Here is a 144179-nt window from a genome sequence, read left to right as displayed (position 1 = left end):
GTTCTTTAGTGAACGTAGGGTGGCCTGCGGAGGATGGTGAGGCAACCTTTTAGTTATTAGGGGAGAGTCGGGAGGTCTGGGATGGTTGGAGGAATGGGACAGCTTGTTTATCTCTCCAGCAGTCAGTTCGAACTCGTTCGCTAGCATGCCGGTAGCTTGGCTGTAATAGTGGATGTTCTCCGCCGATGGATCCTTCCCTGACTAGAAATCGCCGATTTCGCGAGTTAAAAGCAAGTTTTCGCAGAGTCAGATTGCACATATCTCAGATTTAAACCGCCCTGCCTACGCTAGTACAATTTTGTGTCTGGGGACCCATATCAGTGTCGTGCTTCATGCAGTGAAAAGTTTAGCCTTAACAAAAGACTTTTTGCCAATGAACGTTTTTGTCGTTCTGCGATGTATTTTGGGTGGAATGGGGCATTAGAGTTGAGGGGGTAACGGGACGCTGTCCCATTCCTCCCTACAATAAGTCTGGTGCTGTGTCAGGCGAATCAGCTTTATTGTTGGGCTGCCATAGCACCAAAAGATCCATTTTCGTTTTATAATTTAACTTCACAAATACTTGCTTTCGTAAAAAAGAGGTTAAATAGCAGACAGGCTGGTTACGCTGAACAAGCGGCGCTTCATAAAAGCCAATGTCACAGTCATGAACAGCCCGGAATGAGCACGTGTACGCTACAGTAGGAGTGCAGTAGAGTGTATGGAACGAACTTAAGTGCACTTTGTGGGGACCAATGTTATCATTTGAAGTTAAGCATTCATTTCAATTTCCAGGAAAATACCAAGGGTATACAAGAAAAAGCATCCCGATAGAGTTCAGTCATCTAACAGTTTGAGGCTGGAGGCTGTGAGACTGGTGTGCGATGAGCAGAAAAGCATAAGAGATGTAGCACAAGCTCTTAAAATATCAAAATGATCGCTTGGCCGAGCAGTGAAGAAGTACAAGGAATACAGTCACAGAGGCAGCATTTGTTCAAGTCCAATTTGGTTTGCGGTATGTTCTTCACAGGAGAAGATGAATTACTCTTGAAAGAATATTTGATGAAGGCCAGCAAGATGCATTATGGCCTCACGAGAGTACAGGTTAGTTCACTGGCATACCAATTTGCAACAGCGTTAAACCGGAAGTGCCCGGCGTCATGGGAACTCAACAAGGCGGCAGGAAGAGACTGGCTTTGGGCTTCATGGACCGCCATCATGAGCTTTCGCTTCGATCGCCGGAAGCGACCAGTCTTAGTCGGGCAACAAGCTTCAACAAAAACAGCATCGATGCTTTCCTTTCCAACCTGAAAGGTGTCTACGACAGACAGAAGCTCACGCCAGACCGCATCTACAATTGCGATGGAACAGGCTTCACAACTGCACATAATCCACCAAAGATTGTAGCAGCACGCGGTCAGAAGTAAATTGGTCAAGTGACTTCAGCAGACCGCCGTGAATTGGTGACCGTTCTGTGCAGTGTCAATGCTATAGACAACGCTCTGCCAACAGTGTTTATTTTACCACGGGTGAGATTCAAGGATTTTTTTCTGAAAGGCGCCCCAGCCGAAAGTCTTGGTTTGGCCAACAGGTCGGGACGGATTTCCAGCGAACTATTTTTGCTGGCATTAGAGCACATTGTGAGGGATAGAAAGGGCTCGAAGGAAGAACCCATTCTTTTAATTCTTGACAATCGTGAGAGCCACGTCAGTATACGCCTCATCAACAAGACCAAAGAGAGCGGCGTCATCCTGCAGACCTTTCCCCGACACTGTAGCCACCGCCTGTAGCCACTTGATGTGTCCGTGTACGGACCATTTAAATCTCGGTACAGCGCTGCTTGCAATGATTGGCTCATCAATAACCCCGGGAAGGCCACCTCCATCCACAACGTTGCAGAACTAGTTGGATCCGCCTACGTGTTAACGGTGACACAAAATAACATAGTTTCAGGCTTTCAGAAAACGGGGATTTGGCCTTTCAATAGCGAGCCCTTCACTTCGGAAGACTACATGATGTCATCAGTCACTGACAGACCCGTAAAGTCCCCAAGCAGAGAGGTGCCAGTGCAGGCAGCCGCTATCATTCGTGCAACGGACCGCTCAAGCGGTCTGGAAAATGATTCGAGCCCTCAAACACCGACGGAGCTCCAAACGTCTCTGAAGATGTCTTCACGCCCACTGTCGACAAAGCAGCCTCGACTCCGACTGCAGGACCAAGCCGAATTCTTCCAAGTGACCTCAGACCATACCCCAAGGCTGCACCGCGTAAGGCAGGCAAAAGAGGAAGGAAGAAAGGTAGGGCTAAAGCCCTCACAGGTACACCATAGAAGCTTGCGATTAAACAAGAAGCCGCAGCGAGGTTTGCACGAAAAAGTCTGAAAAAAGAGCTCTTAACACAGCTACGACTGTCGTCACTTCTCGTCCAAAGAAGAAAAGGCTGCTACACAAGGATTCCAGTTCTTCAAGTAAATAGGAGACTTTTGCTGTAGCATTCGATGATTCAGACAGTGACATGTCAAGTTTCGATGAGAAGTGTGACATTTCAGAGGCCGATTCCCCCTTTGAGGCTTTTCAAGTGTCGAAAGGTTACTTTGTTCTTGTCAGGTCTGGTAAAAAAAATTATCACGTCTATTACACGGGTATATTCCAGAGCAGTCACAACATTTATTTATTTATTTATTTATTTATTTATTTATTTATTTATTTATTTATTTATTTATTTATTTATTTATTTATTTATTTATTTATTTATTTATTTATTTATTTATTTATTTATTTATTTATTTAATACATACTGCCAGCCACCTCCTGGTGGCCAAGGCAGGAGTGATACAAACTTGCATACTTGCAGCCGCGCAACACAGTACAGTTCACGGTACAGAAATAAAATCACCACATAACAGGCTTGCGTGGGACATGTATACTCGGGTTACAGGATTCCTGCGCCAGACAGAAGAAAGCTCTAAGTTTTACTTACCTCCACAGAAAGATATAGGGACTGTGCCAATGACGGACATTGTTATGAAGCTGCCAGCGCCGAGACCTACGGGGGGAACAAAGCGCCTGAACATTGCTTCAGGTTTGATGTTGAACTGTCGGGTTATAATGTCCCCTGAAAATGTTTGGAGCAATAATTTACTGACGTCCCATACCTCCCAAGTCACGTCCCACTCCACCCAACCGAACGGGGGGAATGAGGCAGTTTACAGCGATTACAAATATTTTCTCAGCAGCGACACCAGTGGTTATAGAAACCAGTGCCTCGGAGAATTTGTACAGTTGGTTTCAAATCTATCAACCATGTTTTTGTGTTCAAAATAAAAAAATTCCCCCGCATTTCCCCGAAGGGGAGTATGAGGAAGTGCGAAGCACGGGGTGATGCTATGAGGGGGAGTTTGTTGAAGTTTGGTGGCATTTTGCCCGTTAGTTACATTAACACCCCCTCGTGATCACGTTCGGCTTAACACGCCTCGTTTGTCCCTCTGCGGAAATCTTGGTGAATTAACGTGTATGTTCGAGAGGAGGAGCGCACCGCACCGCGAAGCGCCGACCGGAGTGAAGGGAGAGGAGGCGCAGTCACGTGAGAGAATGCAGAACTAGCGCGCTCCAGTTGCTAGGCACCAGTTGCGGCTCTTGGTGCTGGTGCTAGGCACTAGGTGCTGGTGCTAGGCACTAGAGCGCGCAACTGGTGCTAGGCACTAGGCACCAGTTGCGCGCTCTTGTTAACGGGTACGGGTCGGTGTTGTGCGAAAAAGAGGGACAGATCTTTTATTACGGCGGAAAGACGAAGGCTGATGTGGACTGATTAATCAGGGGAGGGAACAGGAGGAGGAATAAAAGTCTTAGTTAGTATTGGAGACTAGTTCTTATTCCAAGACCCCTTGAGGCCGTCCGGTTTCTTGGGCTCTTTTCACTAGCCATAGCTTGAGGTCAGGGTCCGAGCTGGACACTGAGAGAGAGAGAGAGAGAGAGAGAGAGAGAGAGAGAGAGAGAGAGAGAGAGAGAGAGAGAGAGAGAGAGAGAGGTGGAACGTTTATTGAGCTGTGAAGGTAGTAGTGGATCCTTAGTTCAGGAAGCCATGTGTTGACCGCGCCGTCGTATAGCGTGGGTTACAAAGAGTGCTTGGTCCTCCAGGCGACCGCTAGTCAACAGTATCTCCAGCGGCTCAGTGCTTTCTCCCAGTGCTCAAGGAAAGGGAAGACAGGAGAGCTAGTGGGGTTGTCACAGCACCACATAATGTGGTAGAGGGAAGAATCAGTATGCTTTGTAGGGCTGATGGGTCCGAGGTAAAGACCGGACCCAACAAAATCACCCGTTTCAGGCCACTCTTAAAGAAAGGAATCCTATTTTATGAAGAAAATATTTGTCTATTGAGGTTTGATCTATTCCATTCGGTCACTTTGGTCACGGTGACGGAGGGGGGTGGGAGAGGCGTTCCAAGTTCTGAATGATATTGAGGGAAATAAGGACAGTGCAGTGAGAGTTGTTTAAGGTCAGCTGGAAGGATAGTTGGAAAGAATGCACCATTTGTTAATGATGTGGGAAGTGAGTGACAAGTTCGTTGTTGAAGATTTCACCGGTGCAGGGTAAAGGGGGAAGTAAAGCTGTAGACTGGGCTAGTTGGTAATTCATAGTGATCAACTGTAGCGCAACAGAAACACACGGGACAGAAAGAATACACATGGTCGAGCGCTCGTCCGTGTGTATTCTTTCTGTCCCGTGTGTTTCTGCTGTGCTACATTTGATCACTAAAGGGGGAAGGTCTTGGAGTATTTTTCATTGGTTGGCATCTTTGAAATTCTTCTTGCCCTTTTATGTCGGAGGAGTTGTATGAAAGGTACGAGGAGACATCGTGGGGGCAGCCAGTGCAGGAGAAAAGGAAAACTCTTGAGCGGCTGTGTGAGCGGCGTCTGCCACGAGGCAGACAGGGCCGTGTCCAGGAACCCAGTCTATTCAGACAGTCATTCCATGCTTTGAAACAATCCGATTTGTGCAAGTATTCGATGGACGAGAGGGTTAAAGGAAAAGTTGGAAACGATTGATTGATTGATTGTGGGGTGTAACGCGCCGACGCAACGCAGGCGATGAGGCGCGCCGTAGTGGAGGGCTCCGGATTAATTTTGACCACCTGGGGATCTTTAACGTGCGCCGAAATCTCGTACACACGGGCGTTTTTGCTTTTCGCCTCCATCAGAAAAGCGGCCGCCGCGGCCGGGAATCGAACCCGCGACCTAGTGCTCAGCAGCGCAACGCCTTAGCCACTGAGCCACCGCGGCGGGGAAAGTTGGAAACGGATTGCTCAGTTGCTATGACTTGTCAACTACATTATGGCAAGCTGCGGCTCGTGCAACGATTAGTTAGAATATGTTGGAGACGCTACGCGCAAAGACTAGAACGCCGTGCTTTTTCGTGCAGTGGGAAGGTTTTCATCGGTGCTGGTTTATAAAAAAATATACCTAAAGTTGCGATTACGAGGAATTTGCTTTCAGATGTGCTCGCCCAACTGTGATCAATGAGCATGATTACGGACTGTTTTTTCCCTAAAACGTGCTACTTTAAAGTCTGTGAAAAAATTTCTCTACCAGAGTTATCAGGAAGCAGCGGCTGATGTGGCCGGCCAACACCATTCATGCCCGAAATTGTCTCAAGACACTATTTTGGGACCACGACAATGGGTCTTTCAGAGGTCAAAACTGTAGGACTAACTGGTCTCTGCCGTGCACCAATAACGAAAAAAAGGGGACTCTGGTAAATCTGCCTAAGGAAAGCTTCATGACTACGGGAAATTTGTTTTTACCAGTAGGGGAGAGTCAGGTGGATTGGGACACTTTTTACAAAAGTATTTTTAGTTTTAAGTGCGAATGCACTTTATAAGCGACCCCGAACCTTCCGCCGTCCGCATAGCAACAGCTGCGGGTGCGCGCGCTTTTCGTCTTCCTTAGCAACGGGGGGAGATGGGCGCGCGCTGCCTGGCCGCTGACATGGCACATACCCACGTGGGAGATTGGCCAGGAATAAGTGCGAATGCACTTCTTAAGCGAGCCTGAATCGTCGCGCTCGCATAGCGCCTCCTCTCCCCCCTCGCCTACTCTCCTAACCCGACCCGTACCCGTTAACAAGAGCGCGCAACTGGTGCCAACCGCCCTATTCGCACCAGGGGATAGACACGACCTGTTTGGGACATAATACTTTGTGTTATATGATCTCGGCAGCTTTTATAAGCAGAATTTTTTTCTAAACGCTGGGCCGTAACTGTACATGTAATGCAATAAGCGGGGATGTTCCATAATCATGGGGTTTACATATGAAAATCCGGCGCTGCCGCTACAAGAGTCTGCGAAATGGCTATGGGACGAGTAGAGACCAATGGGTAGCGTGTGGTTCGAACTTCCGAGAGCTGCTCAGCAGCTACATAAGTGAAGTTTTGCAGTGGTAGTTCTTAGTGGCGCACTTCCTGAAATCGAGGCGGATGCCGCGCCGCAAATTAACTCCTCTCTGCGGGGAAACGCTAACACCGCCCGGAGAGAGAAAAAGCCGAGTATTGTCTTCTCTTCTAACAACAAACGTCACAGCAGCAGGCAGTTCCCGCACTTTTCCTCGTACCTGTTGTTGTTTTAAAGCGAAGCTTTCTTTGTCTCACTGATAGCGGTTGTGCGGACCACAAACGCAGTGCAGGAATGCCCACTTTCTCTGACGATGATGATGATCGTGAAAGCTCAAAAACACAAAGCGCTCCCCGTGGTCGAAATCGAACCTTGGTCTGGCGGCATGAAGCCGACGTCTATCCGGTTGCGCCATTCCGGCATGGTCTAAGCTGTTTGGATTTGGAGAGGGCTGCATGAACGTCCAAAATTAGACAAAAAATTATGCACCTCTTCGTCTCACGACGACGGTAATTGAACGCGAAGCTTTCTTTGTGCGGAATGAAATGGCGAAGCATAAAAGTCAAAGCCGCGGCTATAAAAAGTCTAAACTGCGTGCTAGTCAAAGTCAAAGCTCAACGAGTCAAAGTCCAAATCGTCTGCAAGTCATAATACAAAGTCAGACGACAACCAAGGAATTCGTCACGAGAAAGCTTCGAGTTCAACCATCGTCGTCGTTAGGCGGAGGGGTGCATAATTTTTTGACGGGAGCCAAAAAAGCTCACACTATTACTAGCACGGGAGACTAGCACGAAAAAAAACTTTAGAAAAATAAAAGGGAGACCTTTTATTTAGTCGGTGCTGCCCATATCCACCAGGAAACGGTTAAAAATGGATAGGAGCCGCTCTCCACATGCTCTAGGGATGCCACGTCCTCATTTCGGCACATACGCCTGCCTGCTTGCTCAATTGACTGCTGCCTCGCTCAGTCGGGCATTTAATGTGGCGAAATGGTCACGCCAAAATTAGCAGCAGACTTGCGTTGTTGCCTAAGTTTTTACGCTAAAGGTGACCGTCGTCGGTGCCAACACGAATGCTACCAAAATGGCCACCGCTGTAAAGGGAAAATAAATAAAAACACGTTTGGGTCATGTGTGATTTCAACCCAGGTCTCCAGAGTAAAAGGCAAGTGCGTTACCATTGCGCTAACTCAGCACCCTGCCAGAAGGGGAGCAAGACTAGCTGATGCGGGCCGCGCCACAGGTGAACGCGACTTCATGTGAGTAGAACAGGAGCACACGAAGCACAGCTCCGACTGTGGGGAAGATGCCACGTGAATTCCGGCTAGTCTACCTGCACAAGAAGTTTGAATCAAACCACGAAGAAACAATTGTACTGCTGAGCACGAGGGCGCGGGTTCGCTTCCCGGCCAGGGCGGTCGGTTTTCTGGTGGAGGCGAAAAAGCAAAAAATTAGTGCCCTTCCACTCTGTGAAGAAGGATGACCTGCAAAGCTGGACGCAGTCCACGGAGAGCACGGAACAAAACACGTTTGTTGTAATTTGCGATGGAGCATACTTCCTAGCCAATTAGCTGAATGAACCTCTGAAGGATCCAAGCTTTGTTCTTGCAGACAAACATGGAGCTGCATGTGTCCCTCCCGCGTCGTAAGCATCTTACTGTTTGTGTAACGCACACACCCAATCCGCTCTACCACTAAGGACTCTGGTCCCATCGGGCCGTTTAACGTCCGCGTTTAAACCTCGCACCAACACAACGAGCGTGCCATCCGTCATTACGGGCATGAAAGCTGCGCACGCATAAACCGGCAATGGGTCATGTGCGCGTGCTTAAAGTGACAGGCGCGGTCGAAAGTACCCCTGAAAGCCATGTGAAGAAGTGATATTGGCTCACGCCGGCCTTCCAAGCGGGCAAGTTGCTGTTCATCCAGGAGGGATTCGCCGCTACTCGACGAGCTGAACTTGAGGCGGCAACGGCGGCGCCAGCAGCTTTCCGTTGTTTTTGCGCCCGTCCGCGCATGCGTTCGGATCAACCCTTCCATCCTTGTTCTTCTTCCTCCAAACGAACGACATGCATCCGTTCCATAACGATTTCAAACCTGTACGCCCTTGAGCTCTATTCTCGCGTACAAACATGTGGCTTTCTGCTTCCCTTCCCCCTCGTAATCATCTTGCTGTCTGTGTAACCTGTCTGTGTAACACATCAACCCACACCCGAACCACTCGATTAAACAGGATAGCCGACTAAGCGCATTGAACCATGCAATTTCGAAATCTAAATGTCCCACCAGCACAACCGGCATTTCATCGGTAGCGGCATGAAGCCTAATAGAACTTGTTGTTGGGCTAGTTGGTTCATGTTTACAAGTGGAAATTTGAGCGCAAAAAGTTCCACTTGTAAGCATGAAGCCTAGCTGCGCGTGCGCGCCCCCCTTTTTTCCACCCGCAAACCGTGCAAGCATAAACCGGTAACCAGTGATGACGCATACAGTGTGTTGCGACGATAACTGGAACACTTTAAAATTTTTTCCTGAGCGATCCGCCGCTCTGTTCGCGCTCAAACTTCACACAAAGGTCGCATTTTGTGGTCTATTTTGTTTGACACCGGGAACAACAACGGTAGTTACCTGTTTATTCCGAAAATAAATAAAAACGATTTTCGCCTATGGGAAAATGGCGGCGATTTGGACGTGCGAGCCCGAAAACCGGGTTTTCTGATCGTCTGTTAGCTCATTTCTAGGTGCATTTTCTGATCGTCTGCTGCACCATTTGGCTCCGTACGTGAATCCCAAACATGCGTTTCACTCTGCGGGTGGTTCCGTCGTTCCAACATTAACTTGCGCTGGCTCGCATGTCCAAATCAGCGGCCATTTTCCCATAGGCGAAAATCGTTTTTATTTATTTTCAGAATAAATAGGTAAGTACCGTTGTTGTTCCCGGTGTCAAACAAAATAGACCACAAAATGCGACCTTTGTGTGAAGTTTGAGCGCGTACAGAGCGGCGGATCGCTCAGGAAAAATTTTTAAAGTGTTCCAGTTATCGTCGCAACACCCTGTACTTAGGCGTGAAAGACACCAGTGAAAATGTCGATCGGAAGGCCTTCCAAGCTGAAAAGGAAACATGGGCTCACGCCGTCGTTCCAACTGGGCGAGTTTCTCTTCAAGCGGGAGGGATTCGCAGCTACTTGGCGAAGTGGAATTTCAGCGCAAAAGGCGATGGCGGGTTTCAGTCGTTTTGGGGGGCAGCCCTTGGGCAGCCGTTGCCTGGGCGTCGCGGGAGCGGCGTCTGTTTATGTCCGCGCAACCGAGTGAACGAACGCAGCAGCGACTAAAGAAAGAAAACGGAGACGAGCGTCTAGCGAAGGGTGAGGTGCAAAACGACACGTGCAGCTACGGCATCATCTCTCTCACTGCATTTCCCTCACACATTTCATGCGTCGCCACCAAGGAGCGCCCTCCCCCTGACAAGGTCCCCAGACGCTGTTCCATTCTCCGCTAATCCAAACCACGTGACATTTGCGCGGGAGGTTCAAACACGATTTGCAACGACGTGCTCGCTGCTCCCTTGAGCGGGGATATACCCGCCGCGGTGGCTAAGTTGCTAAGGCGTTGCGCTGCTGAGCACGAGGTCACGGGTTTGATTCCCGGCCGCGGCGGCCGCTTTCTGATGGAGGCGAAAAGCAAAAACACCCGTGTATACGAGATTTCGGCGCACGTTAAAGATCCCCAGGTGGTCCAAATTAATCCGGAGCCATCCACTACGGCGCGCCTCATCGCCTGGTTTGCGTCGGCGCGTTAAACCCCTACAATCAATCCCTTGAGCGGGGATAATCCGTCCCACGTGACATTTGCGCGGGAGGTTCAAACGCGATTTTCAACATGGTGGCCGGCGGCGGCGGCGCGGCGCGCTGCGAGGTAGCAGCAGGGTAGCCCACACCGGCGGGCGTTCGCTGATGGCGCGAACGCTTCCTGAGACGCAGCAGAAATGCGCCGTGAGCGAGAACACTGCAGCTCGCGCGACGCACAAATTTCATATTAGGGAGTATAGTAATCGTCAGTGCATTGTTTTACGCCCATTCATGCTTCTCTTTATTCTTCGCAATCATCTGATAACCGCACTACCGCCGTTAGCTGCCGACTGCGCAACTTGCCAAAGGGGCTTCTGTGGAGGCGAGGGGAAAAATAGTTGTGAAAGAGCTAGGTGTCAGCGGTGAAGAGGAGGAGCCCCGGGAGCGGCGCCGAGTAAATCGGTTACACGGGAATGAAAACTGGGCGGGTTAGACATACTGGTTTGCAGTAAAACGCAAGTGTGTACGAGATTTCGCCGCACGTTAAAGATCCCCAGGTGGTCAAAATTAATCCGGAGCCCTCCACTACAGCACGCCTCATCGCCTGCGTCACGTCGGCGCGTTAAAACATACAATCAATTGATCACGAAGGAACAAAGGCAAAAAAGAGATGCAAACGACGCAGCAAAGTCTGATAATGGTTAGGCTTTCGCCTTCAAAGCACGTAAGCAGGCTTTAGTACCGGGGATTCCCGAGAATTCTTTAAAAAAAAACAGCATAGAGCGGCCGGCGAAAGTGTCTTATCACAGGCCGTTTAATATCCGGGGACATGCATTCTGCACTTCGCCACATACTTCTGAACGGGCCATGACTGTTTCAGTGTATATGCATAAGCAAAGTCAACCACAACTCGCGCACGACAACTGCAGATTTCTAGTTCCGCGGCTGCGTTATGATAACGCAAATATGATACCCACGGAAATTCGGGGAAGTTGAGTCTTCATTTTGTAAGTTGCTAGATAGTACAATCAAGACGGTCGGGCTATCTCAGCTGCGACGCGACGACATGACAAGAACCAGTTCCGGGCGACCAACTTCCGCTCTTGCAACAACTAGTCCGACCTCTGGCGACTACGCAAGCCTTCGCTGCCCACTGCGTTACGGCCCTACCCATGGTTCCCCAGCGTCGGCACACGACGGGGTACGAGATTTTTCTCTGAGTTGCATCCTAGCACGCTCTATGCGGACATAAACGCCGCACTTGCCCCGTGCATTTCAGTCTGCGGAGGCGACCATGGAATTTATATCGCTTCGCCAGTTTTTACGGGGTCATCGGACGCTCAACGAGAAGTCGCTCGACGCGAAGTCGCTCTACATGAACAACTGCATCGCAGCTGGTGCGCAGGAAATGTTCGAGTGCATATCGCCGTGCGTGAACCTGACTGAGCTGCGTGTTCTCAAGTGCATCGTGAACCCCACCGATATGGACGAAATCCTCACGAGGCGGTTGCCGTTCCTGGAAATCCTTGAATGGTCGCTATTTGAGGAGCGCTTCTACGACGTCAACTTCCTCGGCGCTCTCGGAATTATACGCCAGAGCGACACAAAGGTGCAGAACCTTTTTTTTATGTACGTGGAAGTAGTCGGGCGGGGCCCCCAAAGTCGTTACCATGTTCTTAACGCAATCCTGGACAAGTGTGCAACACTTAAACATTTGTACGTTCACGCTGCATGCAACGACGGCGTGGATTCCGTGGACGCCTGTGGCCCTACGGCGAGGGCATACTGCGCAAAGATGGAATCATTCACATACACAAATGAAGGCGTTTCCAAGTACAGCAGACTATACCAGAAGCAGCGCTGCAGGCCCAGCCCGGCTGTAAAGAAAGATGGGCGTTCGCCAGTGTCATCGCCTCACTTCGAATCCAGCGCTGCTATCTGTGGAAGCCTGATGTACTACAATGTTCCACAAGTGAAATCCAACTGCGTTGCCTTGCCTGTTCGGAAGGGAATGCCAGCGCGACGCTGGCGGACCATTGTCGCAGCCCTGAGAAATAATTGGAACAAAACATCCGGGCATCGTTTTAATGACAAGGATCGTGAAGCTTGGAGCAGTGTACGTTGCCTCGCCGTGGGATCTTATCTGCCGGATAAGAACGCGCCTGCTGCAGATGGCTGCTTTCCGACATCTTTCTTATCTTCTGCAGACGTAAAATTCCTGGACATGTTCTTCTATATCTGCGGGTCCATCGTTGAGCTCAATCTAAACGCCGCCCACTTCAGCGATGAAATCGACTGGTGCTACATAGTGTCGGGTACGTTACAGCAGCTAAAGGCTCTTGCGGTTCCCCGTTGCGCCGTGAACCGTGCCGAGTCGTTTAACCACCTGGCATTGTGGTGCCGCTCGCTCAAAGAAGTAGACGTGCGCGTCAAGCACGGTTGTACTACGGCGGAATGTGGCGGGTGCGCTGCACCAATGGTTATTTATAGTGATTTAAGCGAGGTAATGCGGGGGATCAACCTGCGTCGCTTTACGCTTTGGAACGTGGACTGCCCCGTACCAGACAGGTTCTTGCGTAACCTAGAAGTTTCGGAGTTGAGGGTATCGCTTCCTCGACCACTCTCTGTTAGAGGTGCGGGTGGCATGCTGGCGGAAAACGAGAACCTCACATTTCTTGTGTACGAAGATAAGTACCTCAACCTCGGCTCAGCCTTGTTCCAGAGAGAGTTGGCAAGGCTGAAGAATGTCCGCTACTTGTGCCTCATCACGCATCGTAGGACGCGGGAAACAGTCGTCGACGCCTTCTTGGGTCGTCTGCAGCGCTGCTTAGCACAGCTGACAACTGTCCACCTGCACTACTCCGACAGCGAGCGCACGACACGTCGCGTCACATGGATACGACTACCGAGCCACTGCCAGCCTGCTCGCGACACCGGTGTCGTGCTGCGAGACAGGCCCTGCGTACTCTGCTCGACGTCGACTTTCATCGGACTGACCAAGCCCCGCAACCAATCTACATGCGAACTTTGAGAGGCCGTGTGTTATTTTCAGGCCACAAGAGAACGTCAAGCGGCCGGCTGTTTAAATGTCAGACAACAATCGATTTCTGTGCACTCTGACAAAAGCCGAATGACATCAAAGCCTTATACTTTTTTTCTATTTTTTACTTTTGACACGGCACGCTCCTTTACTGCTTCGCCCACAGGATCAATTGTACCGAGGTTTTAGTGTTCCTTTAAAATGCTTATCAAAAAGTATTCACTGTTCTCTCTGACGAGTGTTTTCCCGCGTGTCTGTTGTAATCATGCGATGTCTTGTTATCACTCCTGTCCGATCAAGCACAGGCAATAAACATAGTTTTTACAGTGACCTCAAACGATTTTAGGCCACCTACTTCATTGAGCCCCTTTCCGAACGTCCGTGTGGCTGTTTGCGTTGTAAAACTTGCATCAACAGCACGCCCTTTGGGGCAATATCGATTAACATTGGTTTGGCGGTCGTAGGTATGTAGTGGGTGACGTTGCCCATGCTTCACCACAGGTGGTGGTCACCACACTTCGTTTTCAACCCGGTGTAACGAAAAAGTGCTACCACATGAGTTACTGCGCGTGCGCACACGGCAAACAGAAACTTGGATGACTGGTTGATCTCGGTGCGATAGATGCGGTGGGGTCTGCGCGTGCGTCGCGATTCTTGTAATACATTTCTGTTAATTCAGCTGAATTCAACTCACCCCCTCGCCACTGTGTCGTCTCCTACCCCACTCCTTGGCCCCTCGCCACTCTATCCTGCCGTCCACTTTCACCGACGCTTCACAAACATAACTCTGCGTAAGAGGCTAGACAGGAACAGACATACCACAAAATAGGTGAAGTAGGCCGCGTACGCTAATATTATTAGAAGGTAGGAGCTGCCTCGTAGTCTCTGCCACATAAGCGGATTAACCAGTCGCCATCGAGGCAAACTCCATGCGTCTTGGCCCATGTGGGATAACCTTCTAATGATGGCATGGTTATAGTGATGCACATCCTTTGTTGAATGCTTTTGTAAAACGTACAGTGCGCGTCAGGCTTGTCTAGGGCAAGCGAGCGCGCGGCTTCGGAGCTTGTTGGCGACATCTGATAGCTGCTGGGTTACAGATATATCTTGCCATTGCACGTGCGTGGATCTCGGGCAAGCTCTGGCCAGTCGTCGTTCATCTCGGGCCTCTCAATTTGCAGACGCCACCACCCGCCGCGGGCGCTTCTTTTGTGCGTGACTGCCGTAAGCGGTGACACCGGAGATAAGCGCGTTATTTGGAGCGGTGAATTATCACCCCAGCGTAATCGCACAACAGGTTGAGCCAAAAGCTCTGCAGTGAAGTCTTGCTGCCTGCGTTACGTCTGGTACGCGTGAATTTCAGAAGATTGGCGCTCGTCGTTTTACACGATTACGTAACTGCCTGCGGTGACATTACACCGCGTCAAACGACGCGTCTATCTTGCCTGTCACCGCTCACGGCTGGCACTGGGGAAGACCAGCGCCCCTCGTGGGTGGTGGCGTCTGCAAATTAGAGTGGCCCATGCGAAACGACCACCGACCCGACCCTGTCCGAGATCCGTGCACGCGCAATGGCAAATCTGTAAACCAGGAGCCATCAGCAGATGTCGCCAGCACGCTCCGGAGCCGAGCGCTCGCTTGCCCTAGACAAGCCTGACGCGCACTGTACGAGCTTTGGTTCCTTATGCGCGCAAGAAAGACAGATGAAAACGTATGCCAAACAATAAGATAGATTTACCGGGTCATTCGCACCAATGAACGCTGAGGTAAGTGAACTTTCAGCGCTTGGAAACAACGCCTTCCGTCTGAGTCTATAGCTTCTGCGCGTTGCCATGTGCATGATGAATCGCGGAACATCCGAAAAACTGGTTCCCGCAAATGGAAACGCTGATTTCTCATACGAACATGATCAACTAATGTCTGCAGTCGGTAACGGCACGACACGATGGTGGTGACATGCCAGTAATCAATCATTACGCCGCCGATCTACACTTTTCATTCCAAGTCTGTGGACCTAAGTGCACCATTCTATCGTGCAAGCAGTGAAAGGTTCAACGTGCACAAGCACTATGCTATGAAAGTTTCTGTTGTAACCTTAAGGGTGGATAAAGGGCAAAATTGAATAAAAATCAGATTTTTTCGTTATTGTGCCAAAATATACTAACACTCTTCGAGAACGTCCCCACGAAGTGGCATCCTCAGTTGCACACCAGAAGTCATTTAAAAAGGGCGCTAAATGCGCCCCCATGTGGCCCCGGTTAGTCAGTGCAAGTTCCGTGTGACGCACACTGGTATTTAGATTGCTACTTTTTCTTTAAAAACACGTGATAACGTTTATTTTTATAATTGCTTACAATACTAGACGTGTGTCGAATCGAAAAAGGTACCAGTTCGGTTCCGGTTCCGGTTCGACTAAACCACGTACCGAACCGGTTCCGAAGCTTGAACCGGTTCGCGAACCGGTTCAATGAGTTGGGTTATCAGCTACGCGAGAAAAAAGAATTTGTTAGTTTATAACGAAAATAAAAACTAAATACAAACAAAACCTCAACATACTGCTGTTTCCCAATAAAAGTAGTGCAATTTCACAGCAAACTTTAAACAGTTGGGCGAGATATTCGGAAAACAGAAGTAGGGCCGATTCACGAGCTACATTTATTAGGACCTTATGCTGTCCTAGTGGCTACATAAAGCCACCGCCAAGAATATCTATGACGACGTAATTTCCTTGACGATGTATTTTAGATGTGTCTACCCTTTCCTCTTTTGTTGAAATCGAACACCCCGATCTGAAATCACCTGTTGCGCTCACCACCAAAGCTAGACCTAGGCCAGCCTAACAGCGCTTTTAAATACCAGCGTTTAATACCAGCGTGTAATATCAGCGGCGTAGCATACGAAACAAAATCCTACCGCAGCCACGTAAATGCTGTCAATGAAGTTGTTTATTTTTTCCCCTAGAATGATTTGCTAGCTGTCCCCTTCTCGAGGGTGTAAGCCACAATTTTGCCGAAAGCAAGCTTTAGTTTACGCGCAGTCATGCATAGTTGCTCTGATCTCTGGAATACCTTTTGTGATAGCTACCACGGAAGTGTGCGTCACAATGAATGTGTCACCGTCCCTCCTGACCTCCAGCAATCTTTCCGCCCGCTAAATCGCGGAATCTTGTAACTATTATGCCATTACAAACTGAAAGAGTAATTTGACGCGAGAAACGCAAGACGGAGCTTTTTTGGGGAGGCACTTTTCAATTCAGCACACCCCCTGCTGAACGAGCAGTAGTAGGGAGTTGAGCAGTTCGCAAAATTGCACCTCGAAAACAAATCTAAGATGAAAACTGCGGAACAAGAACAAAATACGAGCGTGGGAGAATGGGACAGTGTGGGACCGGCCTGTCCTTCATGCTTATGTTTCCTGCTTTAGTGCTGTTTTTCCTTCCATGACGAAATACGTAGTACCCGCAAGGTCGAAGGATGCAGCTTCCTGAAAAATGAAAATAAGTGGGCACCATACGCTAGCAATATACCCTGTTATCAATATTTGTATGTTAAAAAAAACACTAACTTGTCCGCTCTACATTCCTGGCAAACTTCCGATTATACCAGGAACCACGGCACCCGTGTCCTTAGCATCGATGACACGTTTGGTTGTGAAAGGTCAGCCAAAAGAAGGGGTGTGTATACGGAAATGCCAACCTTTTGATGTTTTGCTCACTCTATTTTGCTTATTTCGCGCGTATAACCATTGTGAAACAACGTGAGGTTGTTCTTTTTTGTTTTCGTGGAAACGCATTTTTTAAATTTTTGTCTTGTTTGATGCTCCGATGCTACACCTCTGCTCTGAGGCGCAGCTTATGTTGGAGAGCGGCCGTAATTTAATAATATAACCAGAGGGAAATTTCACTTGCCTCGAAATCTCAGCACGTGGAAGTTCTCGGTTTTCGTCTACATAAAAAAAAAAAGCGGTTGCAGGGGACGGCGATCGAACCCGCATACTTGATTGATTTGATCGATTGTAGGGTTTAACGCACCGACGCAACGCAGGCGATGAGGCACTCTGCAGTGGATGATTGATTGTAGGGGTTTAACTCTTTCGCTACCGCGCCTATCAAAATCGATCAATTTGATCGATACTTTTGGGAGCACCTTTTCATAGCGTTCCAGGCGTTTCTCGAACAAGTAAAGCCGTTCAGAGTTAGATCAGAAAATGGCCTTTCAAAATCAGTTTTGTTTTCATTTTTGCAACGGAAACGTGATTTTTGACACGCTTTTGAATCACCTGGGTGTGGAAAAGGGGCGTGGTCATCGCGCGTCACGGCTACCAACGAACAATGCGTGCAACTCGTAATTACTCTGCACCAGCGCTTGTTCTTTGCTATCAGGGCGTGAATGGGGAACTAGCAAACGATTTTCAATCGTCAGGTTCGCGCTCTGACAGTAATAATCCCAGAAATCGGCTGAAAATGTCAAGCAGTGCCTGGTCGCAAAGCTACTTTATGATTTTAGGCAGTTTTATTGCCTTTGCGCAAGTTGTTCTAAGTACTGTGGTAGTTCTACTTACCCCAGGACCATTCGTAAACAGTTTACAACAGTTTCGGTTTCGTTTCTGCACCGCGAGATTCATATTTAGCGCTACTACGCAGTTACCCAACTTCAAGGCTACCTGCCATGGCGCCTGAAGCGTCCGCGACTGATCCTCGAACAAAGCACGGCGCTCCTGATTTCCCCCCACCCTAACCCGATTTCTGCGATAAGAACTTTGATGCAAGTCAAAAGGTCACACCCAGTCGCCAGATATCTGTTCCGCCGAGTACAGCGCTTCAAACCGGCCTTATACTGCCAGCTGTTCGCCTTCCAGTTTCGTTTCCATGCGAGGGTATATCCGGGTGTCTAATGTTGAGCTTAGTTGAACTGTCTATTCGGATGGAGTCTCTGATAAGTTTTTGTACTGTTTCATTTGAAAAATGTTAGGTGGCGCTGCAAAAGAGGAGGCTCGTTGTGCTGATCTTTTTCAGCGCGCACCTGCTACTCGGCCAAAGATCGCAGGGCACGATTCTAGCTCATCGTACCTCATTTTTGCGAGCAAAGCTACAATTGCGAGTAAGAAGATGATAATAAAGCTCAGCTTTATGTTTTGAGAGATAATTGACCGTGAACGACAACAAGCATCAACCACGGCGTTCCGTTTTCAACGTGATGCATGTTTTTTTCCGCATCGCGTGCTTGTCCCAAATATTGTGCTTGCTGTAAATGCAAAGTCAGCCATTGACAAGATGTTTTTATGTTATGTGTTGGCAAATTGGTGCCTCTGATAACGTCAAACCGCCAGATTTATTCTAGGGAACCACCCGAAATTGCACATTTTGAATAAGGGGTTGGGCTTCACCGCATGACACGAGCACCGTGCGTGCTAACATTTTTTTTTTTATATCTGAAAAACTGTTCCGCGCAAGTCGACATTTTTTTAGGGTGTGTTTTTGAAATGTTTCCCTACAAAATGTATTTTTTTCTACTACCGGTGGTTTGATATACACAACTCCTTTTTTATCATTTTTTTCGACAACTTGACAAAAATTTTGATTTTGATATTTTTTTTTACAACTATGATATATGAAAACCTTTAAAAAACTGGTGTTATTGGAAAGGCCGTTAAATAATCTGCATTTTGTGCTCCTGCAATTAGTGCCTAACCAATTTTTTAGCAGGAAAAAAAAATGTTTTCTTGGACCCCTAAAAATTGGTCGCAGGCGATGAGGCGCGCCGTAGTGGAGGGCTCCGGATTAATTTTGACCACCTGGGGATCTTTAACGTGCGCCGAAATCTCGTACACACGGGCGTTTTTGCTTTTCGCCTCCATCAGAAAAGCGGCCGCCGCGGCCGGGAATCGAACCCGCGACCTTGTGCTCAGCAGCGCAACGCCTTAGCCACTGAGCCACCGCGGCGGGTCACTCTGCAGTGGAGGGCTCCGGGTTAATTTTGACCACCTGGAGATCTCTCACGTGCGCCGAAATCTCGTACATACGGGCGTTTTCGCTTCGCCTCCATCAGAAAAGCGGCCTCCGCGGCCGGTAATCGAACCCGAGTCCTAGTCACTGAGCCACCGCGGCGGGTAACCCGCATCCTTGTGGCCAGCAGCAAAAGGCTTATCCACTGAGCAACTGCTGCGGGTCATACTATTGAAGTATTACACTTTCCAAGTGTGCGACCATTTAAACAAATTATGAAATGAAAAACATTAATTTGCATACTTTGGGTGTGGGCCTTCACCGTTGCGGAGTGTAGCACTAGTCTTGCAGTCTAATTGCTCCTATTAAGTAGAATCGAGTGGAGGGCAAAGTCGTTTCATACCGCTGCTTCCGAGAATGACAGTTTGTTTGGTCAGCCTTGCACTCTGGTAGCGCTACCAGCAGCAACATGCTATTGCTACGTTGGTGCGCATTCCTTTTCGTTGTTGTGACTGCAAAGAGAGCGCTGATAGTGTTTTGATTGGTCTGGAGGGAAAGGGTACGAAGTTACATGAAGGGTACATGAAAGAAAAAAACTTGAATGGCGCTGACTGCGCAATCAGCAACGGATATGGTAGAGCTGTTTCGTCGTGAACCCGTTATTTTTATTTTTTCGGTTCAGTTCCGGTTAGGGATCAGCGGGCTCAAAAGATAGCGGCTCGGGTTCGGGTTCAGTTCCTGCGAAAATACCCGTTCGGCTCCAGTTTTCGGTTCAAGTTCGGTTCCGGTTCGGCACCCTGAAATATATATCACAGTGACTTGAATTTTTCTGTACTTCACTGTATGCCGCAATGGTGCTGGGTTAGTTGAAATATCATTGCACATGAATTGCGAAACGATTGATTACGTAATGCAGGTCGGCTATCATTCTGTTTGCGCGCATGTAATTGGCTTCTTTTACGACATAATAGAAATCTTGTAAGCCTGAACTGCACTGTGCTAGTAGCAGTGCCTCGCTTTTCTCTGAATCCGCTCAAGAAGCAACATTTTGAAAAAAAAAAAATGAAATGAGAACACTGAAATTGAGATTTCTCAAAACACCATTTCCGTTGAGAAATGGAACATTTTCTCTTAACTATTTGAGTTTCCGAAACCATTTTTTGTGAGTTCTTTATCAATGCTATATGTATACACATTCTGAACCCGAATAAGCATGTGCTATGTATATATTTTTTAAAAAATCAACGGTTATGGTCGCCATTATAATTTTGGCTCAGAAGAAAGCCGGCCTGAGGCATTTAATACACAGAGAAAATGTTTCAGCCCTGTGCCTGTGAAAACATTCCTGAAAATGTTACTTAAGCCGAGAGAAAAAGCTAAAAGACTCTGGATATTTATTTTAAGGGAAAGCTGATGGGCCAGCTCGTTGCCCGGGACGCCTGCATGCGTGACCAGGAACACAGTCCAACACGAGCAAGTACCAGTATGTTTGGCCAGATTGGTGCGGAGTGTACACATGATATTAATGATAAGCATCTGCTCCTGGAACAAGCTGAGAGCATCCTGACTGTCGCTCAGGATCACGTGGTTACCAGGAGTGCTTCCTCGAGGGACACAAAGGCGGGTGGGCAGGAGGAACAACTACTGACCCCGCGTGTGTCTTGGGAGCAGAAGGACTAGGCATCTATGTACGTCACTGTTGCTAATCGCCATAGCGGTGGCGAAGAGTGCATCTCGAGCTCGACGACGTCTTAAATGTGGGGTTGCGGATAGGGCAGCCTCCTGCGCTGCCCAGGGGGCGCTGCCCGGCGAGAGGCGAAACCGACTTCCGGGTACTTCCGGGCAGTACGAAGCTGCGGGGGTCCCATGGGGTCCCGTATACGTACTGACACAAGCAAAATGAGCTGGGTACTCCCGATTGTTTTGAGACATCGTGTTCTGCCCATCCCCGGCGCGTCCGATCTCCTCTGGCGATCAAGATGTCACACGGGAAGAAAGCTTTGCAGGGGCCGAATTTTTACGGGGCGTCGCTTTGAAACGACGGGGTAGCGCCATGCAAATGCATGTGTTCCGGGGTTGGGGCCGTCGCTTTGGGGAAGCTGTGCACTCAGCGTGAGCCGCAGAAAAACACTGAAAGCACTGTGGCGCGCGAAGCGACAAGTGAAATGATGGGGGCCAGTGGGTGTCGCTTCGCGCCCTTGCTTTCAGTGCTTTTCTGCGGCTCACGCCGAGTGCACAGCTCCCCCAAAGCGACGGCCCCAACCCCGGAACACATGCATTTGCATGGCGCTACCCCGTCGTTTTAGAGAATTCGGCCCCAGCGTTAAGTTTAAAACGCCGAGGAAAGTGCTAGGACGGTTACGGCGCTCTGCCACGCGTAGGTTCACCGATCGTCGTGGTCGTATGAAGTGGAATTTGAAGTCAGACAAGCTTCTTGTTTAAACTAATACACTTGGTGAAAACGCTTCAACAACCGATAAAAAAACCAAAAAAGAAAAACAAGAGTAACGCAATCGGCGACGACGGCGTGCGTAAAAATCGGCGGGTCCGGCGGATTGCGAAGGCTCGACTGCTGCGGTGCGCCGCGTTTTTGCGCCCCTTCGGACTTGTACGTGCACTTTCATTAAACCCTGCTGCTTTGCGCCGCCGTTACCAACACGTGGTGCAGCGCTGTCTCGTGCCTCAGTGACAAAATACAGCGATCGTCAGAAGCGTGAAATCTGTTTTGTGGTTCCGAAAGTAGGGTCGGCGGGCCGTAGAGCAAAGCCGTCGGTCGAACTGAGCGGCCGTTCTATTTCCTTATTTGCGCTCACTTTAATTAATTACGCTTTTTATTCATCTATACCCAGTTCGCACTTAATAGACTATAACTGAGGTCGGCAACGTTTTGGTGCCTAGAACACTATAGTTTTGAGGTGGGTTACAATGGCGGAGGGCTGGAAGGCAAATCGGGTGGAACATGGGGGGGGGGGGGGGGGAGCTAAGGAGAAAGAATTTAGCGAATTGCCGATAATATTTGTCAATAACTGAGAATCTGGCTGAGTGTGAAGATGGGGGAGAATGCAACTGGAAGCGATCAGTTCTCTGTTCTTGGCTCCCGTCTAACACAATGGATCTTCTCCAGGCCAAGAAAAGAGAGCAGGCCAAGTGTGAGTTGCTTTCATTTTTTTAGAAGTGATAATCAATGGACATCACTTTGAAGGGGGCGTACGCCGTGACATGTCTTTCCCAACAGAGCACCCGATGATTCCGACCTCGAAGAACCCACGCCAGTCCCCTCGGAATACTCGGCCACATTGGCATATATACTACAGGGGTATCAGGAAAAGGTACCCTCCGCTACACGAATCCCTGGCCAGGGCAGAAGCCACCGCCTGGAGACAGCTGTAGACAGGCACTTTCCCTAACCTACACCTGCTGAGTAAAATTTATCCAACTCGGTATGCAGACGCATGCCCATTGTGCCATCATGACAAACCCACCCTCTACTACCCCATGGGAATTAATGCCAAAGCACAACGGCTGTCCCAAAAATCAGAAACCTAATGCGGAGCAATGGGAGGCACTGCTGGCCAGCGCCTGCTGTGAAGACCATGGAGATCGGTCTGATTCAGCGGGCATGCAAAGCAGCAGAGGCCGTTGGAGCCCTGGACCAAGGGTGCCACCCCCGCTGACCCCGTTGGGAACTGTCGCACGTGGCACGAGCCCTCGGTGGAGTGCCGCCCAACCGACCCGCCGCGGTGGCTCAGTGGCTAAGGCGTTGCGCTGCTGAGCCCGAGGTCGCGGGTTCGATTCCCGGCCGCGGCGGCCGCTTTTCTGATGGAGGCGAAAAGCAAAAACGCTCGTGTGTACGAGATTTCGGCGCACGTTAAAGATCCCCAGGTGGTCAAAATAAATCCGGAGCCCTCCACTACGGCGCGCCTCATCGCCTGCGTTGCGTCGGCGCGTTAAACCCCACAATCAATCAATCAGTGCCGCCCAACCACTAAGAAATATAAATAAACGTTTTTCCTCCTCCTCCCCGTTGCAAGCAAGTGTTGCCACGACTGCCGCGATGCGCGGGAGTTTTTCTTTTTGACCAATCTTGGCCAACCTACTGGATATGCTTGGCTTGACGAACGTGTGCAGGGGACGCTGGGCGGTCGCCGCGAAGCACGCACACACGAGCGCTCGGCACTTTCTCGGGTTTTTAAACTGCCGGGCGGTCGCTGCATGTTGGCCAATCTCCCTAAGTGGGTATGTAGCTTGACAAACGTGCGCAGGGGACGCTGGGAGCTAGGTCGTCTCGAGGCACGCACACACGAGCGCTCGGCATTTTCTTGGTTTTGTTAACTGCCGGGCGGTCGCCGCGAGGCCCGCGCTCACGTGCACGCGCTCGACAATTTCTTGGCATTTTTAATTGCGGACACGAAAAATTCGATTTACTAAACAGCCTCGCTGTTAAAATGCCTTTCGTGGCTGGAATGCATCAGGCTTCAGTACCTGCAGATCCATGGAGCCGAGTGAGGTACTGAAGCCTAGTTCTTTCAAATTAAACAAGGGGCACACTGTCTTCATGCCCCTTTAGTACTTGTTGCTGTAGCGAAATTCTTAAGGGTGAGGGCATCAGAGGTATGCTCCGCCAGATCCTGCATGCTTCCCAGCACCAGGCCTTCTTTGTCCTTTTACTGCTGCCCTCACAGCTTCTCACATCCTATATATTTCTGATACCTGTGTGGATACGTTTTTGGTGACATAGGGAGATGCATCTGACTCCGTTACGATACTGACCGATTCCCAAGAGGCTTGCCGCAACTTCCTGCGAGGCACTCTCTCCCCAGCAACCCTCAATATTCTCAAAACCAAAACTCACCTACCTGACCTCTGCATTATCTGGGCACCAAGTCATTCAGGAGTAGTCGGCAATGAAGCGGCGCATACCGCGGCTCGAGAAGCAGTACACGGGCCATTGCGGACAGCCACAACCCTATGCCAACCACCCCCACTAACTATACGCCCCAACCCCTGCTAACATACAACGACACCCTCTCTCACTACCGACTATCCCGCCAACAGTTTCCTCCCCCACATAATGCAATTGCTGACCAAAGAGGAAGGAGTTATACTTCGCCCGCTCCAAACTAACACCTTTCCCCACAACACGCTCTGGCACAAAATATTTCCCACCCAATTCTCCCCTCAGTGCATCTTCTGCCCCACATCAGGAACACTATATCACATAGTGTGGGAATGCCCGAACATCCCAGACCTCCCTCCCAATCCCAACCCTACCCCTTCACAGTGGGCGGCGGCGCTGACCAGCTCCGACCCCTGCTCCCAGCTTCGGCTGGTGAATAGGGCCCGGAAGGCCGGCTACAGCCAGGGAGTCCTGGACTGAGGACACCCCTCACTGGTCCGGAGTGACTGCACTCAACGGATGGGACAAATAAAGTTTTTTCCTCCTCCTGTGTGGATACGTGTGGCTTCACCTGGTCAAAGGAGCACGTGACAGAACGAATACTTATGTAGTATACTGCTCTATTTAAGGACGTTGCGGCCTTCTACCTTCCTCAGCGCAGGATTCAATTTGACAACGAACAAGTTCAAATTGGGTTCTACGTCAAACCTGCTAGGAACACACCATGGTAGAGGGCTATGCGCTGTTTATAGCTATTTAGCAAGCTTTTCATTCTCACTAAAATCTCACACAAATGCTCATTTTCCACTGCCATCCCAAAAATGGCTGTTGACGATGTCACCATCTTGCATTTGAAACTAAGATATATATGCCTTCTAAATAAATTTCTGTAGCCAGACGTGTGATGAAGTTTCCTTAAGTTAGAACAGGGTTGCATTTGTTAAAATTGATGTACAGTCGCCAGCAAAAGTTTGCGGGATGTGCGGCGTGTGGCCGAGCGGCGCAAAACTGCATTGCTGCGCCATCTGCAGCCAGCGAGCGCCGGGTCGAGGCTCAAGGAACTGGCGGGCTAGGCGCGCTTTGCGCATGCCTGTCCTTTATTTGTTACCGGGCATCTGTGTTCACTCGCTTGCCCGTGACATGCTCTCGATATTCGCGGCAGCCGCGGTGGCGCCGCGTGACCATCGCTGTCGTTCTGCTATCACTGGTGCTACAAAATACGCAGCCCGCGTCCGCCATTTGCGCGGCGCGCAGCATTCAATAAATCTTATCTTCCAAGTGATGTAATGGTCTACGACTAAATTTATTTTACAGGAGCTAATAAAGGCTACCTGTTGGAAACTGCGTACCTCGATGTGGTGTTTAGAAAAAAGTCGCGTCGCCAAATTTAATCTTGCGGCAAAGCAAAGTTTCTGGGGAAAGATCTAGCTCTCAATGTATTGTAGGTCTCATGTAAACATCATACTGGAATTGACCGCGAGGACGACCGTTACCATTACGCCGAATCACATTTACTTGCCATAATTAGTTTTTAGGGAAGCCGTAAACGATGCGGCATTCAATACATGACAGACTAAGGAGGACGTACTGTTACAGAAAACGGCTGTAACTCTTGTTTTTTTGGAACTACCCCAAAGAAACGTTTGTGATAATTAGCCCCTGAGACGACTACAACGGCAATTTTGGGTCAGCTGACAGTTTATCGGTGCTTAGGTTAAAAAATAAATAAAAGTAGTTCCTATTGAACCACCACTGCCTCTTGAAAGATAAGGCCGGGTTCAGACTGTCCGCAACTGTCGTAACTAACTTTAAAGAATGACGTCATTTCATGTCTCAATCCACCGAACAGCGTGACATGCCGTCTTTTTACGTCCATATATCATGATATGGCTTTTGCGTCGATAGTCTGAACATAGCCTAAGATTTATTCAACGTTGCGCGCCGCGCAAACGGCGGCAATACGCAAACGACGGGCTGCGTATTTTGCAGCACCAGTGATAGCACAACGACGGCGATGGTCACGCGGCGCCACCGCGGCTGCCGCAAATATCGAAAGCATGTCACGGGCAAGCGAGCGATCAAAGATGCCCGGTAACAAATAAAGGACAGGCATGCGCAAAGCGCGCCTAACACGCCAGTTCCTTCAGCCTCGACCCGGCGCTTGCTGGCTGCAGATGGCGCAGCAATGCAGTTTTGCGCCGCTCCGCCACGCGCTGCACATCCCGCAAACTTTTGCTGGCGACTGTACCAACAGTTATAATTTCAGTCAAACTGTGAAAGACAAGCAAAATGTAATTCACCCACAGGGACACTGCATTGCAAGTTTCCTATCAAGTTTAATACCAAGTTGCAGGCCACTTTGGTGAGGCAGCCCACCAGAAAATTGCACTGGCGTGATCATTATATGCATGCGACTACTCTGGCTTATTTCAACGCTTTTCAGCGGGATAAAATGCTGGCCCACCCGTTCGTCGACACTCCCACGATGTTAAAAAAGTGACCAGCTGTACATGGTCAAACATACGGTATATATACACAATTTTTTTTTCGCTGCATTTACTAAAGACGTGGGATCGTGAAAAAGACAGCAGCAAAAAAGCAACGACACAAGGTGCCTGCAAAAACAAACAAACAAAACAGAACAAAAAAGAAAGAACGACGACCCTGCAACATTGTGCCATGCACTTGAAACTAGCCATCACAACCACATAGCCGCCCTTGGAACTACAGCGCAACCACAAAGAGGTGCCAGATCGATCTGCAGACGCTACAGCAGAGCTCAAGCAGGTGCCAGTAGTGGCATTCATGGCAATGTAAACAAATCACTCTCTTGTTTGTCAAAATTTTCTGAAATTCAAATTTGTGGCGGCTAAGTTGAGGGTGAGGCTTTTTCAAGAGTACAGTCAAGTGCCACTACAACGAATGCCTCTACTACAAAAGAGCCTGTACAACAAAGCATGCCATGTGGCCTGGCCAGATTCCTACGTTTCCTACGTATTGTGAATGCCACTACAGCAAAGACCACTACCGCGAATGTGCCTGTTTAACAAAGATACTCAAGTTCCTAATCACTGAATTGCTGTTTGATAACGAATATGCCTAGCCGCACACGTGGTGACGCGCAGCTGATAGGTGTTCTAACGACCGTGAGTCATCCAGTGCAGCCACAGAGCTGCAGGAACCAATAAACACATACAGTGTGCGTTGCGACGCAGCATCGGTTGTGACGGCCGACGATTACGTCTCGGTGGACGTCCAGACAACTGACAACACCGTGGCATCCATCATATGGAAATGGGACGCCACAAATGACCAGGCGAGCAGCGATGAACATGCAGAGCAGCCACGCGTTACGACCAGCCACAAAACAGCAGCGGCCTTTGACGCGCTGCGGATATATATCTCGTCTGTATCTGACCTCGTGCCCCAGCATGCCGTGAACCTTGACATCGTCAGGTCGGTGATGGTGGCGCATTTAGTACGTCATACTACTCTGCAGATGAACATTGTGGACTTTTTTGCCTACTGCAATTTAAACGATTCTTTGTCTCAGTAGGCTTATCTGCTTTTAAGTGCGCAATGCCCATAATGAAGTGCCGTGCATAACGAATACTTATCGCGGTCCTGCACTTTTTGTTAGACAGGCGTTTGACTGGACTATATACAGTATGCACTATACCTTGCTTTGTAAGAAATGGGAGGCACTTTGTAACTGCGTGCTTGAAGAAACGTGCACAAATCTAGCAATGCCACCCATAACTACATAGCATGTTCACATAGGTCGTGTGCCCTAGCTACTGCACGTAGAGGGTAATCCACTGGCAGTGAAAACACAACAGTGAATGGCCTGGGTGCTGCATGATGTTGACCAGCGACTAGCTCTCACAAACTGACATGTAGGCACAGCAACAGTCGAGGCTGTCCCAGGTGAATCACGTTTTACACTGCAGGTGCCACTCACTGTGCCCTAGCACTAGTGTCAAAGCTCTCTCACAAACTGACATGTAGGCACAGCAACAGCTTGAGGCTGTCCCAGGTGCATCATGTTTTACACTGCAGGTGTCGCTCATCTAGCACTAGTGTCAAGGCTCTGGTAATGCGGCTCTAGAGATAGCAAGCCAAGCTCTTCAGTGTACGCGTGAATATGTGAACCCACATGTATGACGTCCCATACATTTCATTGCCATTGCCAAAGAACTTGGGTTTTAGGGCCACCCAGAGAGGCACCGTCGTGCACTTAGAAGTGAGCAACAATACGAAACACATCAGAGGGGCTGATGCCACATTTATTTGAAGTAACAAGAACATAGTATACACTGTACATTTGGTCCTCGCGGTATTGTACACAATTTTACACGCATGTCCATCCACACGAGCCCCACCGGGCCTCACCAGCGGGGCAAGTATCCACCCCAGCTAGAGGCAGCGGCTGCCTCTTGCTGTGCTTCACCCGTGACCACAGCCTCCAGGTCTTTCTTTTCCTCGGGGCTCAGCTTCAGCATCGTCGTCAGCACCGGTACCAGCCGCTCTTTTTCACTGCCACCACGCAATGTCACAAACTGCAAATTAAAATCAGAGTTAAAACGCGGAAATAGACACCTGGGCATGGAGAAGCACACAGTAGTGGAGAGCTATTGATTAATTTAGTTGACCAGAAAATAATTAATGCACGGGCCAAGATCTCCTAGACATAGGCACTTTTGATCATCACTTCAATCAAGAAATGGTCCCTTAAGCCAGGAACCGAGCCTCTCTCCACGCTCTCAGCAGCAAAATGCCTTAGCTTCTCAGCCACAGTGGTGGGTGATGCTGCATGGGCCGATTCAGTTGTGCACTTGAATCCATGCAATGAGAAGCAAGGAAGTGATCGTAGGGTTCACTGCTTGCAAGCAAGGCTTATAAGTCACAATTGGGAACTAATTAATGTAAGAGGTTTTATATCCTATGTGTACATTAATTTTGTCAGGACAAAAACACTGCTGGTAATACCCATCAAACAAGTCAATACACACCAAAATTGAGAAGACCAAGATGGCATCGAACTGAACCGCAAACCTATATGACACCACAGTGACAGTTCATGATGCGACCACATAAGGCAGCCTGTGTCTTCACTTTTTGCAGACTTGAGCAATAAACTAAGGCTCTAGACTTCCGCAACGCAGCCACAAGAAAGTGCTTGGCAAATTCACTCCCCTGCCCTGTTAAGAATTCCACCCAAGCTTACAAGCGTGCACCAAGCCCCTTCTGTCACACCCAATAACGATGCTCCTGTGTCCACTGTTGTCTTCACTGTTTCTAAAAGTGCCCACCAAGCTAGGGTGGCTAGCACTACAGTCAAACATGTATATATCGAACTTCGAGGTGATCACGAAAAATTTCGATATATCGATAGTTCGAAATATTAAATATGCTCATCTGAAGCTTATCTGAAAGCTCCACACATCTCAGAGCTTTTCAAAGTCGCAACAAACGGTAGCTTACCGATTTATTCCTCAAAGCATGGAGAATTCGAACCAAAGTGCAATGACCACCGCACTTTATTTAAGATGAAAAAATTCTGTGTGATTCACCTGTTTTCTTCTTCTGAGTCACAAAGTTCACCCGACTGTCTTCAAGCTTACTAATGCTGTTCAAATGAGAAAATCCAGTGTTGCACACTGTGCCACAAAAGTGGCGAATCTGAACACTGACACAAGCTTGGCTGCAAGAGGCGCTTGGGAACGTTGTCAGGGCTGCTATAGGGTTCACTTCTTCGGCATCAGTGATGTCCGCAACGGCCTGCACATCGTCGTCAGCACTTACAAACTCATGTGCCATTGTGTCATTCGGAATGGCGCATGGGAATGCTGACAGCTCTCGTAATTCACTGTCAAAGCACTCAGCACCATCACCGCCGTCTTCGGTTTCAGAACACCTCTCGTCTGCAGCCGTGCAACAAGGATGCTTTACACACTACACGCACCGGAATGGCCGGGCCGTGGCCGCGCTGCCTTCGCCTTTACGCCACGTTTGACGTGCAGTATCGAATAGTGTCCGCATTCGTTGCTAAATACAAATTCTTCCTTGTTTCCGTGACCATGGCTCCGAAATGCGTGCCTTGGACAAACAAGCACGCACCACGCCACATAGGTCCAACTGTGCGAGCCACCACTGATAACCACTCAAGCACGCAGAAAAAATGCCAGAATCCGAGCGCTTTTGGTCGGATTCTTTTCCTCCTTTACTGCCTTTCGCTGCCGTGTGGCTGCCCTCCATGCTAGTGTGCAAGCGGGTGTTGAAGGCCATCGAAGCGACACGGCGATTCTTCCTCTTCACCGAGCGCGGCAGCGCCGGCAAGAAGTCATCATTGCCATCGCATCCACCCCATCAGGAGAAGCGCGCTTGCAGGGGCACTTGCGCCGCAGCGTTCAATATATCAAATGTGCCCGTGATCAAGAGTTCGACACATGCGTACAACAGCACTATACTTTTGCATGGGATTTCCAAGGAGATGTTCAGACTGTTCGATATAGGCAATAATTCGATATATCCGTGTTCGACTATATACACATAATCGACAAATCAACACATTGTGTTTGGTTAATGGGGGCTCAAATTGGTCATAAAAAGGATGAACAATTACCAGTTACAAGCATAACAGATGGCTCGCAGGCCGTAAACACTGCTTACTATGTCACTCATGCACAGCCTACTACATCTGGAGCAATCAGGAGCAAAAGTGAAGACATTCTGCCCCAACACCGGACCATTAGTGCACACAGGACAGCAATGGGAGGAAACAAGCATGGGCTCACGGCATTTTCTAGAGTTCCCACCCATCCTGTTGCTGGGGTTAAATAGAAAACAACAAAGCCACGAAAAGGCATTTGCAATGCAGCAACAAAAGCATGTTACCTTCATGATAACGTTCTTGAGGTATTCTAAGTTCTGGGCGTGCTTTTCTCTCTCCTGATTCCGTTCCAAGCGACGAATTTCTTCCTTAAGGACACGGATTTGCTCCGTCATACGTAGATTGCTCGACTCAGATTCATTCAGTAGCTGTATCAAAAGAAGGGAAAGAGGAGGGGGTACATGACACTTTTTTTTGTTTCAACAATAATATTCAGTACAAAAACATCCACCCTCAGAGCAAATAACACAGCTCCAGAAGGTCAACAACCAATACAATATGCAATACCATGCCACATACGAACAGCCTGGCTGAACAGCTACTCAGTTCTTTTTCTGACGCGAGTATTGCATCTGATACGCTCCACATAAACAGTTGAGCCCACTTTAAATAAACAACGGCCAAAGTTATAATGAATGCTCAGCTATAATAAACAAGTGCAACATGATTGCCACTGTATGTATCAAGGCAATAAATTACATTTTGTTCCAGATAGAGCGAAAGTGCAGTGAAAGTGCAATTGCCACTTCCAACACAGCTTTTCGCGTTCGCAAAGTGTCAGATGTATTGAAAAAAAAACAACGTTGACAGAAAATGTAAACAAAAGCTGGCGCAATGTGGGGAATCAGCCGTGTGACACAGCGCATGCTTTCCTCTCCCTTATAGCTTATCTGTGGGGAAAAAAAAAAGATTCTACTTCTCGCCAGAAATGTACCAAATAGCACAGATTAACTCTTTCGTTACCATGCCTATTCAAATTGATCACCGGTGATCAATGATTTGTATGGCCTATTTCAACATCTTGTAGTCGTTCCTCGTACACCTAATGCGGCCAGAGGTTAGTCTAGGCACTGCACTTTTAGAATCAGTTTAAATTTTCCCGCTCCGGCGACATTGACATTTTTGAAGGCGTTTTTGGCGACCTGAGGTGTGTGTGGTTTTCAGGAAGGGGGCGTGGCTTCTGCACCTGACAAAAAAGCATGCCGTTCGTGGTTAGGCTGCATTGCCTTACAATTTTTTTATATCAAAAAGCTCCTGGCAAGTCAAGTACCAAATAATGTTGTCAGATTTGTAATCCGACAGCGTTGAGAGGTGATAATTATACTTGAAAGTGACACCAGCTATTCATTACTGATCTTTGGTTCAGAGAAAGGGTAGCTTTATTCTGCAAAAGCTTATTTCTGACGGTTTCCCGCATGTCTAGAAGTGTGCCTGGCATTTTCGGCCAGTTTCCAACAGTTCTGGTTTCGTTTTTGTGTTGCGAAATTCATATTTGGTGCTACTACGCAGTTCCCCAACTACAAGCTAATTTGCCATGGCGCCTTCGTTGCCTGCTACTGTTCCTCGAAACAAGCATGCTGCTCGTGCTTCCACTTTACCCACGCCTTACTTCTGCGATAACAGCTTCCACTGAAAGTTGAAAGATGGCACCGAGTCGGCGGATATCAGTTCAGATGAGGAGAATGCTTCCAATCGGCCTTGAACATTGCCAGCTGCTCACTGACCAGTTTCGTTTACTCACAAGGGTATTTCCATAGGTGTAGTGTTGCTTCTTAGTAGAACTGTCTATTCCTGCAAAGTCTCCAACAGGTATAAGCTTGGGCGTGTTGGTATAGCATTCTCGGAACAGCGCAAAGGGACGAGGACGAGGCGTAGACGGGACAACGAATTTTCTTTTAGGTAAGACACGGTTTTGCTCAGGGGCAACTCAGGGGCAACTCAGGGGCAACAGGTTTGTAATTGTTTCTTTTCAAAATTGTTAGGTGGCGCTGCAACGTAGTAGGCTCGTAGTGCTGAACTCACTTCATGGCACGACGGCGGCTTGGTGAAAACTTGCTGGGCACGATTCTAGCGCATCGTACCTTATTCCTTCGAGAAGGGCTACCACAGCGAGTCAGAACATGATAATGAACCGCAAACTAAAGTTCTGACTGATAAGTGATGATCAAAACATCAACAAACATCCACCACAGAGTTTGGTTTTCAACTCCAAGCGTATTTTTTCGCATTGCTTGCTTGCCTTCAATATTGTGCTGGTCATAATCATTGACAAGGTGTTTTTACATCCTGTGGAGGCCAATTGGGGCTTTTAATGATGTCAAACCACCAAATTTCTTCCAGAGAACCATCCAAAATAGCAAAATTTGAAATAGAGGTTCGGCTTCACCGCAAGGCACGGGCACCACGCGTGCTAACATTTTCTTTTATATCTTACAAATTGTATTGCGCAACTCAATTTTTTTTTGTAGGACGGGTTTTTGAAACGTTTACCTACAAAAAGTATATTCTAAATTTTTTCTACTACTGGTGGTTTATTATACACAACATCCTATTTCTGATTTTCTTGGATGTCTGGACAAAAATTTCAAATTTGATCATTTTTTCGCAATCATTATTTATGAAAACATTATTAAAACTGGTGTCGATGGAAAGCGGATGGAATCACCTGCATTTTGTCACTGCTATGTGTGCCTAACCAATATGGTTTGTTAAACCCCTCGAAATTGTTCAATTTCCCGCGGTAACGAAAGAGTTAAAGCCATTCTACAACACTGCTCTACATCCCTGTGTCCGTCAACGTCCTTTCTTCATCAGTGTGACCCATCCACCCTTACCCAAGCCATCGCCCTGATAACATGCAGAGCAAAGATGCTGCCAGCGGCGTGTCCTGTTTTTTCTTGTCGTCCGTTTTGGGTCATGTTCGAGCTGCTCTTCCCCAGATGAAGATACCATTTCACTTGCCCATTTGTGTTACACGTTGAAGACACACGATAGCCACAACAATACTTCACTTTGGTGCCCAAATGGATACAGTGAGCCACCACGACACAAGTTCCCTACCAGAACGCTGTGTCGGTAAGCACCCGCCTTTTGCCCCCTCCGTGAATGACGTAGCATGCAAAAAGTAACGAAGGTTTTCATCATGTTGCACCACACTCTGATCACGTTCAAAAAGGGGACCAGTCTTCAGACAAGTCCCCTTGTTGAATTACGCCCAGCAACATTTCCTTTTTCAACAATTTCTCATCGTTGTTCATTAAGGGTTACACGGACAAGCACTTTCAGTGTGCTACAAAATGCAAACCTCTATTTGCTAAAGAAGATCAACCAAGCCACAAAAATTCACTCAAGCCTAACGTTGCATCATGTCACGTTTATGGTTATTACAAAGGGAAATTGAAAGAGTGCAAGGATTTTCAAGGGCCTGTAAATTTCAAGACTTTCCAAATCCCTCAAAACAAGCTTTTCTAATTCAAAGGTTTTCAAGGGCCCACATTAACCCTGAGTAAAGGTTCCTAAAATAGACACAGTTACACCAAGTAGATGCAGATTTGCCTGGGACTCGCAGCAACTATCAGTGAGAAAAGCACTTACCTCAGCCAAGTGGTCCACTTTTTTTTGAGAGTCAGTAATTTTGGTGTGGAGAGCATCCAGGTCTTCTGCAACAACTATATTAAAAGAAAGAAATAAAATGAAATTACACTGCTCCCTAAATACCGTACTGTTGCAATTCTAAGCACCCTTTCCTACTTAAAAAAAAAAAAGAAAAAAGGAAAAAAGTTTGTATGCGAGTCTAAGCACCCCCCCCTTTTCTTAGCAACCATTGCAAGGTAGATTTTAGACGTGCTGAGGCCAAGCCATTCATGAAGTTTTTAATTACAAACCACTACAATGGAACAGAAGATGACCTACTGTGGGATACTTGAAGCTGCGGCCCAAGCGGCAGAATGGCCAATGGTCATGAGGTTGACTGAGTATCATAGATAAGTAGTACGTTCCCTGTCTGTATCTATTTTCTTTTTGACTGTTTCCCAAATAAAAATTCTTCCTTGCGCCCATCTCGTCGAGGTACAACCGCGAAAAAAAGTGGCAGTGAAGGGGATAATTAATGTTTTTCGAATCTAAGCACCCCCCTCACTTTGGGCACTGCAGGCGCAGAAAAAAGGGGGTGCTTAGAATCGAGTAAATACGGTAGTTTCAGTGGCGTCTATTATAATTACAGGGTGTTTTCATGAGAGATGGGACAGGCACGTCCGGCCGGCATCTTTAAAGGGGTCCTGAAATACCTTCCGCCGATGCGTGGATGTACATGTAACCAAATAAAGCAATGTATTAGCAATCTCCTCCTGCAAGAATTTTGTTAAAGCGATGAGTATTAGCTGAGAAATCGTAAATCAAAAACCGCGCATTATCGCCGAGTCGCGTTTCCTCCTCGTTTCAACGTACTCTCCGCTGTTGACGGCGTGCAAGGCTTCCCTCCCATGATGCTGCGCTCCTCGGCGGTGACGTACTTCCGCTGCGCTGCTCACACTGCATGCCGTCTGCTACGGGAAAGCTTTGTTGACACCATGAATCCCGCACTACGCTAAAGGCTGGAAAAGCGAACGAAAAATCTGGCCGCATGTGTGCGGCGGCCTGGCCTTGCCCTTTCGCGGTGTATTGCTGCAGAACTTTGCTATCGGCGGCACGTGACTTTTTATCGGCGGCGAACTCGCAGCCGCACGGGGGGATCGTGCGCTCGCTCCCTTGGATGCACAGTGCACTGTCTATCCAAAAAGCGCCGTATCAGATGTGGCCCCGCTGGTGCCGGGTCTTATTTTGTGGCGGCGGTAATTCCTGACGGCGGCATGTGAAAAAGACATTTGAACCCGTGCACAAAAGAACCCGTGCACAAAACGCCAGTTCAGCTTGGGGCGACGCGTGGTGGAGAGCGGCAACGTTGGCAAAACATGCTCTGCCGCGGCTCTGAGCTTTTTAGCGCTGGAGCGAGCGCCATTTCTTTGACAATATCAAACATCGGTTGCCCTGGCAACAAGGCACAAACCGCTCTAGAAGGCAGTTACGGTTGCGTGATCCCGGTTCAGCTCGGGGCACCACCTCGCGGCATATGGGCACTGCAGGCATACTACTCACTCTCATTTGGAAGTGCGAGATGCGTTTGGCATTACAGGAGGCGATGGTGTGTGTGTTGTGGACGCCTTTGTTTCGCGATGAAATGCGACGTTGTGCGGTTGTGCTTCTGCGGGTGGATAGTGCTTCCCATGGTTTGGATTATCTTTCTCGAGCGGCGTACGACTCAACCTCGCATGGGGTATGTGCAGTGTGCGTGGCTAAAAGCCTTCTCGGCTTGCGCGCCAGAGTTAAGTGACTTGCTGTTCGTCCCCGCAAACCGCGCGCGAGGTGAGTGCCGAATTTACGACGGGCAGGAGGAGGCAACCTATCGTCTGTCAATCGCGGTTCAGACTTGCAACGCATGTTGTGACGTTGTGTTCATTCGAAACACATATCTGGATTGTTTTGAAGTGGAATAAAATGTATCCGTCAAACCCGGGCATTCGGCTCAGGGCGTTCTCTGCGATTGCACGAAAGAAGTGCCACGGGGCTTCAACGCTTTCTTTACGGAACGTACTCAGGTAAGAGAATATCCATGTTGTGTTATGGCCGTGTTGCATTCAATACGAACGGTTAAGCGTTTGTTTACACTTGTTTCGTTTGTCGTAAAATGCCCAAGCACTCCGACACTCCGCTGGCAGATCAGCCGGCGAGCCGACGCTGAGCAGACGACTCATCTCTTTGCCGGAAGTGCGTGAAAAAGCCGCCCAATAGCAGGATGTCTAGCTCATGACGAACATCTGGGAATCGATGATGTAGACATGTGAAGATGGCGGCGTCCAAAAACACGAAGGAAAGGGTGAGAAAAAAGCGACAAACTTTGCAACGAAAGTGTGAGCTTTCCGTTGCGCGTAAAAGAGTAATACTTGGCACAGATGATGTTGACGACCCAATCTAACGATTGCGCTAGTCAATTTAGTGTACTCAAAACGCCTTTCAGGACCCCTTTAATTTTGGCGAAAATTTTATACATAGCCCTTTGTGTACAGGAAAAACCATATCTGAAAGTTTTCCGAAAAACAGTTCTGCCTACCTAAAAAAATTTCCAAAGCTGACTCGGGTGGCAGGCATGCATGTTGGAATTCGAAACTTATACAGCTATAAAACATGAGCCATTGCAGCTATTTCCAAAGACTTTTTTCTGCAAAATTCTGCATACTACCAATGAGTTTGCATACTTACTTTAATTTTCAAGTAGAATTCTTTTTAACAAAAAATTACAAACTTGACACGCCTTAAAAAATTGCCAAAATGTCGGGCCTTGTTTCTCTCCATCTAGACAGGCTAGGGAGTTCAATTTTTTAAGACTTATTCCCCCATTGTTTTACATTCTTCGTGCAAATTTTACTTGATGTAGAAAAGGTGGTTCATTATGAAAAATGCACTGCATTGCAGGTCAGTTGCGCACTATGGTCTACTTCGAAAACCAATTAAAAAAAAAGGCCATCTTCAATTTTTTTCACTTTCCCAAATTGAAGCCAAAGTTGTTTTTTATTACAGGCTTAAAAAAACATGTTGCACTATTGTTGTGGTTTTGTAGCTATAGAGCACTAAATATGACCTTGTAGCAGTGTTGCGGGGTGGTCTCTAGCAAACTTCTGACTGCAACGTAAGATGAGAAATGGCTGGTACACCTAAAAATCATGAAAGTGAAATGCAGGTGACCATGAGTTCTTGAAATTAACTGTGAATAAAGTACACAGCATTTTAACACAAAGTAGAAATGGTTTCCAAGTGTATTGCTCAAGCTAGCGCACTCGCATTTTCTGCATGCATCTTTTGATGTACTTCTCACTGTTTTTGTGTGTGCCCCATGTTGGCACACTCAGATTAACAGAACTGTTAACACTGCGTCCTGGAAAAAGACTTCTGCATTTTGGATATGCGCCAACACAGTCCAGCTTTAGAAGATCGACAGTTATGGAAGTGGTTCTTGAACATCTTGTGACTTGACATGGACACAAGAAAAAAATAGACAGACGCAAGTGCTCTCATCTATCTGGTTTCTTCTTGTGTCTGTGTCGAGTCTGCGCTATTTCATGATGCTCAAGTCCAGCTTGAAGTGTCGGGAAGAACTGTTCAGGTGGAAAGCGACAAGTACTGAAGGGCAGCATCTGTTCCACCTGCCCTGTTTCAGCCATATATAATCCTTGTGCTTCACAGAAAAATGAAAAGCAGCCATTAAAACAAGATATAACCTTGATTATAGGTGAAGATAACAGGAGGGACATTTAAAAAGCTTTTCCAGCTGCAAACTGTTTCTGTGTGATCATTGCGTTCGGCTATTCAGGCAAGTCAATGACTCCTCAGTGGGTTTTAGGGTCCAAGAAAAGTATAGTGAAAAGTACATGTTTCTCGCCAGTTATCTAAAATTCAGTCATCTATGAAAAACTGAGGCCTGTAAAAAAAAATTGATATTCTACACTTGATTCGATATTCGGCTTTTTTTCCGGATTTGATTCGACATTCGATTCAAAAGTTACTATTCGGTATTCGCACACCCATTGCCGTAAGCCAATGGGAATCGACCGCTCGCTGAGAGTTTCTACCTGTTTGTCCTTGCTCTTTTGATGCACTATATGAAAAAGCACGCGCAAAGGGCTCCTTCCTGTTCATTTTTTTCTATTCCATGCTATTAAACAAAACGCGCAGAATATACCGTATAATGCAGAATATAGGTCGAGGCGGAATATAGGTCGACCCCCTTACCTTGTAGCCGAAAAATGCAAAAAAAATAATTAGGTACCAACCATTGTTTTATTGAGACTATAACTTGTTTCGTCTCGGGTTACCCACTTAAAACTGTCTGAAGTATCGTCGGACGACTGCTTCTGGCTCACTGTCACCCACACAGCAGGTCGTCCTCGGTGCACTCCAGGGAATTGCTTATGCAGCACTTATTAAACACTCGCAAGACCGTGTCATCGTGAAGCGAGCGCAAAGCATGGGACACTCGTGTGCAGACCGGAGCGACAGCCAGTCTGTGCAGGCGGTCAGCAAACATCTTGGGGTATCCATTCGTAGAGACATCGCACGACGCTAGCGGACAAAATTTGCCCCTTTGTACAGCAGCACAGGTGCACAGAGCAGCGCCCATGAAACGAGGCCTTCCGAGCGTTGCATACCGAGAGCTGCCCCTTCAGCTAACACCACTAGCAACACTTCTTTTGGCGATACCGAACTGGCGCAAGGCGGACGCGTCATTGGCCTTGGAAAACCACTAACTTTTCTTTTAAACGCTGCTGTAAACTGGCATCAAGTCACTAACTTTTCTTTTAAACGCTGCTGTAAACTGGCATCAAGTGCCTAAACTCATTCTGAGCAAGAAGAAAATAGCACGCACACATTCGCCGACAGCGAGAGGAGCAACAAAACAAAGATGGCGTCGCGTCCGATTGATGGTGGTGGCGATGGTGCCTTTGGGGTTTGGATGGGCTCGATAGGCTGCCCGGTCCCCAGATGACAACTGCCAGTGACTGCAATATAGGTCGAGGGGTGACTTTTCGGCAAATCTTTCTGTAAAAAATCTCGACCTATATTCCGCATTATACAGTAGTTTTGGTTTTATTCTTTCGGATCTACGCGCACTATCAAACTCTTGGAACACCACGGAACACGCTAGCAAAGGGTTGCTAGCAGCTGTGGACAGTCTTCTGCGGATGACATCCAGGGGGGGTGTGCGTTCTGTGGACGACGGCCGGGAGCGGGCTTTCACTATCCCAGCCAAGCAACAATTTCGCGTTAAAAGACCCTTAATTGAGCACATCGCCGAGCCGACAGAAGGTGCGCACTTCCCCCAGTGTGAATCGGCAAAGACTGACCACAACCTGCCGACAGAAAGACAAAATAACAACGATGGCAGGCTGAGCAAACGCATATACAGAGGAGAAATGAGGATTAAAAGCAGTGCCAGCTGGTGCATTGAAGTCGGAAAGAACTAAAAAAAAAGCAAACAAGCAATAACAAATTTGGCACGTGGAATCGGCGCGCATGGGCAGGTCGCTATCTATAAAGCCGGTCGTGCTTCTCACATGTGTTGTGTCTCACCAAATCCAATTATTTTTTTAACCGTCTAAATCTCAGCGGTCCTATAAGGCCACATTTGGAACTGTGTGGTTTCGCACGACCAGTAGACTAAGCCACCAAAAACCCATTTGAGAGCCATCATATCCAGGGACTGTGTACTTCATTGATGGTTAATTTCAAAAACGCATGGTCACCTCCATTTCACTTCATAATTTTTTTAGCTGTACCGGCCACTGCTCGCCTTACGTTGCAGTCACAAGTTTGCTACAGACCACCCCGCAACACTGCTACAAGGTCATATTTAGTGCTCTTAGCTGCAAAACTACAACAATAGTGCAACATGTTTTTCAAGCTTGTGATAGAGAACAATTTTGGCTTCAATTTGTGAAGGTTTGAAGAAAATCGAAGATGGACATTTTTTTTATCGGTTTTCAAAGTAGACCATAATGCGCAACTGACCTGCAATGCAGTGCATTTTTCATAATAAACCACCTTTTCTACATCAACTAAAATTGACATGGAGAATGTAAAATGATGGAGGAATAAGACTTCAAAAACTGAACTCTCTAGGCTTTTCTAGACGCAGAGAAACAGGGCGCGACATTTTCTCAATTTCTGAAAAAGTGTCAAGTTTCTAATTTTTATTAAAAAGAACTGTACTTGAAAATTTAAAGTAAGTATGCAAAATCATTTGACAGTATGTTTCCGCAGAGAGAACCCTGCTGAAATAACTGCAATAGTTTGTGTTTTTACAGTCGCAAAAGTTTCGAATTTCGCGCGGCTTGTCCAATGCACCTGCCACCCGAGCCAGCTTTGGGAATTTTTTTTTTTTAGGCAGGCAAAATTTATTTTCAGAAAACTAACTTGAGATGTTTTTCTCTGAGCAGAAAGGGCTATATGTAAAGTTTTCATCAAAATTAAAGATGTCGACCGGACACGCCTGTCCCATCTCTCGTGAAAACACCATTTGGCCAAGGTGCATTTAAAATATAGAACATGAACAAATGAAGCGCTTCTAAGAACAGTGCCGCTTAGAAGCCCTTCATTAGGGTTGTCTCTTAATCCATTGTGTTAGTGTTACGGAAAAGTCCCCAATGCAAACTATTACTCAAGCCTAACTAAACCCGTCCTAATGCCAATAAAGCAAGTAATGCTGCAATAAGTGCTTTTTTTTAAATAACATTTTCGGAAACCACCCCTTTTCCTTTTCTCAACTGCACCTGTTCTCTGAAAAGAGCCTCAGAATACCCAAGAGAAAGTACAACAACATGACCTTTGTGATGAGGCACGTAATGTAATCCAGTTTTCTTGGTGAACTGCTTGCTGAATCACTAGGCCACACAATCCTCAACGTCATGTGTTCAATGGTCAGGTGTTGGAATAATGAACATGAAGTTGTGCTGTATTATGGTATTTATCAGTTTTTCTAAATTTCAGTACCATGCTTTTGTGCACGAGTAATAATGGCGTTAAAACAACTTGTTGCTGGGCATATTGGTTACGGTCTATTAACCATAACAACGTCGTATTTTTAGCAACAACAGTTTTTACTAGCTGCTAAGCCATAATAAAGTTTGTTAAGCCTCATCACGTCTGCCACGTCGCAGATGATGTGTAGTTCATGTCTGTGCATGGTACAGGTCATACAGTAGAACCTCGTTACAACAGATCTGCTTACAACAGATATTTGAATACAACATACTGATTTGCAATGCTTGGTTGGTCTTTCTATCTGTGCCATTGTATAAACTTCCTTTACTGCAGATTCTGTTACAACATACATTCGAATATAACAGACCAGTTTGAAAGGTAAACAAGTCCACCTTTGCATCTCTACAGCAGACTTTTCAAGTGCAGGCAACCATTCATTTGTTACGCATGTTTTCAGTTTTTGTGTTGCTACCTCACAGTTGTGATCAAACGAAAACAATTTGAAACAGATGTCCTGGCAGTCAAGTGATAGGATTTAGAATTTAAGCATTATAGTGCAACAGATAAGACGCTTATATATGAAAGTTACCATCATTAAAACAAAAAAATGTATGCCGTCATACATTATAGATAGCTAAATCTCCAAGCTTAGCAATAAGACCTTTACTTGAATTTCATTTATATTCATGTGAAGACAATGGCAATGCAACTGTAGGTTGAAGACGTGAAATAGATTAATAATAGTATGAGTGAATCAAAAGTTTGAGGGGGTTCCACACAACAGGAGCCCAGCAAATGCAAGAAGAGTCATGCATGCGATTTTGTGATGTGCTTCACAGTCGCAAGAGGATGAAACTGCTGAAAACCCCAATTCATCCTGAAGGTTTGTTGGCCTAAAATACCAACCTGTTTAAATTTTAACTGAATCTCATGAAACGACCAGCTTAGTTTTTTTTATTTGTTTTTAACAGTTGAAAAGTCCAAACTGTTGTTATAACAGACTTTATCCATGATTCCGTAAAAGTCTGCAGTAACAGTATTTGGATTGTTCATACTTCTTTTATAGCAGACTGAAACCGTGATCACTATCATGGTCTGTTGTAACGAGGTTGTACTGTACTTCCTCTTTCCCAAAAAACACAGCTGTGTGGTTTGCGTGGCCTGTGTCAGTAGTGTCCACTAATTTCCTGTGACCTGTTTTGTGTTAAAAAGTGCAGAGCAACAAACTCCAATCTTTTCAACACAAAATAAATTGCACGCATCGTTAGTAAATCAACAGAGAATGCACACAAACAGAAAAAAAAGTGTAGACATGGTGACAGTGTTTTATGAAAAGAGGCCACTCCATATTCACCAGATTTAGAAAAATTCCCAAAGTGGAGCAATTTTCTGCGGAGGAAAGTTTGACATCTACCTCACTGCAGCTGTACGGCTACAAAGGAAAGCTGTACAGCTTTCTCAGAAACTTTGCAGTTGAAGAAAAATTCGTCCTGGTCCAGGATGCCTTACCTAAGTCTTCATCCTCATGCAAAAGTTGCTCCAGTGGCTTAAAGCCTCCTGATGGAACCAAACTCCATGGTGAGAGCTGGGAAAAAAAAGAAGAAGAAAAAAACACCATCAGCATTTTGTTTTATTACGTTCTTTAGTGCTACTCATGCATGATGTTCAACCTCAGTCCAAAGATTAGTTCCGTCATGGCGCCACTTCTTGCAGCCAATATGAAAAACAACAAAAATAGCAACCATCTTGAAATTTCCGCCATCCCTGGTGTACCAATTTACACGGCAGCAGGTTTTAATGGGAGTAACGACAATAAAGGCCCTCATCATGGCCAAAAGACTTTAGAGGAGCTCCAGAGGATGAAATGGTGCTTTGTGTCTTTACAAATACATAAGTAATGCTAGCATTTATCGCTACTCTTGCATTTTAACTTCCTTTTCTTTACGCAAGAGCATATTGCAGAAACTGAGTCATGAGCTGCTGGCATCCAGAAGAAGGCTTAGAAGGTGCAGACGTATGGAAAGGCTGCCCAGCACAGTGAGCAGTGAAGCTGCCAATGGGGTTCGTCTCTCGCTACCACAGCCACTTGTTGCTCACTTTTGCCACCGATGATTGATTGATTGATTGTAGGGTTTAACGCGCCGACGCAACCCAGGCGATGAGGTGCGCCATAGTGGAGGGCTCCGGATGAACTTTGACCACCTGGGGATCTTTAACGTGCGCTGAAATCTCGTACACACGGCCGTTTTTGCTTTTCGCCCATATCAGAAAAGCGGTTGCTGCGGCCAGGAATCGAACCCGCGACCTCGTGCTCAGCAGTTTGCGTATTGGCCTTTGCACAATTACAACAAAGGCAGAGTGACTGGTAGCACGTTGAGGGCGCTTTGTTCTATAATAATAACACCGCTGCTTTCAAATCAAGAATTGAATACCACTGATGGTCGTATACATAGACACTGGCACTGATATGCAATAGTAGCTTTAATGGCCACTGTCAAAAATCCTTTGACCGTGTCTGTTACACCGAGGCAAAACATTTGACCAAAATCAAAACTGACACAAAGCTTACCCCCCTCTGGTAGCAAGACAGCCTGTATGATGTTCACTGGCTGTTTGGTGGTGGGACATTGCTCAATATAACAAAGAAGAAAAAGATGTTGCAAGATCGTCACTGTTCTGAATAGTATCCCACCACCACGCTTTTCTACACATTTTTCTTCTTCCCTGTTTGCTTCTTCCCCATTTTCTTCTTCCCTTTTTTCTTCCACCCTCATGAACTAATACACTGAAACTCCAATTATATGCTCCCAGTTATGCAATGACACACTTTTTAAGACAGATCACCGCAGTACCAGCAAACCTCCTATGAAAAACAATGCATTAAGGGGGGACGTGGCTTTCAAAATCAACTTTTTTATTTCTTTGTGGATTTTGATGAAAATTGGCACAGCAACTGGAAATGCTTCCGTGATAACACCATAAAAATTTCAAACTAATATTTTGAAAACTTTTTTATGTATTAAATTTTCTTTCTGTTCCGCTTGTACCGAGCTTGAGCGGCTTATAAAACACGATAGAAAACTTGTTCGAAGTGCTTTGCATTCCCAAATGAATGGACGAGGTCGTGACAGTTTTAGAATTTTTTTTTTACAACACAATGTTTTTTGGTTTTCATTTCTTTAGAGGTTAATGTGCAATAGGCATGTTGACTGTGAACGATTATTCGAATAAAAAAATCACAAAAAACAAATCTGGAAAACCAAGAGTGTCACGACCTGAACTGTTTATCAAGGAATGTAATGCAAGAAACGAAATCAAAATAGACCCAGCGGTCACAAAAAAATCCCTGGTACAAGCGACGGAGGTGGCAAAAAAAACTGTTTTGAGAAAACGGCTTCCGAAGTTGCAACATAGGTTTCACTTATCAAAAGTCGTCATGGTTGTAGCCTTTCATGTCCTTTTGAACATGGGGCTTCTGGAATGCCTTGCCTTGAAATTGGAGTGCCTTTTACAGCCTTTTTCTCTCCAGAAAACATCATTTTCAGCTCCTCCGTGAAGAGTACATACCCCACTTTGCAGACCAAACGAAGGGGGAGATGGGTTTCAATGGGCTTTCAATGCAAAGTAGGTTAGCTGGTTGGCTGTATCGCACTGAACAGCCTCCTTTTGCAGTGCTGTCACCATGGCAACAAGTTGAGCATTTTTTTTAATTAAATTTGAACATTTTTGGCTTTTTTTTTATGTTTTATCATCTTGCCTGGCACAGCAACTTAGTACTCATACGTGCAGAGGTGTTCATTGCCAAAAGTTTGCATACCACAAGGATGAAAATGAGCTACTTTGAAGCTTGGTAGAGTATTCTGCATAACTCCCAACTTCAATGCAAGAGCATATTTTTTTAATACTTTTGACATTCAAGGCATCCAATATTTCTAGCAGCAAAGCCAGTATGCCCTAAGCAATGGTATCAATAATTTCCCTAAAAAATCACCGTTAAATGCTGCGACAGTAACGTACATTTTTAATGCAGAGAACATATTTTTATTCCTATATTACTAACTCAAACCTGTTTGCATGAAAATTACAAGTGCACGGGAAACGTTGCGCAATACGGGCGATATGGCTCGCGCGCATCGCAGCGCACGCTTACCGCGACATATCGAACTTTAATTATACCTGATATGGCTGGTCAGGTCGCTTTTAAGATTAAATCTAACGTCGCAGGCATTAATTACAACTACTGGCGTTCAATCGTAACCGGTTGCCCAGTCATGTGCTGCTCCAATGCGCGTCGGCTATGCCGTGCGCGCCAGCGCGTTTGACGCGTCGACCGTTTCTTTTTCAAGGCTAGCGAGTCCACAGTCAAAACACAGCAATAACTAAGCGTGTAAACATCGCAAACCCGACTAAAAGTTCACTTCACGAACCGCTATCGCAAGCGCGCACACCGCGTCACCCTCCGGGGTCTGGCGACGGTAGAGTCACGCGCACCACGAAGCGTTCGATGACCTCCTCCTTTCGAGCCACACAACTTCCCGTAATCTGGCTCGCGATCTCAGGCATTCCCATCGCGATAACGTGCGTGTTGAATACCACAGATTGAACAGAAACTCGGCCGAGCGAAGCGGCGAAAATGAACTCAAAGCGCTCGCTACGCAGCTCAGGCGGCCGCCATCTTGCGTTGCGCCCGTGACATCCAATCAGGAGGGTCGTTGTTCTGGGAGGACCAATAGCGCTTCAGCATCTATTTCTAGCTTCGTTTGTGCGTCGTTTCTTTTCTGCCGTTTGTGCGTTTGTGAATGAACGAAGATAAAAGAGACGAGCGGAACCGGAAAGACGATCGCTCGGCCGATCTAACCATATCAAAATGGCCGCGCCCGGTGGCACCGTTGCGGAGATAGAGCGCTCCGAAAATTGCCGTTTTTTCGCCCTTTTGCGCTGATAGTTTGTCACCGCGCCTGACAAAAGTATTTTTTTATGCCACTTTGCGACGCTTTTCAGCGTAAAAACTTTGCAGACGCATAGAATAGAAAACATAGAAGCCGAATATGCGGGTTTCAAAAAAACGATGTTTTGGTCATTTTTCCGAAGTTGAAAGCCGCGTCCCCCCTTAAATGAAATGCTCACACAATGCCCATAAGCCAAGGGGAGGGGGGTACCTCCCATGGTTCAAGTACTTGCGGCTGAAGATTTCTGGATAATATGCAGAGGGGCAAGCTTTAGAAGAGGCGCAACTTCTGCTAGATGACATTTAGACCTAAGCTACGAGGCACGCCACAGTGGTGCCCTCTACTACGTCATACCTCATAGCCCAGGTGTAAGTTTGGCATAATAAACCTCCGAATCAATATAGTTAAACCTTTGATATATTTGACAGGCTTTTAGAATACGCTATACCCTTCGCTGTGTGCTTTCACTGAAGTGTCAGGGATAACAGGGACATTGGACAGTATTGAAAGTAAGCAGGCTTACCTTTGCTATGACCGGGGGCACGGGAGACACGGATTCCGAGCCCTGTCCAAAGAAGAACGTTTACATTTAGGCCAAGAGTGGTTGCAAGCATCGTCCCACTAGATGGAGCCTTTCCAACCAGCCAAGTAGACAGCAAAGGAGATGGCTGAATGCGAAAACATTTTAAGCCCGCTGTTATGCTGACTACTTTGCTGCCTGCCTTGAAAAATAACGGCATGGCAGCTCTACCTGTGCACGTCATGCTATTCATTAAACCAAGGCGCTATTGTCACTGCTAATATATTCGTTGTTTTGCAAGTGCTGTCATTCTTTGCATCCTTGTAACAGCATCTTATTTATGGCTTAGTTATTTAGGGTAAATTAGGCCTTTTTCTTAACTGCAGATTGCACATGTCTGCTAGTATCAGCGGGTGCTTCTCGTTCTGGTAGGGCAATTTTAATTTTTAGGTTTCATTGCTTTGCCGTTGGGGGTGTGTTGATTTGGTGGTACTCCAGGCTCGAAAAACTGCACATAAAATGCCCAAGAAGGGGAGCGAACTGGCCTCAAATAAATGCTGTAAGTGCCCCGAGAGATCAAACATAACAAAACCAGGAGAAAAAAAAAAAAAAAAAACTGCGTTTTTGCAGCCGCCCCATTCCATAGGGGCGATTTCCCGTACAAGCCGGGTGAACTTCCCAAGCGTTGTAGTCCCACACAAGGGCCGACTTTCCCATACCAACTACCCCACTTGTCATAGCTAGTGCAATAGAACGCCTGCCTTCCTGCCTGCAGCATAATGCCTGTTTGGCCCATGAGCTATCACTGGTGGGTGCGCAGTTTGAGGTGCTTGGCAGCCGCAAGCAACTGTGAGCAGTGGCGGCCAGCGAGGGAGCAAAGACACAGCCACCCACCTCTCCATCCTGCCGCTCGAGAGTGGTGATGTCGATGGTTTCGTCATGCGGAGGCGACCCCTGTCGTGTGGGAAGCCTCTGCTGCAGCTCGGCTATCTCCCGCTTCAGCTGCTCCACTGTGTCCACGTGCAGTTCCAGAGCCTTGCTGTGCTGCTGCTCCTGGATGGCCAATTTCTTCTGGAAGGCAGGCGTCGGCACACTGTCACAATCACCTCTTGGCATGGCCACAACTCTGGCCTGAGGGGGGAGGAGCCACAGAGCCATCTATAGGCGGTTTACAGCGCGGCGGCCTGGGCGCAGCCATGCTGGCCGGCATGATGTCATTCGGCATGGCTGGCCTTTTAGAACAAAATTTCTCGCCGTGGCCTTCACGGGTGCCCGTGTACACTGGCGAGTGCCAGCGCGGCTCGGTCAATTTTTCTGGAGCGTTGCTATGAATGGGGGCTTGTTATCCAACTAGGTACGGTGTGCTAACGTTCAGAGATTACCTAGTCACAAAAAATCCCACAAAAAGGTTGTTTCAGCACTGTTTTGATTGGCATTCGTCACCTAGTTTCCTGTTCACGCGTTTCCTCCAAATAAAGCTGTCCCATGGCTTTACTTGTTTTCTATTTCTATGTACTCTCTTAGAGTAACAAAATAAAACCCTAACAGTTGTAACATCACAGAATAAAACGCAATCTGCATGTATTAAGAACGTTCTAAAACTTGTTTTGAAAGCTTTCCTTTCTGGCCTATGCTAAAATGGTTGGCTGTGGATGCACTATGAAGGAATGGAAAACGAAATAATCCTGCATGGGTGTGAAAGTTGCACATTACTCCTTTGCCGCTTCTTCATGTTTCAGCGTGTGATGAAAAAGCTGCAGCGCTCAGCGTTATCATTGCCAGCTGACTTACATCTGACGGGGTCTGCCTTGTATACCGGCCTGTTCTGCAGTATCAGCTGTTGCCTGTTTGGTATGTGCTAACTTGCGGCCATGGAAACACACATGTTGAAACTGCCATACGGCGCATACGGTGGATGGAAAAATCGCATATACGTGGCGATTAACATTAGGCGCACTCACGAGCAAATCGCGAAATAATATACTTAGCCTTCACTAGGTCAAGAGAGAGACTTTGCCTGTTTTCAGCCTCGTTCTGCTCAAAAATCTGCTGCTGCCAATACTCGTCAATCCGCGTAGACGAATCTGATTCAACATGTTCGAGCTGGAGGAGCGTGTATTCATCCATCAAAGTAAAGGCACTGCACGGTTTGATCACTTGCGGCAGCCTGGTAGCTAGTACCCTAAAATGAGAGCAAGAGGACTCCTCTTCCCTCAACTGTGGGCTTAAGAAGCGCAGGGTCGACATTGTCGAATAGCAGCCACGACAGAATGTACTGAATGCGTTTTATGTAAAAGCATCCAGTGCCCAACGTAAATGTCTGTTTCTCTCCGGGTTCCCAAGACGAAATCGCATGCTACATGTCCTCTCCGACTTCTACACTCGCTTTCCAATTTGCAGGGGACTAGGTTTGCAACAACGGCAACTCTCTGGCTTTCTTTGAGCGGCAAGACTTTGTCTTCATGAAGCGCCCACCCAGCTTGTGAAAGAGGGTCACCTATGATGATCATTGAGCAGGTGGACTAACGGCTAACTTATTTGAAACGAAGACAAAAAAAATCAGCGAAAACGTCAACCACATTCTTCATAAAGAGTAGCTTTGCAAAGAAAATTTTATCAGAAAATGCTTTCCTGATGCGCTCCTGTAGCATTACTCCTGAACAACATGTTGATTCAGACAAGATCACTTTCTTCGAAGCTCAAAACTGTTCAATAAACCGGCTTACAGCCGGTCCCAAATTAAGCCACTGTGAAGTTTCGTTCCTAACCCCTTTCCCACTCGCTACCCTTGCAATGCCTTCTCCATCTCGAGCCCACGGAGCTAGTCACGTGAACTCCTGCCAAGCTTTATTGCAAAGCAGATAGTAAAGCGTGAACTGCATGGCGTGTTTTTACACGCGATTTGTGCACGCCGGAGTTGCGTGCGCGATATTGCGTGCCTGCATTGACGATATCACGCCCGCGGCACCTTCTACCTCGGTCAGAAACTGACGCAAGAGACAGTGGGAGGAGCCTGCCGACTTGCCCCAATGGGGAGGCATGTGCCTCATTGCGGAAGTTTCGAAGCGCTCGAGACAGCCAGCTGGCTCTGACAGAGATGTTTAGGCTTACTACCCCGGCAGATATTATGGGTGCTTTCACTAGCGGCCTGGATGATGTTTTATAGTACTGTTTTCACCCAGATTATTAACTCCTTTACCAATAAGCAACTTCGTGTGTGCCTTGAGCAGCATTTTATAGAGCGGTTAGAAGCAGTCGCTCGAGATCCCCGCACCACTCCGCGACCGAAGCTGCCGCCATGTTGCCGCCACCGGCCACACCGTGCGCAGTGTGCGAGTGTTCCGCGGCAGTGTCAGCGCGCCTGTGGCGTGCACGGCACGTTTTCGCGAGCATAAAACACTCCAAGATTCCCTCCTCTTCAATGCTCGTGGCGTAAAGAGCACGTCACATCGAGGAAGCCCTGCGAAACGAAGCTTCGGCGCAATAGTGGCGCAGATTGCTTGAAATCAGAGTCCTTGTAGCAGGATGTAGCAGGATTTACCTCTCGGCGCAGTTAGGCGTAATTGGCACAGCTATCACATCACTGTGATAATTATTCGATACTTAAGTGGAGTGGTTGAACCCTGCGGTGTACCCATGCTGCCGAGCTTGCGTTCAGGTAGCTTGAGGTCTCCGGCGTGCAGTTCCACCGTGCGGTTGGTCAAGAAGTCTTCGATGTAATTGTAGCTCGTTACCCCCATGTTGAGTCTTGATACTTCGGCTAATATGGCTCGGGGTAGCGAGGGCAGTGGCGGCGACCGGCGTCCGGCACACGATCTACGCCGACGACATTACCCTGTGGGTGGCCGGCGGCACCGACGCCAGCATCGAGCAACAGCTGCAAGCGGCGGTTACCACCATCGAGCAGCACCTTGAAGGCACCGGCCTAGTGTGCTCGCCCGCCAAATCCGAGCTGTTCGTCTTCACACCTCTACGAGCGGGACGGAAACGCGCTCCGCCTCGAGAGTGCGATCACATCAAGATTGTGACTGCATCGGGGCAGCGCATTCCCGAAGTTTCCAAAATCAGGGTCCTGGGTCTGCTGTTAAACAAGAGCGGCCGCAACGACGAGACCATCAACAAGCTTACCACCAAGGCAATGGAAGCCATCCGGCTCATACACCGAGTCTCGACGCGACGGGCTGGCATGCGTGAAGACAGCCTCGTGCGCCTCGTCCAGTCCTTTGTAATCAGCCACATCGCATACGTTGCGGCCTACCTCAACTGGCACGTCACCGACAGGACCAAGATCAACACGCTGATCCGACGGGCTTACAAGACGGCTCTGGGCTTAACGGAGACCACGAGTACGGCTCGGCTCCTGCAGCTCGGCGTCCATAACACCCTAGAGGAAATAGCCGAGGCGCAGCTCACCGCGCAAATGGAGCGCCTCTCTGCCACCAAGACGGGCCGCAGTATCCTGGCGTCCCTAGGTTACAACCCGCGAGCTCCCAGCCGGCAACCGTGCGAGATCAGCGAGGAGGCGCGGGCCCACATCCACGTGGACCCCATCCCGAAGAACGTGCACCCCGAGTACAACCAAGAACGACGGCAGGCGCGGGCCAAGGCCCTCACCAAGCAACACGCCCAAGACCCACACGCCCGGTACGTAGACGCTTCGGAATACGAACGAGAAGGCTTTGCGGCAGTGGTCGTTGCGGCGGCTACCGGGACCAAGACAACGGCAGCGAGCGTGCGGTGCACAGACGCCACAGACGCCGAGGAGGTTGCCATCGCTCTGGCGATCTCCGAGGCCGAGTGTCGCACCGTGCTCAGCGACTCGAGGAACGCCGTGCGCAACTTTGCCAAGGGGCGAGTGTGCGCGCCGGCGGCCGCCATCATCGGCAAGCTCAAGCTCCAAGACCGCGGCAGCACCATCCGTATCAAGTGGTTCCCGGCTCACGCGGGCGAGTGTACATCCTCACCGAACCACAACGAGACGGCCCATTCGGCGGCGCGAGCGCTTACCCTCCGCTCCCCCGAGAGTGACCGTTCCGTGTGGTGGTTTGAAACCAAGGACCGAATGACCAGTTATAGCGAAGTTACCAAGTGTTATCGCCTAGCTCGACGGACAATGCCGCCTCCCCACCCGGCACTCAGTCGGGAGGAGGCCGTTATCTTAAGGCAGATACAGACCGGGTCACTCCCCGCCCCGGCAGTGCTACACGTGCTTCACCCAGAACTCTATCCGAGTGGTATGTGCAGTGTTTGTGCAGTGGGTTTGGCGGATCAATGGCACATCATGTGGGACTGCGCCAGGTTCCCGACTGAAGCTACCTCCAGGACATACCCACCCGAACTTCAAAGTGCAGTGCAGTCTACAGACAAGGACACTCAACTATGGGCCGTCCAGCAGGCCCGGGGTGCGCTCGAAAAGCACAAGCCTCACGACCCGCCGCAAACGGGCCGAACTGGGGTATTGCAGAGTAGGGCATAACCCCGGGTCGACGCTTGGCCAACGTCACGACGAGTTAAACCGTCGGTTGCCGGCATCAATAAAGTTATTCCTACCTACCTACCTACCAAGTGGAGTGGTTGGCAAATTGCTCGATAATTAAATTTCGCGCCAACTTTTTTCACAAGGTCAATGATTTTCACTGTAGAGGAGTTCGACTGCAGTAGGAATGTTGCTTCAGATGAACAGTCAAATATTACATGATATCTTAATGTTTTACAAGCTACCACTTTCTATAATAGCATCCCTCAACTTAGCGAAAGTTTCAACTATGGCTTAAAATTGCCTGCTAGACAGAAAACAAATACTGTGCGTTAAAAATCACCCCCCCTGTTTGATAGCTGCGTTTCAGCTCATACCTGGTATTTGGCCGACAGTTCCTCGTACTGCTTCTGCAGCTGCCTGTCCAGCTCGACACTCATATCTGCAGAATTCTGCTTGATCACATCTTCCAGCCTGCAGAGACATCAGACATGCCATCGTAAGGAGGGCTCATGCTGCCAACCTGGAAGTCATTGAGCCAAAACAACAAAACAAAACTTTTTTTTGTTGGTTTAAGTTTTATTCAAAGGAAAATTTAGTATAGCTCAGGTTCAATCTCAAACTGAATAAAGTATTTAAAAATGAATATCTTTGTCACAGAGCTGCACTCGGACTAGCATGCCTAGAAGGGGTATTGAAAGCTTGGCTAGGGGAAGGCGGAATTATGGATAAATGGAGAATCGAGATGAAGGGAGTAACGCTTAGGGGCAGGAAACAAGCCTCTTGGATCAGGGAACAAACTCGGGTGACTTGGGCTGGGCGTGCAATGCGGTGAAATGACAACTGGGGTGGGTAACAGAGTGGCTATCGAGAGGCGGGACTAGAAGTAGAGAAGAAAAGCCATTAACTCGATGCAGGAACGAATTAAGAAAATTCGGGGAAAAGAATGGACACCAGTCGCACAGGACAGGAGCAGTTGGAGATCTATGGAAGAGGCCTTCACCCTGCAGTGGACTTAGGCTGATAATCCCAATGATTATAATGTTGCCTCGTGCTCACATCCCACGCCTACATTGTTCGAGGTCACCTCGCACTACAGAGCAGCACCAAGTTTCAATGCGGTGCAGTCAATGTTTTGTACACCCCCAGCACAGCCTACTCACCACTTATGCTTTCTACTAAATCACATCACTTCGGACTCTGCAAATCACACAATTAATTAAAAACGAAGTCAATATTGGCCAGACGGTCTACATATTACAGCCTGCAGCATCATATAGTAATGACATGCTGCTGTTACAACACTGACCCTTACACTCTGGAATACAGAAATCGACTAACAAACCTACATGCACGACTTCCAGACGTTTTTAATAACGAAATCTGCAAGGCATCTAACAATCGGGCACAGAATAGTCCCATGCATGCGGGAAACTACACTGCTGGGATGAAATCAACAACGCTGTAAAGCAAACCAACAGACCAGAACCCGTGACCATTTGCAAGATGTGATGTCAGCAGACCCACACTGCTTCACCTTGCTCCCTTCTTTTGTAACCATTTGTTGAGTACAAAAGGCAAAATTTTAAAGGTCGATGTGAGCATCAGGTGATGCCGAAGACACACTACTTTAAAGTTGATGCTTGAAACAAGACCAAGAACAAACTTTTTTGGTTTCACTATGATATGAAAAATTCCATTCTGACCACTTTTTTTTTTCTCTTTCAGTACTCAATTTTTCTGTCCTAAATTCTGCAGTCTTTTGGGGGGGAGTCAAGAAATCTTGTAATTTTCCAGCATAATTCAAAGAGCCAACCATAGTATGTGTAGGCATTATACTTAGTTTAGTCTTTCTTGTCAAACACGAAACTCAAAATTCACATCAGCAAATACCTAACCCTCTCTGGCCAACCAAAATGACAATGCATAAAACATATCTTCTGAACACCAAACTAATTGTACAGTGTAGACCGCTTATAATGTATGTCACGGGAGTTGTGCAATAGGTAAGTGTGGCACCGCTTAAAGTGCGATACCGCACTATAAACAAAACATGCGCAAATTCAACCACATCACAACCTACTTTTTATTCATTCTTTGTTTATCATCACTCACATGAAGGCCTCTTAAAAACAGAGACACGGTCTTTATTTCATCTTTCTTTTTTCTTCACATCAACCGCTGCTGCAGGGTCCTACAAACCCCAAGTGCAGTCTTACGAACCAAACTGCAAGCGCAGCTTGCAGTTTGGTTCGTAAGTCGACCCTTTGTCGACCCTTTGTCGACCCTTTGTCGACAAAAGTCGACCCTTTGAGGGTCGACTTTTTTCGCCAAATGCCTGCCCCCAGGGTCGATTTTTTTATTGCCGAATTAAATTCTTCGGATGAATCTATTTCGATAAAAAATTGTAATTTTTTTAGGGTGACCATAAAGTGACAAAAAAATCGTTGATGCTGTTACATATATGTGGCTTATTCATGAGTAGCACAAGAAAAATTCTAAACACCCGCCGCGGTGGCTCAGTGGCTAAGGCGTTGCGCTGCTGAGCACGAGGTCGCGGGTTCAATTCCCGGCCGCGGCGGTCACTTCTCTGATGGAGGCGAAAAGCAAAAATGCCTATGTGTACGAGATTTCGGCGCACGTTAAAGATCCCCAGGTGGTCAAAATTAATCCGGAGCCCTCCACTACGGCGCGCCTCATCGCCTGCGTTGCGTCGGCGCGTTAAACCCTACAATCAATAAAACATTCTAAATAAAAACGAGAGAGTAACAAGCCGGTACCTTTTGAGTTAATCAAAATCAGATAGACATCAGTTTCGCGGGTGCAAAAAGAGGGAAGCGCCCGGAGGACGATACCAAAACCAGCCGCTGCACGCGCGCACGGCCGGATGCGGGAGCAATGGACGGCACACCACTCATAAAATACAACAAAAAGGAGAACAGAGCCTCGTCAGTTTCGCAGGCGACCTTGGTCTGTGGCAGGCGCAAGAAGCGAGAGGCGCCCGGGCGCCAGGTGGGCGATACCCAGGCCCCCCCCGTTAGCTAGCGGATGCGCAAACGAGAGCCGGCGCGCCGCTGAAGTAAATCATAAAAAAAATAAAAAGAGCTATTGGTGCAAGAAAAAAATTTGACGTATTTCTGAAGTGTGGCAGCACATGCCAAGCAAGAGAAGTTGGCGAAAAAGGCCGCTTTTTAAAGATACAAGCAATGCCGTACATGTTACGTCACTGACCGTTTTGAAAGTGTTTGCCGATGCCGTACATGTACGGCCGTGACCCTCAAACGGTTAAGGGGGGATGGAAGGCAGAATCGACTGAAAATTAATTTTTTTTTATTTTAACGCTACAACATGCATGTGTTATTCGAGAATGTCTCCACAAAGTGGCATCCTCAGATTTGCATTAGAAGTTCTTTAAAAATGGCGCCAAACACGCCCCCCTCAAGGCCTCACCTACTCCCTTCGAGTTCCATGCGATGAGCAGTGGTTTTTGCCTTGTTATTCCTGTTTTAAATATCTCAAACAGCATTTACTTGTATAATAAGTTAGAAATGTAGTGTTTAGTTACTTTACATGTTTTCGGTACTTCAGTATATGCCGTGATGCCGCTGCGTTAGTTGCAATAGCATTGCGCATGCATTTCGGAACGTTTGTTTACATGACCACGGTTTTACTGTTTACGCGCGCGCAAAAGTTGTATCCTTAGTAATAGATCGCAACGGTTTTTACCCCACAAGTGCACTGGACTATTGGCAATGCCTCGGTTTTCTTCAAATCCGCACAAGAAACGAAAATTCTGCGGGAATCAGCACGTCAGGCTGCGGTGGTGTCGTGTTGAGACCGTGCCGGTGAGTGCAAGTGCTGCGAAGCTTGGAGGTGCTGTGTGTGATGGCTCCTTTGATGTTGCAGGTGCGGAATCATCTGGATACCATATGATAGACATCACCCTTCTCGATGAGTTTGTTATGCATGTTGCAACCTGCAAGAACTGTGGGAATGGAACCCTTTGCCTCGAGGAGAGTTTTGAAAAACGCAGTGGTCTGGCGTCCGTTATCGCTGCAACTTGTGATTCCTGTGGTGATAGCAGCAGTTTCTGCACCTTTAACAAGTTAGGAAGTGCACACGAAGTAAATCTATGATTTGCTTATACCCTCCGCTCCATAGGAAAAGGTCGACAGAGTGGAGCAGTACTATGTGCGCTTATGAACATGCCACCACCTTCTGCACGCATGGAAAGCTACAACAAAAAAATTCTTGAGGCTACAAGAAAAACCGCCGAAGAAAGCACCCAAGCCGCTGCTGCAGAAGTGAGGAAAGATGCGGCTGATGAAGGAATTGTGGTAACTGTAGACGTCACATGGATGAAGAGAGGATATTCATCATTGTTTGGCGTCGTGACAGCCATTTCCGCCGACACAGGGAAGGCACTTGACTGTGAAACTGAGAGCAAGTTCTGCATCTTGTGTGCGAGGAGACAACACAATGAAGAAAACAAAAAAAAAGCACCTTTGCGAAATAACACACACTGGCTCGAGTGGCGCAATGGAGGCGAGTGGTGCAGTGAAAGTTTTCAAGCGCTCTATGGATACCCATGCACTCAAGTATACAACCTACATAGGCGACGGTGACAGCAAAGCTTTTCTTGCAGTGAAGGAATTGAAACCCTACGACTGTGATGTGGAAAAGCATGAGTGTATTGCCCACGTACAGAAGAGGATGAGAACAAGGCTACGCAACGTAAAAAAGTCACTGAAGGGTGACACGTTAGAAGATGGCAAACATCGCCTGACTGAGAGAGACATAGATTCTCTTCAGTTTTATTATGGCAAAGCCATACGGGACAATACAAGTAGTCTCGATGCTATGAGAAAAGCTGTCTGGGCGATATACTTTCACAAACTGTCGACTGACGAAAATCCACAGCATGGGCTTTGTCCAGCAGGGGAGTCTTCATGGTGTGGATACAACCGCCGTATTGCACTGGGCACCCCAGAGGCATACCAGCACAAGAACTCACTCCCAGAGACTGCGATGAAGTGCATCAAACCTGTCTTTCAAGCACTTGCTGCCCCTGAGCTCCTCAGAAAATGTCTCCATGGAAGAACACAGAACACAAACGAATCTTTGAACAGCTTGATTTGGTCTAGGTGTACAAAAACAACCTTTGTTGGTGCATCAACAGTGAAAGCTGCTGTGTACGATGCAATATGTTACTATAATGATGGAAACAATGCCAGACGAAAAGTCCTTGAGGCCCTAGGTGTCACACCAGGGGTATTTGGCGACGCTGAACTAAGCAGGATGGACAGGCAGAGAGTAGCAAAAGCAGACTTTCAAGCCTCTGCTGAAAGCACGAAAAGATGGAAGGTCAAGGCGAGCATAAGAAAAGGTTTTACCAGGCAAGGTGAAAACAAGAACGGTGAAGATTACGCCCCTGGAGCGTTTTAAACCAACTGAACAATCTTTGAAAGCCAATTTTGCTGTGAAAAGGAACATTTTCTCTTTACCCGTTCAAGTTACAGAAACCATATTTTTGCATGTGGTTTCCCAATAATATGCACACCTTCTGAACCAGAATAAATATGTTGGTACAAGAATTTATTTTTTTATCACACTTTTTTCTGTTTAAAATGTATAATATTTGAGTTTGTGTTGAGAAAAAAAATTTTTAAAACCAACGGTCAAAGCGACTACTATTCTTTTGGTTCAGCACAAAGCCTTGTGTATACAACACCCACAGGAAAAGTTTCGGGCCTGTACCTATAAATTTTTTTATGAAAATGTTCCTTAAGTGAAAAAAAAAATAATAATAATAAAAATGCATAACAATATTTTCAAAATTATACAGTATTTTTGCTTGAAATTTTGCACACCATTAGTAGATATCTATTGTACCCACCCTTCAAAATTTCACGTTGATTGCTCGAAAAGCAAACAAGTTAGGTGCCGATGTATTTGGACACCATGTCCACTACCATCCCCCCAACCTCATTTGCGTTGAGGGAGCACGGCTGCGTTCCTTAGCGTCATAAATGGATGCCGTGGGACAATGTGATACAAACACAAGTAGGATTTCCACGCACCACCCCCGCCCTCGGACCCCTGCAGGACCAGCAAAACCTGATTCAGCAGGCCACACGAGCAGTGAAAGCATGCGGCTACCTGGACTGAGGCGACCACCCATCTGCCCTAAATTTTAGAAAACAAACGTTTATTCCTCCTCTTCCCCGCCCACCCTTGCGCTCGCGATGCCGAAGACTGTTGTTAATCAGCACAATGTACAGAAAGTGGAAACCTTTGGCTATGCTGCTCGCTATCTCCAGATTTTTGAAAAGGGAAAGGGCAGTAGCTTATTTGCACAACGTTCTAATAGAAACAACTCACTGCACGAGGGCGGAGGGGCTCGCTATCTTTGGGAGTGCATCAAGCAAGGGCAATTGTGGTTATCATGCGAGTGCAAACAAAACATGCGAGCCAAAAAGTGCCTATTTTTTTTTCTTTTGTGTGCAGGGAGCGTGCACTGCGTCAGATGGCCGATTCCGTCTTTTGTTTTTCTTTCTCGCGACCCTAAAACAATGCCCCAGCTCCGCAGGTCGATCCGCAGACCTGCCAAAAAAACTGCACAATAAGCAGTATTGTGCTTCGGGCAAGGTTCTCTTATGCATTGAGTTCTGTGGGAGGCAAACCAGTGGATACACAAAAACCCGTGTTATATCTGGTCCCGCACTATAAGTGGTGATGGTGTAAATGCTCTCAGCTTTATCTAGCAAAAACGAATGTAAGCAGTTGCTTTGTTTTTTGGCACAAAAAAGGGAAAAAAAATGGCAGCATCTCCACTCTGTGGATGATGGCGAGGGTGCAGAGTACGGGGACTCGAAATGACATCCAAGTTGCGCCCCGAGTGACATCCAATTTGCGCCCCGACCGTCATTCAATTTGAGCTGTGAGTTGCACCTTGATTATTCCCTAAATGAAACTGCAACTCACGGCTCAAAGCGAATTTCGCTTGATTTTCGCTTGATGGTGGTGTGCGCACGGATGGACATGGACGGACCTTGGGAGGTCCTAAGGCACTCTGCACCGTTACAGGTACAGGACTGTCGGTAACTAACTCACGGCCATAGCCCAATGGGTAAGATGACCGACACTAACTCTGTCTGGTTTACCAGACACAGGCTCGAATCCTGCCGGTGCCTGTGTGATTTTTTGCGATTGTGAATGCTATGTGCATGGACACGGACGGACATTGTGCGGTCCTAGGGTACTCCGCACCTAAAATTTTCAACCAGAATGTTCACTGCAAGTCAGAACAGGCTTATGTGATGACAAGCGACAGACAATAAAAATTTTAGCCTCACCAAGTGATAGCAGCTATACCCACACACTTGATTTCCTGGCAATAAACTTAGCAGACCTCAACCGGCCCACTTACATTAGGGCTCAATCGAAACGTGGGGTGACCACACCGAGCCACTCAGCAAACGATGACAGCAGCTACATTCGCAACAAAGAGATCAAGGAAGAGATCAGCAGGGGTTAAGCATTGATTGCGTTTTTCACTGCACTGCATTTATCACAGACCGACAAGTGTTTAACGGAACCAGGGGAAGGTACCTACAGTGGAACCCCGATGATACGTGCCTCGGTCTTATGACCTGCTTGTTACGACAGATCGCTGTAATCCCGGCAAACTCCCCATAGAAACAATGCATTAAAAACCCTGATTATACAACGCTTGGGTGCACGCAGTCCGCTTCATATGACAGACCCTGGCGGGGATAAACCGGCGTTTGTCCCATCTTTTACATTTCTTCGCTGCCTCGTCCTGACCTCTCTTTATTCAAAATCCCTGTTTGACGCTGCTTGATGTGCGAAGGTCTGCAGGCGGGCCAGACCACTCACAGGGGTGAGACAGCTGAATCCGATTTGGGAGCAGTTTTTGGAGCAGCGAAATCTCGATTTTGGAGCAGAAGAACCTTGATTTGGAGCAGTGAACGACATTTATTATGTCAGCTTATGTGCCTAAAAAATCAAATTTGTGGCAAATCGAGGGGAGGGGGGGAGTGCACTTTTTCATCGGTTTTGAACGTAAATAACACTGAAATAGCCTTTCGATAAAGTATGTTCTACCAGAGTCCTTGTATTCCTTGTACCAGAGGAAGCTCGCTGTCAAAGGCAGCAATAACAGCGTTTCATAACACCGCAATAAGTCCGAAATTTCACTTCAGGCACGCACCGCGCCTCACACTCAAGGCCGAAACATGGCAAATTCGCGGGCACCGCGTTGTTTTTGATGAACTCAGTCTTCCGAGCGGCACAACTTCCCGTAACAGATCAAACAACTAAATGTACCCACCCCCATAACCGAAACCACGGTAGAAATCTTCAAATAGCACTCTGCCTGACCTAGAGTGAACTAGCCTGAACCACGACTAACTGCTTCGCCTGCCGATCATGTTTTCCAATGCGGCGCCCAGTGATGTCGTTCCGGAGACATGGCGCTCCAAAAATTGCCGTTTTTTCATCAGCTTGAACAAGTTTTGTCGCCTCAGTAAACATAAGTATTTTTATATAGGACTTTGCGATGGTTTTCGATGGAAAAGCTTTAAAAATGTACAGAATATAACATGTGCACCACGACATTGTCTCTCTCGAAAAAACTTTCTGGGACAATTTTATGCGTTTTTTTATTGGTTGATCAATAAATTAAACTTTTACAAACACCATCACCTTAGGGGTGCTGAAAAATTATGCCATCAGAAAGCATTTTCGCCCACTGAAACTGACGGGAGTGTTCAAATCCTTGGCTCTCATACTGTTTTGGAGCAGTTTGGCGCAATTTTTCCGATTTTCAAGCTTTTGGAGCAGCCTGGCGCAGGAAAACAACTTTGTATCAAAACTGCGCAATATGCGCAGCTGTCTCACCCCTGCACTCACTGAACAGACGCAAGCAAGCAGGCGGGTACTGGCGGGTGGGAGTTAACCTGCAACGGCCCCACGCGGCAGCAGAATGCCAACGCGCCAACCGCGAGAAGCCCAGGTGGCCGGCAGACCATGAATTTGAAGCCCGACTTCAAGGGACCGCGAGAAAGCATCAAATGACTGGGGGGTCACATGACCGGGGTGCAGGTAAATGCTGGCCTAGTAGATGGTCTCACACAACAGGTGGGCTAAGAACTTATTTGAACTGCTATATTTAGCACATTCTCACGTGATATGCAAACCTTCAACTAAAATCCCGTAAAAAAAAAAAAAAAAAAAAAAAAAAAAAAAAAAAGAGAACACCTATTTCGTGTCCCCCTCTTCTCCTCGGAGCCAAGCACCACGTGCAACGCAACCCCCGCCGTCTGGCGCTTACTTGTAGCCTTCCAGCCCCGCGCAAGGTGCGCGCGAGATAAGGCCGACCTAACTGAGCAAATTGAGAGGGGAAAAGGCGAGTGTGAAACTGCCAAGGCCAAGCGAAACGTACGAGACGACAATGGAAAAAAGGCGTCAAAGAAAGGAAAGGAGTGACAACACCCACCGCTTTGAAAGACATTGATAAGCTGAGAGCAGAGAGAGGAGGAGAGAGAGCGTCGTGAAAGGAAGAAACTTGGATCGAGCGTGCAAGGAAAGTGGGTGTTCGGTCATCGCCGTGGGGTTGCGTCATATGTGTTTACGCGTTCATTGGTGGCTCGATGGGAGCATCAAATTCACGACCTGCCAGCCACCTGAACTTTGACATCTCGCGGTTGGCACGTTGGCGTACTGCTGCTACGTGGGGCCGTCAAAGGTTAACTCCTGCTCGCGAGTATCCACCTGCTTGCTTGCGTCTGTTCAGCAAGTCGTCTGGCCTGCCTGTGGGCGTTTGCACATCAAGCAGCGTCAAACAGCGGTTAAGAATCAAGAAAGGTTGAGACGAGGCAGCAAAGCAGTGTAAAAGATGAGAAAAATGCCAGTTTATCCGCGCCAGTGTCCGCCATATGAAGCAGACCGCGTGCACCCGAATGTCATATCATCGGGGTTTTTAATACACTGTTTCTATGGGGAGTTTGCCACGACCGCGGTTATCCGTCGTAAGAAGCGGGTAATTGCAAATGCGGGGGGCCTATCACTGCAGTTTAAATACGTTCTTAGCCCACCTGTTGTGTAAGACCATCTACTACGGCAGCATTTACTCGTACTCCGATCATACGACACCCCGGTCATACGACGCTTTCGCGCAATCCCTTGAAAGTCGTATTATCAAGGTCCCACTGTATTTCTTTTCTGCCTGAAGCACACTGCAACTGGCATCATTTCAACGTACAACCTCCCAGTGCCGTATGTAAACCAATAACAAGCCTCCTAACGTGGCAGAAATGTGGATCTCATAAAGGCAACTCGAGCTTACAGCCCAACGAGATTCTTTCCCCACCTGCGCTTCCACTGGGCCTCGCGTGCTTCCAGCTCGAGTGCGATGGCCTGGTGCCGCTGGGCCAGCCGATCGTACTCATCCCGGGAAGCCTCGGCCTCGGACCGCGATAGCTGCAGCTGCTCCGTCAGATCCCGGACCTTCTGCCGCATCTGCTCCATGGCCCCCTGCAGCTTCTCCTGGGCCTCCGAGGGGGTCTCAGCACTCTCCACACCACCCACTGTGCCCTTCTTCTGCTGCTTCAGCACCGTGTGCACCCGCACCTGCAATGGAGAAGCGCTGCGGTCTCACAGGGCTGACGACCACTGCTGCGCTTTACAGGGCAGCAGCCCAAAAGCTGATGCATTGGCATACACGGCTCGCGTGTGTGAAGATCGTACGAGCAACATCTACACAGAACAAGAGCCTCCAGGGTGCATTCTTAATGTTTTCATAAATGCCATGAACATAAGAAGCACCATCTTTCAGTCCAGTGGAAATCCTACCTGCTCATTTTCACCAGTGCACTAGCCTGGAAGAGTGCAGAATATTGTGCCTAATCTGTCCTGACAGCTGTCTACGTCTGTTTCATCCATGCATTTAAGAAAAATCACCTGAGCTAGACTCTCCTTTACAGCAAAACTGGTAGCCTCTAGTTGATCGGAAAATTTCGTGTCAAACAAAAAACCCAGGCAGGACCCAGCAGTTCTCACTTAATACGCACATGCGTTCTCGCGTGACGTGCATGCCTCAGGATAATCAGGCATACAGCATAATTACTTAGTATTCGTTAAAAATAACCACAAAGCGTGCATCGAAACGCATTATGGATGATAAGGCGCCTGTGAACAATGGGACCCCCCACCATGTGTTCCTGGTAAAGATTATGTTTGCAGATTATGTTTGAGGGCTAGGCAGGAATAGTGTCACTAAATAGAGCAGTTCTTGCACAACGCGCCGAGCGCATGCTTCAGGCTAGGCAGGACCCAGCATTTGCCGCCAGAGAAGCGGAGTGCAAGCGACAAGCCTGCCAAGACGACGAGAAACATCTCATACCCTCCCCCATCAGCATTTGTAGTGGTTTACAACAGCTTCACTGGACACCCACTTCTTCAGGGCGGGATGGTGACCATTTTAACATGAAAGTGTTTTATGCGCGAGCACACCAAAGATCTGACCAGCATCATATCCGTCCCAAAAATGACGTCGCCAGAAAAAAGCGGATACACCTGGTTTCGAATCATAAACTCTCTCGCCGCAACGGGAGGTACACAGCGCTCTGCCCACTGCGCTACGAATACAAGCGCAAGGAGGTCTACGAACGCGCCTTATATCTTTCCCACTACTCTCTTCATTCAGGTGCCGTCTAGGAGATGCTGCCGTCTAGGAGAAGTGAAGCGAAGTAGGTTATCATGACACTAATGAGCGCCGACGGTTGGCGCCTCGATTTTAGCATCTTTAGGGTGCCCTGATTCACACATGCGCCATACAGGTTGGAGACATGTATGCGCTGGCGGTGCCATTTTGGGTCACTCGCTTGACGCCAAGCAAGCCATTGTATCAAAACCGCGCTAAAATTATCACCGCAACGCTGTTTACTTGCGAAGCTTGAATCATCTTATCTGTTTCGCATTGCTGGGTCTCGTGGGAAACGAAAAGAACAACGCGTTGGGCACGGGTCATTTCAAATGGTGTCTCCACCCCGTACGGCGGCGCTGGTTACGAGGCACCCTAAGCATCTTTGTGTACGTGGGGCATGGGTGAATTGAGGCACCCTTCTCCACCTACTGCTTTCGGTTTCGGTTCCGTTTCGTTCGTACGGTTTTTCAAGGGGCTATGGTTTCACTTAGATTTACACAATGTTCCGGCACGTGCAATGCGTCTAAGGGTGCCATGCCGACGCAATATAGGTAAATAGCGATGTGCAAGTTCATATGGATGCACAATAAGTGCTCCTGTGACCCGCCGCGGTGGCTCAGTGGCTAAGGCGTTGCGCTGCTGAGCACGAGGTCGCGGGTTCGATTCCCGGCCGCGGCGGCCGCTTTTCTGATGGAGGCGAAAAGCAAAAACGCCCGTGTGTACGAGATTTCGGCGCACGTTAAAGATCCCCAGGTGGTCAAAATTAATCCGGAGCCCTCCACTACGGCGCGCCTCATCGCCTGCGTTGCGTCGGCGCGTTAAAACCTACAATCAATCAAATCAATTGCTCCTGTGAAGGTACATTTCACTTTCGTGTTTTACCGATTCCTATGAAAGAGGCATCAACCACATTTTTTTTCGTATACACTGTTTCCCTGAAAATATCAGCACTGTTTCATTTTTTTTTCCCCACTCAAGAAATCAGGGAGTAAACTTTCAGTTTGTAAGTGCTAAGCTGCGGATAGATGTCAAATCGGCACTTACATGTTAAATTCGTTGCCATACACTGCGGTGCCATTTGCAACCTGCATGCAGACTCTAACCACAGTGATTCTGCCACTGCAAACTGGCATGAATTGAGGTGCCACCGTCAAAAAGAGGGAATAGAGGAGGTGTCAGGCGGGCAACCACTTCCAAGCCAAGGGCAACCACTTCCAAGGCGGGCTCACTTCCAAGCCAACTGACATCACAAAGACAAGAACAGGCTCGGCCATTTTTTACTAATATCTTTTATTTGCTTTAGTGAATGATTACCTTTTTCTGCGTTTACCTTTACTAGAAGAAGTACTGAAACCAACTGAACTGCTTTAAACACCACCATTACACTGCCACAGACATCCCAAAAACAGCAAAGTAGTTACAATAAGGCTATTGTTCCATATACATACCCAATATTATCTCTGTTGGATTGCAGTACATCATCCCCAGAAAAACTTGACACTGAAATGGTTTCCCAACTGCTTCTGCCAAGCATCATATGTATGTATCTCTGGCACACTAATCTACCAAATGCAGGCCAACTTGTTCTAATACTTAAAGGAGCGATGAAGACAAAATACAAGTTGGGTTTATTAAAAAGACTGCTTAGTCCCGATAACAATCATACCAATATCATCGCAATCTTCAAACAAATAACGGAGATATGAAAGAACACGTGTGAAGCAGTCGCGACCCCCTAGCCAATTTCCCGCAACTTTTCTATGACGTCACGGAACCTTGTTTGTGCGATTGGTGGCCGCCTAACTGACCTGTCGCGACGACACATGACTGGGCGTCTGTAATGGGGCCTCTAGTTCCATTTGACCGCATCACTTGAATGCAACACGTCACTGTGGCGCAAAATTTGAAAGTTTTTAAATACTTCTTGCTTTTTTTCGTTAAAAAAAACATCTTTTGTGGCTGTAATGGAGCTGAGTGAGATACTGAATCCTAGTTCTTTCAAATTAAACGAAGTTGTATTTTCTTTTCATGGCTCCTTTAAGGCCCTTTTACTTGTCTCGTTCGGCAGGTCTCACCTTGTAGTTATCAAATTCCACTTTGGTTGCCTGGAGCTCTCCTCGCGAGGTTTCCAGTTCTTCTTTCAACGATGCCACCTTGGATTCCAGTGCTTTGATGGCCCGCTGGTAATTGTCCTTTGTTGTGCGGAACGTCGATTCCAGCTCCTGGCACTTCTTCGACACCTCCGCATAGCCCAGCTGCAACAGTGGCCCATCAACACCTGGTGTCAGCAGCGCCATGAAACAGTCTCAAGTCTCGTGACAAGCCTCACTAGACTGGAAACCTGAAACAGCCTCCGTTTGATACCCTGAATGCTGCGATCATGCATAAATTCACGGCTTGCTAACAGTGCGCACAAGACGGAAGACAAATAAGGCAACAGGACGAGCGCTGACCCCCCGATATCTCGTTTAAACATCAAAAACCTTGTTTAGCTTACATTCAGTACATATTCAATTCTTTCTTCAATGAGAAATTAGTTTTGATGGTCAGCGGTTGTCCTGTCACCTTCCTTTTCCGTTGCCTCTGGGTGCTATTATTAAACCATAAATCATTACCAATTTGCCCGGTTGTCTAATCTGTTACATACAGATAAAACAGATTGTACTAAAAGCAGAAGCAATGGGATGTGCACAATCAAATTCTCAGCTATTCTGAATATGCCCATGAGCCGCTCAGCTGCCCCTCAACTGGTTAAAGGAGTACTGACACCAAAATTCTAGGTTCTATTTTTATTGCTTTTATCGATGCATAATGGGCTGGCAAACCTGAAACAGCACTTAAATACTTGAGTGCGTGATAACTAATTACATTGAATGGCCTGAAAATCGCCCGTTTCAGTTTCCCACACTTCTAGCCCGGACGGGACGTATGACATGACCTCACCGTTTTGTGCAGACGTCAAGGCACTGCGGAGGCCAGTGGAAGAGTTGTTGTTTCAACCGCCCCGCCACCAGAGCTCAGTGGCTGAGCTGGCCGAAGGCGTTAGGCCTACCAATGCGGTGGAAATTGGGTGACCGCTTTCAATAAAAGTTTTAATGGAGACTTCTATTACGATTATGGGCTAAATTATCAGCTCCTTTTCCCATGCGTGGAACTTTACTTTTGGCAAGAGTGCCTTTCTGGGCAGCGTTTATGGCTGCAGCTCTGGCTACGTGCATCAGTTCGTGAATGCACAGAAACCAAGTCGCACCTAGCCACGCGGTGCATGTGAAGTGACGTCTTGTGTTTCTGACGCACGTTGGAAGCAAATGGCTACATCTCTTCTTTTCGCTACCTCAAGGCGATGTCACACCGATTTCCATTTGCCATTTGCCGCGTGCCGCTCTGCGTGCTCCTCCGTCAGTGCAATAAATTAGTTCAAATTGAAGTATGTTCCACGCGTTGCAGGCCGCTCATATTTCACCTAGGCTATTCTGTTGAGTAAGGGAAGCGAACAGTGTAATAATATTAACACCGAAAATTGGTGTCAGTGCCCCTTTAAGACAAGATTTCTTTTTTTTTTTTTTTTTTTCTTGAGCAAGTCCACACTCATATCACCACCACTTCGTTAGATGGCCTTTGAAGAACAGAGGCCCCGGCCTCTCCCAATGACTTACCACCACTACAATACTGCATCATCCGAAGCCCTTTGCTCCTGAATCTTCTTACCATCATATTTAGCCTGGTTTCTTTGCCACGATCTGCTTGTGTTATCTATTTTCTGTCCGTCCTTTGTTTGCCTTTACCCTAGCCTCTTTCATAATCCATGACATGTGTCCCCTGTCCTTAAGTATGACCCCCGGAACCACTTTTCTGTATGCATCCTTCCAAGGACTTCCATAGAACACTTCATTTCTTCCCCACATACATATAAACACTAAAAGCTTACATTGGCAGACAGGTTTTTATTATTATAATTTTTTCATTGACATACGCAGCTACTGCTCATGATTTCTGGGCGCTTCCAGGAAACCATACACATTTTAATTCTGTGCATAATCCTTTTCTCAAGGTTTGTGTTTTCACTGGGTAGTAGAGTGTAGTAACAGTGCTTTTTCACCTCTTCAAGTATTTCACTACCTTGCACTGAGTATCTCCATCTCTTCAAGTACTTCAGTAATGACAAAATACTAAGAAAAGTATTCCATAACCAATTCTAGTAAACTAGCGTATCCCATTTTATTCACTTAAATACAAGACACTACAGATCACTACCCCTGGAAGATAATCTTCTTTTGCCACTCACTTGCAGATTCCCTTAATTAACAAAATGATTCAGCCAGTGTGGATATCAAGTTGGCTAAATGTTCCCCCATTAACTTGTACACCTTCATTCCAGTTTCCTAACATTCCCTGCCGCATATTAAAGCAGTTCAGAACTTAATGAGATAACGCGTCTCCTTGCCTAATGCTCTTTATTCCTGAATCTAGGTACAGGTGCCGTCATAAGTAACTGGAACAAGGACTTGTGAATATCACAAAATATTAGTCTTACTGGCATCACGACAGCCATTACCAGTTTACAGGAACCTTGTTCTATTAGGGAGAACTCCTTTAAACGCACACCAATTTAGCCTGGCAGTTTCCAGAAGAAGAAATACGGCAATTTACGATACCGTGTTCAAATTACTTTTGATGGCACATATACATATAAAAATGACTGAATATAGCAATCGAATATGTCTAACTTGTCCTGTTTTTCTTTAAGATTGCTTTAGATGGTTGCACTGATCCACTAAGAATGCAAATCAAAACTCTTAGACTAAAAAAGAGCTAGAGCATGAAACGATGGCCCCTCATGAACCAACCACATAAAAACTAAGCAATTTATGCTCCTTATAAAGGCTCACAATTAGGCCTTTTTTAGTGCTTATTAAACATTTTTACACCTCAACATCAGCTGGTGATACTAAAAACAGCTGAAAGATGGCAGGAATTACAGTTGAACCTCGATATAACGAACCTCGATTTAACGAAATTCGCGATATAACGAATTTTTTCCAGTTTTCTACCAAAATTTTGCTAAATCCATGTATTTTTATCTCGATTTTACGAAGCAATTTTGTGCGGCGCTTTCGATTTAACGAAGTCACGGCGAGAAAGGAAGAACGAAATTCCGGTCGAGGCACGTTTTATTTTGCCTCTCAGAGCCTACATTGAAAACATTAAGTACTCACATTTACTGATAAAAGGCTAAAATGAAAGAAAAGCGGTGAATTATGCGGTTGACAACAATTAAAAGCGATAAAAGCTGCCGCTCAAAAACCGCCAGCCAGAGTAACTCTGCCGCCAGCGGTCATGGACGGTTTAATAGTGCCGTCACCATTTTGACGTCTCCATCGTTGCCTACGCCAGCGCCCTCTATGCTTAGGCTGCCGAAGCCTACTTCAAGTGATTTTTTTTTTTTTTTCTACGCGTCTTTGCTCACGGTGCTGCTGCTCTAGGTTGTGCTCGCTGATAACCACATTAATTAATATTTTGTTCGTCCATCATTAGATGAGTCTTATAAGCAGCATGAGCACTCCAAGGGAAAGAAAAGTGTTCCGAACAAGAGCCTGTAGAAGTGTCAGTGAAACCGACGGTAGACCGACGGCCACCGAAGTGATGGATGCCATCGACGTTCTGCGGAGGCACGCAGGCGCACGCGAATGTTTAAGAGCAAGCCTTGTTAGCGCTGTCAGCATACGAGCGTCACGTAACCCTGGTCAAGAAACGCCAAGCACTGCTTACGGACTTCTTCACTACGGCTTGAACGTCGAGTGCTGGTGGCAATAAATTGCTCTCCGAACGTGGTCAAAACGTGTTCATTAGACAGCTGCGATGCGGAGAAATCGATTTCTTTAGGGCTCAGCGGGCATACAAGTAATTGCTTAATCAAATTTGGCCAGAAGATATTTAATGTAAGCTTTCCACTTTAGCGGGAGCACGTAAGCGCTGCTCCACAAAGTGAAGCGGTCCGTGTGTACTCCGCTCAATTCTCAATCATGGCTTTATCTCGAGTGTCGTGGTTGCATCACGCGCCCATACTGCAGAGCCTTTGTGCATGAAAAAAGTCTTTCGAAAGCTTTATGGGCCTCGTGCACTGCAGTTTCAAATAAACATGTGGCGGCACCTGGGAGCGGCGGCGGAATTTTTTCTGAAGAACAAAATAAACATATACAGCAGTTCGCTACGCGGCTTAATTTAAACAACAACCGTAAAATAAGTATACAACAATTACCACGTTTTTTTTTAATTCACAATTGTTATAATAATAGAAATATTACGCTGACGAGTTGTGCGGGAATACAAGCTGAAATAATTTAGAAAGCGCCCCTTCTCCAATAAAAGCAGACGACAGTACACGGATCAGCTGCCTGCGACGCCGACGTTCACGAAGCACATAGTGCCCGAAAAGAAATAAAAATAACCGATCCATAAATGCATTTCCGTATGTGCACGCTACTTGGCGTAAGACCGCTGCAAAAAAAATGCCGTGTATCCAGTGCATATTTTTGTAGAGCCTCAAATAGCCTTTGGTGTGCACGCATCTGTGCACGCATCAGAAAATACATGGAACAACCCACGGATATGCATGCTTGAATTGTACGTAGTCATACCAGCAAAATATGAAGCTTCAAAATGAAAACAGAAACGTAAATATTCACGCTACACTGCGACACAACCGTAAACAAATGGACACACACCAGCCACAATTCGGATACTCGCATCTACACTTTTATTGAAAGGACTCTCAAATATCTCAAACATGTACAACTTGTAGTTTGCGTTTGAAAAACGAGTTGAAGTGGGGCTTGTTGCGCAAATATTTTTGCTGACAAAGATAACTTGCAGCGTAGTCACACAAACATCACGTACGTACAACTCTGTCAGCTTTGAAACAGTCTCCATTATTCAAAATGGTCTTATTTTATCAAGGGCACTCCGAATGCGAGAGGAATCATTCGTGCACAATTAAAGCTCCTGTTGTGCGATCTACCATATCTGTGCCCGGGTCTATGTCGAGCGATAAACAAGGTAAATAAACGTTCAGAGGCTTTCATGAAAGCCTCTTCTCGCGCATCTACGTCCAAAATTATTCGCATATTAAGTACGCATTTATAAACCCATGAAAGCACTTCAAAAAGCATTGCGATATGTTTATGAGCCCATCCAACGAACTCATCGTAGTTTCAGCAGTTTGAGGTAGAGTTTACTCAAGCAGTTGGCATTTAAATACCTGCCTCCACAAACCTGAATCTTCGGGCTCTTGAAGCCGCTTATCCTTGGTGTCGCAATATACACACAAACATTTCGCCGCGATTTCGCACACACAACACATCAAATAACTTCCTGACATGTACAAGGCACAGTGGAGTGTACACACGGGAAAAATTCGCTTCTGCAAGCACCATGAAATCGCGTAGGCGGTCTTCTCCTCACAATAAGCTGTCCGCCAACTGCTTGGTTATGCCAGCAGTTCTAAGCCAGCCGTTCTGATCTAAGGCTCAATAAATCAAATCCACCAAAGCGACCGACGAACTGTTGCTAGCGTCGTTCTCGTTGGCCGTTATGCCGTTATTTCATGCTCTTCGGGGGCCGGCGGCCCCACAAAAAATTTTCCACTGGTGGAGCCAGCGATCACACCCTCCCTCACACTTACATTATCGCTTCTGGGAGGCGATGCACACACAGACGCACACTCCTGCACTCCTCTCGTTCTCTTGGTAACGCGCGGGCTTCCGTATTTTTATTTTTATCTTTTATTTGGGCGGCGCTGCTGGTGTTCAGTGGAAGCCGTTGCGAAATGACAGCGTGACCCTCCCTGTTCTGTGGCGTGACCGCGCGCTGCGCGGAGACAGAACCGCGCTTGTTTAAAACTGTTTTTTGTGTGATGCATCGCTTTCCTGCCGCCTTTGCGAACCATATTCTATTTAATAAAGTACCGTTTAGCTGTTCGTATCGCATGGCAACAGAATAGCGGTCATTTCTTCTTTCTCTTCTAATAATCGTACTGCGCGGAATACTATCCTCCGGACGTCGTTTGCTCACGGACTTCAGAAATTATGCCTCCGTTGCCCGCAAGATGGCACTGAACACAGCACATCAGTGGCGCCACCATACAAGCGCACGAGGCCCATAGCACCCTTACGCTGTTGGCCCGCCGCACCCCTCAACGCCGCGGCTAAGCCTACTACTGAACGGACGAAAAGAGGCGTAACTTTGAACCAGCACCTCGCCGGGGTGAAGTTCACGGGGCACGGACGCGGGTTCAATGGACTAACAGCGGCGTTTAGTAGTGACCGAAATGAAAAAAAGAAAAAGTGATAACCTAGTCTGCTATCATATTTAATGAGGCGTTGCGGAAAAAGCGCCGGTTTTACGACGACACGAACTACGGTCGGCTATCCGAATTCCATTGCCTAGTGTTTTCGCGGCCAGTTTTAGTACAAATTTCGCTTTAAGTGGAGAGGTAACTACATAGCAGTTGTTTCTGAGCGATGGGCAATGTTTTGAAACCTCAATAACTGGTTAAATTAACTGTAAAATCGAAACCTCGATTTTACGAAATTCTCGATTTAACGAAATTTTCGCCCGCAAGTACGACTTCGTTATATCGAGGTTTAACTGTACTACACTTAATAATTTACCATAAGCAAGATTTGTCTGGTATGCTGTTTAACGTGATCAATAGGCTACTCTTATGTTTTGTCTCCATTAAAAATGGTAAAATCGAACATTTCTAAAATTCAAAACATGCCGTCATAATGAGCCCATACTGACGTTCACACTCTACTGTGTACCCAAAATGCAGTTTAATACAAACTTTAACGAAATTGCTTGTTTGACAACAGCAACGGTAGTGATTATGATGGTGAATGTGATGTTTACTGTACTGAGCTCACACTTAATGGGATCAACAACCAATTTTTGTCGAGTGCATGTCCTAGCTCATATGAAAATCATTTTACATAGTGAGCTAACCACAAGAAATTTCTCAATAAATTGGTAGAAATACTTTTAATTTGGCACTAGACTTTCTGAAGCCTGAAAGGTGGTGCCATGTGGTGTCTAAGCAAGACACTACCGTACATTAACAAACAGCTCCGTCAGTTTCAATGTGTAATGGACCTCTCCCTGTATGTAAACACCGTGATGTCACGAAGCGCACGTGCGCGACGGGTGGCGCCTGCTGGTGGTCGTGAAGTGCAGTGGCGGTTGGCAAAACGCGCCTGCGTCGACGGCCCGGCCTGGCCGCGCGACGCCCGAAAGGAACGATTTACCGTTGGTTCGGGCCGTCACTGGCCGACTACATTGCAGGTGGGTGTCTAGCTATCCTAGCTGTGGCCGTCGCACCTCCATGTAGCTTTCCGAATCTACAACCTCCGCAACACTTTCGTTTACCGTACGGTCAACTGAAGGGGGACGCTTTCGGATAATCAGTGCACGACAGAACAGCCTAAACGAGTCATTCTGAAGGTTGGTGCTGTTGCGACGCATTCCAAGAATGTTTTTTTCAGATTCTTTGTGTTCGGACCCATACCAAGGAAAGCTAATTGATCGTTGCTTTCGAGGACCGCTCAAGCTAAGCGCGGTGCCTCAGGCAGCGTATACGCTCCCTGTTCTTGGTCTCTTTGCGTTGCCCGGAGACAGTGGTGTACACATGATTTCATGTCGAAGGGAAAAAGGAAACGTAAAGCATGAAAGGATTAAAAAGTAAACTAAGCAGCAACGAAACAAAAATATGAAGTGCAAGAGCCAAAAATTATTCCAATAAAAATATCGCGATGATGTCGTTCTCTACGTGATTGAGCGATTGTCTTGTTACCTTTCTCCCCAGTGAAATCGCGAAACGGTTCATCGTCATTGTGGGAGTAACATAGCAACCACATATATGATTTGTGCGTATAGCTTGCGACAGTGCACTGAAATAATTTTCGGTAGTCATTATTTCATGATAGTAAAAGTTAGTGCCCTTGTACGCCCGCTGCATACGCCAGCATCGGGAGGCCACAACAAAAGGATACATTCACTGAGTCTATTCGCTTAGGGCAAACACATTTTTTTAGTTTTTTCAGGTCGCGTGAGCCACCCATCTCGCGCCGAAGGCACGATGCTACATGTGAGCACGGCAATCATCTCTGTTTTGTCACATCCTCAAGGCAGAATATAATTGATCAAGGTGAAAATTTATTGCACTTACATGCAATGAGTTTTGTTCGTCTTGACCAGATCCCCCCATAAAACCAAACTTGTCGTTGTTGATCTGGCGGCAGGCGGCTGTCGCGGATCCCTCGTGGAAACATTTATTTCGCGTCGCCTAAGCAGGTTAGGCATTCATTGTGTTTATAATACAGTACTCTACCTCCTCAAAACATGACAATATTTCGCAGAAAGAAAATTTCCGTCTGCCCCCTACCCCCGGCACTATTTCACTTGACCAAAATTCCGCTGGTGCTAGCAGATGGTTGATAAACAGCATTATTTCATGGCACGAATCAGCGTGGACTGCCAATGTAGACGCTATGACCGCGCTTTGGAGAACAGAAGAAGTTCGAGAATGGGAAATGTTGCTACGAGTAAGAGCCGACCATGTCGCTGCTTTGGCTGCCAGCCTCTTCAGCACATTGCGCGCATCCACAATACACGCCGAATTCACCTCTTTGGGGACTCCGAAAAGTCTGACGCCACTGATTTTGTTCGCAAGATTTGCGTAGCCGAGAGCACAGCAGCCCACCGGCATCAGAAAAGCCAACAGATAAACGAAAACTCCACTTTTTCGCGCGTCTAATGCAGCCTCACTGCATACGCCCCGCGCGCCGGTCGGAATGTTTTGCCAACCACCCTCCCGGCCACACCCAGCGCGTGCACTTTCCGCGACGTCATGGCCGCCGCGTGACGTACCCCGGGAAGGTCCATTAAGAAACCACATAAAGGAATGGGAAATACATTTTATTAATGTTTTAGCTGGGAACAATTTTTCAAATGCCTCTGTTCATCTCACGCACAGTTAAAAGTATGCTGCTGTGCAGTTTGCTGTCACGGTTGCCAGCATTCATTTTGACAGCACACTCATGGCTCTTAGATCTAAAAATTCTGCCTTCAAATGTTCTAGGTCCCTATTGGAGAAACCATTTCGGTTCGAAGTTCTTTAAGCGATGCCCTTTCATTTCAGATAGAGAGCATATGCTCCACAAAAATCGGTGTCTCTCACTTTAAACATTACCATTTCCCAGTCCTACCATGTGATGAAGGTGACTGACAACCTACCCAAAACACAACCGGGACTGTGCACGCTCATAAACTTTGCTTTTCGTCCTTAATTTTGGGAAATATTGATTGCACTGAATATAGCCTCGTAAATAACAATTAAAACCCAAAATTTTCAAAAGACATGATGCTTAAGAAAAATCAGATTTCTTCCCAATAAGCAACTTTCAAGACAACACCAGATTTTCCCCTTCTTGAATTTCAAAAATGAGAAAACATGAAATTGAAGGACTTTCCTATCAGTAGACTCGCACTAATTCTAGCTTGGATAATTCAAACTTTCGGTTAATTCAAACAGATTTCAAAATTTTGGTTGCCTAGGAATTTTTTAAATGTCTTTTAAAGCCACTTAATTCAAACTGCTCCATAGCGTAAATCCAGTTAATCCGTACTGTTTGCTTGCCCTTGCCGGAAAATATCTGCTGCATTTGCTGCTTCTAGCTGACATTTGCGTCCTTATACGACCAGCAGTCACAAATACAGTAGATTGCCTGCATCCGCAAGTTCTGGACCAGTGCAGAAAACTTACACAATAAACTTGCTGCCCTTGCTGGAATTGAAAACTTTGCTTTGAAGTCTCATGCAAAGACAAAGCTGTGATTGATTCTGGACTTGTTTTCAAAGTTACAAACAGAGATTTTTTTTTTTTAGGTATTCTGCATGAGCGTTTTATTAATAAATATACCTGAATGCTTCATTACAACACAAGTTAGCATGTTGACCCAAGTCATATTTGTCAAAAATTCTGATAATTGAAACTTCTGATAATTAAAACGAAATCCTGGAATCCCTCAGTGTTTTAATTATCACGAGTCGATTTTATATAAATCTCAGCAGCAATGAATAAGCTGCACACCAAGAAAAATCTCATTCTCTAGGTGAATCTCAGCAAACAGAAAAGAACTGGCTTCCATTGTGCCAAATGGTGAAAAATTCCACCACCCGAAAGCGCCTAAATTTATTTTTACTTCCCTGCCACAGCTAAAAGAAACCTAAAAGCTCTTTAAAAGTTAACAAAAACAAGTGGCATACCAACACTCGGCTCGTCCCGCTACGCAATGTGATAAGAGTTGCGATTTCCACCTAGCAACACTGTTTTTTGAAAAAATTCGTGCAGCAAAGTATAGCAGAAAGGGGGGGAACTTATTTAAGAGGGACTCCTGTGCTGGCAGTCAGGCAGAGAGGGAAAAGACGTGCAAGAGAAAGAGGTACTTGGACCCATGGCGGGCAAGCATGCGGGAGGACAGATTTTACACTGCAAAGAACAAGAAGCAGCAGCAAGGTCAATTAGTCCAGACAAATGACACTACAAGGCAAAAAAAACTGTGCATACAGTAGAAGCTATGCTGAGACATACTTCCATGCAAGTAAGTCAACACACCACGAGAAAAAAAAAAGTATGACACCAAACTAAAAAAATTGGCAGCATCTCCACTCCGTGGATGATGGCGAGGGTGCAGAGTACGGGGACTCAAAATTCCATCCAAGTTGCGCCCCGAGTGACATCCGATTTGCGCCCCGACCTTCATTCGATTAGAGCCGTGAGTGATTACTATTCCCTAAATGAAACTGCAACTCACGGCTAAAATCGAACTTTGCTTGATTTTTGCTTGATGGTGGTGTGCGCACGGATGGACACGGATGGACATTGGGAGGTCCTAAGGTACTCCGCACCGTTACAGGCGAGGGAGTAAGCCACTCTCGGGTACTAACTCACGATCGTAGCCCAATGGGTAAGGCGACTGACACTAACTCTGTCTGGTCTACCAGATACAGGCTCGAATCCTGCCGGTGCCTGTGTGATTTTTTGCGATTGTAAATACTATGCGCACGGATGCGGACGGACATTGTGTGGTCCTAAGGTACTCCGCACCTAAAAACAATGCACACGTAAACAAAGCATCGTGGCATTATCAACTGACGGCTGTAGGTTTCTGGCAAAAGCTTTCAAAGCCTACCTAACTACAACAGAACTGTTTCCTTGCATTGCTGGCAAAAGAATCACTACATGCGATCCCAATCTCAACAGGGACCTTTTAAACCACACTTACCCCGTACCTCCTGTATTTTTTTTTTCCTTCTAAAATTTGCCCAAATCTACAAATTTCCTCAATTTTGCAACCATTCTTGAAGATTTTTTTACTCTGCAAGTGTCAGCAAGCATGTCCTTTTTATTGGCATTAGTGCAACAGCTTCTGTAATAAGTGCACAGTTTCTACAAAAGGCCAGCAGACAAGCAGCCATGCTCAGAAGCACTAGGCAAGTTTGTGAGAAGTAAAGGATTCACTTATTCCCTCTGTCAATAATTGATCCCCTGCCTTCACTGACAGCAGGGCTTTATGCAGAATTTCGATTTTGGGGGTGTGTCGGTGGGATGTTTGGGGGCGGTTGTATAAATCCCTAGGCAGGGTGCTTGTGGTTGTGCAATCTTTTTGGGGGTGTGTCGAAGTCCTTCTGGGGGGTGTTAGGGGGGTGTGTATAAATCCCTAACCGACAGTGAACATTCCTTCAAAGCCCTTGATTTCTACAGGCGTCACTTGGAAAATGGAAATATTGCAAGCAGTAGTACAGTTAAACCTCGATGTAACGAACTTCAATGTAACGAAACCCTCGATGCAACGAACCATGGAATTTTTTGTAAATTCAAGTGTATGCACACCATGCGTTTTCACCCTCTGTGTAACAAAGTCCCGTTTGCCGAAATTTCAATGTAACAAAGTTTCATGGAGAACTAGGCACAAAATTTAAGTTGTAGAAGTAGATTTTGGGAGACGCAAGCACCGAAATGGGGTCCCAATAAAACGCGAATGGCGACACGGGTCGCCCAATGCCGCGGATGCAGCCAGCCACGGAGTCTTTGAGTAAGCCCCTTGCCTACAAACTGCGTGGCGTGCATAAACGGCTGGCGCACTGTTTCTGTTTCTGTGGGAGCTTAATCGTCTACGGCTTAATTGGCATCAGCTAGCGTGAACCGCACGAAGCATTTTCTCCCCGCAAAAACGCAAATCGCGCCTCGCAAGCCACAGGAGCGCTGACGCAGCCACGGAGACCACCCGCACGATGCGGGTAGCTCCAGTGGCCGCTTCTAACCGCTCGCTGAAACGCAACTCGAGGGGCAAATGAGAGGGGCATGCAAGAAAAAAAGCGGATAACGTGGGCGAAATTTTCATTGTAAAACGTGACACGCGCCGCATACGAAAGCGCCCATCAAATATCCTCCGCGGTGGTAAGCCTAATCACCTCTGGCGTTGCTGCCGCCGCCGCATGATGCCGCTTTGCACTTCGTTCGAGTTCGCTCATGCTTGTTGGGTTTCATCGTCCCAGCAAGCATTTGTGAATCTTTATGAGCCTTGCACGCACGTTTTTTTCACACCGGCGTCCGCGATTGCGTGCCAGCTCGGGAAGTGACGCGCGCTGCGCGCAGCAGTGGGAGGAGCCTGACCAGTTTCGCCATGGTGTCGCCAATGAGGAGGCGCGCACCCTACGGCGGGAGCTTTGAAGCGCTCGGGGATGCCGGCCAGCTAGACGATAAGGCTTACCGCCGCGGAGGATATTTGATGGGCGCTCTCGTAAGCGGCGCGTATGACGTTTTACAGTGAAAATTTCGCCCACGTTATCCGCTTTTTTTTTCACATGCCCCTCTCGTTTGCCCCTCGAGTTGCGTTTCAGCGAGCAGTTAGAAGTGGCCGCTGGAGCTACCTGCATCGCGTGGATGGTCTCTGCGGCTGCGTCAACACACCTGTGGCTTGCGGGGCGCGCTTTTGCGGGAAGAAAATGCTCCATGCGGTTCACGCTGATGCCCGCATAGACCATTAAGCACCGATAGAAACAGAAACAGTGCGCCGGCCATGTATGCACGCCACCTTTTCTTTTTCAGGAAATGCTTCACGGGATGAACACTTCATTATAACCGCAAGTTTCAATGTAACGAAATTTCAATGTAACGAAGTAAATTACGAATTTTACCAACTTCATTACATCGAGGTTTAACTGTAATAGGTATAGAAACAAGATGGATGCCCTCGAGATAATGTTTCTTTTATCTACGTTTGCTACAGAATATCACCCTGAGTACCCTACTAACATCCCTGGGTAACAAGTTAAAAGCCCACACTAAATACAGCTGTTCACCATCACACCCACTGCCAGTGAGGTCGACATGCTAAATTTGCTGCTGTGTAAGTTTTACCACTGCGTGCCGGCCGCACTTAAAAAGCAGGGCTCTCCAACCCCTCTGCTGAGGTACTGAAGCAACAATGCTACAACTGCAGCATTGTGTGCTTTACAGGGTGCTACATCGATAAATAAGTGTCTTTAAAAATTTTTCCTCAGCAAACCACTGCTCTGTTCGCACATAAACTTTACACAAAGGTTGAATTTTGTGGTCTATTTTGTCTACACAAAGAACAAAGATGGCACTTACCTGCTTATTCAGAAAATAAATAAAAACAATTTTTGCCAATGGGAAAATGGCAGCCAATTTGGACTTTCATGCCAAATTTAGAACGGAAGCACCACCTGCTGTTTGCAGAACGAAACGCACTATGACAGTTTATGGGAAGGAGCCAAATGGGGCGACAGACGATCAGAAAACCGCTTTTATCGATTGCTTATGATGGGCACAAATAGCTGCATGAGAGTTCATACGAAACGTAATATAATATTCCCGCTTCATGGTTACCAATACCGGTCAACATTTTCTTTTTTTATCTGGTTTCGGATCGTCTGTCGTCTGCTTTCTTTGTGTAAACAAAATAGACCGCAAAATGCGACCTTCGTGTAAAGTTTGGGCGCGAACGGAGCAGCCGTTGGCTCAGGAAAATTGAACACCCTATACAGCAGCAAGTACAATGTTGCTTACAGGGTAGGCGTTGACATGGAGCCTCTAACTAATCAGGACATCACTCCATTTCCCATAGCTCCATCAGTACCCCACAAGAGGCACAATTAGAGAGCCTCAGGGCACAAAAGGCCATATACACAGGAAGGGTTATATGAAACACAGCATCCCTTGTTCACATAACCTGTCCTCAGAACGATTTCAAGAAAACATGCCAAAGATAGATGCTTTGTTAACTGTCCTCCATTACTGATGTATGCCCCACAAGGAGCAACAAAGCAAGGCAGAAGGCATTGACAGCTATGAATCAGATGCTCTCATCATAACACCCAACACAAGGCCTCAACAGTAGAGGCAAGTGGGAAGAAGAAGAGGCTCACCTTCAAGTCCTGCTCCCTGAGCTGGGCCGCCTTGAGCTCCGACTCGAGCCTCACCTCAGACTGCAGCAAATCCTCCTCATGCTTTCGACTCCTGGAGAGGCCCTCTTTTAGGTTGGCCACAGTCTCCTTGAAGGCCAGCATTCGCTCGTCGTCCGCCTTTTTCTGGCTCTCCAGGTAGCCTAGAAGAGGAACCAGCCACCGATTACCTGTGTGAAGGACTCAGGCAAGGCCACCAAAGATTTGTGTCTGAGAGCCACGTGATTAAATTATCGCCAAAAGCAGGTTCCCTAAACTTTTAAAACCCTTGGTTGCATTGTAGGCCTTGAACCGCAACAAGGGTCAGAAACTTCACACAAACTCACTTCACTAAGTCATTTTATTTAAAGCCCTACGAAAAAGTGCATCATTTATTCAAGACAGTACCCACCTGTCTTGAGCTTTCCACAGAAAAACTTTTCATGATGCATTGCTCCTTAATGAACTCCTTTCGCCACCCACAGTGTGTTGCGACGGTAATTGGAACACTTTAAAAATTTTTCCTGAGCGTATCGCCGCTCTGTTCACGCTCAAACTTGCCACGAAGGTCGCATTTTGTGGTCTATTTTGTTTGACACCGGGAACAACGACGGTACTTACCTGTTTATCCTGAAAATAAATAAAAACGATTTTCGCCTATGGGAAAATGGTGGCGATTTAAACGTGCGAGCCCGAAAACCGGGTTTTCTGATCATCTGCTAGCTCATTTCTAGGTGCATTTTCTGATCGTCTGCTGCAATATTTGGCTCATGTACATGAATCCCAAACGTGCGTTTCACTCTGCAGGTGGTTCCGTCGCTCCAACACCAACTTGCGCTGGCTCGCACGTCCAAATAAGTGTTCCAATTATCGTCGCAACACCCTGTACATTTCCCGCCACATTTCTCCTGCTTACTGTGGATGACAACTAGATGACATTTTCTTGTGTTATCCATCCACAGAACATTCCAGGAATGAAGCCACCATCCATAGGCACTGATTACAAGGAACCCCCCACCCCCTCCACAATTTCCAGGGAAAGAGCAGCTACAGGGCAACTACAAAGCTGCTTTATTTGAAGAAATAAGTTAATTTCTCCTGGCGTGTGGAGCATGCATGACCAATTAGGAATGCCTCTACATATTACACCTTGCACAATACCTCATCCGGTATGTTACTGCACCGAGCAATGAAAGTGCGGACTTTGTTCATGTGCTCTGAAACATCAATGCTCGACATGATCTCATCTTCTTCTGTGTTCGGTGAACCACAGCAGTCTTCCTTCCCGTCGTCATCGTCACTAAAGACGATGACCGAGTGACGATGACCGCTTTCGCTAATTCTTTGCTTCGTCGCTACTAGCTGCATTTATCTTTGGATCTCGCACAAACTTCGCAGCAAAATCACCTACAACAAATAAATAGCTGCCCACACACATGATTAGCGTGAAGAATGACCGACCGGCTACCGACATCCAAAACAACGAGAGAAAACAGGCAAACGCAGCTGTCTAGCAAGGCTACTAACATTAAACCACAGCTTTGTGGTGGCGCAAGTTGTTGGCACTCGACATGATGATGATATTAGCTACTGCACTTGGGGAATACACAGAGAAACCACGTTTTCTGTTTCACGCGAAAGTTGCAGTGCTGTTACTTTAAGTCGAATTCGTAATACTGATGTTCCTAGATTATACTGGGGAAAATAAAATACGTGCGTTATTCTGAAATATGCCCTATTTGAAATTTGTAGTTCTGAAATATTTTTACATTGAAAATATAGGCAATCTGGTGGGGATTCCTAAACTATTTGTAAATTTGAGAAATTCGTTAATGTGGGGTTCGTAGTTCAGAGATTCGACTGTATGCATGCGTGCGTGCATGCATATATATGCATATAAATATATTGTAAAGGCGCAATACTTTGCCAACGAAAAGCTGCAAGCGTGGTCAGCGGCCAATCCACCAGCAAAGCGAAGAGGGCGATGGCCTATTGGAAGAGGAGAAAGAAGCGTGTAGCTTGTTCTGGCAGAGAGAAAACATGGCGTCCTGAGAATCGGTCGTAGTTCATTACAAGTGGCACAGTCGACAAGCCTTCAAGCCTCGAGGCGACCCAGCCTCCAGACCTGCTCTCCCTCGCGGCGATCCAGCCACAGGGACGGCCCTCAGCAGCGGCCAAGGCCTGGCACGCCTTCCAGCTCTGCTGCCCGAGTTCATCGGTGGGGCCGCAGTCCCAGCACGAGCGCCAAACGCCCAGCACCCAGGCAAGCCAGCCTTGGGCACGGCCTTCCCCCGGTCGACGTCTTCTGGACTCGCCACTGCTTCTGCCGTTATTTCTGCAGACTTTGGACTCTTCTCCGTGAGTGACCAATGTCTCGCAATGACGACCACTGCTGCGAACGCCAGCCACCCTTCTTGGGCTGTCCAGGACCTCACAGAAGTGTGCTGGCGGCTTGCTGACATCGTGCCCACCCCGGAATACGCGGACTATGGCAATGCGTTGTCATCGTCTGCCAACGCGGAAGTCCCGGTGTTTCGTGGATTTCAGGACGATGCTGTTCGCTGGGTACAGTTCATTGACAGCCTTGCTGCTTGCCACACGTGGCCCGAAAAACATTAAATGGTCATTCGCTGACGAACACCTGCGTGACGCTGCCCGGGCATGGCATCCGTACGACGGACACACGCATTCGACCTGGGCAAGCTGGAGCGGGGCGTTGATCGCAGCATTTGGTAACTGCTCAGGCACCTATTACGTCCGCTACATGGAGATGAGCAGCCGGTACCAAGGCTGCGGAGAGGGCATCAAGGTCAACGTCTATGACAAGCTCCGCCTGCTCGAAGACTGCGGCCTGCCTTGGCGTTCTCCTGCAGCGAGGCAATATGTCATAGATGGCCTTGCTGACCCCGTCCAAGCTGCAATCCTCACGTTGCAGCCACCGGATTTGAGCCTGAAAGATTTTATCCACCTCGCCGTAGAACTGCAGCAGAGTGCAATCCCGGCAGGCACACGAGCCTCACCTACCAGCACCGGTGCAAGCCCCGGACGAGTCCCGTGTCCATAGTTTCGAATTGAATAATGTTTCGTTGAAAGACGAGGAGACAACCAGCAAGGTGACCTCAATTGTGACTGAAGAAGGAGCCCCGTGTGCCAAGTCTCCGTACCGAGCCTGTAAACGGTAGATGATCTCCTCCACACCGACACAGACCTCCCTCATCAGCAAGTCATTAGAGAGTTTTAGAATAACGTACGCAGCCATAGGCAAAAAGTGAACGCTATTTTTTTGTGTCGTTCGCACTGCACATGCGCCGTATGCTAAGCCAGTTCTGTTTAGCGGACGGAAGACAAGCAGACGCTATTTCAGCAAAATAGTGTGCGTACGAGAGGCCTGATTGCGTTTCGAAGATGGCGGGGAGTAGTGCGACAATCGTCCTTGGTTCCGCTCTTCTGTGGACAGTAATTTGCTTCCGATGGCCCAAGTTCTTTGCTCCTGTGTCTTTAAATATGTCGCGGGGATAGCACGTCGCCCTAGAGCAGCTCTATATCGTCGTGACATCGCTTACTGTCCGAACTGAGCTTTGCAGCCAGGCCAGCGACAGAGGCTGTGTGTGTGTTGTGGACACGGTCGCTTCGCGATAAAATGCGATATTGTGCTTCTGTGGGTGGACAGTGCTTCCCATGCTCGGGATTATCTTTCTCGGGCGGTGTGCGACTCAACCTCGCATTGGGTATGTACAGTGTGCGTGCCTAAAAGCCTTCTCGGCTTGCGCGCCAGAGCTAAGTGACTTGTTCGTCCCAACAAACTGCGAGAGGCGAGTGCCGAATTTACGACGGGCAGGAGAATGCAACCGACTGCCTGTCAATCCCAATTCAGACTTGCAACGCATGTTGTAACGTTGTGTTTGTTCAAAACGCATTTCTGGATTGTTTTGAAGTTGAATAAAACATACGTGCAAACAGGGACATTTGGCTCAGGGCCTTCTGAGCGATTGTACGAAAAAGTACCATGGGGCTTCAACGCTTTCTTTATGGAACGTACTCAGGTAAGAGAATATTCATATCATGTTATGAACGTGTTGCATTCAATACTAACGGGAAAGCATTTGTTCGTGTTCATTTGGACAGTTGTAAAATGTCCTGGAACTCCGCTGGAACAACCATGTCCTGGAACAACCAGCGAGTCATTTCGCAAAATATTCGACAGATGGCACCGTAAGCATTAGCGTGTTGCTGCGCAAAACTGATCAGACACTCTACTAAAACTCCCTGCGGTGTTTACATAGCGTGACACAAAAATTTAGTGTTTGGCGTACGCAACGACCACAAATGCTATACTAAAACTCCCTATTTTCGACTAACGCAGCTCCGCAGAAAGCCTATCCGGAGAGCTGGCTACCAACACTGTTCGAGCGCTGCCCGCCACAAGGCCAGCGAAAACCGATGCAGGTCACCGACATCGTCAATGAGAGGGGCAGTACTAACCGCTTGGTTCTCTCTCATTCGGTGACCGCAAGTCCGCCTGTGCAGCGGCCAGATGTGTCCGCGCTCACAAATATCCCAGATATCACAGATCACAGATACCACAGTCGGTGTCGTGCCCCCCAGAGTGGTTTGAAGCGCTGAAGCGATTACTGTTGTGCTCGCATAACATGTGTTCATGATTGTTCAGCCTTTTACTGGCCCGATGAGTAAAGCCGAGGCTGAGGCTTTTTCTGCGGCTTTGGAAACAATACGCAAGCTGGAGGAGTCGAACGAGACATTGATGGCCGAACTTAAGTGCATCAAAGAGAGACGGGCAGCCTACGTAAACGAAATTTCGGCGCTCAAAGCAAAATTTGTAACACTGGAATTGAAAATTACGTCCCAAACTGCAACTGCTGATAGAGCCATTCTTGATCTCTCCGATCAAATGACCACAATCGAATCAAGGTGCAATGACGCAGAAAATTGGCAACGAATGTCCAACTTGCTGTTTTTTGGAATAGCTGATGATTCTGAAGAAGACTGGGCCAAATCTGAGGAAAAAGTAATCAACTTCTGCTCCCAAAAATTGGGATTACAAAAAAAAACTCCCCCCACCTCCCCGAAGGGGATCGAGCGGAAATACGAATGCATTGGGTGCACCGATGAGTGCGCTGCAGCAAGCAGTAACGGAGAGAGGCGTGCGCTCCACTGCATTTATATACATTTTCCGAGCGCAGCGAGCGGAGAGAGGGTACGCGGAGAGGAGAGAGAGACCCGCGCAACACGCCCGCCCCGCGCGCGAGCTCTCTCTCCCGCCGAGCTCCGCGATGCGAGCGCCCTCACACGCCCGAGCGCGCTCCTCCTCTCCACTTACTCTCCGCTACTCCGCCCGAGCTCCACGATGCGAGCGCCCTCACACGCCCGAGCGCGCTCCTCCTCTCCCCTTGCCCTCCGCTACTCCCGCCCGAGCTACCACCTGCTCCGGTTGCTAGGCGCGCCACAGCTGTTGCTAGGGGCGAGGAGGAGCGCAGAGAGATAACACCTGCGGGCGCACGCCGACGGAGCACGACAACCCCCGACTAAGAAATGCATTCGCATTTACGACGACGACAACGACGAAGGCAGAACTACGAGGCGCGCTCACGTGCACTCGTTACGACGACGACGACGAAGGCAGAACTACGAGGCGCGCGCTCACGTGCGCTCGCGCTGGAGGAATGCAGGCGCACGCCGGCCAACGGAGCAAGACAACCCCCGGCTAATAAATGCATTAGCATTTAAAACAGGTGCTCAATTTGATCGCGTGCACAGGCTAGGCAGGTACAAAGAAGGCACAAACAGACCCGTAATTGCTAATTCACGTTCTTCAAAGGTAAACAAGAAGTTCTCTCCTCTGCGCAAAAATTTAAAGGGACGACTTTTTCAATCAGCGAAGATTTCTCATTAGCTACCAGACAAAAAAGAAAAAAGTTGTACGACTTCGCCAAAACCCAAAATGTCAAATCCTATCTAGCTGTCGACTCTCTGCACATCGACAAAAAAACCTATGTCGTCGATAGCGCTACTAACGAAGTAGTTCTATCGACGAGATAGCTCAAGAATCGTGCATGCACTACGCAAGTCTATGTCACGAACAGAAATAACATGTGAAATAAAGACCGCCACCGCGATAATCCAGTTTCTAACACAACTTCATTATGTTTTACTTTCACAAACATCCGAAGCCTGATGCCTAAGCGAGAAGTTGGTTCTCTCGTCGACGATAACAAATCAGACGTTCTTGTGCTTACTGAGACGTGGTTGCACCCCGACATTAATGATAGCGAACTCTTGCCTAACAGTAACGCCTTTAACATTTACCGGAAAGATCGCACTGACAGAAGAGGTGGTGGCGTTCTTCTAGGAATTAAGAAAACACTATCGTCCTACATTATTGACACCAGGTCCGCACTTGAGATTATCTGGGTAGCATGCAAACCTAGCCCTAATGATATTGTTTTAATTGGGAACTGCTACCGCCCTCCTGACGCAAATAGTTCTTCCAACGTTGAACTGCGGAAAAGTGTTGCCGATGCTATTTCTTTGTGTAAAACAGAAAATGTCTTTCTTTTTGGTGATTTTAATTTGCCGCTGATAGACTGGAAGCTTCTGTACTCCCCTTGTAACGCATCTAACGCATGTAACGCATCTAACGTCACTGAACCTACCCGTGGAAGCAACATTTTCGACCTAGTATTAACCAGAGCACCTGAAACTGTCGCAGAAATTCTACACCATGAAGGGTTCAGTGACCACAGACTTCTTGAAATAACTCTTAAATTTCCTTCGACTTTCGCGGGTAAAACTACCAAAAAAATTAGAGATTACAAAAAGCTAACTACGCAGAAATAAACAATAAACTTGAAATATTCTTCGATCAGGTATTCCTGCCCTCTTTTCATAACTGTTCCGTGCAGGATAACTGGGTACTTTTTCGTGAACAGATGATCGCCCTGATTAACCAGTACGTTCCCTTGATTTCCATTTCTAATGACAAAACTAACCACTGGTTCACAAAATCACTCAGCCAGCTAAGAAATAGGAAAAAACGTCTGTACCAAAAAGCTAAACGCCTACGCACACCCACTTCTTAGAACACTTACAAGCAATGTTAGGTGGAGTACTGCTTTGCAATACGCTCTGCCAAATCTAAGTATTTTTCAAAAGACCTCGGTTCTCTTCTAAAAAGTAATCCAAAAAAGCTCTGGAGGGAGATATCTTGTCATCGTGACACTAAACGTATAATTCTATCTGATGATAACCAAGAACCTCTTCCAAACAGTCAATGCTGCTCTGCCTTTAATATCCTTTTCACTTCCATATTCACTCAGGAAGATCAATCTACTCTTCCTGACGTGCCGGAGTATGACTACCAATATATGCAGCCCATCAAAATCACCATCGAAGGTACTGCATGCCTCATAAATAAGTTGAAGGTGTCCAGCTCAGCCGGCGTTGATGATATGAATTCCAAAATACTAAAAAATACCATTCCTATTACAAGTAAAATATTGTGCCTCATTTTTCAGCAATCATTAGCGTCTGGTAAATTACCAGATGACTGGAAAATTGCCAAAGTGATACCTATTTTTAAATCTGGAGACAAACATTTGCCGCAAAATTACCGCCTCATTTCACTTACATCCATTTGTTGCAAACTTCTGGAGCACATCATCGTCTCCCATATATTCAACCACCTTGAAACAAACCATTTCTTTTCTCCTAATCAGCATGGGTTTAGGAACGGTTGGTCATGCGAAATGCAATTACTTGAATTCACAACTGACCTTCACACTAATATGAATAACAATCTACAGACAGACTGCATTTTTTTAGACTTTTCAAAAGCTTTTGACCGCGTACCTCATTGCCGCCTAATTTCCAAATTATCTGCTATCCAATTAGATTCGCTAACCTTATCATGGATTCGGAATTTTCTATCACTCCGTAAACAATTCACTGTCATCGATAACGACTCGTCACCTGTTTCTTATGTAACCTCTGGGGTGCCGCAGGGCAGCGTCCTTGCTCCACTTCTGTTTTTCATCTATATTAATGATTTGGCAAAGGGCCTAACATCCTGCATACGCATATTTGCCAATGATTGCATAATATAGGCTCCGGAACGATCGCCGGGTGGCGCTGCACTTTCCCCGGAGGGGGAGTACGCCGGGCCGGCGGCCTATTCGGCACGTGCTTTTTTCGCTGCGCGCGTGCTGCATTTCTCGCGTTAAGAAGAGGGCTGGGTAAAATTTTCTTTCGACTTATGAAATCATACACATTAGCACGTGTCCAGCAAGTTCGGTTTACACGTAGAGTAGCTACTGGGTCCATTTTTGCCGGTGCATGTCTTGTCGTCTGCTAGAGACGCATCGTCTGCTACGCGCCGCTCGAACGGCCGAGCGCCCCGGCGGTTTCACAGGATAGTGCTCTTGAAGCAGACGCCTCCCGGCCCGCTCCTCCGCGTCTGGGAAGTGCACGCGCAGCTCGCGCTGTCTCCCGCACCGCCTGAGGCATCTAGCCCCCTACTCACGAATGCGAAGAAAGTGACCGCCTGCTGCGCGAGCCACTTAAGCCAGCACGTACAAAGGGCGGCGGGAACACTCCTCACTCGCCCGAAAGGAAAAGATTAACTGAAAGTGAAGCAAACCCCCCATATTGTTGCATGGTCAGCTGCCACGACAGTAAAGAAGAGGATCCATTCGTTAAATTCTGCATATTCCTCGCGAAAGCGCACCAAAAGGATAGACGGTAAGCATGGATCACTCCGGTTCGAAAGGTGAAATAAGTTGACACATTTTTGTTTGTATCTGTGTGCTTTCAGTTTACATTACCCGGCTTTGAAAATGCAAACTAGTGTTCTAATGAGTCCTCCCCTCTACACTTTTTTTAATGCATGCTGCCAATGATTGTTTTCCGCTATAATAAATGAACTTCGGAGTTGTTTAGCTGGTGGCATTCGATATCGTCCATATATAACACAATAGGTTGACATTTTGCATGGGTAAAAAAAAAATAGTTTCTAGCGATTTACCTGGGTGTAGTAGCTCTGGTCCGTCTTTTCATTGTGACTTGTGTTCTGGACGGGATTGCTGCGTTGTTCGCTTTTTTCCCACATTTAGCAATACTGGTAATTAGAAGAGGTATACATCAAATACTGTGTATTATAGTAATTAAAAGTTATACGCCACAAGCTGTTCTGTTGTTTCCGCGAACTGTCACGCTAACCCATACTTGTACTCCAAGCGGGTGACAAACATTGCAAACAAAAATTTCTTCAAGGACAAGTAAAATGGAAATGCGGCGCTGTCAGCGCACCCATTATTAGCGTGTGCCTTTCTAATGCGTTTTTATAAGATGCAGCTGATTGTTTCAAGAGTAAGAAATAACCTATTAACCATAATCAATCACGTTTATCTTACATTTCTTGCAAGCGTCAGTGTTTCTGCAGTCCAGAAAGTCCGGATGTCAGAAGCGCGAGCACGCGAAGGGAGTAACAAACAAGAGAAAAGTACGCTGTGGCCAGCTGAACAGCTGTCGCCTTGCAGAAGAAAAGAGCAACCGACGACCGCCGAACAACGCGTTCCCCCCCTTAAAGTCTGCCGGTCGAGCGGCGGGAAGCAGGCGGCGCGTCTGTAGCAGACGACAAGACAAACGTCGACAAAAATGAACTCAGTAACTACTCTACGTGTAAACCGAACTTGCTGGACACGTGCTAATGTGTATGCTTTCATAAGTCGAAAGAAAATTTTACCCAGCCATCTTCCTAGCGCGAGAAATGCAGCACGCGCGCAGCGAAAAAAGCACGTGCCGAATAGGCCGCCGGCCCGGCGTACTCCCCCGGAGGGGAGAGGGCAGCGCTTCCCTCGCCCGGCAAACTTTAGCTTCGCCTCCCTATACCAACCTATTAAAAACGTTGATGACCATTATATCTTACAGAAAAACCTTGACCTAGTTATCAAATGGTGTGATGCATGGCAAATGACGTTAAACGCATCCAAATGTAAAACAATCCCCTTTAGTTGTCTGCATGACCTGTCTGTGTTCTCTTACTGCATAAACAATGAAGTGCTTGCGCAGGTGTCCACCTACAAATACCTCGGAGTTCATCTCACCCATAACCTTTCATGGGCCACTCACATCACTAACATCTGCGCCAGTGCCTCAAGATCATTAGGATACCTACGCCGTAACCTACATTCTACTCCGTCTAACATCCGCAAATTAGCCTACGAAACATTTGTCCGCCCCCAACTTGAATTCGCCTCTGCAGTCTGGTCACCTCACCCCAACTACCTTATAAACATGGTCGAAGCAATTCAAAACAGGGCTGTCCGTTTCATTTCCCGCAATTACGATTACGGCTCCAGTGTAACGCAACTTAAAAAGGATCATTCACTTCAACTCTTAGTCACTCGCTGCAACATCGCTCTCTTATGCCTTTCACAAATACGTACACACCAGTAAAATAACTAGGCTACCCATTCTACGATCCCCCTACTTATCAAATAGATTGTACAACCGATTTAGTTTCTCGCGTATCTATGGGAAAACAAATTCTTTTAACGCATCCGTATTGCCCAGTGCAATCAGGTTATAGAATGCCCTTCCTGATAACATAGCACCTGACACTAACCTCGATTCGTTCTGTCGAAAGTTACTCTTACATCTATCTTGATAGTCTCATAATTCAATAGTCTGTTTTTGTTTTTGTATATGTCTGGCACGTGCAGTACGCCGCGAATTTCTAAAAACCATGTTTCGCGCTTCATTTTTTTGTTGTTGATTGAATTCTTATCTTGTATTGTCAACATGCTTTTGCTCGAAAATTACGGTACCTATCTTCTTGACATCCTTACCTTTTTGCTCAAAGTTTTAGCCATTTTTATTACGCATCCTGTATCATTTGTAAACTGCATTCTACTTTGTTTTGATGCGATATGCTGACTTGATTGATTGTAGGGTTTAACGCGCCGACGCAACGCAGGCGATGAGGCGCGCCGTAGTGGAGGGCTCCGGATTAATTTTGACCACCTGGGGAACTTTAACGTGCGCCGAAATCTCGTACACACGGGCGTTTTTGCTTTTCGCCTCCATCAGAAAAGCGGCCGCCGCGGCCGGGAATCGAACCCGCGACCTCGTGCTCAGCAGCGCAACGCCTTAGCCACTGAGCCACCGCGGCGGGTGCGATATGCTGACTTATGTATTCTGTTTTGCTACACTGTTTTTTTTGTGCATTCGACTTTGTTTTTGAAGCAATATGCTTGTTTATGTATTTTATTTTGCTGCAGTTTCCTTGTTGTTAGAAATTTTTACGCATTACTCTTGTATATTCGAGACAAACGTGTACTTTTTCTTTTTCTGCCCCCCTTACTCAATGCCCTACACAATGGGCCTGTAAGGTACTCGTAAATAAAAAAATAATAATAAAGAAGCGCGGAGCTCGTTCTGGCAGAGAAAAAAACATGGCGTCCTGAGAATCAGTCGTAGTTCATTACAATATATATATATATATATATATATATACACATATAAACAGAGGAAGAGAGAGAGAGAGGGTTAGGGAGAGAAAGGAGAAGTTGGTTCCGGAGATACGGCGCTCCGAAAATTGCCGTTTTTTTTTTTTATCAACTTGCACAAGTAGTTTGTCACCTCAGTACACATAAGTGTATTTTTTCTACAGGACTTTGCAATGGTTTTCGATGGGAAAACTTTAAAAACTCACAGAATAAACAGGCGCAACCCGACAGTGTGACTTTTGAAAAACTATATCAATCAATTAAACCTTTACAAACAGCATCACCTTGGAGATGCTGGAAAGATATGCCGTCAGCAAGCATTTTTCCCCACTGAAGCTGACGGGAGCGTTAAAATCCTTGGCTGTTTTGAAGCAGTTTGGCGCAATTTTTGCAATTTTCAAGCTTTTGGAGCAGCCTGGTGCTGGAAAACAAATTTGTATCAAAACTGCGCAATATGCGCAGCTTTCTCACCCCTGGGGTAAAGGCACCCAGTCTCTACTAGAGTGTGCTTGATAGTGCTGCACTGCTACTTGAAGCAAAGCAGTGTAGTGTCAACAAGTGAATTTCAAGTGGCCTGCCCCCACAAGCCAGACGACCATTACAAGTTCCTCAGGCAGTGCGGCCTATGCTGCAGTTGGAGTGGTGCAGGCCTTCCAATGAAAGAAAAAAAAGTGCATAAACATAGTGGACATTTCTGCAAGCCGCCAGTTTCTATCGTTGGAGAAGAGAAGTGAGCACGTGAAACTTGAACCGTTGCCTGACGTGGCACACCGAAGTTCCACAATTTTTTCAGCCCACTGTAGCGGACGTTTGAAAGCACTTAAATGAGCAGCGTGGATAGCGGGTTAATGTGCACAGAATCAAGTTACAGGGTCCTTGCAGACCTGTGCCAAAATAATCAGGCGCACATTTGTAGGCGCACACCCAAAGACACTATGGAGCCAAAACTGGACGCACCTATGTGCTCAACCAGGCTGGTGATTTTGGACTGGTAAGCCAGCGATTCTTTCCTGGTGTTCTCCAGCTCCCCACTCCTTTCCTTCAAAAGGTTGTTCAGCTCGGCCACAGTACGCTCGTAGTCGGCTATCTCCAGGTCCAGAAGTGTGTGCATCTTGGACTCCTGCAACGCAACCACCCGCAAAACAAAACTGAGATGCATACATATATATACATACAGAACTGCAGGTAGTCTTCTAGTACGACACACCAGTCTTTGAAGTCAAGCTCAAACTATATGGCATCCACTGCATGTACGTAGGGATACACACGACTTGGACCAAGAAACTAGATCATTACAGATCACGAACTAGATCATTATAGTACAGTCAAACCCGTGTATAGCGAACTGCAATATGCACCGCGATTAGTTCGATATATCCAATAGTTCGATATAGCCGAACCTGCCTATAACGAGCTTATTGTTACGAGTTCGCAATCCGCGGGAGCCCCCCCCCCCAATTTCACAAACTCCGCCATAAGCGTATGCAGAAGCAAACACAGTACAGGAGCCAATACCATACCAAAATAATCCATTTATTGCAAGTAATAAAGCTACTTTCCGCCTTAACTGCCCACGTTGCACGAAAAAAAAAAAGCGGTGATTTTTATTTTCACTTTCGTTTTGGCGTCTTCAAATAGCATAGCATCATTCTCTACACGAAACATTGTTTGCACCATTTCGAGTCCGCGTCCTCAAAAATCTAAGAAGCATTGGCGGAGCACATCGACTGCCGAAAGCGCTTCATTATAAGCGTCGGACGGATTTCACTCGCGATATCATCGGGAACGCTGGCGAGCTCTTCCCACAGTTCACCAATGCTGCTGTCTTGTTCCGGACTCGCTGACACGGTGGGTTCCGTCGCGAGTCCCAAGCTTAGGAAACAATTACGAAAAGTATTGGGCGTCACCTCACTCCGTACGAGGCACAATGTGGTCAGTCGCAACTCTTGCTTCGTGGTCGCGGCCAACCCACATCTCAATCACCGCTCCGAGATCATGCATTTCGGCGGCCATTCTAGGCACCCAGAGTTCGATATATCGGATGTGAACTTCGTTATAAGGAATATGTTTCCCATGTATTTCCGTAACTGAATTATTTTTGTTCGATATATAGCATAATTCGCTCTATCCGGGTTCGTTATAGACGGGTTTGACTGTACTGCCACAAGCATGAGGCCAAATCACTGTCGAGCCTGTAGCCCACTTTTCGCATGTTTCGTGTAACAAAAAGAAAAAACAGGAAAGGTTTCTCTGTTCATAAATGTCGCGTAGCCCAATCTTTGCCCCATCATGAGACCACACAAAAATATTGACAAAGGACATTATCTAGCTGCGCACCTTCCTGCTGCAAGCGCAACAAGCCTTTATGGGGGCAAAATGGCCCAGAATCACTTCAACACACACCACAAAATGCACTGAATAACCACCAGTAACAACATCCAAGGCAAGAAAGGGTTAACGTCAGCAGCTACATTGAATCTTGAATGTAGTGCACTACCAACATATTACACTAAACTGTGTGTTGCATACTGCACAATGTTGGACAGTGAAAACTGAGTATGGAACACTTGTAGACATTTATTGTCCTTGGTTTTATGAAGATGAGTATACTTTCATTGCTATGCCATTGTCGTCGCCAATGCAAGAAATTGTGACCACCTGTTAGTTCAACACACTAGGCCTATTTACCACCCTTTACCACCATATGCTGAGGAAGCCACATCTGAACTTTGACAACTTGCATGCCAGAAGTGCAAGAACGCAGGGTTGCGTGAGAAAGCAAAGTTACTTGCAGATGACTTCAGCAATTTACACAGACTTACCCGACCCTCCAAAAGACTGTATTGACAAATTTTCCATAACATGTGGTTGGCCTATTAGTATCCTTAACTAGACAAAGACCGTACTGATGCACAAGCAGAGCAGCCAAACATTGTGCCATGCCACATGCGAGTAGGGCACCATCTCAGGAGCAGGCCATCAAAGGGCCACGGCAGGAATGCGCACCAGATACACCAATGAATGAGTTGTTCTTCCACTTTATAGAACAATACAGCCTTTGCCTAGCCAGCAATCCTAGATAGAGCACTGACCCTGCCTTATGCAACATGTACCAACGTGTTTTTTCAGAGGGGCAGAAGTGTCGATGTGGGGTGCCCCTCCCACACGAGTGATACTGGCATTTCATTGAACGTGCTGTTTGCGGTGCATCTGTATGGCTTTGGACGCGAAAGTGAAAAGGCCTATTAGATATGCTTGCAAATCTCTAACCCCTGCTTCCGCTCTCTCTCACCTTGGGCAATACCGTCTATGCAGTCTGGAATGCGTAAAGCCCCATCTGGCTGTGAAATCCAGGGTTGACCTATTCGAGGTGTGTGCCATGGTTTATGTTGGCAGAAAAACAGTTGATGTATGGTTTAGTCAAGTATGCACCAGTGTACATGCACAGAGGAGCACATACCCACAGGAGGATTGGCCAATTTTTTGCAAAAACTAATTTCAATAATAATGTAACCTGCCACTGAAGATTAAAGCAGTCAGTGTAGTGTCCCTCAACAAAATAATTCCAAACAATGAAAATGCTAAGATTTCTATTAATTGCAATCAGCAATCTCAACCAATTTCCATCAACAAATCCACCTGATGTAAAAATTTAACTCCAAATGTGTAACATACCTGAAGAGGGGAGGGGGGGGGATTGGCAAAGGATTGATAAAATGTCTAAAATAATTCAACCATCACATATTCAGCAGCACAAATATGCATCACCATTTGAGTTTTTTTCCACAAGGGGACAGTGCCTCCTAGATCTTGCTCGAGTGCCAAGCTCCAGCTGGCAAGCAGTTGGTGACTCGTGCCCTTGAAACACAATGATGGTTTTCACTACAAAGCCTGTTTGGCAATGGTTCTAACAGCCTTTGGTCCTTGCACATGAATCGCATTATTACTTGCTCAAAACAGTACAATCAAAATACCACATATCAAGTCTGAAAGATACTGGACAACAGTTGGACAACACCGGTGATTCAACATGCTAAATTTCACTAATGCAAGCCCCTCTTGTGAAGCAAAACATCGAAAAAAAATTACACCATCTTCCCGTGGGGAGCCCTGATGAGGATGCGAAGCATCATGGGGGTTCCGTGTGGTTCCATTGTGTTGCCATTATGTTGAGTGATCTGGTGTTTAGTAGCGCCAGAGGGAATTCCGCGTCCGGGTCCACACCGGTGGCAAATGCACGCAAGTACTGTTGTGTTGCGGTCGGTAGGCGGTGGTTCTCGAGGCGCCGAAACTCGTCCATCATGTTCTTGTCGATGTTGTCGTCTCTGTGGTAGAATCGGTAGCCTCCGTCAGCGTTGGTGAGGTAAAGGTTGTTGACGCTGGTGCACCGGCTGAGAGCAATGTACACGCCCTCCTCTTTGCAGCTTTGTCTGCTTCTTCTTCAGCGGTTCCCCTACGGGAAGATGACGACGGTGGTTGAACGCGAAGCCATCTCGTGATGGATTCTTTGGTTGGCCAATCCCTAGGGGCATCCTGCCACAATCATCATCAGAGGTGCTGCGGACGGGGCAAGAGCAACGTACACACCCTCCTCTTTGCAGCTTTGTCTGCTTCTCCTTCTTCTTCAGCGGTTCCCCTATGGGAAGATGACGGTGGTTGAACGCGAAGCTATCTCGGGATGGATTCTTTGGTTGGCCAATCCCTAGGGGCATCCTGCCACAATGATCATCAGAGGCGCTGCGGATGGGGCACAGACGCGGGACATCCCCCCCGAGCAAGAGATGCTTCGCATCTAAAAAATCTGAAAACTGACAGAATGCACGAGAAGGGAAGTATGCAAATTTAAAAGTGGAAAGCTATCTGCTCAGTGCAACTGTGCAACAGACTGCAGTGGGCCAAACTGAACGCATATTTTCATTTCTTTTTTTTTTTCCAAAATTCCTCCATCACGGCGTCCAGAACACCGTGGTCGATTCGTTCCCCGAAATGTTTCGGTGCTCCGCATGTTCGCTTCGGGCGGCCCGTGCAAGTCGTTTTTGAGGCCTCATCTTGGGTGGCACCTGCACCCACGGTCTCGCGATCCACGGCCGGGAGCTGTGAACAATGCAATCACTTTCAAAGGGCTGCTGGATGAAGCCCTGTGCTTTATTGGTGCACCAGCTATTTTCTTCCCCGTAAGTTTCAGCAGCATTGCCGTGCGTGGATTATTAACAGATTATGAACATACGAGGAAATAAATAGTGGCAAATGACAACAATAAAAGCGTGACAATGGCAAGCAGTAATAGGTGACTCCCCCCCCCCACCCATACCCACACACAAAATTTCCGGGACACAGCATAAAAGGCAACAGTCAACAAACAGCAGAAATAGAGTTGGACAAAAATAACTGTATGCACTGTGGTGACACTGACGAATGCTTCAAAGCTGTATCAGAACTGCGCATGACGTTCTGGGGCGAAGGGGGAAAAGAAAGGGGAAAAACGCACTCGAACAGGATAATTCTTGCCCAAACCACCCAGATTTACTACCACACATGCACAGTGAGCAGGGTCGTGCAAATATTCGAAGCCGTTCATTGAAGCATAGCTGCAAACATTTTTGCGGCACTTTAGAAGCCTCGTTTCAGCAAATTCCGATACAAAAACTTGCAGAGCATTTTTCCACACTGGAAAAATGCTCTGCTAAATCATATGCAAAATATATCCTCTCCAACTACATGTCCATCAAATTTGTTGACCTCCAAGTTAATTCTCTGATGATGCAATGAAAAAGCCTTCTTAAAAAGGTGGTGACACGCTGGCAGCTTTGACAGTTGCAGGCCACATACAAACCTCCACAATATACAAGCATTTCGATGCATACACAGAGCAATATGAAGCAGAAATATAGTTCTGCCCACATCCTGCACTGAATAGTGCAGACATGCATGCAAGTGCCTTCTAAGGAACAGAAATTTTCAAATTTTAGGAGTTCTTGCACGCTGAAGCTACACCTGAGCTATGAGACACGCCGTTGTGGAGGGCTCCGGATCGATATTGATCACCATGGGATCTTTACGTGTGCCTAAATCTCGACCCACGGGTGTTTCTGCTTTTCACCTCTATCTGAAAAGCAGCCATTGCAGGCCGGGAATCGAACCTGCACCATTGGTTCTAACTAATAGACAACGTTCAGAAGTGTTTTATTCCAGTAGCATGAACAATGCCACTGGTAGCTTACATGACAGTGTTGCGCCAAAGCCATCAAAGTAGTCTTCCTCAACTAGCTGATGAACAACGCAACCACTTAGGTTCCACTGACACTCACCACTGCCGTCTTCTGTTACAGAAACGTTGAATGCCGAAACCCTCTCATCTTGCCACTGGGTGTAATCACTGGGATGCAGTTCTTTGAATTCTTTTCCCTGATAATATCAGTGATGTGCACCCACATACTGTCCCGTCACCAGCATTTCTGGCTTCGTGTGAAAAAATCCATTGGGTCGATGTGAAGGAATACGCCGTTCAAAGCCGCACACTGGCCATTCCCTCGACAATCCATCCCTTTGTATTCACCCAATGGCCCCAGCGGAAGAAAAGAAAGTCTTTTGGCAATATTCTCGATTTAAAAATCAGCACGGGAGGCAGTTCTGGGCCATCCGCGCAACAGACAAGCACAGTGAAGTGGCCATTCTCACGACCTGCTGTCCTCACTGTGACAGTTTTTTTCGCCTTTCTCAGAGACGTTTCTCCCACGCGGAATGTCAGGTCAGCAGGACTTCACCCATGTTGTCGATGTGGCTAACACCCTTCTGCTCAGATTCCTCTCCCATGAATGAGCTTAATTTGTCAAATTGTGCCATTGCCAGGCAGCCTCTGGCACATTGTCATTCGAGCTCTCGTGATCAGCTCCTTCTGCCCTGAAGCCAGTAGCACTGGTCTCCGTTTCCAGGGTATTCAGACGCAGCAGCATTGCTGACAGCCTTCTCCCTTTGGCTTGTCGTTGCAGCCCCTAAGAGCACACACAATGCTTGAGATTCATCTGCTGTGCCTTGTTGCCGTAGCTAAATTTCTTCGCTGACTTCATTGTCCAGTTCCGGATCATTTTCTCGCTGACTTAGCATTGCCCCCCTGCTGCTTGGTTTCCATGCTCCGATGCAAATTCAACTGCTGCAGCAAGAGTTTCTGCTTCATGCTTTGCATGCAGAGTCAAGCTTCATGGTTAGGGAGGCTGCAAGGGTAACACACGACACACGCAAGCAGCAGCAAGGGTAACAAGTGCAATAAAGACACTACGGTGACAAAAGTGGCTCCGAAATCTCGACTTGCTGATCATGATCGATTATTTTAAAGAGGGCTACACATTTTCTCTCCTTTCAACTAAATTCTCTGTAAAAACGCGTCAGCTGCATTTTGTTTTTGCAAGCAAATTTGAAGGTGCTCTTCTCTTCTGCAATGTAGTTGCTCCCCATGGCAGACGGTGACTCGTAGTGCAGCATCATTTCATACTTGCTCGGTACTAAAGGCATGGTCATAGCATCCAATTTGATTGATTGATTGTAGGGTTTAACTCTTTCACAACCGCCGGAAAATTGACTGATTTTTAGGAGTCCAAGAAAACATTTTTTTTTGCTAAAAAAATTGGTTAGGCACTAATTACAGGAACACAAAATGCAGATTATTTAATGTCCTTTCCAATAACACCAGTTTTTAAAAGGTTTTCATATATCATAGTTGCGAAAAAAATACCAAAATCCAAATTTTTTTCAAGTTGTCGTAAAAAATGATAAAGGAGTTGTGTATAACAAACCACTGGTAGTAGAAAAAAATTAGAATACGTGTAGACCGCTTATAACATATGTTGCGGGAGCCGCAAAAATCCGCACTATAAGCGGTACCGCACTATAACCAAAACACGCGCGAATTCAACCACATCCCCACCTATCTCTCAAGTCAACCTATATTTATCATCACTCAAACGCACAGCACTTCAAAACGAAGGCACGGTCTATATTTCGTATTATTTTTAACATCAGCCGCTGCTGCAGGGCAAAAGCGCAGTCCCACAAACGGCGAGCGCGGCTTTAACTTCCGTTGTGTTTGTTTTGAAAGACCATGGCTGCGTTTTTAGCGTCTATGAACAGATGCCGCAAGACGTGATAAGAACGCCAGCGGGATTTTTTTTTTTACCCCACCTTGTGTTCACTATGCCGAAGGCGGCTGCTTATCAGCGCAACGTACTGGTGGTGGAAATCTTCGGCTTCACGCGGCTCGAATGTTCGGAAAGGGAAAGAGCGGTGGCTTATCTGCAACAACGTTCTAAAGCGTGAACCGCGTGGTAGATTTGGTATCGCGAAAACGTGCAGTGCACGCCAGCGCGGATACAACTGGCGTGGTGTGGGCGGCGCGGAGAGACGGCAACATGGCGTCGGCAAGGCTGGCACGGCGAGTGGCTTGGATGGGTTTCCGGCATCAGTCTTGAAGAATTTGGGCCCGGACCAACGGCGAGAGCTACGTGGTATCCTAAGCAGAATGCTGGAGACTGGAAGGATACCCAAGGACTGGTGCCGGGGACGTATGTTGTTCCTATACAAAGGAGGTGGAGAAAGGAGCAACTTCGCCTCGTACCGCCCAATCACGGTGACGCCGGTGCTCTACAGAGTGTACGCGCAGGTCCTTCGCCGAAGGATCCAGGCGTGGGCGGAGAGAGAGGGCCTGCTTAGAGAACTCCAAAATGGCTTCCGTCGGAGACTATGCATAGAGGACAATCTCTTCATCCTCATACAGTGCGTGGAGCTGGCCAGGGCTGAGGGACGGCAGTTGTGGGCAGCCTTCCTAGACCTAGAGAAGGCCTATGACACGGTCCAGCACGCTACGCTCTGGGACGTGCTGCGCACCAACACCGAGGTGGTGGTGGAGTGACAAGGCTCCTACTCTAGACCGGTGCCCATTGGAAGAGGACTGAGACAGGGGTGTCCACTGTCCCCCTTGCTCTTCATGCTCTTGTTGGGAGATCTGGAGAGGGACTTGGAGGGAAGTGAAAGCGGTTTCGATGTCTCGTACATGGAGGACGGACGGACAGTCAACCAGCGTCTCCCAGGCCTGATGTACGCCGACGACATTGTGGTGACAGCGGGCTCTCAGGAGGGGTTACAAGAGCTCCTGGATCGGTGCACAGGGCAGGGAGAACATTTGGGGCTGCGGTTCAGTGTCGGTAAATGTGCAGTACTCCGATGGGGGGCGGCCGGAGGAGAGGGAGATGTGGAGCCGGTGATGCTACAGGACAAGGCACTACCGTTTGCATCCTCCTACAAGTACCTCGGAGTTGTTTTCTCGACGGAGGCGGACTATCTGTCAAGGTACGAACAACTGCTACGAGAGAAAGCGCGGAGAGGACAGAATGTGTTGAAGGCCAGGATTCTGTGGTCTTTCAACCGTATGGAGGTGATCCGGAGTTTGTGGAAGGTGGCAATGGTTCCGGGCCTTACATACGCCGGTGCGGTTCTATGCCCCTCGGCTGCCACAAAGGAGTACCTGGAACGCCGCCAGAGGGAGGTGGGAAGGCTGGCCCTGGGGTCGCACCGCACCACACCGAACGAAGCGGTGCAGGGCGACATGGGGTGGTCGTCTTTCGCGGCCCGGGAGGCGACAGCACAGCTCTCATTTGAAATGCGAGCTTGGACCTTGGGGGAGACGAACTGGGTCTACCGAGTGCGTCGGTCCCTTCTTTTCACGGCACAGTCCACGCGCTGGACGAAACGGGTGCGCGCGTTGTCGGAAAAGTATGGAGTGCCACTACCAGCCCTGTGTAACCTAAAGGACACAACCATGACAAGGGCCAAGGTGCGTGAGCGTGTGTCGCAGGTGGAAACCCAGCAGTGGGCCGGCAGGGCCGCAGCCAAGCCAGCGCTACATTTCTACGTCACCCACAAGAGAGAGATACGTTGTGAAGGCTTCTATGACAACGCAAGCGGGAGTGGCCTTCTGTTCGAAGCGCGATCTGGGACGCTGCGAACAAGGCGGTGGCAGGTGTCATGTGGGACGGCGGAGAGCGCCATCTGTGAACTCTGTGGCGAAGAAGAGGAGTCCATAGAACACGTCGTGCTGTCCTACCCGCGGCTGGGGCCCAAACAGCCCAGTGGGGTGTCGCTGGAGCAGGCATTGGGGTTCGGACAGACTGGGCCGTCAGGGGGCGCGGCGGCTACTAGTGATGGACGTGATCGAGGAGCAGTGACGGCCATCATTGACCGGACTAAGCGTAGACTGGAGGTGTGGAGGAGCCGGACAATGACGTGGGTGGGAAACAATGGGCCTCTTCGATTTTCCACTTCTGGCTCCCCGCGGGCTGCCCGCGGGTAGTCCGAGGATTCCCCGAAGCCATAGGGATACACGGGAAAATCGAATGTTGGACTGCTTCTCGGGGAGTCCGCGGTGAGCCCGAGACTGTAAATCGAAGAGGCCCAATAGGGGTGGGGGGCCAGGTGCAGAAGTGTAATCAACCTGCTATGACACTCACGGGTGTTCTCGGGGAGTGTCAACCTGTTTCAAAGGGGTATAGCTACAGATCCAATCCAATCCAAGATCCTGGCCGTGAAGCGGTGCAGGCAGTTCCAGTAAGTTCCAGCGAGTCGCTTCTAACCGCTCGCTGAAATGCCGCACGGGGTGCAAGTGAATTGATGCTCATGCAAAAAAAGAGCTAATAATGAGGGCGAAAAGTGGAATATAAACTGCCATCCACGCTGCTTGTGAAAGCGCCCATCAAAATATACCGCGGTGGTAGGCCTAAACATCTCTGGCGCGGCTAGCCGGCTCGGAGCGCTTCGGATCTACCGCCATTAGGTACGCGTCTCCCCATTGGTGCAAGTCGTCAGGCTCCTCCCACTGCCACGCGAAGAAGCCATCGCCTCTGTTCTGTGCCACCGCGGAATCGTCGATACAAGCACGAACCCCCCCCCCCAAAAAACTAACGCGCAACGCCGATGTGCACGATTCGTGCGCGAAAACGGGCCATGCAGTTCACGATTTAAAAAATCAACTTGCCGCGCGTGGATGGGGAGTCTGTCGCTATCTTCCGAGGTGCGTCAAGCAAGGTCAATTGTGGTTATCAGGTACGCACGAACTAATGGGTGCCTATTTTTTTTTCTTTGGGTGTCTACGTTAGAGGAGGGCAAGGGGTGCACGCTGCGTCAGATGGCCGATTTCATACTTTCTTTTTTTTTTTGCTACCCTAAAACGATGCCTCAGCTGCGCCGGTCGATCAGCAGACCCGCCGAAAAACCGCACTATAAACGGTATTGTGCTTCGGCCAACCGCATCTTAAGCGGTATGCTTATGCATTGAGTTCTATGGGAGGCAAACCGGTGGTCGCAAAAACCCGCGTTATATCCGGTACCGCACTATAAGCAGTTACGTTATAAATGGTCTACACTACACATTTTGCAGGGTACCATTTCAAAAACACGCCCTACAAAAAATGTCGACTTCCGCAGAAAAGTTTGTCAGATATAAAAAAATGTTAGCACGTGCGATGCTCATGCCATGCGGTGAAGCCCAACCTCCATTTCAAAAAGTGCAATTTCGGGTTGTTCCCTGGAAGAAATCTGGCGGTTTGACATTATCAGAGGCACCAATTTGCCCCCACATAACGTAAAAACATCTTGTCAGTGACTGACTTCGCATTTACAGCAAGCACAATATTTGCGACAAGCACACGATGCAGAAAATGAAAAGTTGAAAACAGAACTTCCCGGCTGATGCTTGTTGACGTTCATGGTCATTTATCTCTCAAAACATAAAGCTGCGCTTTATTATCATCTTCTGACTCGCAATTGTAGTCTTGCTTGCAGGAATGAGGTGCAATGCGCTAGAATCATGCCAAATAAAGCGGCATGCTTTATTTGAGGATCAGCCACGGACACTCAAAGCGCCATGGCAGGCAGCCTTGAAGTTGGGTAACTGTGTAGTAGCGATAAATATGAATTTCGCGATGCAGAAACGAAACTGAAACTGTTGTAAACTGTTCGCGAATGGTCCTGGGGTAAGTAGAACTACCCCACAACTTAGAACAATGGGCGCAAAGGCAATAAAACTGCCTAAAATCATGAAGTAGCCTTGCAAACAGGCACTGCTTGACATTTTCAGCCGATTTCTGGAATTATTACTGTCAAGAGTGCGAACCTGACGATTGAAAATCGTTTGCTGGTTCACCATTCATGCACTGATAGCAAAAAAACAAACGCTGCTGCACAGCAATTACGAGTGGCACGCATTCTTCGTTGGTAGCAGTGACGTGCGCCGACCACGCCCCTTTTCCACACCCAGGTGATTCAAAAGCGTGTCAAAAATCACGTTTCCGTTGCAAAAATGAAAACAAAACTGATTTTGAAAGGCCATTTTCCGATTAACTCCGAACAGCTTTACTTGTTCGAGCAACGCCTGGAACGCTATGAAAAGGCGCTCCCAAAGTATCGTTCAAATTGAACGATTTTGAATAGGCGCGATCGCGAAAGAGTTTATGTGCCGACGCAACGCAGGCGATGAGGCGCGCCGTAGTGGAGGGCTCTGGATTAATTTTGACCACCTGGGGATCTTTAATGTGCGCCGTAATCTCGTACATACGGGCGTTTTTTGCTTTCCGCCTCCATCAGAAAAGCGGCCGCGGCGTCCGGGAATCGAACCCGCGACCTCGTGCTCAGCAGCACAACGCCTTAGCCACTGAGCCACTGCGGCGGGTATAGCATCCAATCCAAGTTCGAGTGTATATAAGTGTATATAAGTTGTATATAAGACACAGCGACGAAAAATTCAGAAAAAACAAAAATAATCACTTATACACTGGGAAATACTGTAATGTTCTTTAGTTATGCAGTGGGCTATGTTATTGAGCTTTGCCATTAAATTAGTACAGGACATTTTTTAGAATTTTTACGTTAGCATGTTGTCTGTAGACCAGAATCCCTTTGGCAATATTGCTCCGAGTTCTACAGCCGCTCAGAGCAGGTTGCCTTGTTGGTGACCGCTACGCCGCTGGGTGAGGCTAGTGCAGCTGCCACCGGGTGACTGCCACACACTCTGCTTTCCACGTGGCTCTGGGCATGCCCAGGCGTTGCCTAGCAGTACGGTCTTGTTTTGGTGTTTTATTAATGCTAAGCACGTGCTATAACACTCTTTGCAAGCTGCTTCGCTGCTTCCAAGGCCGCCACCGCTGACAGTGACGCTGGATTTTTCGCTCAATGGGCTGTTCAACGCTTTCATATTAAAAATGCAATATCCATGAGTTGTTATAGAAACCAGAACTAGAACAGAAGTCACAGAGGCAGCGCATGACAGCCGACACATAACAACGTTGTTGCTGTTGAAGTATAGATTTTGTGCAAAAATACTAAACATTCACATCTCTGTGGTTACCCTAGTTACAAGAAATTTCACAAACTGCTTTAGAAACAAAAAATATGTGCTAAATCTATGCAGTCGGGTCCCTTTAACATCACCAAATCAAACATAGGTTCCCCATATAAAGGTGACAATCAAATTAAAAGCAACCCAAGTTTACATCTTATACCATTAAAAGCTTTTGCAAAAGAATTTTAGCCACCCCTTCCTCTTTCTTTGCCCCAGTTACTGATCTACATCCTAGGTACTGTATAGCAAATTTCAGTTTTTCTACGTGCAATTATAAAATATTTGCTTTTCAATATGGAATTTTCCAAACAAGATCATTATTCACTCCACATTTGCTTCAAAAACAGAAATCACATCCCTATTTGCACATGACTAGTGGTGAAAGCTTAGCATGTATTTCAATTTGTCTACCGTGGTATTGCCATATAAAATACAGTCGAGCCCGCTCATAGGGAACACATTGGGAAACTGAAATCAGTTCGTTATATCCGCTTTTCAGTATATCGGGACACAAAATCTATGTATACAAATGGTAACGGGAAACAAAGATTCATTCGTTATAGCCGCTATTTCGTTAAAACCGGGTTCGCCATAAATGGGCTATAGAGTAGTATTGTGAAAAAAAAAAAAAAAAAAATGGCGAGATGCGAAATGCATCAATGCACCATACAGTAGCCGTGCTACCTTGAAGAAAAAAAAAATTTTAAATGTGCATGCCTACACGTTTCATTGGATTGCTATACAGGATGTTTGATCTCCTATGAAATGCCGCATAACAAGGACTTGGCCTGTATTCCCATTCGACCATTTCAAATGTTTTTCTGAAATCTAGAGAAGCCTTTGTATAAACAACACGCAAATATCGAATTATGGCCTATATCGAACTGCTGCCAAATTTTTGCAGAATTTGCATGTACATTTAAACTTATTTATAACTCAGTTGGGCATGCAATGGGTGTATTAAACTCGGAAGCCCCGAAAGACAATCAAATATTGCACTTTTTGCTTCAATATTCGACTGATTTGAATATTTTCTTGCCTCTAAAAATTATTATACTATGTAACAACTCAAGCACATGCTTATTCACCTGTGAGCTCTTTAGTAACTATTTGCAGCCCTTTTTCAGCTTCAAGTAAGCATTTATTCGGCTGCGAGCACTTCACTAGATTGCTTGCACTGCACCATCGCCTCCTGTATTTTTTTTTACAATGCCAAACGCATCAGCCCGGACTGGCCAACTAAGCCCTCTCCTTCTATTCCGGCCACTCTCCCCCAATCGGTAGACTTCCAGCGCTTCAGTCATGTGACCAGCTCAGCTTCGGGCGACGCGTGGTGGAGAGCGCCAACGTTGGCAAAACATGCTCCGCCGCAGCACTGGCGTTAGCACCATTACTTCGACAATCTTAAGCATCCTTGGCAGCTGGGCACAAGCCGCTCTTGAATTCAGTTACGGTTGCGTGATCCCGGTTCAGCTCGCGGCCCCACCTTGCGACATGTGGGCACTGCAGGCGTACCACTCACTTCCATTGGGTAGCGCGCGATGCGTTTGGCATTGTAAAAATACAGGAGGCAATGGCTGCACTTCAGGTTCGAAATGCAAGTTTTATGTATAAAATTTCAGCTTTACTTTTACGTCAAAAGTGCAGCCTATCACCGTGTCTAACTAATGTTCTGCATAATGCCGTAATTGCCTGGCTCGTAGCTACATAGGAACAGGATGTTGTGGGGGATAATGGAATGGCCATCATTTCCCCCGGCATAAAGGAGGCAAACTGCACAGTACCATGAGCTTAACTGCCTCTCTACCCTGTCAGAATTGGAGGGGTGCTTGTTATCTATGAGTGTAATACTAGCCGTCTAAGGGACGCAAAGATTGCATGCACAGTATTACATTGTCCTGCGACTTTTGAGCTAATTAGACTTTGTAGAAAACCGGCAAGAAATGAGCATATAGGAAGCAGCCTAGTTAGTACCGCACAACAGCTACAAAGATAACAGCTTTTTGCCCATTTGTAAAATGAATTTTCAGTCAACGAGTCAGCTGTTTCAGCAAATTTCGAAAGCTCTGAAAGCTTTTACTCGAAAACTTCGAGTGACAGCAATGCCAATTGCAGTGTATGCATCTGTGTGCACCTGATACCGCATACACCTCTATGTCCATGGTTTGTGTGTACATGGTGGTAAGCAAGTTCAAAAACGCCATGCAAGCTCCACTGTTACAAACCACTGTGACACCGATCTTGGCACTGAATCAGGGGTGTACAAAAGTCATGGATTCCAAAGCTGTTGCAAAACGTGCTTGCAAATGGCCCACTATTCCTTGCGCATGCTATTCCTTGCGCATTACGGCGCGTTATTCTATTCTATTCTATTCCTTAATGGCAAGGGTTAAGAATAGGATGGGATGATGCCCACATTTCTGGCACCCAACGTAGAAATGTGGGCATCATCTTATCCTTAATCCTTGCCATTAGCATTAAGGAACAGAATAGAATAATAGAATAACGTGCCGTCGTTATTCTCAGTGCTCTTGCGCAGCACCGAACTGCCCTGCCGAGAGACTCTGCCCACAACGGGTTCGAGAGCGAGCCAGGACTCTCACCGCGAGTGTACGTCGTGAGTCACTTCACATGGAAGCGATACATTTCATAGTACAGGGGTTTATTACGCGGACAACCACGATACAAACACTACACTGCACTACGCACCTAGCCCCTGGGGCTACACCCGTCAGCGTGTGCCCAGCCCATAGTCAAGCAGCAGTTAGCGTCCGCCAGCGTTGGCCGGCCGCAACGCTCGCTGACGTAGGGGAAGGGGGCTCTCTGTGGCAGCTACACATTTCAAGCCACTGGACTCGACCGGGCGGCATCGGCGCTCGTCCGCTGACCTCAGACGGCGCAAGCCGTCACATCGCGGACGCGGGGGCAACCCACCAATGAGTGGAATATGCCTGCGGAGACTCGCCGGACATCCTAGATAAATGCACTGACGCAAATCAAGGCATGCACAAATCGACACGGTGGGTGCCATGACCCACGGAAGTGGGAAACAACGGCCAATGCAAGAAATGGCCAAAACTGGCCGAAGGGCATTTTCTAACCGTGCTATCGTTGCGCGTCTTAAGGGCGGTCTCTCCGGGGAGTCTCCTGCGCGCATCCCTTGTCGCCTTGTAGGGAGAGGAGGGAGGCGCGCGATGATAGCCCTCGCCCCACCAAGGAGGAGGACGTCGCTAGTGCCTCCTCGCCCCGATTTGAGGGGCTTGGCCCCCAGAATTTGCACAGTTTTTCCTCCAAAAATTCCATACATGGAACAGTACCAGGTACTTATAAAAGCCATAGACGCCCCATTTCAACAAAGAAATAATTATTTTCCCATAATTCCCCACTTTTTCGCCATGAGTGGTATGGCAGTGATACGAAATTCTCGAGTGGTACATCCCAGCATGTACTGCAGCTAGGAAGATCATTTCTTTTGCACTGTGAAGCTGAATGTTTAAACCATGCGATATGGGAAGCAGATTTTGCATTTTGTGTTTCAGTAGTTGTTTAATTAGCATTATTTTTAATTGGTTAGCAGGAGTAGCTCAAACTTAGAAGTTAGAATTGCAGTAGAACGAAAAGGTGAGCTAGCTGGATCTGATTCATGTTTAAAGCGAACAGACGATACACAAGAAGCGCTTATGTTGTCCTCTTCTTGTGTATTGTCTGTCTGCGCTTTAAACATGAATGAAGTTAGAATTGATGTAAATGTGTATGTGATTGCAAAACAAAAAACTGATTCCCATATTTCCTTCTACGCAACTTCTGGTATCTATTCGTGTCTCGCTGGTTATCTCTTGTTGAATAGTTGTTTCCCTATTTTTCTCAAGAACTATCAAGGAAAAATTTTAATTAACTCAGAAGCTACAGGTTTTCCCGCTCAATTTAATCCAAGCGCCGGCTAATTTACCCCTTTCAGGGTCACGGACATACATATACGTCCTCTGCAAACACCTTCAAAATGGCCAATAACGTATATGTACGTCATCGCTTGCATGCTTAAAAAGCGTGCCTTTTTCGCCAACTTTTCTTGCTTGGCATGTGCTGCCACACTGCAGAAATACGTCAAATTATTTTCTCGCGCCAATGGCTCTTCTTTTAATTTTTTTTTATGATTTACTTCAGCGGTGCCAGCTATCACTTGTGCATCCGTAATGAGGGGGTGCGCCGGGTATCACCCACCGGGTGCCCAGGCACCTCTCGCTTCTTGTGCCTGCCACAAACCAAGGGCACCTGCAAAACTGATGAGGTTCTTCTCTCTCTCTTTTTTTTTTTTGTATTTTATAGGAGCGGTGCGCCGTCTATCGCTCGCGCATCCGGCCGCGCGCCCGCGTGCAGCGGCTGGTTTCGGTATCGTCCTCCGGGCGCTTCCCGCTTTTTGCGCCCGCGAAACTGATGTCTGACTGATTTCGATTCACTCGAAAGGTGCCCGCTTGTTACTCTCTCGTTTTAGGGGCAAAGCTCCTCTTGCTCGGGGCAAGTCCCGTATCGCGCCGTCGTCATGTCCACTAGTTCTCGAGGCGACCGCTAGAGGCGCAGCTGTGCAATAGTTCATAGGTCACCCGCTAGATGGCGTGCCGCCGCTTAAGGCGGCGCGTCACAAGCTACTCATCATGAACACCTTGGAAGCAAAGGCAGCGGCACGGAGAGCTCGCGACGCAACTGCAATGCGGGCCCGCCGCCAAGACCCCGCAGTGAGAGCTCGCGAGGCCGAAGAAAGATGCCAGCGTCGGCAGCAATCGCAAGCCAGCACCAGCATGGATCCGGAGGGGCGGCAACGGCGAGGGCTCGCGCAGCTGAAGCAAAGCAAGCTCGTTGACAAGCGGATCCCGAAGTGAGAGCCCGCGAAGCAGAGGCGGCACGCAAGCGGCTGCAAGAGAACCTCGAATCGGAGCAGGCGCGGGATAATTGCATCGATATGTAAATAATAAACATCGTGTATATAAGTGTATATACAATCACCGCTATAACAACGTGTCGAGTCTTTATATGATGCGTAGGCTAATGTTTCACGGTTTTACCGATAAGCATTGGAGCTTCGCCCCACTCATCATCATTCCCTTCATGGAGATGGCGGGATTTTTTATTTAGAATTTTTCTTGTGTTACTCATGAATAAACCACACATATGTAATAACACAAATGATTTTTTTGTCCCTTTAGGGTCACCATAAAAAAATTACGATAATTTTTTCTCGGAATAGATTCGTCCGAAGAATTTAAATCAGCAATAACAAAAATCGACCCTGAGGGGGGTCGCATTTGGCAAAAAAATTCAACCCTAAAGGGTTAATCCAAGTGCCATCTAATTTAATCCAAACACCATCGAATTTAATCCAAGTGCCAGTGAATTTAATCCAAGTGCCAACCAATTTAATCCAGCTGTAGGAAGGTTGTTCAGGGGTGTTTTGTGCGGAATTAGGCGAGCTTTGCATCAGAATATCATATTCACGTAGTTTAATGGACATTTACTAACATCCGCAGACCAGAAGAGTGGTCTCGTTTAATCCGTAATTGTGTGCCAGCGTATTTTTACGCGAGCATACGACACTTCTGTCGTCAGCAGGCGATATTTCTGACGATCTCGCAGACGATATTAAAATTCCGATATATTGCTTAACACTGCAGAAAAGCATTGAGTTATTAAAAATCAAAATGCAAAGAGCATTTATGTAATGTGTCTTCATCAAAGGAACTCGTGAAGGCATTGTTACGCGAAGATCAGACAATACTTCTGACGTGTGTTATCGACGGCACTGTTGCAGACGATCAGCTCATGGCAACGGTCTGCGCGTGTTAGTAAATGTATATTGAGCTGTCCACATAAGATATTTTGCCCATAATGGATCAAGAAACACCACGTTTTCACGACACCACTCGCAACAAAGTCCGTAAAGCTGTGCCTAATTTCGCACAAAACACCCCTGAACAACCTTCCTACAGCTGGATTAAATTGGTTGGCACTTGGATTAAATTCACTGGCACCTGGATTAAATTGGCTGGCGCTTGGATTAAATTGGCTGGTGCTTGGATTAAACTGTATGGCGATTGGATTAAATTGAGCAGGAAAACCTGTAGTTATCTCACATCAAAACTAATTAGATATTTGAAATCTGCTAAAAAAACTGAACAAGCCCATTAAGTTTCGTCAAAATTGGTTGGAAAGCAAAAAAAAGTTTCAAGACCAGTGCCTTAAAGGGGCCATGAAGACAAAATACACGTTTGTTTTATTCGAAAGATTTCGTGTTCTATAGTGCCCCCAGCACTTGTCCAGAAGCAAACGATGCTTTATTCACTGCGAAATTAATCAATTTAGGCTAAAATTTTTATTCTTGCACCAAAAAGTGTGTTTGAAAGACGTTTGCAATGACATCATAAGAACAGGTCTTTCAGCTAAACTTTGTGTGGAGAGGTGACTTGTTTACTGTTAGTCAACCTAGATGGCACTAACACACCGCGGCAAGCCATTTTCTGCTTTGGTTTGTTTGTGACTGAATTTAAACCTGGCTTGTTTTTGTTCATAAAGAAAAAAAATCTTTTCGTGAGACATGGTGCTCGCTCGACAAATATGGTCACGTAAGACACTGTCGCTTGCATCAATCGGCCCCTGTCGTCTGAGACAACCACAAAGCCCCCGCAGCGCTGTGCATTTAAACGAAGCATAGTGTGCGCAGTACCAACAGCAGTATGCATCGGCACTTCTATGTTTACGTGTGCTTTCGTAACTTCCACTGTTTGCCCCACCATTCTAACTGATATAAAAAGAATGTGCCCAAAATTTAAGCGCAAATAGCTCGTTTGGCAAGCTTATAAGTTCCCCCTAATTTGCGCTTGTTTTTTCCGGCCTCCGCCAATCGCAGAGCTGGCTGGTATGACATCATAGGTTCTGTTGTGGGAAATGAGATAGTGGGTCGCATGGCCATTCCATTTTTTTCGTAATTATACAGCTTATTTTGGCGAAGTTTACGTTCAAAGTGGTGTCAGCATGATTCTAACAAGGCAATGTTTTTGAATGAACCAAACTTGCATTCTGCCTTCATGGCCTTAAAGCGTAAAACTATAAGCAGCATAACTTTTCACCCAGGTAGATTACGCGGAAATCTTAATTTTAGTAGCCACAGCAACATTCTGTAGCAAGCCAATCTGAATCCATTCTTACCGATAGTTCCCCAGCAGGTGCAATTTCTGCACCCTATCTCTCTCGTACTTTCTGCTTTCTTCCCATCTTTAAACCTCCGCTCATATGCCATGTGGTGAAAACACAAAGCGAAGGAAAAAAAAGTGTTGCTCAGGAACTTCTCCAATTCCACTCGATGCAGTAAAGGCTCTCTGCTCCACACAACTGGGACACTGAACTATACTGTAAACATTGTGCTTGTTTCTGCGCCCAAGTGGCAGAAGCTACCCGCTCATTTAAAGGAGCCATGAAGAGAAAATGCAAGTTGGTTTTATTCGAAAGATTTCGTGTTTTATAGTGCCCCCAGCGCTTGTCCGGATACAAACGGTGCTTTATTCACTGAGAAATTAAACAATTTAGGTTAAAATTTTGATTTTCCCGCTCAATCGTGCGTTTTCGTGGTCCCAAGTGACATCGCAGGAACCGACCGCTCTGCAGCCTAGAGTACCTTCATTCACGCATCTGCCGTACAGGGTAGAGACACGTAACGCTGGCGCCGCCATGTTCGGTTGCTCGCTCGCCGCCGAAGCAAGTCATTGTGTCAAAACCGTGCTAAAATTATCGCCGCAACGCGGTTTACTGAAGAAGTTTGAATCATATTGTCTGTTTCGCGTTGCTAGGTCTCGTGGGAAACGAAAAGAATAACGCGTTGAGCCCGTTGGCCCAATTGCGGCGGCACGGGACCGTTCAAAAATTGTCTCCACCCTGTACAGCGGTGTTGGTTTGTTCCCGCGTTTCTTTACGTTCCGTAACCTAGATGGCGCCACCATACCGTGGCAAGCGTTTGGTTTGTTTTTGCCCGCATTTAAACCTGGCTTGTTTTTGTTCTGGGAGAAAATATTCGTTCCCTGAAACAGTGCTCGCTCGACAAATGGGGTCACGTAAGACACCGTTGCTTGCGTCAATCGGCCAGTGTCGTCTGCGACAACCCCAAGCCCCGTAGTGCTGTGCAGCTAAACCAAAGCATGCTGTGCGCAGTACGAACAGCAGAACGCATCAGTACTTCTATGTTTACATGTGCTTTCGTAACTTCCACTGTTTGTCCCATCATTCTTATTGCTTTGTAAAGAATGTGCCCTAAATTTAAGCGCAAATCGCTCGTTCGTCTAGTTTGTAAGCTCTACCTAATTTGCGTCTGCTTCTGCCAGCCTCCGCCAATCGCAGAGCTTAGCCCATGTGACATCACAGGTTCTGTTGCGGGAAATGAGCTGGTGGGTCGCATGACCATTCCCGTTTTTCCTAATTATGTAGCTTATTTGAGCGAAGTTTACGTTAAAAGTGGTGTCAGTATGATTCTAACGAGACAATCTTTTGAATGAACCAAACTTGTGTTTTCTCTTCATGGCTCCTTTAAGGCACAAACACAAGAAAGAAATCATCTTCTTTTGTGGAAGTGCACACAAAGCATGTGGACGAAACCTATACTTTTTCTCTCTCTCTCTTTTTTTTTTTGCTTTGTTTACAACAACAGGCATACCGCGACTGTTCACCCCATCCCCACCAGGAACATGTTTCTAGTGCCCTGCACCAGACATCACCACACCTTCCCCTATTATGAACATCTCCTTGCAACCTTTTCTCCAATTAATATTTCTTCTAGGTATATATTTAAGGGAAATCATACAAACAGATTTAACGCTTAATTTACTCTTTCACAGCCTGTGACAGCAACAGCAATTTTTTGCGAGTTCCCAGGCATATTTTTTCGTCTCCAATCATCTCTGAAAGCAGAGTGCAATAGGCGGAGTAAAATGTGTTCACAGTTATGAGCACTACGAAGCAGCAGGGCAGGATGTGTCCTACCCTGTTCCTAGTTCTGTTTTTCGTTTACACACAATAAGTGTTTGACACATTGCTTTCAAGGCTACATGACTACTAGGGTGCAGATACGAAATTTTCAGACAGCGACTGCTGTGCCCTGCAAAACTTGGGGTTCTTTGGTGCCCCGCTCACTTGAATACTATAGTCAAACCTCGCTATAAAAAAAATAATATAGCAAATTATCGGATATAATAAACGAAATTTGACATCTATTTAGTCATAGTGAATTTATACGGTAGTTTTGCTGTTTAAAGTGAAACCAAAAAGCCCAAAATCCAAAGTGTTATCGGTTATACCAAATAGATTTTGCTTACCACGTGGCTAAAAATAGTTTTTACGCTAGTGCACAAAACCAAAGCCACTCCAGAAACAGTTTTCAAATGAAACTGTCGGACGCTCAAAGCATACAACTCCTTGGAAGCATGCTGCATGTGCGTGTTCACGAGCCCAGCAGCCAGTGATGGTGAGCTCTGTCAATGCCACCAGTTGGTCAGCCATGAAGAATAGTGGCTGATAGCAGTGACGGGACAGGATTGAAAGTAATTGGTGGCAAACATTTCACGTCAGGACATGCCGCACGCACAATAAGTGTGAGTGAAACCTAAAGCCACAATAAAGAACTGAGTTCTCTAGTGCATACAGTTCTACGTGTGGACCGTTATCTAACATCCCCTGAAAAACGACATGCACTTGTTTCCTTCAAAGGCCAATAACTGACGTGCCGAGTGATAAGCGTTCAAGGGTGGTTTGGTAACAGAACCAATGCAAGCAATATAAAGGGTTTTTCAAGATAACCGCTGCGTAAATACCAGCTTCTGAGTGCATTATCAGGCAAAACGTTATGCGAAAAACTCTGCCATGGAATTAAGAAACCTGCTTATAATCAGCACCAATAGCTGATATAGAATAAAGCTCAGGTGTGGGAAATACATAAATTTCACCTAGAAGAGCAGCTTCATCGCAATGTAAGGTGTGCCGTGATGCAAGCGTCGTCACAGCTGCATCTCCCATGGCATTCTCTCCCCTGCTTATCCTAAACGGCTGATATGTCAAAAAACAAAAGGAAAGCAAAGTTACGCTAGTCTGAGACACAGCATTATTGACATGGCATTATTCTATCCAGAGCATGCTTGCCATTCAAGATGAGATACCACCATGCACAAGCGAGACACGAAGGGGACCAGACAACAGTGGCCACCCCTGGCATATGTTGACAACCTAGCAGCTATCTACAAGCAATCAGCACAGCAGATGTGCCTTACTGTACAGCGATATGGTTGTTGGCTACATTTTCTTTGCGAAAAAAAATGGGGCTGGTACACTTTTTACGTGAGGGGGAGGGGAGTTCGATGAGCCGTGGTATGCATTGATTGATTGATTGTATGGTTTAACGCGCCAACACAACGCAGGCGATGAGGCGCGCCGTAGTGGAGGTCTCCGAATTAATTTTGACTACCTGGGGATCTTAAACGTGCACTGAAATCTCGTACACACGGCGTTTTTGCTTTTCGCCTCCATCAGAAAAGCGGCTGCCGTGGCTGGGAATCAAACCCGCGACCTCGTGCTCAGAAGCGCAACGCCTTAGCCACTGAGCCACCGCAGCGGGTATGCCGTGGTACGCACATTCGTTATAAGAGCAAATGCAATGAACTTGCATGGTACCTTTTTATGAAGGCAAAGAGTTGCATTACGTAGTCACTGTGGAATGGATATGAAGGGGACATTTTTTTTATTTTCTCAGTGGGTGCAACATGGGCGGGTGCAAGATATGAGCAAAAGTACAGTATACAGCGCTCTTCAATGCTCTTGCTCAGGGCAAGTTACGTGTCTGCTGCACACAGCGCTCATTTCCAGTTTTATATCCAGCAAAACTAGGTGCCTCCTCGTTGGCATATGGATATAACAAATGCATTCTCACTCCTGATGAAACTTTGCTATAACGAATGAGGTTTGACAGTACACCAGCAGGCTACTTTTTTTGCAGGGCCCGAGTTTGGAAGCCACTTCATGCAGCAAAAAGCCCGATATATCTGCAGTGGACACAGCAACAACATTACAGGGCACTCAAGTGTGCTGTGATGAAACTAAATGCCTTATCCGTAGCATTGCTGATGCCTTCCTATACCATGCAAATGGGGAAAACTAAGCTTACTAATAACGCACGTCCTGGTATTACAATCCACCGAGTACAGCCAATAACCACGGGAAAGCCAGCCATGTAGCATAAAAAACAATGTAAAGCAATGTCCTAGTTGGAAGGTTGAACCTCCGAGCAAAGAAAAAAGAAATCCCCCAAAGATTCTTGTTTAGAAGCGAAAATTTAGTAGAGAGGAGGCAAGGTAGCCTCTGTATAGCCTTCAGTTCCAGGACGCTGACAATTCTAGCAATTATTGCTCCTTCTGGCTGAAATTCGTCTTCGCAAAATCTGACGCTTGGTGGATTATTGAGATACCAGTGTGCAAGAAGGCAGCAGGTGCCCTTAAAAATGGCGGCTATCTCCCCAGTAAACAATATACATGCCTTCTTGTGCTCTTCGAGCTCCCGGGTGACTCCCGCCAGCGCCTCCTGCGCTGCGACCAGTTTGCGGCTGGTATCTTCAAGCGACTTCTGCAGCATGTCGACGTGCCCCGTGTGCCGCTCCTCACGCTCCTCCGCGAGCCTGGCCTGGGCCTCCAGGGCAGCCAGCCTCGCCTCCAGGCTACTGCGACACTGCTGTGCCACCTGTGAGGGGACAAAACAGGCTCAGGGATGGATAGTGCCCACCAAGCCCCGGCCTCATGCCACAGTCTTTCGGGGATTCCTTTCTTGCCCAGGAGCCCCCATGGTGAATCTGCACACTGCACTGGCCCCGAATGGCCACAGCCCAAAGCGGCAGCTGCTTGCCCAGTACCCATCATACAGCCGTTGTGCAATGCAACTTAGTCTGTGACCTTGAAATGCATTTGCACCCAGTACTTCGTGCTGTTTTATTCCACCTATTGTGAGTGCCTTTGATGCTCATACCTTAGGATGCAGGGAAGTTGCCAACATGCAGACAATCTATTCCAAGTTTTAGCACAATAGAAAAACGTGCCCCGCAGTCTTATGCAAGCCAACTAACTGTCACCTTGACGATACAAGAGGCAAGACCAGCTAACTTCACTGGTGGCACCAGCCAGCTGGGATAGCATCTTGCCGCACCTGTCACCCCTGCTGAATTGAGAAGGCTTGACTTTAGTAAAATTAATCAGCAGACTTCACTTTGCAGCCCAATAGTTTTTGGAACGCAAATAAGATCCATAAATCATAAGGGTTGCAGTGCAGCTGGTCAAAGCAAGCTTTTATTTTTTTTTTTGTATAGTTCGCATTTTTTCAGCTAAATGGTGACTTTTAAAACCCGCTGTGAACAGATTACAGTAGTGGATCAAGACACACACTACTTGACGCTGCAAATCACGCAATTTGGTTGCATCTTCCATGCCTGCCAGGTTCGCCGCGATGGCATTAGGGAGATCTGACCAGGGGAAGGGGGGGGGGGGGGGGGGGGGAATTGAAAAATTAGTAGCAACAGAATGGAATAATTTACATCCATTTCTAATTTAGTTACTACAGAGTAGGAAGCCAACTGTGCCGTCTAAATTACTAACAAGCTACACCACTGGTCCGCTGCAAAATCTTCGATGTGGCTGACGCCGCCCTATTCAAGAAGTTCTGGGAATACTGTCGAGCATAACAATGTTCGTTCCTGCGACACTTGCCATAAGAACGCGGTTGACCTCGATGCTCGGAACTGGGGACAATATTTCTTTACTGCCTCTTGCATTCAGCGTTTCTGTGGTACTGACCAGTTCAACTTGCACGCATTGTCAACTATGCTTTATAAGTTATTACAATGTCCAGTGGTGTAGGATGTCATTTGGATGTCAGGTAGCTCCAGTGGAATGTGGCTAGACTGGGAGAAGGGTTTAGCCAAACAAGGGTGTGTATTCGGGAGATTTTTGTTTCGACCGTACAATCGTACAAAACCACCAAAATACGGGAATCTCCCAGATAATTCGGAAAACCTGGCAGGTATGACCTTCCGTAGATTTCCATGATTTTATCTGCAGCAGCAGGTCTGTGGATGATGTGGCATTATCAGGATTTATTTCTGGGAGATGTGATCAAAGGAACCAACTTTCTTCCATCTTGTTCGGCATTCTCAGTAGCCGTTCTCTAGGTGCTTTACGGATGTCACGAATGTTATTTATCACATCTACAGGATGTAAACATCATTTGGACAGGACTTGTTGCCTCCTCGTCAAGGAAGATTGGCATGTTGCCCAAGGAGAGACCCAGGCAAAGACCACTTTGCCCTATGGATGCACAACTAGAAGGCTGGAAAACATTTTTTTGTAGTTGGAGAAATGCTTCAGCTAAGACTTCAAATTTTACTCCTAATTTCACTAATACACATAAAACAATTTTGTATATTCCAATGCTTTTTTTTTTCTGAGATATACCACCCCTCTGACGTCTTCTTTTTTGTCCTTGATTATTTAAATTTCGCATCTATACGCCCTTCACTTCATCGCAAAAACTGTCACTCTAAACCTCCCTATTTATTTTTATATGCATTGTATATTCTGCAGCCCAACAGTTATTGCATTAAATAAAATTACCTAGAATATACAGAGTTTTTCAGGGCTTGGAAAAGATGTAGGTAGTGTTTTTTGTGGCTGGTAAACTGTTCGGGGAAAAACTAATTTTTACTACATATATGACTAATTACACACAGAAAGACTATATATTCAAAAATAATTTATTTTTTTTTATTTTGAAATATGTGCATATTTTTTTCAAGTTTTCTAAAAATTTTGTCTGACGAATTAAATATTGCATTTAAACTTTTTACTTCCTTTCTAAAACTACATTATTAAAAAGTGCACCTATATACCAACTCTTTTACATAACTTGTAATTTTTTGAGTCCCCCCCGCCCCTCCGTTCTTGGATTTTAAAAAAATCTACTGGAAATGACCAAGAAAAACTTTTAGTAGGGTTTAAAAAGGCTGCAAGTATTTTTTTGTAGCCAACAAACCACTGAAGCTGGGACTTCAATTTTTCTAAAGATCATGCTAATTCTTGTAAGAAAACCTTGTATTTTTCAAAATTCTTCAAATTCTTTAGAGTTGTGCATATTTTTTAAACTAAGAAAGTTTGCCGAAAATTCTTTTTGCCAAATCTAATTTCCCATTCTGACCCACCATTTCATCTCCAAATCTACATCATTAAATGCACATTTACCTACGTTAATCTTTATGATCTTGGTATGTATATTCTTGAGTAAAAAGTTTTTGCATTATAAAAAACCATAACTGGAACCCACACAACTTGCGTAGTTAAAATTTCCATAAATGGAACATTTTAGTATGCTGGAAATAAATATTTTATTAATTTATCATTATCTAGGTGGCATACAACTTAATCTATTTTATGTCTTAAATACAAACACTAAGAACCTACTCAAAAGGACCACAAACACAACCTGCAAGTCTGGCGCTTTTGAAAAACAGTCCCACACCAATAGCAAACATGCCACTTTCAAGCCAAACTTCGCACAATTCAGCTAGGTAATAAGGAAAACAGGTGAACGAATGGCAACTACCCAGCCCACTTTTGCACACTGGGCTGTGATGTCACAGTGCTGTATCAGGGGTGAAACAGCTGAATCAGATTTGGGAGCAGTTTTTGGAGCAGCGAAATCTCGATTTTGGAGCAGAAGAACCTTGATTTGGAGCAGAAGAACGACATTTATTATGTCACCTTGGGAGCCTAAAAAAAATCAAATTTTTGGCAACTCGGCCAGGAAAAGTGCACTTTTTAATCGGTTTTGAATGTACGTAACCGTGAAACAGCCTTTCAATAAAGTTTTTTCTACCAGAGTATCACAAGGTACGAGCTGCACTACCTTTTAACAAACCATTTTTAAGTTCTTAGGCTCTATGCATAGATAGCGTGGAGTGCCGTTGAAAATATCGAAGTGAAAAACTAAGCAATCGTAAGGCATTTTTATTATTATGTGAATACAGAAATTATTATTCTTGTAATCTCAGGCTTGGTTTTACGCACAAGCATACAGCCACGGCAAAATTTTCGCAAAGCGAGGTGACAGTCGTCGCACCCTACCAGCCCTCCCATTTCAATCCCCAAGGTGCACATTCACTCTGATAGTAATTTGAGTAACGTTGGTATGTTTAGCCAGCTCCCTCTTGGCATTAAATTACTCTTCAGATAGACTAACCATTATTACTAGCGTGCAATATTAGCCCATCCCGCTATCAGACACTGCTTGAACTTTTTGCGGCGATATAGCCTGCGCCGCCACTTTTGCGTGTCTATCGTCCCATTCCCGCCCCTCGAAAGCTCGCTGCCAAAGGCAGCAATAACTCAGCGTTTTATAACAGGACACTGACAAAGATAAAGCTCTGCACAGTTTAGGAGAAATCTCAGCAGCTAAACATTGCATCAGTTCTTTTGCGATGCTTGTTTAAACAAGTTATGGCCGTTTTCTGTAGGCACACTTCTCCCGTCGAAGCCCATGCACTGGGGCTCTTCGATTATCAGTCCAGACTCACCGCGAGCTCCCTGAGATGCAAGGTGGCACTTGTCTTTCGCATGTACTTCTATGGCAGACAGAACCACAGACTGCCCACAGTCTATGCGTGCCGAGTCAGAGACTGTAAGTCAATGAGCTTCACTAACAGCACATGGGAATCCTGCATTAGAATGCAAGTTTCAGATTTATTTGATTGAATGATTGGTTATGGCACCCCTTTTGCATTGGAGCAGGTTCCTTGGAACTACACAGACAGCAGAACCTTGGCTGCACTCGCATTTAATGGTCCCAGACGCATCGAGAGAGGGCTTGAGATGGATTATGGGGTTTGGACAAGCAACAAGGATAGACATCTCAAGGGCACTCGGCAGCACCAGAGCAGAAAAGAAGAGGCGTCAACTGAAAGCATAGGCCACAGGGTCTTCGACTGATTACGACCACCTCTGAAAATAAAAGAAGTGCTTTTAAACCTTCAAAGGGATTTTTGTTAGCACTTTTTGGTCAACCTAACGCCCAGGAAAACTACCATTTTCATACTGCATAGCCAAACTTGTTTTCAAAATGCTGTCTGGCCAACATTATTTCTTATTTACTTTAATGACATCTCTTCTGGTGCGGAACCAGGTGTAACATTGCAACTTTTCGCAGATGACTGCGTGACTTGCACTATCATATGCAGTACTGATGACCAATTAAAGCTCAATTCTTCTTTACAAAACACTGCCCAATGGTGCAAGATGTGGGGAATGGAAATAAATGTGTCTAAAACCGCATTTATCACCCTAACCAAGAAAAAACTACCTTTATCTTTTGTGTATAATCTTAGAGGTTTTAACATTTGTAAAGTTGACAAAGTAAAAAATTTGGGCGTCACATTCTCACAAGACTTAAAATGGGAACAGCCCTTTACGAATACATGCGCCGAGGCATTTAAACAACTAGGATTTCTGCGTAGAAAATTGAGCAAAGTACCTCCAGCTGTTAAATTAACCGCCTACAAAACCCTGGTCGGACCCATTCTAGAATACGGAAATATAGTGTGGGACCCTCATCAAAACTACCTTCGCGACAAACTTGAAAGATTGCAGAACAGGCCCTGAGGTTTATCTATTCAATCTTGATTGTGGGGTTTAACGCGCCGACGCAACGCAGGCGATGAGGCGCGCCGTAGTGGAGGGCTCCGGATTAATTTTGACCACCTGGGGATCTTTAACGTGCGCCGAAATCTCGTACACACGGGCGTTTTTGCTTTTCACCTCCATCAGAAAAGCGGCCGCCGCGGCCGGGAATCGAACCCGCGACCTCGTGCGGTTTATCTATTCAAAATACTCTTGGCACAACAGTGCAATGGACATATGCAATCAAGTGCACCTAGCAACTCTACCTTGCCGGCGCCATGAAGTTTTTTTATCTTCTTTTTCAAGGTCACATTAATTCGTAAAGGCGACTATATTCACCCACCTGGCGGCCATTCTAGTAGGACAAGCCACGTAAATGCATACAGCCCTTCAGTGCGCATAGCAATGTGTTGCAATATTCCTTTTTCTCTCGCGCTGTGAACGCCTGGAACGCGCTACCGAGCGAAGCTGTTGATAATACAAATACTGATCAATTTTGCTCATTTGAGGAGCAGATAACGAAGCCTGTACAGTAAAACCTCGCTACAAGAGACACTCAAGGGACCCAGGAAATACAGTGGAATCTTGGTGATACGAATTTCATTGTGATACGAATTTTCAAAATTCCCCGCGAAAATTTATTGTATGCAATGAAAAAATATTCGGATGATCCGTATGCATTTATCACTCCGGTGCGGGTGATACGAACACGCGAGCCGCGAGCAGACGACTGCGGCATGGACGGGAGGCGGGAGTGTGGGTGCGGCTGTGCGGCCTTGGTTGCGCGCGGACACAAAAGCATTAGTCCTCCCCCGCTGACGGTACTCCTGCTCGTGGAGGTGCTGTTCCGAACGAACACAACGTTTCGCCCTCTCAACGCCTGGTCTTTCTCCCTCTATTCTTTTCCATTCTTTTATCTACGCTACAATCTCCTCTCTGTACCTTTCGTTTCCGCTGGCTGCAGCTCGGGTGCCTCTAGCTTCCTTTTTTGTATTACACTTTTTGAATAAACCACGGCAATCAAGATTTCCCTCATTTCTGACGGCGAATACTTTCGCCATTTTGCTTTCTCCGCATTCCTCGCTTCTGAGGTCTGTGCCCCGCGCTCTAGTTACCCTGTTGTCGCCTTGCCGTGTTGCCTGCGCCACTTGCGCGTCGATTATGTTGAAGTGTGAACCGCATGGAGCGTTTTCTGCTCACAAAAACGCACCACCACAAATACCACCCACATGCTGCGCGCGGCGCGGCAAGTGGCACCAACATGGCGGTGTCTTCGGCCGCGAAGTGGTGCAAGTAGCTGGACCGACCGCTTCCGAGCGCTCTTTAAGATGCCACTAAAGGAACAAATGAAGTTGCTTGTACAGTAAAGGAGCTGATAATGTGGACGAAAACGACACTATAAAGCATCATCCGCGCGGCTAGGAAAAGCGCTAATCAAATATCCGCAACCGTGGTAAGCCTGAACATCTCCGGCGGGGCCAGCGGGCTGTCCGGAGCGTTTTCAAACTGCCGCCATGAAGAGCGCGCCTTGCCATTGGCACAAGTCGGCAGGCTCCTCCCACTGCCACGCGCGTCGGGTGTCATTTTCCGAGCAAGGCCCAATCTGTCACGGGGGCGAAATCGTCAACGGGGACGTGAAAATAACGCACGAGCAACACCAACGCGCACGAATCGCATGCGGTTCGTGTGCGCACGTCGCATCGACGATGAGCACGCGTTCTTTTCACTTCCACGTTGACGATTCGGGCCGGCACCCCGGCACCAGCCTCTGCCTCGGTTGCCACGAACGGCAGTGGGAGGAGGCTCGCGACTTGCGCCAACGGGGAGACGTGTACCTCATGGCGGCAATTTCAAAACGCTTGCAGCAGCTGGCTTGGCCACCTCCGCGGCAGATATTTGGCGCGGATGGCATTTTATAGCGCAGTTTTCTCCCACACTGTGAGCTCCTTTCCCGCATGAGCAATTTAGTTTACACCTTGAGTTTACAAGCGGTCGCTGAAGCTGCTTGCACCTCTTCACGGCAAGAGCCAATGACATGTTGCCGCCGCCTGTCACATGCGCGGCACTATTCCATTTTTCCTCGTTTCCTGATGATACGAATTTTCGGGTGATACAAATATTTTTGCCGCCCCTTGAGATTCGTATGACCGAGATTCCACTGTATGTCTCTTGTAACCAAGGACTCTTGTATGCAATCTTGCTAACATGAGACTACTGATTTCATTCAAATGTCTCTTATAACCAAGTGTCTCTTGTAACAGTGTCTCTTGTAACGAGGTTTTACTGTACAGTTATTTTTGTTGTTGTTGTGATAGCGCAAAAAGTGTCTTGCAGGGTTGCACTGTACTTTTTTGTACATTTTTCTTTTCATGCGTACTATGCGGTTTCTAGTATTTTTTTCTTCTCGTGTATGCGAAGAAATTCGGTTAATTACGTATATTTTGTCTCTTTTTTTTTTTTTTTTGTCTCAAATGTACCAACAGTTTTCTTTGCGGTAAACAACGGGGACGTGTGTGACAAGTGCCAGCGGTTCACAAGTTTCGAACACTTATGACTATACAAACCACTTGGTTTTCCAAGTCTCTGGGTTACGCTGCGACGACAGCTGCAACGGCAGAACGCCGTGTGGCTCTACTTGTGTCCAGCGAGCGCGCTACGACGACAAGGCGAGCCCCTTAAGTGCTTTGCACCTAAAAAAGGCACCAACTGCCAACTCTTGCCCTTGTCTTGCATAACCTGCTGTCCTGAGGCTAATTACATACACAAAAAAGGGGTGCATATCTTGAATTTTCAAAACAGTAGTTTTCCTGAGCTGCTCCACTCAATTGAGTAGTGCAATTGAGTGCAAACTCTTAATCACACCTAGAGTAAACCAATCTTGAACATATTTTAATGGCAATGAGAAAAAGCACCTCTGACAGGTTCATGCAAATTGGTGCCCTAGTTCAAAAGATGACCCTCCAGCCTGGCCCCACCCCTGAATAAGACTGGCACCACTATTCGACAGTTCAAATTAGCCATAAATTTGAATGTTAGGATTTGAATTTAAGGTCTAATCATTTGCTCGGTAATTAGTACCCGGACCCTATTTGAAGCTAATTTGCTCGTGCAATTCCAGAATCCTGCAAATGATGTTGGCAAGATGCACTTTCCCGTAAATGACCCAACATTATTTTACCGACGGAGATCGTAGCAATGGACAGAGCAAAACAACTTCTGCAGGTCATCGACAGCAGTACTGGCCTGTCAGAGATTTAAAAAAAAATGCTACTCCAAAGCAAGCCGGAGAGGGATATAACTTTTCAGCTTCATGGAAACTCTTTTCTAACCCTGCAGGGTGGGAAAAAGCTTCACGTTTTGATGCCACGCACCGCCAAGTCCGTAGCCAGCAGCTCATTACGCTGCTTTAGGAGATCTCTTTCCGCACGGGCATCAGCAGCTTCCTGCCTGGCAGCGGCCCGCTCTCCTGCCAGCCCAGCGAGCTTGGCCTCAGCCTCCTTGCACAGGGACTTGGTCGCCTCATGCTGGTCTTGGAGATGGTCATAGTCACTCTGAAGGCCCTGCATTCATTGTTCCGCAAATAACAAACGCTTGCAAGCTACAAACATGACGAATGCAGTTGCACCCAAGCATTTATTGAATTATCATTCGACGACTCTCCTCCATACAAGCTTACAGCGGGGATGTAAAAACAGTGAGCAGCACCTGAAGCTCTTTGTGCACTGAACAACACAAACTTTTTGCAACAAAGTGCCGAATGGTACCAGGCAAGCTGACCAAGCACTGCACAGTGCTGCCAACTGGTAGGATATGTTGAAAGCTTCAAACTAAAAAATCTGTGCCGGTCTGGTTGCCTCGTCCCTTCCACTAGTGTGTTTCCCCCCCCCCTTCCTCCACTTTTTTTTCACCGGAAGTCGTGTGTATATAGGCTGGCATAGAAAGATAGAATGGCTCTCTCTAAATTCATGTTTTACTAATTCAAGCTTCGCTCTATCCTTAGGTAGCTGCTTGGTACTTGCATGGCTATGGCACTGATCACTCACCTGGAAGTTCAGCACTGCCTGCTGAGATGCTTGGCCAAGCTTTTCAAGCTCATGCTTTGTGTCCAGGAGATCTCTCTCCATCGAACTCATCTGGAGCAAAGAAAAATGCAGTGAACAAACGGGCAACTCGCAATCCAACAAAATTTACCAGCTTTGTTTTGTCTGCCATCTCCTTCTTGTGCTTGATGATCAGAACTTTATACTTGGCAAGGCGTTCCTCTCTTTCCTGAAGGGTGCTCTGCAGGGTGGCAATCTGCACCGCATCGTTCTGCTTCTCCTCATCATCCGGCTCACTCGGTGGCACTTCCTCACCACCCGCTTTGGTCTCCTCGGCCAAGAGAGACTCCAGCAACTGGTCGAGGCTCTTTACTAGGGCCAGCTCGGCACGGACATCGCTGCAGATGGCTTTCGTGATCGCACAGGAAATCGACGAGGTGGCTTCCTGGCAGGTCACAGCATCCAACTTCTCGGTCAAGGTGGCGCACAGGCACCTGGCCTCTGAGAGGACACTGAAATCGCCGTTCCCATCCGAAGGGAGGCGCTGCTGCTTGGAAGCATGCGCAACCAGCTGGGCCAACAGGCTGAGCACAGCTCTGTGGGCACTGTACCAGTCATACAGCACATCCTCCTTCAGGTTGTCGTCTTTGTGCCTCGTCTGCGGCTGAAAGACTGCACACAGCCGGGTGTGCTCCACCTCGTAGGAGGACAGCTGCTCCTTCAAGCAACGGAGTGCTTCAGTGAGAGTCGCCAACTCCGAGTCCTTCTTGGCAAGTTCATCCTGGTAGGTTTGCACATTGTTGTCCCGGTCCTTCAGCATCGCCTCCAGTTTTTCGCACTGTTCTAGCTGATCATCCAGCTTGCTGTGGATGTCATCAAGCAAACAGGCTTTTTCCTGGAGTTTTGCTTTAAGTGCAGAAACTTCCCTAGAGAAGCTTTCCTCGAGGAGCTTCTTCTCTTCATTTGACGCACTCAGATTACTACTAAGCTTAGCAACAGCTGCTTTACTAGACTCCAAAGATGCCCGGAGAGATGAACATTCTTCAATGAGACTGTCATTTTCCTCTTGCAACCGTCCAAGTTCATCCCGGTCATCATCCACGCAATGATGCGTTCCGTGTAAAACATCCTGATTTGTAAGCGATCCATGAGAGCGAGGGCTTTCTGGAACCTCCCCCCCTTTTTTCATGGGCTTGAAGTTGCTAGTGCAAGAAGGCGATTGTTGTTCTGTGGGCTTCAAGTCATCGGCACAGTTGGGTGACACCAGCAGCTCAGCTGGCCCCCGCACTTCCTCCAACTCCTGCGGCTGGCCATCCACACATTGCTGTCCTTCCAGTGAAGCACTTAACTGTGCTGCTGTATCCACAGCTGTTGCACTCGAAATGTCTTCTAACTGATGCACCTTGCTCAAAAGGGTGGTTTGCTCATCCTTCAACTCTGGGCACCCTTCACTCACCTCTACAATGTCTTGAAGAGCCCCCCTGAGAGCTTCACTCCTTTCTCGAAGCATTTCCTCGTTTTCTTCAACACGACCTGTCAGGTCGGAAATCTTGGCACACAGACATGAATCAAGCTCCTCGATCTTTCTTTCATATGAACGAAGCAGTCCCTCACACGTTTTTAATTCACTAGTCAAGAGATCTCGTCCCCTTCTTTCAACGCTTAGATTTTCTTCTAAAGCTTGGTTTTCAGCCTGGAGATTTTTTATTGTGTCAGTGCTTGCAAGCAACTGCTTCTGGACAGTTTCAATCTCATTCTTGAGGCTGTTGTAGGCTTCCAAAGAAACCAGGCTTTCATGAGCCGGGGCAGGCTGTCCCCACAACTCCTCGCATTCACCGTCACAATCATCTAGAACAAGTGTGGCCCCCATGCCCGGCAGTAGCCCTTCCACTTGGATATCTACAACATTCCGCTCAGCAGTCTCCAGAATGATCTGGCTGATTCGGTGAAATGCCTTCAGCACAGCAGGCATCCTAGATTCCGCATTGCCGACACTGCAGTCTTTGAAGGCCTCCTCATATTTCATGGCGAGTACAGCCATTTCCTTGAGTTTCTGGCGCATCGCCTCCAGTTCTCGCAGCGACTGTTGCTCCCTGCCCTCAGCAGCTTCCAGTTCAATCTCGAGCTTCTGAATATGAAGCCGGTCATTTTCAAGATCGGCCTCTAGGCGCGCTGTCTTTATTTTCAGCTTATCACACTCCTGCTGGAGCTCCTTTGCTTCATCTTCCAGGAAACTCTGAAGGTCTTTGACCTGTATGAGCTCATCGACGATGTCTTGTTTCTCTTGCAACGAGTCACTGAGGTCCTTCTCCAGCCCACCCACTTTGTCAGCGAAGGTTTCAAGCTTCTGCAGGAGATCCACATCAGCTGCCCTCACTGTGGCAAGTTCCTCCTCCAAGGCCTTTTTTTCAGACTGCACGTTCTCGGCAGCTTCCTCAAGCTCCAGATTCGTGACAACCAAGCACTCCTTTTCCCTCTTCAGCACCTCCACCTCCTCTTTCAGCGCTGCTTGGTCACACAGAAGCTCCTGCAGCCGTAAAGCCGCTGCATCATCTTCTGAAGAACTAGGCTGCTGGGCCAATGACGCCTTCAAGTCGTCTGCACGTTTTTCCGAATCCCTCAGCCGGGATTCAGAGACTGCCAGCTGGTGCTCCAGTTCCTTCTGCTTGTTCATCTGCTGCGCCAGCTTCTCCTCCAACTCTGCGACGGCTCTCTCGGAGCTCTGCGTCTGCTCCCGCAGAGAGTCGGCGGCCGACTCCAGCTGGCGCGCAAGCTCCTGCTTCTCGACGTCCCCCCGGCTCACCTTCTCCTGCAAGCCGTTGACTCTCTCCTGCAGCTGCGTGTTCTCGGTGATGGCCTCGGCGAGCAGCTTCTCCATGTTGGCGTGGTCGTCGAGGATCTTGGCGAACTCCTTCTCCTTGGCCTCCAGCTCCTCCTTCATCTGGTACAGGTCGGACACCTGGCTCTCGAGGCCGTGTTTCTCCTCCTGTAGCAGGTTGCACTCGTTCATCTTCTCGTCCCGCTGGTTCTCGAGCGAGGAGCGCTCCTGCAGCAGCACAGACACCTTGAGCCGCAGGGCATCCGCCTCCTCGCGGGCGCTCTCCGCCTGCTGGGCCAGGGCCTCGCGGGCGGCCCCGCAGGCGTCCCGCTCCTGCCGCAGGCTGCTGCACTGGGCCAGCAGCTCCTCCACCTTCTGTTTCAGGTGGCCCTGAGAGGAGGCCGCCTCCGAGTCGGCCTCGTGCCGGCGATCCCGCTCCTCCAGCTGCTGCTGCCGCACGGCACTCAGTTCCGCCACCTTGGCGTTGGCCGCCTGCGCAGGAAGGAGGGAGCGCCCGTCAAGCACCACTGCTTGAGTGAGAAGGATTCCTTGGGCCACACAGTCATGCAGTAAATGTTTCCCCTTATTTACCCTCTAACTCAGTGTGGGACAAGTCATGACATTCCTTCACGGGCTGCCTTTCCCTGTACAGAGTCTCCTGAATGCTGGCTGTGTACTCTGTTTACTCAAATCTAACGCACCCTCAATTCTAACGCGCACTTGATGGGACTGGAAAAAAAAATGAAAATCGCAAAAGTTTTTTCCACCAAACAAACTGTTTTCTGGTACAAGAACTTCACATATTATTGCGCTAGAACGGCTATCATCACCCTCGAGTCGCAACATACAGTATGGCAAACCACACACAGTGCCCTCTTAAAGCCACAAAAAAACATGCATAAAAAATGTTCAGCGAGAGGCTGTGATGCTGCGGCAATTTTCTGTAGAAAGCGGCACACAGTACAGTGCACCTTCCCCTCTGTCCAGGTGAAGTGTGAAAAAGTGTGAGCTCGCTACCTAAAAAGAGGCGCCCGCTACCTGCCAGTTTCTTTTTCATTTTTATCGGCACACGAAGCAGCCGCAAGGCCCCCCGGAGCCCCTCACACTGGCCTTTGATCCTTGCAGATAACACCCACCAACCACCCACTCAATGGGTATAACTCCCTCCCGTGGCGTTTTCTTTTTTTCTGCATCCACGTGTTGCCGTACTGCGCAATACCTAGCATGCAGTAGGTGCCGCCTTCTCTGCGAAAATATAAACCTCGGTTGCATTTTTTTGTTATTTTGCCACTGCCACAGTCCGCGCTATCTTCAAAGCTTTGCTTGCACAATGGTGTGATTATGATTGCACTGCTATGTCGACAAAAATAAGTAACCACTATAGCACTTTTTCAGCTTGCACTATTTCAGTGCACATGTGACTGTGGGACATAATTTCTGAGAAAAAGGTGTGCATTAATATTGCGCAATTACAACAACTCACACCTTTGCACAAAGCACTTTTAGGGGCACAGCTCCTTAAGGGCTCAGCCCCTTAAGGGCTCGGGCTGTCGGCATCTCCTGTCGTTAACGTTGTATCTCGTATCGCAGTCACGGTACTGAAACACCGGGACACTCGCTTTCCAATGCCTTGTGCTAGAACGTAACGCATACTAAAAGAACACACTGGGACACTCGTTATCTAAGAACTCACGCTAGAACGTTTTTTTGGCCAAAAAGACCTTTTTCCCATGAAATGGAGAGAGTTAGACACTAAAGTGAGTGGTAGACACTGTGTAATTATTCCCCCCCCCCCTCACCCGGTTCTCAGCCTCCAGGCGCTGCACCTCTTGCTGCAGGAACTCTGTCCCCTGGGTGTAGGAGGCCAGCTTTGACTCTGTGCACTCCAGGCTCATCAGGCACTCGGTGTACTTGTGACGCCATCGGACGAGATCCTCGTTTGACGCAGCCAGCTGCTCTTCCAAGACCTGCACACACAATGGCGACACCGTCACATGCATCCAGACGAAGACTGAAAGCTGACATTAAGGGAGCGAAACATACGAGGAAGCTACATTAGGGTACTCTAAAGAGGAGACCCTTGTTCTAAACAAAAGCAGAGAACAAAGCTCGCATCAGGTACCAAATACAGCAACAACAACAACAACTACGCTATACTAGGAACGCGCTAGTTTAAGACTTCGGACTTCCAACTGTTTCACAGTATCCCTAGCTATTTTCCTACCATTATGAGGACAATTCAAATACGCTGATCAAATAAACTGACACCGGCAATTTGGCAGCATTTTTTTCCTCAATAGAACAGATCTTGTACTGCTTTGGGTTAGGAAAAAACTGACCCTAAAAAAAAGGCTACCACACATTTCCCAATGTATAACTTGCACGTTTGTACAAGTCGCCATCCTTCAGAGGGTTATATAACAAACTGAGAAATGGTTGTATAGGTCGCACCTTTGTATAAGGCACATCGACAGTGATTACTCAATGCTACAAACACATCTTAATTTTCCGAGCAAAATCGATCCAAAGATCATGCACGTTAGAACTGTTTGCTGTTTTACCTGACTTTCGGCCCTTTTGGTCCCCGTAAATGTGGCAGTGTTTTTCGCTGTTGTACAATCCCCGCAAGCAAAAATTTTGTAGAGAAAAAGAAAAACATGACTTAACACCGGAAAATTCCATAACCTTGCACACATACCATACTTACTCGATTCTAACGTGCACCTTTTTTCCGCAAAAATAGGCTGAAAAATCGCATGCGCGTTAGAATCGGATACGAAACCGAAACTGCCAAACAGTTGAAATTTCGTTCCACCCATCACCATCGCCATCACCATCTCAAGATGGCGCCAAAGCTTTTTAACAACAATTTTCCGGATCTAGGCGCCTAGGCTTTTCTTTCGGCGTTCACACAAATCGTCAAATTATTCCACTTGCGTGCTTGATAACAGCAATAGCAGCAGCGGCAACGAAGGTGCGCCGCTTCCGCGGCTTACGAGCGGCTCCCACGCGTTCACAACGGGCGGTTGGCTGTAGCATGCGCCTCTGGAGAAGCTCGCGTGATGGGCATGCGAGGCGTGGGCCACGATCCCATGGAACATGGTTGAACGTTCGTTCAGAAGTGTGGCATCGCGAACACGCTTGATGGCACCAAGGACAAGATGTTGCGGTCAGCGGAAGGCGACAAGGAGCTCTCGGAGAGCGACGAGGGGTGAAATTACTTTGGGAAATAAATTGCCCGTTTCTCTCGCATTCGTTTTTCTTGCTCACAAAGTTCCTTGCACGTTACAAACGGAGGCGCAAGTTTTTTCGGTGACTGTTGAAAAGCGGTAGTCACACTACTGCACAAGGCTGGTGGGCAAAATCGTTGGCCTAGTTCACATCATCAGTACCGTCTTTTTTCCATTTTTTGTACAAATTCCCAGAGTTGCTGTTTTAACTTTAGGCTACTGTACGTAACAGCTAGAGGTACTTAAACCCAGTTTCAATCTCCATTAGTGTCTCGTTTCCCATAGATATAAAGGAAATGATAAAATGTGAAAGGTTTTAAGCGCACCCAGAGTGAGCACCAAACACAGATGAACAAGTGACTGACAAAAAAAAAGGACACAGCCATGACCTTGATCACAAGTTCTCACACTTTCCTTTGACAGCGCTTCGTAACTACACTTTGCAGTGCAACCCAGCTTTTTGTCCCGCTGTACCAAAAGCCCTGACCACACCCCAGAACAGAAGAAGAGGGCAGAAACTTTGTGCCTTTACAGCATGAAACAGCAAGACAATGCCAGTTTCGCTCCCTTACCTAGCCCCATCTTTTCCCTCCTTTGAAAAGAAATTGAACGAGATCGCTATGGCAGCGCAGCAATTAGACCACTGTACGTTACAGCACAGCCATTTTTCCTCCCTTGTAGACGTTTTGTAAGTATACGGAAGACTGCATTACATGCAATGTATTTTTCCCGCCTTTACGTGACTTTTTGAAAACCACACTACGGGCAGAAGGCAACAAGACAGTGTCAGTGGAAGCTGCGCAGCAGCTTTCAGCGCCAGCATCACACTACGCTTCTTTTGTGCACACCGATGAAGCCCTAAAAAAATAAAGTGAGAGCGGCTGCGAAATCTCGGCTGTCAATTTAGCTCCCACCCTTTATCACTGCCTTACTCACCTCGTACGTACCCTCTCAGGTGAAGTAGTACAGAAAAAATCCCTTAAAGGGACACTGAAGTGAATTTGTCAAGCTCCCGTTTTTGCTTGCACTGTGTAAACTGGCTCAAATTAGCACACTTTTCACTGTTTATCCGGTTGACAAATCGGTAATTATTTTACAAAGCGCGAAAGAATAAAAACTACCATGCGCGGTTTGTGGCGGCCGCACCAACTAAGCTGTGACGTTGGGAGGAGGGGGCACCGTGATTGGACGATGCCCAAAGTTAGCAATCAAACAAGTTTCGGTTTCGGATCTGTAAAACAACATGTTTGACATCCGATGGCGTCGTTGGGTGGGCATTCTCAATATCCCAGTAATCGTAGTACCGCGCTTCTGCCATGTTGTCGGCTGTAAAATGCATAAGATAAGCCTCCCAGGACGGCTTGGAATCGTAGCATTCACTAGCCGAGCCCTACGCAGTGCTCCGCCCTACGCAGTGCTCCAGTGCTCCTCCACCAACGCCCTCCGCGTCCCCGCAGACGCACGAATGCATGCGCTTTTCCCCCATATTTGGAGCTTGCCTCACTCATGCCTGTATCGTAAAAAGCGTGTTCGCACCAGGCCAAGGGTCTGTTGATTCTGGCCTGTGCCCACTGCCCGCAAGCAGTCGGTGCTTATGGCAATAGCACGCCAACGAGAACTCGCTAGCGTGCCAGTGCCAGGCTGCGCGAGTTCTGCGGACTAGTTCGTGGAGCAGTGAACGTTGCGGCCCAAAAAAAGGTGAACTCAGTATAGAAAACATCGGCAAAAAACGAAAAAGATTACCCAAAAAAAAAAAAAAAAAAAAAAAAAGTTCGTACACGTGGAGATTCGAACTTGTGACGGGCAAAACACTCGTGATGATATACCTAGCACTCCAGACCACACGGCCACGGAAGAGAGCGCTGCCGAGGATGGAAATATAAGGTATATAATGTATAACTAGTTTACACTTTTATTTAGTTTTAGTATTTCAAGCAGCTTAGGTGACTATTTGTTGTATTGCGCTCGTGGAGTAAGCGTCCCCTGAGTTTCCACAATAGCTCACGTCTAGCAATTGCACTTAGACGGAAAAGCGTTCACAGATGCGTAGTCGTGCTGCTCACCGATGTGCTTGTTCGCCCAGCGCAAAAAAGTGCTTCCCGCACCCTAGTTTACGCTGTACGGTACAAATATCAGTTGATTTTATTTCCTTAGTACCTATATTGACTTTGCTGACTCTTCTACCCCTTCAAGAGGCCTTATATTTTCCTACTGGCGTACCAGTCAGCGAAGCGTCGCATGTGCGCTTGTGCAGCACTTGTGTGAAGCGACCTTGACTTGGAGCTAGATACAGAGTACAAACTAACGAAGTATTGAAAGGCACATTCTTCCATTTACAAACGTGTTGTGGCTGAGTTTCAACTGATCGAGCGAATTGCCATTACCCGTCAGCGGCCGGCGGACTAAACATTGGGCCGACTGACTCGGTCGCGGAAGGTCGGCGAGCCGTGCAGTAGCGCAGCCAATTGCCAGCTCCTCTCCTGCTGACGTCACACGAAAACGCCAAAGAAAATGGGCGAGAGTGCAGAGAGGAGGACAGCATTTTCGAATTGATTTTTCTAGTAATTAAATTCGCGTAAACGCGCTCATAGTGGTCGAAACAGGGCCTAGGGACTCCGGACTACAATTTGCGCTTGTAATCCCGCATTGTTTACAAATCACTTCAGTGTCCCTTTAAGAGACTGCAACAAGGGATCTTCGAACCAGCTTCCACCTTTACTGCTGTATGCTTTCCCAAATATTTGAGAAAGGAGACCGTGTGCATGAAAACGGGGAAACCAGACCACTGTACAACAAAGCAATAAATCATTGGACAAGTTCCCACTTTCTGTATATAAACACATAATTGAAAAAGATGGCTGTGGATACGTTGCATTCAGGCTACTCAGCAGTATGCATAAATAACCAAGAAAGTACAGGATGAATGGCTGGAGAAGTTAGTGGTCACACTGCAGAGGATTGATTGATTGTAGGGTTTAATGCGCCGACGCAATGCAGAGACCGAGGCGCGCCGCAGTGGAGGGCTCCGGATTAATTTCGACCACCTAGGGATCTTTAACGTGTGCCAAAATCTCGTACACACGGGCATTTTAGCTTTTCGCCTCCATCAGAAAAGCAGCACGCTGCAGAGGAAGGAAGGTGTAAATCATTGGTCGAGCTCCCACTGGCAGCACTGTCTATTTTTATTCTATGCTCATTCATTCATACCCTACAATGTAGCAGGAAATACGCAAGCCATGAGTTACCTTTTGTCAGAATCTTGACCAAAGACATGGAGTTCATAAATTTCCCTACGGGGCACTAGAAATTTTTACCAGTACCACATACAAGCTTCGAACATTCTTCCATGCCACAGTGTAACACTGGAACCTCGCAAATTCAAACTCACTTAATTCGAAGTTCTCGTTTATTCAAACTGACGCTGCGGTCCTGACAAAGTTCCGCGTATCTGAATAGCTTTCGTTAATTCAAACTTCGTTACATTCAAACACATCTTTGAGCCCTTTCTAGTTCAAATTAACGAGGTTCGACTGCACCTTTGTGATTCTGGTGTAACGTTCATTCTACAGAAATTAAAATGCATGCTTCTGGACATGCTGAGCTCTCAATTATTTGCAACCATGCACCCACTTTCTGACACAAAATTTTCAGAACCAAATCAAAAAACAATAACCTCACACAATAGCCAACACCGTCATCGCTGCCACGCATTCCCCAAAAAATAGGGTCCTCGACTGCCCGAAGTTTAAATAAGCCTCCGAAATTGAGAGGCCATCTGAGAAGTTGAATTAAAAATTACACTTCCCCACCCGGCTGCTCACCCGGAATGACTCGAACTGCTTCTCCTGGGCACCCTGCAGTGACTGGTACGCTTGGCGCAGGGTCTCCAGTTCCACCTGGTCCTGAGCCCATTTCTCGGCCTGGCTCTGCAGCTCCGAGAGGGCCTTATCCTTCTCCAGGCACTTCTGGTTCAGCTCTGCCAAGGGGCAGGGGATGCAACATTCCGTCTTCATTCATACCCCATCCTCTGGCTTCGTGACCACACATGCTCAACCCCCACACTCCCACAAAGCATAGACTTTTTAATGGGACTGGCCTTTAAACAACATCGATTGATTGTGGGATTTAACTAACCAAAGTTACACCTGGGTGCGCCAAAGCGGAGGGCTCTGGATTAATTTTTAGACCACCTGAGGATCTTTAATGAGCACCGAAATCTGGACACGTGGACATTTTCACTTTCCGCCTCCATTAGAAAAGCAGGGGCTCAGCAGCCCAATGCCTTATCCACTGAGCTAAAGTCACTTGCCTACATTGCACATAATACAGCAGGTACGGCCACACCTAGCCTCGTCACAATGAGAAGCACAATATGCAGTCCAATTTCACAAATTCGGTTCTTTTACGTGCACCGAAAATAACTTCGTACTCAGTAGTGCAACACCACAGCCCATGTGGAGATGTCTAAGCCTCAATGACCAGGTACAGCGGGCAGGTTAAGCTTTTACACGAGCGATGCAACATTTGGCAATGCCAACGTGCACAGGATTCATACCTGGAACAAGTTTTGATTGACATACGTATACACTGCATTTTACTATGGGCACTGAAAGCCTGTAAATTTGGTGCATGACCAATTTCTGAAAAGGAACTACTAACGGGGAAAGATGATAAAAACCAAGGATAAGAAAAAGGCATGCACTTGACCTCCGCTAGAAATTTCGCGAGCCCTTCCTCTCCTGCACACAGTATATAGTAGTGTCTTATGCACTGTGTCTATCTCTACTCACTCACTTTAAGAGTCTCACTTCCTCTAGCCTTTCTGTTTTTTGTTTCTTCAAAATGCACCATAAGCCAAATCTCATTACCCTACCCCTCCTCCCCTTGACTGTGCACTAACATTCACCACTCCAGTGAGGCAATTTCGCACAAAAAACACATGAGCCACCAACACTCACCGTCATATTTAGCCTTGGCTTTTTGAAGGAGGCCCAGCTGCCGCTTGACTTGCTTGACTAGGTCTTCTTTGGGAGCCTCTTCTAGCTGCACAATGCCCACCCATGGAATGTTAGCAAAGCAAATGGTAAAACATGCCTGCTAAAGTGCAAGAACACGCAAATCCATCTTGTGCACAGTAACAACTCCTTGACAATTGTATCTTTGCTGAAACCCATTTATGAAACGATATAACTATTTAGTGATGGGATGATGGAAAGCCCACAGATAATGTAATGGAAGGCGGAGTGTGTGTGAAAGATACTTAATAAGCAAGGTTTAATAGGGCGTTTCAAGAGCAGTTACTTAACAGCCAGTTCCGGTCTTTGCTGTGTGGTTACCTGTATTATCAGGTTAATTTTCAGCTATAGATAGCATTGCAAAAGAACAGAAACCTCAACAGTGCGCACAAAATTTGCCTTACAAAATGTGCTATTGTTGGCCAATCTTTTTCCATTCTCTGTTCATAGTACATAGCTGCCACAGCCTGCAAAAAAAAATCAGCAAACTTGGGTGTAGCATGACAGAACCATTGGTATTGATCAGTTCAATGTCTTGTAATTTTCCACAGGTAGGTCACTTTAACCCCTTAAGTGCTTTGGACGAGCAGAGCTCGTCCTGCCCAAACTGTCACCAAACTGCTTTGGACGAGCAGAGCTCGTCTTAGCGGAATAGGTACTGCCCTATACTGTTCAGGACGAGAAGCGCTCGTCTGCGGCTTAGATTGCGTGCCGTCCACTAGATGGCAGCATTTACTCGACGAATTAGTTTTCTCCTGCGGCAAGGCGCGCTTTTTGTATGAAAATATGGCGTGCGGTGGCGCCGACCCATGCATAGCTGGCCCGTCAACTAGAAAAAGAAGCTGTTCATTTTCGTCATCTTCTTCAAGTGATGCTGATTCGGATATAGATGTTTATCTTGTCTCTGGAAGTGAAGACAGCGATGACGGTGAATTGAGCAGCTCCTCCCGTGATGACAAAGACAGCGGGGAAGCGAACATCGCGACTGCTCGCGAGTGGATCCTGCTTTATGTGGACAATCCTCCTGTGAAGGCTCATCGCTTTCCATTCTTGGCCATTCCAGGCAAGACTTTCATATTGTCATCGCCGGGTGACATTATGGAATATATTCAGCAGTTTCTAGACGATGAACTTATATAATATGTGGTAGACAAAACCAATCGCAAAGCGGCTGAAAAGTTGAAATGCTTTCCTCCCAGTGATCACTCCCGCCTCAAAAATGGGTACCAGTGACAAAGGAAGAGATGTGGGTATTCGTTGCACTCCAGCTATTGCAAAGGTGCTTAGCCTACACAAGTGAAGAAAGATGTGGCATCTGCAACTGTTCTATTTATAAAGTTTTTAATTTTGTTAGCAGCAGGTACCTGGTTTCCTATGTATTCTTCAGAAATAAACTTTATTGTGTTGATTTGACTAACTGTGGGGTACAAATATTTTTTCAACATCGACTAGCTACTTTTTAGTACAATCAGATTCGAAATCAGCAATAAAAAAAATAGGCACTTTTGGTCGGGAAATTCTAAAAAAAATAAAGCACTTAAGGGGTTAAAGGAGCCATGAAGAGAAAATGCAAGTTGGTTTTATTCGAAAGATTTCGTGTTTTATAGTGCCCCCAGCGCTTGTCCGGATACAAACGGTGCTTTATTCACTGAGAAATTAAACAATTTAGGTTAAAATTTTGATTTTCCCGCTCAATCGTGCGTTTTCGTGGTCCCAAGTGACATCACAGGAACCGACCGCTCTGCAGCCTAGAGTACCTTCATTCACGCATCCGCTGTACAGGGTAGAGACACGTAACGCTGGCGCCGCCATGTTCGGTTGCTCGCTCGCCGCCGAAGCAAGTCATTCTGTCAAAACCGCGCTAAAATTATCGCCGCAACGCGGTTTACTGAAGAAGTTTGAATCATATTGTCTGTTTCGCGTTGCTAGGTCTCGTGGGAAACGAAAAGAATAACGCGTTGAGCCCGTTGGCCCAATTGCGGCGGCACGGGACCGTTCAAAGGTTGTCTCCACCCAAGTACAGCGGTTGTGGTTTGTTCCCGCGTTTCTCTACGTTCCGTAACCTAGATGGCGCCACCATACCGTGGCAAGCGTTTGGTTTGTTTTTACCCGCATTTAAACCTGGCTTGTTTTTGTTCTGGGAGAAAATATTCGTTCCGTGAAACAGTGCTCGCTCGACAAATGGGGTCACGTAAGACACCGTTGCTTGCGTCAATCGGCCAGTGTCGTCTGAGACAACCCCAAGCCCCGTAGTGCTGTGCAGCTAAACCAAAGCATGCTGTGTGCAGTACGAACAGCAGAACGCATCAGTACTTCTATGTTTACATGTGCTTTCGTAACTTCCACTGTTTGTCCCATCATTCTTATTGCTTTGTAAAGAATGTGCCCTAAATTTAAGCGCAAATCGCTCGTTCGTCTAGTTTGTAAGCTCTACCTAATTTGCGTCTGCTTCTGCCAGCCTCCGCCAATCGCAGAGCTTAGCTCATGTGACATCACAGGTTCTGTTGCGGGAAATGAGCTGGTGGGTCGCATGACCATTCCCGTTTTTCCTAATTATGTAGCTTATTTGAGCGAAGTTTACGTTAAAAGTGGTGTCAGTATGATTTTAACGAGACAATCTTTTGAATGAACCAAACTTGTGTTTTCTCTTCATGGCTCCTTTAAGTACAATTCAAGCAATTACATTTTAAAGAAGACATTTTTGAAATTAACTCTGCAAGCAGGTGCACAACAGCAGACTGCTTTATACAGCTGTTCTAAATCCAGCTTCCCATGTAGGACAGAACATAGATGAGTTTATGACGTGTCCAAAACCCTGTGTGTGTATGTATGTATATATTTGTTACCCCCCTGCCGGCCCCGTCTTCTTTCTACACGCTTCACAGGCTCTCGCTTGCTTGGACTCGAGTTGAACCCGCAGTATTACTAACTAAACAAATAAAAGCTGGCAGTTAATAGACTTCTTTTCCTCCGACATTACATACACCTAAAGATCCTGGACAATGGCTTGGATAGAAGTGTTTTTTTCGTGACCGGAAGCGGCAGTGCAGTTGCATTGGGCCTTCTGTGGTTTTTGGTAAAATATGCAACGCAAACACTACAGTCTATTTCACAAGCTGTGTGCAGCAATGCCGAACCTCCCAGGCATACAGAGCAGGAACAAAAATATCCTTCCCTAACACTCATTCATGTTTTCTTAAACCGGGCTCCGAAAAAGTATCGCTGCGTTGGACATGCTCATTAGCACTCATTGGGTTGGGAGCCATGTAGCCTCTCCCATACCGCACGCAGCTTATGAAATTGGCTATGGTTGTTCTTCCAAGTGTAATAATGGTAGGTACAAGTCAGCTACGTTTTATCTTGCTCATTGCTTGAGCCCAGCTCGTTTTTTCCTGCCTTAGTTCATGACTTTTTTTTTTTCCTGCCATCAATCTCAACTGCTCCAAACTTCACATCCTCATGGGGAATCCACAATTCTATAGAAGCTTCTTTAAACTGAACCTGTAAAGGGTAATTCCTCACTTCGGCTTTGAGGCATGCAGTAGGCAAAGGGCCTGGAATTATTCAGGCTACGTCAACCTTTTTTAACAATTCCAGCAAGAAGCCTGACACCAGGCATCTCATAGTAAGGCAAAAGAAAAAAAAGGGGGATGGGGAGGGGGAGGAAAAGCAGACAGACCATAGAGGGCTTGCTAGAATTGCCACATACTACATGTGTGTTTACGCAAAGGGCACAAATACCAACCAGCAGCGAGAACATTCCAAGCACGAAAAATACGTCCGCTTAATTCAGCTTGCACCTTCTGAGCCAGTTCACAGCCCTTTAGTGCCGACGCCACCACACAGTACAGAAACAGAGGAACCAACAAAGCACTTTCGTCTGCTTCTGCACCTCCTTGCCGAGTAGTGCAAGGGATGACGTGAACTCGTCCTGCACTTATCAGCACTGCTGGTAATCGAACAATGACACCACCTGAACTGGTACACATAGTGCAGGCAAATCGAACAGATGTAATAATGATTTAAAAAGTTGCAAAGGCCATTGCAGTCGTATTTCTGCAAGACAATCAAGCAAGCAATCCGTGAGAATTTAACATGGTTTACTTGCTTTTCAGAACGAACAAAAATGAGATAAACCGAAAACTTCCAAAAAGGCCCGAAATGTCGAGCATTAAAGAAAAATAGTCGCTGGTAACAAGCAACACCTAAGCCTTGTAAGTGGTGCTAGAATAAGAAATTAAAATACAAATGCAGCAGAATTTCAATAGCAATGATGGAACGCGGCTCGTTCAGCTGCAGTATTTGTTCAGGCTCGTTCAGTGTGGGTAGCGCAATTGAAAGGAACACTAGGTATGCATGATTTTTGTGCTGGAACAAAAATAGCCATATGCGTACTTCGGGGTTGTCCTATAGGGTGAAAAAAGGCGTTATTACAAATTAACCGAGACTGCCCAGAAAAAAGTAACTGCAAAGAATGAAAAATAACACGAAATACGTACATCTGGAGCTCCCTGTAAGAGAAAAAGCAAGCGAGAGCGATACGTCAACAAGCAATGCGAAACAAAACAGGCAAGAAATACGGTGACAACAAGTAAGAACAGGCGACCTACCGGAGCTTTTGGACCTTTTTCTGGACGTTTTTCTTGTGGTTTATCCATGATTATCCATCTGATGCAAAAAAATACACGCAATTAGGACGTTGGAGACACGAAACGAGAGACTGAAACAACGCGGTGATCGTTGGCAGGTGTATCTAGCTAGCAGTTGATATTTAATGCGCATCTATTGATCTCATTTAACGGACAGCCTTGACTTAAAATTTCCCATAACGGCTGCTGTTATCATCGCTGCTTCAGGGAGTAAATAACGAGGTTATGATTCCAGGGCCAGCACTCCCCTCCGCTCGACGCCATAAGCCGCGCCAGCAAACGTTAAGCAATTTTTGTGGCATAGCTAAATATGCGCAGCTTCTTAATGTCGCACCACTTACATGTGATGATGGGAAGTTCACAGAATAAACGACACTAATCTGTAAATCCAGTCGCTGAATGCGCGAGCTGAAAACACACAGTGCGTACGAGCGAGCTACTTCTCTTCTTCAGCTTCGACACAGAACACACTGAGCTGGAGGCACAGTGTTGCAAGCAGTCTAACAGTACACCGCCAAGACGGGAGTAGCAAAATCAAAATATTCATTCAAAAACAAAAATCATCGTTCGCCTCCACTAGACACTCAGTCCAAAAAGCATGCATGGACATCTTATACCACCATCAACGGGAACTTTTCTCTCCTCCTCACCCATCACTCAACACACGACTCACGGACCCGGCGCCAAATTCAAACACAAATTTAAATGAACGACTTTATTGTTGATTGATTGTACGATTTAACGCACCGACGCAACGCAGGCGATGAGGCGCGCCGTAGTGGAGGGCTCCGGATTAATCTCGCACACACGGGCGTTCTTCTGCTTTTCGCCTCCATCAGAAAAGCGGCCGCCGCGGCCGGGAACCGAACCCGCGACCTCGTGCTCAGCAGCACAATGCCTTATCCACTGAGCCACGACGGCGAGTTAATGATTTTATTGTACTGATACTTGAAAGCAAAGACTACCAGCAGGCTGAGATATAAAACAGCGCGTTAGACTAAAGGAAGGGCACACAGACAGGGCGCTTCTGTAGCCTCGTTTCCCGCGCTGGCCCCCCAACTGGCCCCCCTTCAATCCGTGCAACAGGTGTCATTTGTCACACCTAAGGGTTGACACCTGCTGGTGTGGGGAAGGGGTGGAATGGGATAACAGGCGGATAAAGAGGAGAGATAAAGGAGAGAGAGAGATGGTATAAAAATAAGTGAGAGGAACTTACAAACACGCACATACACACGCGCACACACTCGCGCACATACGCGCGCGTTACACACAATAGGGGAGTTAAAATAAAACCATGCACCCCTTTGTCTGACGACGACTATGGTTGAATGCGAAGCTTCCTCGTGATGACATCTTTGGTTGGCCAACCCCATACTGCGGGCCCAAGAGAAAATAGTAACTGGTACGGTTCAATTCCCAGCTAAAACTAGCTGCTGGTCCCCGCTGGGACCAGCTAGGACTAGTTACCATTTTCGCTTGGGGTATGTGCTACTCTAGAAGTATGCATCCCTTTTTTAGAATACCCACAGCAACTCTTGCGTGTGCACTTTTGGGTTTGTACAGTTTGGGTTTGTACAGGTGTACACATTTGGGTTTGAGGTGTACGGCGCGAATCGGTACATGCTGCTTGGCGTTCAGTGGGCAGTTTTTTTAGTGGGTGCGGGCTTGAGGTGTTATAAGCACCGGTCACTGCCCAGAGTATAGGGGAGGGGGGGGGGCGATGCTGCCCCCCCCCCATACTCCCCGAAGTTCCATTGCCAGTGACATTACCAGCTGAGGTTTATTTTGTGTTGCCTCTACCTTTTCACTTAAAATCCTATTGTGGCTAAAATTTTACTACAGCATTTTTGGAGAGATGTGCACGGCTTACTTTCATACTTTGCATTCATTCCTTCAAATTCTTACCATAGTAGCACAAGCGCTCAAGAAGCACCAGCGATGGTTGCGTCATCCGTATTTTTATCCCATTGTTTAAATCGTCTGACTGTGAACGCCATGTGCACACAAAATACATTTAAATTTATACGCAGGAATGGCGTCTTTGTACCCTCGGTACATAAACATGCGCGTTACCCCCACCTTCCGAATTGGCGGCCGGCATTGACCGAGTGGGGTTAAAATGTAGACTCAGAAGTTTCTGGTACTGGATATTCTTCATTCAACCTTGAAAATTTTGTACATCAAAGGTGAAAGCTTGGCTCCGTGAGCGAAGAAAACCTGGATCCGGCGGGCGTAAAGCAAAGAAATGGCGCAGCTTGCACTAGTGGGGCAAGGCTGGAAAAGAGAGAGAGAGAAGAAACTTTATTTGTCAGCTTTGCTGATCGT

The 144179-nt window shown here is 47.1% G+C and overlaps 1 protein-coding gene and 1 pseudogene across 1 annotated transcript; one reads left to right on the top strand and one right to left on the bottom strand.

Annotated features, from left to right (window-relative positions):
- Positions 1-28295: 28295 nt before the first annotated feature.
- Positions 28296-142353, bottom strand: LOC144144930 (uncharacterized). Its single transcript, XM_077676438.1, has 20 exons — positions 142196-142353; positions 141816-141873; positions 137149-137233; positions 136012-136166; positions 130760-130927; positions 126294-129452; positions 126146-126235; positions 125474-125662; positions 116929-117129; positions 92949-93111; positions 80455-80633; positions 66021-66200; positions 62611-62870; positions 52595-52691; positions 47636-47812; positions 46745-46786; positions 42782-42857; positions 34298-34371; positions 30928-31071; positions 28296-28589 (listed from the first exon to the last, which is right to left on the bottom strand). The coding sequence occupies exons 2-20, from the start codon at positions 141861-141863 to the stop codon at positions 28419-28421; spliced, it is 5658 nt and encodes a 1885-aa protein (XP_077532564.1). The 5' UTR covers positions 141864-141873; positions 142196-142353; the 3' UTR covers positions 28296-28418.
- Positions 55621-57972, top strand: LOC144144941 (uncharacterized; annotated as a pseudogene).
- Positions 142354-144179: the final 1826 nt, after the last annotated feature.

This window comes from Haemaphysalis longicornis, unplaced genomic scaffold, assembly GCF_048455015.1.
Source record: "Haemaphysalis longicornis isolate Haplotype H1 unplaced genomic scaffold, Haemaphysalis longicornis Haplotype H1 scaffold_1, whole genome shotgun sequence".
NCBI lineage: Eukaryota > Metazoa > Arthropoda > Arachnida > Ixodida > Ixodidae > Haemaphysalis > Haemaphysalis longicornis.
Note: the sequence above shows the minus strand (reverse complement) of the source record. Positions and strands in the feature narration are given on the sequence as shown.

Coding starts and splice junctions, on each gene's coding strand:
- LOC144144930 (XM_077676438.1), bottom strand. CDS start 141,863: ATGGATAAACCACAAGAAAAACGTCCAGAAAAAGGTCCAAAAGCTCCG. Junction 137,234..141,815: donor AAAAAGGTCCAAAAGCTCCG/GTAGGTCGCCTG, acceptor GGCATTGTGCAG/CTAGAAGAGGCTCCCAAAGA. Junction 80,634..92,948: donor CAGCCTGGTTGAGCACATAG/GTGCGTCCAGTT, acceptor TTCCTCTTCTAG/GCTACCTGGAGAGCCAGAAA.